Genomic DNA, 144,179 nt, shown 5'->3' with positions numbered 1-144,179 from the left:
TCAGGGAGGCGTGAAAAACAGATGGGTTGAGAATCAGGGAGGGGTGTAAAACAGGCGGTGTGTGAATCAGGGAGGGGTGTAAAACAGGCGGGGTGTGAATCAGGGAGGGGTGTAAAATAGGCGGGGTGTGAATCAGGGAGGGGTGCAAAACAGGAAGGATGTGAATCAGGGAGGTGTGTAAAACAGGTGGGGTGTTAATCAGGGAGGGGTGTCATACAGACGTGTTGTGAATCGGGGAGAGGTGTAAAACAGGCGAAGTTTGAATCAGGGAAGGGTGTAAAACAGGGGCGGTGTTAATCAGGGAAGGGTGTAAAACAGGCGGTGTGTGACTCAGGGAAGGGTGTAAAACAGGCGGGCTGTGAATCCGGGAGGGGTGTAAAACTGGCGGGATGTGAATCGGCAGGGGTTTCAAACAGGCAGGGTGTGAATCAGGGAAGGGTGTAAAACAGGCGTGGAGTGAATTGGGGAGCGTTGTTAAACTGGCGGGTTGTGAATCAGGGAGTGGTGTATATAATAGGCCAGGTTTGAATCAGGGAGGGATGTAAAACAGGCGAATTTTGAATCAGGGAGGGATGTAAAACAGGTGTGGTGTGAATCGGGGAACGGTGTAAATCAGGCGTGGTGTGACTCAGGGACGGGAGTAAAACAGGCAGGGTGTAAATCAGGGAGGGGTACAAAACAGATGGGATGTGAATCAGGGAGGGGTGTAAAACACGCGAATTTTGAATCAGGGAGGGATGTAAAACAGGCAGGCTGTGAATCCGGGAGGGTGTAAAACAGGCGGGGTGTGAATCAGGGACGGGTGTAAAACAGGCATGGTGTGAATCAGGGAGCAGTGTGAAACAGGCAGGGTGTGAATCATGGAGGGGTGTAAAACAGGCGGGGTGTGAATCAGGGAGGGGTGTGAAACAGGCGAATTTTGAATCAGGGAGGCGTGGAAAACAGATGTGTTGAGAATCAGGGAGGGGTGTAAAATAGGCGGGGTGTGAATCAGGGAGTGTTGTTTCTAACAGGCAAGGTGTGAATTGCGGAGGTGTGTAAAACAGGCAGGGTGTGAATCAGGGAGGGGTGTAAAACAGGCGGGGTGTGAATCAGGAAGGGTTTAAAACAGGCAGATTGTGAATCAGGGAGGGGTGTTACACAGGCAAATTATGAATCGGGGAGTGGTGTAAAACAGGCGGGGAGTGATACGGGGAGGGGTGTAAAACAGGCGAATTTTGAATCAGGGAGGGGTGTAAAACAGGCAGGGTGTGAATCAGGGAGAGTGTAAAATAGGCAGGGTGTGAATCAGGGAGAGTGTAAAATAGGCAGGGTGTGAATCAGGGACAGTGTAAAATAGGCAGGGTGTGAATCAGGGAGAGTGTAAAATAGGCAGGGTGTGAATCAGGGAGAGTGTAAAACAGGCAAATTTTGAATTAAGGCGGCGTGGAAAACAGATGAGTTGAGCATCAGGGAGGGGTGTAAAACAGGCGAATTTTGAATGAAGGAGGGATGTAAAACAGGCGGGCTGTGAATCCGGGAGCGTGTAGAACAGGCGGGGTGTGAATCAGGGAGGAGTGTAAAACAGGCGGGGTGTGATTCGGGGAGGGGTGTAAAACAGGCGGGGTGTGAATTTGGGAGGGGTGTAAAACAGGCGGGGTGTGAATTGGGGAGGAGTGTAAAACAGGCGGGGTGAGATTCGGGGAGGGGTGTAAAACAGGCGGGGTGTGAATTTGGGAGGGGTGTAAAACAGGCGGGGTGTGAATCAGGGAGGGGTGCAAAACAGGCGAATTTTGAATCAGGGAGGGATGTAATACAGGCTGTGTGGGGATTGGGGAGGGGTGTAAAACAGTCAGGGTGTGAATCAGGGAGAGTGTAAAACAGGCAAATTTTGAATCAGGGAGGCGTGGAAAACAGATGGGTTGAGAATCAGGGAGGGGTGTAAAACAGGCGGTGTGTGAATCGGTAGGGGTTTAATACAGGCGAATTTTGAATAAGGGAGGGATGTAAAACAGGCAGGGTGTGAATCAGGGAGGGATGTAAAACAGGCAGGGTGTGAATCAGCGAAGGTTGTAAAATAGACGGGATGTGAATAAGGGAGGGGTGCAAACCAGGCGGGGTGTTAATCAGGGAGGGGTGCAAAACAGGCGGGGTGTCATACATGTCGGGGTGTTAAACTGGCGGTTTGTGAATCAGGGAGGGGTGTACCTTGCAGGCGGTGTGTGAATCAGGGAGGGGTGTAAAACTGGCGGGTTGTGAATCAGGGAGCGGTGTATATCACAGGCCAGGTTTGAATCGGGGAGGGGTGTACGACAGGCTGGGTGTCAATCAGTAAGGGGTGTATATAACAGGCGAGCTGTGAATCGGGGAGGGGTTTAAAACAGGCGGGTTGTGGATCAGGGAGGGGTATAAAACAGACAGGATGTGAATCAGGTCGGGGTCTAAAACAGGCGGAGTGTGAATCAGGGAGAGTGTAAAACAGGCGAAGTTCGAATCAGGGAGGCATGCAAAACAGATGGGTTGAAAATCAGGGAGGGGTGCAAAACAGGCGAATTTTGAATGAGGGAGGGATGTAAAACAGGCAGGGTGTGAATCAGGGAAGGTTGTAAAACACGGGGATGTGAATCGGGGAGGGTGTAAAACAGGCGGGGCGTTAATCAGGGAGGGGTATAAAACAGGCAGGGTGTGAATCAGGGAGGGGTGTAAAACAGGCAGGGTGTGAATCAGGGATGGGTGTAAAACAGGCAGGGTGTGAATCAGGGAGGGGTGTAAAACCGGCGAATTCTGAATCAGGGAGGGGTGTAAAACAGGCGGGGTGTTAATCAGGGAGGTGTGTAAACCAGGCGGGGAGTGATACGGGGAGGGTTGTTAATCTGGCGGGTTGTGAATCAGGGAGCGGTGTATATAATAGGCCAGGTTGTGAATCAGGGAGGGGTGTGAAACAGGTGAATTTTGAATCAGGAAGGGTTGTAAAACAGGCTGTGTGGGGATTGGGGAGGGGTGTAAAACAGGTGGGGTGTGAATCAGGGAGAGTGTCAAACAGGCGAATTTTGAATCAGGGAGGGGTGTAAAACAGGTGGGGTGTGAATCAGGGAGGGGTGTAAAATAGGCGGGGTGTGAATCAGGGAGGGGTGCAAAACAGGAAGGATGTGAATCAGGGAGGGGTGCAAAACAGGCGGGGTGTCATACATGTCGGGGTGTTAAATTGGCGGTTTGTGAATCAGGGAGGGGTGTACCTTGCAGGCGGTGTGTGAATCAGGGAGGGGTGTAAAACTGGCGGGTTATGAATCAGGGAGCGGTGTATATCACAGGCCAGGTGTGAATCGGGGAGGGGTGTACGACAGGCTGGGTGTCAATCAGTAAGGGGTGTATATAACAGGCGAGCTGTGAATCGGGGAGGGGTTTAAAACAGGCGGGTTGTGAATCAGGGAGGGGTATAAAACAGACAGGATGTGAATCAGGTCGGGGTCGAAAACAGGCGGAGTGTGAATCAGGGAGAGTGTAAAACAGGCGAAGTTCGAATCAGGGAGGCATGCAAAACAGATGGGTTGAAAATCAGGGAGGGGTGCAAAACAGGCGAATTTTGAATGAGGGAGGGATGTAAAACAGGCAGGGTGTGAATCAGGGAAGGTTGTAAAACACGGGGCTGTGAATCCGGGAGGGTGTAAAACAGGCGGGGTGTTAATCAGGGAGGGGTATAAAACAGGCAGGGTGTGAATCAGGGAGGGGTGTAAAACAGGCAGGGTGTGAATCAGGGATGGGTGTAAAACAGGCAGGGTGTGAATCAGGGAGGGATGTAAAACAGGCGAATTCTGAATCAGGGAGGGGTGTAAAACAGGCGTGGTGTGAATCAGGGAGGGGTGTAAAACAGGCGGGGTGTTAATCAGGGAGGTGTGTAAACCAGGCGGGGAGTGATACGGGGAGGGCTGTTAATCTGGCGGGTTGTGAATCAGGGAGCGGTGTATATAATAGGCCAGGTTGTGAATCAGGGAGGGGTGTGAAACAGGTGAATTTTGAATCAGGAAGGGATGTAAAACAGGCTGTGTGGGGATTGGGGAGGGGTGTAAAACAGGTGGGGTGTGAATCAGGGAGAGTGTAAAACGGGCGAATTTTGAATCAGGGAGGGGTGGAAAACAGATGGGTTGAGAATCAGGGAGGGGTGTAAAACAGGCGGGGTGTGAATCAGGGAGGGGTGTAAAATAGGCGGGGTGTGAATCAGGGAGGGGTGCAAAACAGGAAGGATGTGAATCAGGGAGGGGTGTAAAACAGGTGGGGTGTTAATCAGGGAGCGGTGTAATACAGACGGGTTGTGAATCGGGGAGGGGTGTAAAACATGCGAAGTTTGAATCAGGGAAGGGTGTAAAACAGGCGCGGTGTTAATCAGGGAAGGGTGTAAAACAGGCGGGGTGTTAATCAGGGAAGGGTGTAAAACAGGCGGGGTGTTAATCAGGGAAGGGTGTAAAACAGGCGGGGTGTTAATCAGGGAAGGGTGTAAAACAGGCGGTGTGTGACTCAGGGAAGGGTGTAAAACAGGCGGGCTGTGAATCAGGGAGGGTGTAAAACTGGCGGGATGTGAATCGGCAGGGGTTTAAAATAGCCAGGGTGTGAATTGGGGAGGGGTGTAAAACAGGCGTGGAGTGAATCAGTGAGGTGTCTAAAACAGGCAGGGTGTGAATCAGGGAGGGGTGTAAAACAGGCGGGGAGTGAATTGGTGAGGGTTGTTAAACTGGCGGGTTGTGAATCAGGGAGTGGTGTAAAACAGGCGAATTTTGAATCAGGGAGGGATGTAAAACAGGCGAATTTTGAATCAGGGAGGGATGTAAAACAGGTGTGGTGTGAATCGGGGAACGGTGTAAATCAGGCGTGGTGTGACTCAGGGACGGGAGTAAAACAGGCAGGGTGTAAATCAGGGAGGGGTACAAAACAGATGGGATGTGAATCAGGGAGGTGTGTAAAACACGCGAATTTTGAATCAGGGAGGGGTATAAAACAGGCAGGGTGTTAATCAGGGAGGGGTATAAAACAGGCATGGTGTGAATCAGGGAGCAGTGTGAAACAGGCAGGGTGTGAATCAGGGAGGGGTGTAAAACAGGTGGGGTGTGAATCGGGGAGGGGTTTAAAACAGGCAGGGTGTGAATCAGAGAGAAGAGTAAAACAGGCGGGGTGTTAATCAGGGAGGTGTGTATAACAGGTGGGGTGTGAATCGGGAGGGGTGTAAAACAGGTGGGGTGTGAATCGGGGAGGGGTGTAAAACACGCGGGCGGTGAAACAGGGAAGGGTGTAAAACAGGCAGGGTGTGAATCGGGGAGGGGTGTAAAACAGGCGGGGTGTGAATCGGGGAGGGATGTAAAACAGGCAGGGTGTGAATCAGGGTGGGAGTAAAACAGGCGGGGAGTGAATTGGGGAGGGGTGTAAAACAGGTGGTGCTTGATTCGGGGAGGGGTGTAAAGCAGTCGGGGTGTGAATCGCCAGGGGTGTAAAATAGTCAGGGTATGTATTGGGGCGGGGTGTATTACAGACGGGTTGTGAATCGGGGAGGGGTGTAAAACAGGCGTCGAGTGAATCAGGCAGGTGTGTAAAACAGGCGAATTTTGAATCAGGGAGCTATGTAAAACAGGCAGGGTGTGAATCAGGGAGGGGTTTAAAACAGGCGGGATGTTAATCAGGGAGGGGTGTAAAACAGGCGGGATGTTAATCAGGGAGGGGTGTAAAACAGGCGGGGTGTGAATCAGGGAGAGGTATAAAAAAGGTGAGGTGGAAATCGGGGAGGTGTGTAAAACAGGTGGGGTGTGAATCAGGGAGGTGTGTAAAACAGGTGGGGTGTGAATCGGGGAGTGGTGTAAAACAGGCGGGTTGTGAATCGGGGAGGGGTGGAAAACAGGCGAGGTGTGAATCGGGGAGGGGTTCAAAACAGGCAGGGTGTGAATCGGGGAGGGGTGTGAAACAGGCAGGGCGGTGAATCAGGGAAGGGTGTAAAACAGGCGGGGTGTGAATCGGGGAGGGGTGTAAAATAGGCGGGGTGTGAATTGGGGAGGGGTGTAAAACAGGCTGGGTGTGAATCGGGGGGGGGGTGTAAAACAGGCAGGGTGTGAATCGGGGAGGGGTGTAAAACAGGCGGGGTGTGAATCGGGGAGGGGTTCAAAACAGGCAGGGTGTGAATCGGGGAGGGGTGTGAAACAGGCAGGGCGGTGAATCAGGGAAGGGTGTAAAACAGGCGGGGTGTGAATCGGGGAGGGGTGTAAAACAGGCGGGGTGTGAATTGGGGAGGGGTGTAAAACAGGCAGGGTGTGAATCGGGGAGGGGTGTAAAACAGGCGGGGTGTGAATCGGGGAGGGATGTAAAACAGGCGGGGTGTGATTCAGGGAGGGGTGTAATACAGGCGAGATGTGAATCAGGGATGCGTGTTAAACAGGCGGGGTGTGAATCAGGGTGGGAGTAAAACAGGCGGGGAGTGAATTGGGGAGGGGTGTAAAACAGGTGGTGTTTGATTCGGGGAGGGGTGTAAAGCAGTCGGGGTGTGAATCGCCAGGCGTGTAAAATAGTCAGGGTATGTATTGGGGCGGGGTGTATTGCAGACGGGTTGTGAATCGGGGAGGGGTGTAAAACAGGCGTCGAGTGAATCAGGCAGGTGTGTAAAACAGGCGAATTTTGAATCAGGGAGCTATGTAAAACAGGCAGGGTGTGAATCAGGGAGGGGTTTAAAACAGGCGGGATGTTAATCAGGGAGGGGTGTAAAACAGGCGGGATGTTAATCAGGGAGGGGTGTAAAACAGGCGTGGTGTGAATCAGGGAGAGGTATAAAAAAGGTGAGGTGGAAATCGGGGAGGTGTGTAAAACAGGCGTGGTGTGAATCAGGGAGGTGTGTAAAACAGGTGGGGTGTGAATCGGGGAGTGGTGTAAAACAGGCGAGTTGTGAATCGGGGAGGGGTGGAAAACAGGCGAGGTGTGAATCGGGGAGGGGTTCAAAACAGGCAGGGTGTGAATCGGGGAGGGGTGTGAAACAGGCAGGGCGGTGAATCAGGGAAGTGTGTAAAACAGGCGGGGTGTGAATCGGGGAGGGGTGTAAAATAGGCGGGGTGTGAATCGGGGGGGGTGTAAAACAGGCAGGGTGTGAATCGGGGAGGGGTGTAAAACAGGCGGGGTGTGAATCGGGGAGGGGTTCAAAACAGGCAGGGTGTGAATCGGGGAGGGGTGTAAAACAGGCAGGGTGTGAATCGGGGATGGGTGTAAAACAGGCGGGGTGTGAATCGGGGAGGGATGTAAAACAGGCGGGGTGTGATTCAGGGAGGGGTGTAATACAGGCGAGATGTGAATCAGGGATGCGTGTTAAACAGGCGGGGTGTGAATCAGGGTGGGAGTAAAACAGGCGGGGAGTGAATTGGGGAGGGGTGTAAAACAGGTGGTGTTTGATTCGGGGAGGGGTGTAAAGCAGTCGGTGTGTGAATCGCCAGGGGTGTAAAATAGTCAGGGTATGTATTGGGGCGGGGTGTATTACAGACGGGTTGTGAATCGGGGAGGGGTGTAAAACAGGCGTCGAGTGAATCAGGCAGGTGTGTAAAACAGGCGAATTTTGAATCAGGGAGCGATGTAAAACAGGCAGGGTGTGAATCAGGGAGGGGTTAAAAACAGGCGGGATGTTAATCAGGGAGGGGTGTAAAACAGGCGTGGTGTGAATCGGGGAGAGGTATAAAAAAGGTGAGGTGGAAATCAGGGAGGTGTGTAAAACAGGCGGGGTGTGAATCGGGGAGGTGTGTAAAACAGGTGGGGTGTGAATCGGGGAGTGGTGTAAAACAGGCGGGTTGTGAATCGGGGAGGGGTGGAAAACAGGCGGGTTGTGAATCGGGGAGGGGTTCAAAACAGGCGGGGTGTGAATCAGGGAAGGGTGTAAAACAGGCGGGGTGTTAATCAGGGAGGGGTGTAAAACAGGCAGGGTGTGAATCAGGGAGTGGTGTAAAACAGGGGGGGTGTTAATCAGGGAAGGGTATAAAACAGGCGAATTCTGAATCAGGGAGGGGTGTAAAACAGGCGGGGTGTTAATCAGGGAGGTGTGTAAACCAGGCGGGGAGTGATACGGGGAGGGTTGTTAATCTGGCGGGTTGTGAATCAGGGAGCGGTGTATATAATAGGCCAGGTTGTGAATCAGGGAGGGGTGTGAAACAGGCGAATTTTGAATCAGGAAGGGATGTAAAACAGGCTGTGTGTGGATTGGGGAGGGGTGTAAAACAGGTGGGGTGTGAATCAGGGAGAGTGTAAAACAGGCGAATTTTGAATCAGGGAGGCGTGAAAAACAGATGGGTTGAGAATCAGGGAGGGGTGTAAAACAGGCGGTGTGTGAATCAGGGAGGGGTGTAAAACAGGCGGGGTGTGAATCAGGGAGGGGTGTAAAATAGGCGGGGTGTGAATCAGGGAGGGGTGCAAAACAGGTGGGGTGTTAATCAGGGAGGGGTGTCATACAGACGGGTTGTGAATCGGGGAGAGGTGTAAAACAGGCGAAGTTTGAATCAGGGAAGGGTGTAAAACAGGGGCGGTGTTAATCAGGGAAGGGTGTAAAACAGGCGGGGTGTTAATCAGGGAAGGGTGTAAAACAGGCGGTGTGTGACTCAGGGAAGGGTGTAAAACAGGCGGGCTGTGAATCCGGGAGGGGTGTAAAACTGGCGGGATGTGAATCGGCAGGGGTTTCAAACAGGCAGGGTGTGAATCAGGGAAGGGTGTAAAACAGGCGTGGAGTGAATTGGGGAGCGTTGTTAAACTGGCGGGTTGTGAATCAGGGAGTGGTGTATATAATAGGCCAGGTTTGAATCAGGGAGGGATGTAAAACAGGCGAATTTTGAATCAGGGAGGGATGTAAAACAGGTGTGGTGTGAATCGGGGAACGGTGTAAATCAGGCGTGGTGTGACTCAGGGACGGGAGTAAAACAGGCAGGGTGTAAATCAGGGAGGGGTACAAAACAGATGGGATGTGAATCAGGGAGGGGTGTAAAACACGCGAATTTTGAATCAGGGAGGGATGTAAAACAGGCAGGCTGTGAATCCGGGAGGGTGTAAAACAGGCGGGGTGTGAATCAGGGACGGGTGTAAAACAGGCATGGTGTGAATCAGGGAGCAGTGTGAAACAGGCAGGGTGTGAATCATGGAGGGGTGTAAAACAGGCGGGGTGTGAATCAGGGAGGCTGTATATAACGTGAGGGGTGTGAATTGGGAATGGGTGCAATACATGCGGGTTATGAATGAGGGAGGGGTGTATATAACAGGCGAGCTGTGAATCGGGGAGGGGTGTAAAACAGGTGGGGTGTGAATCGGGGAGGGGTTTAAAACAGGCAGGGTGTGAATCAGAGAGAAGAGTAAAACAGGCGGGGTGTTAATCAGGGAGGTGTGTATAACAGGTGGGGTGTGAATCGGGAGGGGTGTAAAACAGGTGGGGTGTGAATCGGGGAGGGGTGTAAAACACGCGGGCGGTGAAACAGGGAAGGGTGTAAAACAGGCGGGGTGTGAATCGGGGAGGGGTGTAAAACAGGCGGGGTGTGAATCGGGGAGGGATGTGAAACAGGCAGGGTGTGAATCAGGGTGGGAGTAAAACAGGCGGGGAGTGAATTGGGGAGGGGTGTAAAACAGGTGGTGTTTGATTCGGGGAGGGGTGTAAAGCAGTCGGGGTGTGAATCGCCAGGGGTGTAAAATAGTCAGGGTATGTATTGGGGCAGGGTGTATTACAGACGGGTTGTGAATCGGGGAGGGGTGTAAAACAGGCGTCGAGTGAATCAGGCAGGTGTGTAAAACAGGCGAATTTTGAATCAGGGAGCGATGTAAAACAGGCAGGGTGTGAATCAGGGAGGGGTTTAAAACAGGCGGGATGTTAATCAGGGAGGGGTGTCAATCAGGCGTGGTGTGAATCAGGGAGAGGTATAAAAAAGGTGAGGTGGAAATCGGGGAGGTGTGTAAAACAGGCGGGGTGTGAATCAGGGAGGTGTGTAAAACAGGTGGGGTGTGAATCGGGGAGGGGTGGAAAACAGGCGAGGTGTGAATCGGGGAGGGGTTCAAAACAGGCAGGGTGTGAATCGGGGAGGGGTGTGAAACAGGCAGGGCGGTGAATCAGGAAAGGGTGTAAAACAGGCGGGGTGTGAATCGGGGAGGGGTGTAAAACAGGCGGGGTGTGAATTGGGGAGGGGTGTAAAACAGGCAGGGTGTGAATCGGGGGGGGTGTAAAACAGGCAGGGTGTGAATCGGGGAGGGGTGTAAAACAGGTGGGGTGTGAATCGGGGAGGGGTTCAAAACAGGCAGGGTGTGAATCGGGGAGGGGTGTGAAACAGGCAGGGCGGTGAATCAGGGAAGGGTGTAAAACAGGCGGGGTGTGAATTGGGGAGGGGTGTAAAACAGGCAGGGTGTGAATCGGGGAGGGGTGTAATACAGGCGGAGTGTGAATTGGGGAGGGGTGTTGCACAGATGGGTTGTGAATCGGGGAGGAGTGTAAAACAGGCGTGGTGTGAATCAGGGAGGGGTGCAAAACAGGCGTGGTGTGAATCAGGGAGGGTGTAAAACAGGCGGGGTGTAAATCGGGGATGGGTGTAAAACAGGCGGGATGAGCATCGGTGAGGGGTGTAAAACAGGCGGGGTGTTAATCAGGGCGGGGTGTAGAACAAGCCTGGTGTGAATCAGGGAGGGGTATAAAACAGACGAGATGTGAATCAGGGTGGGAGTAAAACAGGCGGGGTGTGAATCCGGGAGGGGTGTAAAACAGGTGGTGTGTGATTCGGCAGGGGTGTAAAATAGTCAGGGTATGTATTGGGGCGGGGTGTACTATAGACGGGTTGTGAATCGGGGAGGGGTGTAAAACAGGCGGGATGTGAATCAGGAAGGGTGTATAACAGGCAGTGTGTGAATTGGGGAGGTGTTTTAAACACGCGGGATGTAAATCAGGGAGTGGTGTAAAAGAGGAAGGATGTTAATCAGGGAGGGGTATAGAACAGGCGGGGTGTGATTCAGGGAGGGGTGTAAGACAGGCGGGGTATGGATTGGGGAGGGGAGTAAAACAGGCGAGGTGTAAATCGGGGAGGTGTGTAAAACAGGCCTGGTGTGAATCAGGGAGGGCTATAAAACAGACGGGATGTGAATCAGGGAGGGGTGTTAAAGAAGCGGGGTGTGAATCAGGGTGGGAGGAAAACAGGCGGCGAGTGAATTGGGGAGGGTCGCAAAGCAGTTTGATGTGAATCGGGGAGGGGTGTAAAACAGGCGGGGTGTGAATCGGGGAGGGGTGTAAAACAGGCGGGGTGTGATTCGGGGAGGGGTGTAAAAGAGGCGGGGTGTGATTCGGGGAGGGGTGTAAAAGAGGCGGGGTGTGATTCGGGGAGGGGTGTAAAAGAGGCGGGGTGTGATTCTGGGAGGGGTGTAAAACAGGCGGGGTGTGATTCGGGGAGGGGTGTAAAAGAGGCGGTCTGTGATTCGGGGAGGGGTGTAAAGCAGTCGGGGTGTGATTCGGGGAGGGGTGTAAAACAGGCGGGGTGTGATTCGGGGAGGGGTGTGAAGCAGTCGGGGTGTGAATTGGCAGGGGTGTAAAATAGCCAGGGTATGTATTGGGGCGGGGTGTATTACAGACGGGTTGTGAATCCGGGAGTTGTGTAAAACAGGCGCGACGTGAATCAGGGAGAGGTATAAAAAGGTGAGGTGGAAATCGGGGAGGTGTGTAAAACAGGCGGGGTGTGAAACAGGGAGGGGTGCAAAACCGGCGAATTCTGAATTAGGGAGGGGTGTAAAACAGATGCTTTGTGAATCAGGGAGAGGTGTAAAACAGGCGAGGTGTAAATCGGGGAGGTGTGTATAACAGGCGGGGTGTGAATCAGTAAGGGTTGTATATAACTGGCAAGGTGTGAATCCGGGAGTGTGTCAAACATGCAGCGTGTTAATCAGCGAAGGGTGTAAAACAGGTGGGGGGTTCATCAGGGAGGGGTGTAAAACAGACGGGGTGTGAATCAGGGAGGGGTGTAAAACAGGCAGGGTGTTAAGCAGGGAGGGGTGTAAAACAGGCAGGGTTTGAATCAGTGAAGGTTGTGAAACAGGCCGGTTGTGAATCAGTGATGCGTGTAAAACAGGCGAATTCTGAATCGGAGAGGGATGTCAAACAGGCCGGTTGTGAATCAGGGAGGGGTGTAAAACAGGCGAATTTTGAATCAGGGAGGCGTGAAAAACAGATGGGTTGAGAATCAGGGAGGGGTGTAAAACAGGCGGTGTGTGAATCAGGGAGGGGTGTAAAACAGGCGGGGTGTGAATCAGGGAGGGGTATAAAACAGGCGAATTTTGAATCAGGGAGGGGTGTAAAACAGGCAGGGTGTGAATCAGGGAAGGGTGTAAAACAGGCATGGTGTGAATCGGGGATGAGAGTAAAACAGGCGGGGTGTGAATCAGGGAGGTGTGTAAAACATGCCTGGTGTGAATCGGGGATGAGAGTAAAACAGGCAGGGTGTAAATCAGGGAGGGGTGTAAAACAGACCTGGTGTGAATCAGGAAGGGGTGTTAAACAGGCAGGGTGTGAATTGGTGAGGGGCGCAAAAGTGTTGGTTGTGAATCAGGAAGGTGTGTGAAACAGGCGGGGTGTGAATCAGTGAGGGTGTAAAACAGGCGTGGTGTGAATCAGGGACGGGTGTAAAACAGGCATGGTGTGAATCGGGGAGGGGTACAAAACAGGTGAATTTTGAATCAGGGAGGGATGTAAAACAGGCGGGGTGTGAATCAGGGAGGCTGTATATAATGTGAGGGGTGTGAATTGGGAATGGGTGCAAAACATGCGGGTTATGAATGAGGGAGGGGTGTATATAACAGGCGAGCTGTGAATCGGGGAGGGGTGTAAAACAGACGGGTTGTGAATCAGGGAGTGGTGGAAACAACAGGCAAGGTGTGAATTGGGGAGGGGTGTAAAACAGGTGGGTGTGAATAGGAGAAGGGTTTGAAACAGGCGAGGTATGAATCAGGGAGCGGTGTAAAACAGGCTGTGTGTGAATCAGGGAGGGGTGTGAAACAGGCGGGGTGTGAATCAGGGAGGGGTGAAAAACAGATGGGTTGTGAATCAGGGAGGGGTGTATATAACAGGCGAGGTGTAAATCGGGGAGGGGTGTAAAATGGACGGGGTGTGAATCGGGGAGGGGTATTAAACAGGCGGGTTGTGAATCAGGGAGGGGTGTAAAACAGGTGGTTTGTGAATCAGGGAGAGGTGTAAAACAGGCGGTTTGTCAATCAGGGTGGGGTGTAAAACAGACGGGGTGTGAATCAGGGAGCGGTGTAAAACAGGCGGGTTGTGAATCAGGGTGGGGTGTAAAACAGACGGGGTGTGAATCGGGGAGAGGTGTAAAACAGGCGGGTTGTGAATCAGGGAGCGGTGTATATAATATGCCAGGTGTGAATCGGGGATGGGTGTACAACAGGCAGAGTGTCAATCAGGAAGGGGTTTATACAATGGGCGGGGTGTGAATCGGGAATCGGTGTAAAACAGACAGGTTATGAAGGAGGTGGGGGTGTATATAACAGTCGAGCTGTGAATCGAGGTGGGGTTTAAAACAGGCGGGGTGTGAATCAGGGAGTGGTGTATATAACAGGCGGCGTGGGAATAGGAGAGGTATGTAAAACAGGCGGGGTGTGAATCAGGGAGGGGTGTAAAAAAGGCGGGTTGTGAATCAGGGAGTGGTGTAAAACAGGCTCTATGTGAATCAGGCAGGGTGTGAAACAGGCAGGGGTGTAATACAAGCAGGGTGTGAATCATGGATTGGTGTAAAACAGGCGGGATGTAAATCAGGGAGGGGTGTAAAACAGGCGGGTTGTGAATCAGGGAGGGATGTAAAACAGGCGGGTTGTGAATCAGGGAGCGGTGTCTCTAACAGGCCAGGTGTGAATCGGGGAAGGGTGTACAACAGGCGGGGTGTCAATCAGGAAGGGGTGTATATAACGGGCGGGTTGTGAATCGGGAATGGGTGTCAAGCAAGCGGGATGTGAATCAGGGAGGTGTTTAAAACAGGCGAGCGGTGAATCGGAGAGGGGTTTAAAACAGGCGGGGTGTGAATCAGGGAGGGTTTTATGTTACAGGCCAGGTGATAATAGGGGAGGTGTGTAAAACAGGCGGGGTGTGAATCAGGAATGGGTGTAAAACAGATGGGTTATGAATGAGGGAGGGGTGTATATAACAGGCAAGGTGTGAATCGTGGAGGGGTGGAAAACAGTTGGGAGGTGAATCAGGGAGGGGTGTAAAACAAGCAGGGTGTGAATCAGGGAGGGGTGTAAAACAGGCAGGGTGTGAATCAGGGAGGGGTGTAAAACAGGCAGGGTGTGAATCAGGGAGGGGTGTAATACAAGCAGGGTGTGAATTATGGATTGGTGTAAAACAGGCGGGTTGTGAATCAGGGAGGAGTGTAAAACAGGCAGGTTGTGAATCAGGGAGGGGTGTAAAACAGGCGGGTTGTGAATCAGGGAGGAGTGTAAAACAGGCAGGTTGTGAATCAGGGAGGGGTGTAAAACAGGCGGGTTGTGAATCAGGGAGCGGTGTCTCTAACAGGCCAGGTGTGAATCGGGGAGGGGTGTGAAGCAGTCGGGGTGTGAATCGGCAGGGGTGTAAAATAGCCAGGGTATGTATTGGGGCGGGGTGTATTACAGACGGGTTGTGAATCAGGGAGGTGTGTAAAACAGGCGAATTTTGAATCAGGGAGCGATGTAAAACAGGCGTGATGTGAATCAGGGAGAGGTATAAAAAAGGTGAGGTGGAAATCGAGGAGGTGTGTAAAACAGGCGGGGTGTGAATCAGGGAGGGGTGCAAAACAGGCGGGGTGTGAATCAGGGAGGGGTGCAAAACAGGCGGGGTGTGAATCAGGGAGGGGTGTAAAACAGATGCTTTGTGAATCAGGGAGAGGTGTAAAACAGGCGAGGTGTAAATCGGGGAGGTGTGTATAACAGGTGGGGTGTGAATTGGGGAGGGGTGTAAAACAGGCGAATTCTGAATCGGGGAGGGATGTAAAACAGGCGGGTTGTGAATCAGGGAGGGGTGTTAAACAGGCGAATTCTGAATTGGGGAGGGGTGTAAAACAGGCGGGGTGTGATACGGGGTGGGTAGTTCAACTGGCGCGTTATGAAACAGGGAGTTTTGTACTTAACAGGCGGGGTGTGAATCAGGGAGGGGTACAAAACAGGCGAATTTTGAATCAGGGAGGGATGCAAAACAGGTAGGGTTTGAATCAGGGAAGGGTGTAAAACAGGCAGGGTGTGAATCGGGGAGGGGTGTAAAACAGGCGTGGTGTGAATCGGGGACGGGAGTAAAACACGCGGGGTGTGAATCAGGGAGGGGTGTAAAACAGGCGGGATGTGAATCAGGGAGGGGTGTAAAACAGACCTGGTGTGAATCAGGGAGGGGTGTTAAACAGGCAGGGTGTGAATTGGTGAGGGGCGCAAAACAGTTGGTTGTGAATCAGGAAGGTGTGTGAAACAGGCGGGGTGTGAATCAGGGAGGGTGTAAAACAGGCGGGGTGTGAATCAGGGAGGGTGCAAAACAGGCAGCGTGTGAATCAGGGAGGCTGTATATAATGTGAGTGGTGTGTATAACAGGCGAGCTGTGAATCGGGGAGGGGTGTAAAACAGATGGGTTGTGAATCAGGGAGTGGTGGAAACAACAGGCAAGGTGTGAATTGGGGAGGGGTGTAAAACAGGTGGGTGTGATTTGGGAGGGGTTTGAAACAGGCGAGGTGTGAATCAGGGAGCGGTGTAAAACAGGCTGTGTGTGAATCAGGGAGGGGTGTGAAACAGGCGTGGTGTGAATCAGGGAGGGGTGTAAAACAGATGGGTTGTGAATCAGGGAGGGGTGTATATAACAGGCGAGGTGTGAATCGGGGAGGGGTGTAAAATGGACGGGGTGTGAAACGGGGAGGGATGTAAAACTGGCGGGCTGTGAATCGGGGAGGGGTGTTAAACAGGCGGGTTGTGAATCAGGGAGGGGTGTACAACAGGCGGTGTGTCAATCAGGGTGGGGTGTAAAACAGACGGGGTGTGAATCGGGGAGGGGTGTAAAACAGGCGGGTTGTAAATCATGGAGCGGTGTATATAATATGCCAGGTGTGAATCGGGGAGGGGTGTACAACAGGCAGAGTGTCAATCAGGAAGGGGTTTATATAATGGGAGGAGTGTGAATCGGGAATCGGTGTAAAACAGACAGGTTATGAATGAGGTGGGGGTGCATATAACAGTCGAGCTGTGAATCGAGGTGGGGTTTAAAACAGGTGGGTTGTGAATCAGGGAGGGGTGTAAAAAAGGCGGGTTGTGAATCAGGGAGTGGTGTATATAACAGGGAAGGTGTGAATTGGGGAGGGGTGTAAAACAGGTGGGTGTGAATAGGGTAAGGGTTTGAAAAAGGCGAGGTGTGAATCAGGGTGCGGTGTAAAGCAGGCTCTATGTGAATCAGGGAGGGGTGTGAAACAGGCGGGATGTGTATCAGGGAGGGGTGTATATAACAGGCGAGGTGTGAATCGGGGAGGTGTGTAAAATGGACGGGGTGTGAATCGGGGAGGGGTGTAAAACTGGCGGGGTGTGAATCGGCCAGGGGTGATAAACAGGCGGGTTGTGAATCGGGGAGGGGTGTCAAAAATGCTGGGTGTGAATCAGGGAGGGGTGTAAAATAGATGGGTTGTGAATCAGGGAGAGGTGTAAAACAGGCGGTGTGTCAATCAGGGTGGGGTGTAAAACAGACGGGGTGTGAATCAGGGAGGGGTGTAAAACAGGCAGGTTGTGAATCAGGGAGGGGTGTAAAACAGGCAGGTTGTGAATCAGGGAGGGGTGTAAAACAGGCAGGTTGTGAATCAGGGAGGGGTGTAAAACAGGCGGTGTGTCAATCAGGGTGGGGTGTAAAACAGGCAGGTTGTGAATCAGGGAGGGGTGAAAAACAGGCAGGTTGTGAATCAGGGAGGGGTGTAAAACAGACGGGGTGTGAATCGGGGAGGGGTGTAAAACAGGCGGGTTGTGAATCAGGGAGGGGTGTAAAACAGGCAGGTTGTGAATCAGGGAGGGGTGTAAAACAGGCAGGTTGTGAATCAGAGAGGGGTGTAAAACAGGCGGGTTGTGAATCAGGGAGCGGTGTCTCTAACAGGCCAGGTGTGAATCGGGGAAGGGTGTACAACAGGCGGGGTGTCAATCAGGAAGGGGTGTATATAACGGGTGTGTTGTGAATCGGGAATGGGTGTCAAGCAAGCGGGGTGTGATTCAGGGAGGGGTTTAAAACAGGCGAGCGGTGAATCGGGGAGGGGTTTAAAACAGGCGGGGTGTGAATCAGGGAGGGTTGTATGTTGCAGGCAAGGTGTGAATCTGGGAGGGGTGTAAAACAGGCGGGTTGCGAATCAGGGAGGGGTGTAAAACAGGCTGGTTGTGAATCAGGGCGCGGTGTATATAACAGGCGGGGTGTGAATCAGGAATGGGTGTAAAACAGACGGGTTATGAATGAGGGAGGGGTGTATATATCAGGCAAGGTGTGAATCGTGGAGGGGTGGAAAACAGTTGGGAGGTGAATCAGGGAGGGGTGTAAAACAAGCAGGGTGTGAATCAGGGAGGGGTGTAAAACAAGCAGGGTGTGAATCAGGGAGGGGTGTAAAACAGGCAGGGTGTGAATCAGGGAGGGGTGTAAAACAGGCAGGGTGTGAATCAGGGAGGGGTGTAAAACAGGCAGGGTGTGAATCAGGGAGTGGTGGAAACAACAGGCAAGGTGTGAATTGGGGAGGGGTGTAAAACAGGTGGGTGTGATTTGGGAGGGGTTTGAAACAGGCGAGGTGTGAATCAGGGAGCGGTGTAAAACAGGCTGTGTGTGAATCAGGGAGGGGTGTGAAACAGGCGTGGTGTGAATCAGGGAGGGGTGTAAAACAGATGGGTTGTGAATCAGGGAGGGGTGTATATAACAGGCGAGGTGTGAATCGGGGAGGGGTGTAAAATGGACGGGGTGTGAAACGGGGAGGGATGTAAAACTGGCGGGCTGTGAATCGGGGAGGGGTGTTAAACAGGCGGGTTGTGAATCAGGGAGGGGTGTACAACAGGCGGTGTGTCAATCAGGGTGGGGTGTAAAACAGACGGGGTGTGAATCGGGGAGGGGTGTAAAACAGGCGGGTTGTAAATCATGGAGCGGTGTATATAATATGCCAGGTGTGAATCGGGGAGGGGTGTACAACAGGCAGAGTGTCAATCAGGAAGGGGTTTATATAATGGGCGGAGTGTGAATCGGGAATCGGTGTAAAACAGACAGGTTATGAATGAGGTGGGGGTGCATATAACAGTCGAGCTGTGAATCGAGGTGGGGTTTAAAACAGGTGGGTTGTGAATCAGGGAGGGGTGTAAAAAAGGCGGGTTGTGAATCAGGGAGTGGTGTATATAACAGGGAAGGTGTGAATTGGGGAGGGGTGTAAAACAGGTGGGTGTGAATAGGGTAAGGGTTTGAAAAAGGCGAGGTGTGAATCAGGGTGCGGTGTAAAGCAGGCTCTATGTGAATCAGGGAGGGGTGTGAAACAGGCGGGATGTGTATCAGGGAGGGGTGTATATAACAGGCGAGGTGTGAATCGGGGAGGTGTGTAAAATGGACGGGGTGTGAATCGGGGAGGGGTGTAAAACTGGCGGGGTGTGAATCGGCCAGGGGTGATAAACAGGCGGGTTGTGAATCGGGGAGGGGTGTCAAAAATGCTGGGTGTGAATCAGGGAGGGGTGTAAAATAGATGGGTTGTGAATCAGGGAGAGGTGTAAAACAGGCGGTGTGTCAATCAGGGTGGGGTGTAAAACAGACGGGGTGTGAATCAGGGAGGGGTGTAAAACAGGCAGGTTGTGAATCAGGGAGGGGTGTAAAACAGGCAGGTTGTGAATCAGGGAGGGGTGTAAAACAGGCAGGTTGTGAATCAGGGAGGGGTGTAAAACAGGCGGTGTGTCAATCAGGGTGGGGTGTAAAACAGGCAGGTTGTGAATCAGGGAGGGGTGAAAAACAGGCAGGTTGTGAATCAGGGAGGGGTGTAAAACAGACGGGGTGTGAATCGGGGAGGGGTGTAAAACAGGCGGGTTGTGAATCAGGGAGGGGTGTAAAACAGGCAGGTTGTGAATCAGGGAGGGGTGTAAAACAGGCAGGTTGTGAATCAGAGAGGGGTGTAAAACAGGCGGGTTGTGAATCAGGGAGCGGTGTCTCTAACAGGCCAGGTGTGAATCGGGGAAGGGTGTACAACAGGCGGGGTGTCAATCAGGAAGGGGTGTATATAACGGGTGTGTTGTGAATCGGGAATGGGTGTCAAGCAAGCGGGGTGTGATTCAGGGAGGGGTTTAAAACAGGCGAGCGGTGAATCGGGGAGGGGTTTAAAACAGGCGGGGTGTGAATCAGGGAGGGTTGTATGTTGCAGGCAAGGTGTGAATCTGGGAGGGGTGTAAAACAGGCGGGTTGCGAATCAGGGAGGGGTGTAAAACAGGCTGGTTGTGAATCAGGGCGCGGTGTATATAACAGGCGGGGTGTGAATCAGGAATGGGTGTAAAACAGACGGGTTATGAATGAGGGAGGGGTGTATATATCAGGCAAGGTGTGAATCGTGGAGGGGTGGAAAACAGTTGGGAGGTGAATCAGGGAGGGGTGTAAAACAAGCAGGGTGTGAATCAGGGAGGGGTGTAAAACAAGCAGGGTGTGAATCAGGGAGGGGTGTAAAACAGGCAGGGTGTGAATCAGGGAGGGGTGTAAAACAGGCAGGGTGTGAATCAGGGAGGGGTGTAAAACAGGCAGGGTGTGAATCAGGGAGTGGTGTAAAACAGGCGGTGTGTCAATCAGGGAGGGGTGTAAATCTAGCAGGGTGTGAATCAGGGAGGGGTGTAAAACAGGCAGGGTGTGTATCAGGGAGTGGTGTAAAACAGGCAGGATGTAAATCAGGGAGGGGTGTATGTATCGGGAGGCGTGTGAATTGGGAATGGGTGTAAAACAGGCGGGTTATGAATGAGGGAGGGGTGTATATAACAGGCGAGCTGTGAATCGAGGAGGGGTGTGTTGGCTCGGGGCTGCAGAAGGTAACCTGAGACGTCAGCTGCTGATGCACACAGGCAGGAATTACTTTTGAACGAAAGTAACCTGAGTTCAGTCCTGGCCTTGGGTGGCTGGAACCGCTTTGAATTAAACAAGTTTTGTGAAAGACAAAGGAGATGTGATAAGACACAAGTCCTTATTTAGAAAAAGAGTAATGAGGTCATGATACCTAAGTCCTTGGGACAGAGCCAATGAGGAGAAGACACAGACTAGGCGAGCAAGCCTAAACCAATGGGAGAGAGAGACAACACAGCTTGAAGAGATAAGATTCGGAATAAGAATGAAGGATCTGGGGCGTGGAGCCAGAGCGAAGACTCCGGAGACCAGCCATCGCGGAAGTGGAAGAACCTACGTCAGGGACATAGAGACGACGTCGAGAGAGAAAGAGAACGGAACGCCTGGCCAGCGTCAGCTCTCCTTTTCGGGTATTATCCTTTATATTCTGTGACCACTCAGGGAGTGTCAGAGAAACCTAGTGGGTGTGCGTTTAGATCTTAGTTTGGGAATAAGACTGTATTACCTGGTGCAAACTGCATGCCTACATCTAAACAGATGTATAAGCTATATGTATATGATCTAACGGCCTGAATAAAGTGAATTGAGAGTGAAGAGAGAATTGACTCTTCTCCTCTGTGTACTAAGCCAGTAACCGTAACCGGTGACCTCCGGTCAACAGGTGTAAAACAGACGGGTTGTGAATCAGGGAGTGGTGTAAAACAGGCGGGTTGTGAATCAGGGATCGGTGTATATGATAGGCCAGGTGTGAATCAGGGGGGGTATAAAACAGGCGAATTTTGAATCAGGGAGGGATGTAAAACAGGCAGGGTGTGATTCGGGGAGGGGTGTAAAACAGGCGGGGTGTGATTCGGGGAGGGGTGTAAAACAGGCGGGGTGTGATTCGGAGAGGGGTGTAAAACAGGCGGGGTGTGATTCGGGGAGGGGTGTAAAACAGGCGGGGTGTGATTCGGGGAGGGGTGTAAAACAGGCGGGGTGTGATTCGGGGAGGGGTGTAAAACAGGCGGGGTGTGATTCGGGGAGGGGTGTAAAACAGGCGGGGTGTGATTCGGGGAGGGGTGTAAAACAGGCGGGGTGTGAATCGGCAAGGGTTAAAGACAGGCAGGGTGTAAATCAGGGAGGGGTGTAAAACAGGCGGGGTGTGATACGGGGTGGGTTGTTAAACTGGCGCGTTGTGAAACAGGGAAGGTTGTACGTAACAGGCGGGGTGTGAATCAGGGAGGGTTGTAAAACAGGCGTGGTGTGAATCAGGGTGTGGTGTAAAACAGGCGGGGTGTGAATCAGGGAGGGGTGTAAAACAGGCAGGTTGTGAATCAGGGAGGGGTGTAAAACAGGCGGTGTGTCAATCAGGGTGGGGTGTAAAACAGGCAGGTTGTGAATCAGGGAGGGGTGAAAAACAGGCAGGTTGTGAATCAGGGAGGGGTGTAAAACAGACGGGGTGTGAATCGGGGAGGGGTGTAAAACAGGCGGGTTGTGAATCAGGGAGGGGTGTAAAACAGGCAGGTTGTGAATCAGGGAGGGGTGTAAAACAGGCAGGTTGTGAATCAGAGAGGGGTGTAAAACAGGCGGGTTGTGAATCAGGGAGCGGTGTCTCTAACAGGCCAGGTGTGAATCGGGGAAGGGTGTACAACAGGCGGGGTGTCAATCAGGAAGGGGTGTATATAACGGGTGTGTTGTGAATCGGGAATGGGTGTCAAGCAAGCGGGGTGTGATTCAGGGAGGGGTTTAAAACAGGCGAGCGGTGAATCGGGGAGGGGTTTAAAACAGGCGGGGTGTGAATCAGGGAGGGTTGTATGTTGCAGGCAAGGTGTGAATCTGGGAGGGGTGTAAAACAGGCGGGTTGCGAATCAGGGAGGGGTGTAAAACAGGCTGGTTGTGAATCAGGGCGCGGTGTATATAACAGGCGGGGTGTGAATCAGGAATGGGTGTAAAACAGACGGGTTATGAATGAGGGAGGGGTGTATATATCAGGCAAGGCGTGAATCGTGGAGGGGTGGAAAACAGTTGGGAGGTGAATCAGGGAGGGGTGTAAAACAAGCAGGGTGTGAATCAGGGAGGGGTGTAAAACAAGCAGGGTGTGAATCAGGGAGGGGTGTAAAACAAGCAGGGTGTGAATCAGGGAGGGGTGTAAAACAGGCAGGGTGTGAATCAGGGAGGGGTGTAAAACAAGCAGGGTGTGAATCAGGGAGGGGTGTAAAACAAGCAGGGTGTGAATCAGGGAGGGGTGTAAAACAGGCAGGGTGTGAATCAGGGAGGGGTGTAAAACAGGCAGGGTGTGAATCAGGGAGGGGTGTAAAACAGGCGGGGAGTGAATCAGGGAGTGGTGTAAAACAGGCAGGGTGTGAATCAGGGAGGGTTGTAAAACAGGCAGGGTGTGAATCAGGGAGGGGTGTAAAACAGGCAGGGTGTGAATCAGGGAGTGGTGTAAAACAGGCAGGGTGTGAATCAGGGAGGGGTGTAAAACAGGCAGGGTGTGTATCAGGGAGTGGTGTAAAACAGGCAGGATGTAAATCAGGGAGGGGTGTATGTATCGGGAGGCGTGTGAATCGGGAATGGGTGTAAAACAGGCGGGTTATGAATGAGGGAGGGGTGTATATAACAGGCGAGCTGTGAATCGAGGAGGGGTGTGTTGGCTCGGGGCTGCAGAAGGTAACCTGAGACGTCAGCTGCTGATGCACACAGGCAGGAATTACTTTTGAACGAAAGTAACCTGAGTTCAGTCCTGGCCTTGGGTGGCTGGAACCGCTTTGAATTAAACAAGTTTTGTGAAAGACAAAGGAGATGTGATAAGACACAAGTCCTTATTTAGAAAAAGAGTAATGAGGTAATGATACCTAAGTCCTTGGGACAGAGCCAATGAGGAGAAGACACAGACTAGGCGAGCAAGCCTAAACCAATGGGAGAGAGAGACAACACAGCTTGAAGAGATAAGATTCGGAATAAGAATGAAGGATCTGGGGCGTGGAGCCAGAGCGAAGACTCCGGAGACCAGCCATCGCGGAAGTGGAAGAACCTACGTCAGGGACATAGAGACGACGTCGAGAGAGAAAGAGAACGGAACGCCTGGCCAGCGTCAGCTCTCCTTTTCGGGTATTATCCTTTATATTCTGTGACCACTCAGGGAGTGTCAGAGAAACCTAGTGGGTGTGCGTTTAGATCTTAGTTTGGGAATAAGACTGTATTACCTGGTGCAAACTGCATGCCTACATCTAAACAGATGTATAAGCTATATGTATATGATCTAACGGCCTGAATAAAGTGAATTGAGAGTGAAGAGAGAATTGACTCTTCTCCTCTGTGTACTAAGCCAGTAACCGTAACCGGTGACCTCTGGTCAACAGGTGTAAAACAGACGGGTTGTGAATCAGGGAGTGGTGTATATAACAGGCAAGGTGTGAATTGGGGAGGGGATAAAACAGGTAGGTGTGAATCGGGGAGGGGTGTAAAACAGGCGGGGTGTGAATCGGGGAAGGGTGTAAAACCGGCGAGGTGTGAATCGGGGAAGGGTGTAAAACAGGCGGAGTGTGAATCAGGGAGGGGTGTAAAACAGGCGGGGTGTGAATCAGGAAGGGGTGTAAAACAGGCAGGGTGTGAATCGGGGAAGGGTGTAAAACAGGCGAGGTGTGAATCGGGGCAGGGTTTAAAACAGGCGAGGTGTGAATCGGGGCAGGGTTTAAAACAGGCGAGGTGTGAATCGGGGAAGCGTGTAAAACAGGCGAGGTGTGAATCGGGGCTGGGTTTAAAACAGGCGAGGTGTGAATCGTGGAGGGTTATAAAACAGGCGAGGTGTGAATTGGGGAGGGGTGTAAAACAGGCAGGGTGTGAATCGCGGAGTGGTCTAGAACAGGCGGGATGTGAATCAGTGAGGGTTGTAAAACAGGGGAGGTATGAATCGGGTAGGTGTTTAAAACAGGCGGGGTGTGAATCGGGGAGGGGTGTAAAACAGACGAGGTGTGAATTGGGGAGGGCTGTAAAACAGGCGGGGTATAAAACAGACAGGATGAGAATCAGGGAGGGGAGTAAAACAGGTGAGGTGTGAATGAGGGAGGTGTGTACAACAGTCGGAGGGTGAATCGGGGAGGTGTGCAGAACAGGCGGGGTGTGAAACAGAGAGGGGTGTAAAAGAGGTGGGGTGTGAATCAAGGAGGGGTTTGAATCAGGAAGTGGTGTACAACGGGCGGGTTGTGAATCAGGGATAGGTGTAAAACAGGCAGGGTGTGAATCAGAGCGAGGTGTAAAACAGACGGGGTGTGAATTGGGGAGGGGTGTGAAACAGGCGGGGTGTAAATCAGGGAGGGGTGACTATAACGGGCAAGGTGTGAATCGGGGAGGGGTGTAAAACAGGCAACGTGTGAAACGGGGAGGGGAGTAAAAAAGGCAGGGTGTGAATCATGGAGGGGTGCAAAACAGTCGAGGTGTGAATCACGGAGGGGTGTAAAACAGGCGAGGTGTGAATCGGGGAAGGGTGTGAAACAGGCAACGTGTGAATCGGGGAGTGGTGTAAAACAGGCGAGGTGTGAATCGGGGTAGGGTGTAAAACAGGCGGGGTTTAAAACAGGCGGGGTGTGATTCAGGGAGGGGTGTATAAAACGGGCGTGGTGTGAATCGGGAATGGGTGCAAAACAGGCGGGTTGTGAATGAGGGAGGGGTGTATATAACAGGCAAGGTGTGAATCGGGGAGGGGTGTAAAACAGGCGGCTTGTGAATCAGGGAGGGGTGTATATAACAGGCAAGGTTTGAATCGGGGCAGGATGTAAAACAGGCGGGTTGTGAATCAGGGAGGGGTGTAAAACAGGCAGGATGTGAATCAGGGAGCGGTGTAAAACAGGTGGGCTGTGAATCAGGGAGGGGTGTATATAACAGGCAAGGTGTGAATCGGGTAGGGTTGTACAACAGGTGAGGTGTGAATCAGGGAGGGTTGTAAAACAGGCGAGGTGTGAATCGGGGAAGGGTGTAAAACAGGCAAGATTTCAATCGGGGCAGGGTGTAAAACAGGCGGGTTGTGAATCAGGGAGTTGTGTAAAACAGGCGGGATGTGAATCAGGGAGGAGTGTAAAACAAGCGAGGTGTGAATCGGGGCAGGGTGTGAAACAGGCGGGTCGTGAATCAGGGAGGGGTGTAAAACAGGTGGGGTGTGAATCAGGGAGGGGTGTAAAACACGTCAGGTGTGAATCAGGGAAGGGTATAAAACAGGCGAGTTGTGAATTGGGGAAGTGTGTAAAACAGGCAAGGTGTGAATCGGGGAGGGGTGTAAAACAGGCGAGTTGTGAATTGGGGAAGTGTGTAAAACAGGCAAGGTGTGAATCGGGGAGGGGTGTAAAACAGGCGGGTTGTGAATCAGGGAGTTGTGTAAAACAGGCGGGATGTGAATCAGGGAGGAGTGTAAAACAAGCGAGGTGTGAATCGGGTCAGGGTGTGAAACAGGCGGGTCGTGAATCAGGGAGGGGTGTAAAACAGGTGGGGTGTGAATCAGGAAGGAGTGTGAAACAGGCGAGGTGTGAATCGGAGCAGGGTGTAAAACAGGCGGGTCGTGAATCAGGGAGGGGTGTAAAACAGGTGGGGTGTGAATCAGGGAGGGGTGTAAAACACGTCAGGTGTGAATCAGGGAAGGGTATAAAACAGGCGAGTTGTGAATTGGGGAAGTGTGTAAAACAGGCAAGGTGTGAATCGGGGAGGGGTGTAAAACAGGCGAGTTGTGAATTGGGGAAGTGTGTAAAACAGGCAAGGTGTGAATCGGGGAGGGGTGTAAAACAGGCGAGTTGTGAATTGGGGAAATGTGTAAAACAGGCGAGGTGTGAATCGGGGAAGTGTGTAAAACAGGTGAGGTGTGAATCAGGGAGGGGTGTAAAACAGGCGAGTTGTGAATTGGGGAAGTGTGTAAAACAGGCGAGGTGTGAATCAGGGAGCAGTCGAAAACAAGCGAGATGTGAATCAGGGAGGGGTGTAAAACAGACGATTTGTGAATCAAGGAAGGGTGTCAAACAGGCGAGATGTGAATCGTGGAGGGGTGCAAAACAGGCGAGGTGTGAATCGGGAAGAGGTTTAAAATGGGAACCTGAGCAGGGAGTCAGAAGGGAATAAAGTTGAGAGCAGCAAGAGAGGGGAAGACCCAGGGGAAATCTACAATACAAATAGTACAAACAGTTGTTCAAGAACAAGTGAAAGGGAAAAGCGCAGAGCAGCGGAAAGAAAGTGTACTTTAGGCACGACATATAAAATAAAAACGAGAAGGCGCAAGGCGATTAACCCAGCATCAAAGCTGAAGGTCAGGCTCGGGTGTGTGGCCCAACTAAGAGTTCTATATACAAATACACGGAGTATAAGGAATAAATTAAATGAACGACAGGTTCAAATTCAAATTGGAGTGTATGACATGACAGCTATTACTGAGATATGGCTGCAGGATGGTCAGGATTAGGAACTAAATATACCAAGTTATAAGGACAACAGGAGAGATCGGGAAAATTGAAGAGGGGGAGGAGTAGCCTTAATGATGAGAGATGAAATCATTTAAATGATAAAGGAGGATATAACGAGAGGCAAGCAGCCAACAGAGACCTTATGGGTTGAATTGAGAAATAGGAAAGGATCTAAGACTATAGTGGGAGTTGTATATAGGAGCCCTGGCGGCAGCTCTGAAGTGCTAGATTGTATAAATGCAGAGATTAGACAAGCGTGTAACAAAGGCATAGTGGTCTTAATGGGGGACTTTAACCTACACATAGATTGGGAAAAGCAGACTAGCAACTGTCAGAAAGGTAGTGAATTTCTTGAGTGTGTCCGGGATAGTTTTCTGCAGCAGAATGTCCGAGAGGCAACAAGGGGGCAAGCCATACTAGATTTAGTAATGAGTAATGAACCAGATTTAGTTAACAGCTTAACTGTGCGTGAACATCTATCTAATAGCGATCATAACATGATCGAGTTCAATGTAGTGTTTGAAAGGGAAAAAAGTGAATCAGCTGCCAAGATTCTAGACTTGGGCAAGGCCGACTTCAATGGGATGAGACAGAGACTGTCCACAGTAAACTGGGCAAATCTGTTAATGGGTAAAACGACTGATGATCAGTGGGAAATGTTTAAAGAAACATTTAACGTGATACAGAATCTGTTTATACCCCTGAGGGGCAAGAACTCTACTTGCCAAAAAAAACAGCCATGGACAACTAAAGAGGTAAGGGACAGTATAAGACATAAGGAAAGGGCATACAAAAAGGCAAAAAATGGCACAGATCCTGGCGAATGGGAAAGATACAAAGAGCAACAAAGGGTCACAAAACAGATGTTAAGAGCTACAAAAAGAGAGTATGAAAAGAAACTCACAAGGGATATCAAAACCAATACGTAGAACTTTTATAGTTATATTAGGATAAAGAGGGTGGTCAGGAGCAGTGTTGGCCCCTTAAAAACTGAAAGTGGGGTTATTGTCATTGACAATGGGGAAATGGCGGACATGTTGAACAATTACTTTGCATCAGTATTACAGTCGAAAAAGAGGATAGCATGCCGGAAATCCCAAGAAAACTGATATTGAATCGGGGACAGGGACTCGATAAAATTAACATAAGTAAAGCAACAGTAATGATAGCACTCGAAGAAAATAATAGCACTAAAGAGTGACAAATCCCCAGGACCAGATGGTTTCCATCCCAGGGTTTTAAAGGAAGTAGGTGAGCACATTGTGGATGCTCCAACGATAATCTTTCAAAGTTCTCTAGATTCAGGAACTGTCCCTCCAGATTGGAAAATTGCACGTCACTCCGCTTTTTAAGAAAGGAGAGAGAGGGAAACCAGGGAATTATAGACCAGTTAGCCTAACATCTGTTGTGGGGAAAATGCTGGAGTCTATAATTAAGGATAGGGTGACTGAACACCTCGAGAATTTTCAGTTAATCAGAGAGAGCCAGCATGGATTTGTGACGGGTAGGTCGTGCCTGACAAACCTGATTGAATTTTTTGAAGAGGTGGCTAAAGTAGTGGACAGGGGAATGTCAATGGATGTTATTTATATGGACTTCCAGAAGGCATTTGATAAGGTCCCACATCAGAGACTGTTAGCTAAGTTAGAAGCCCATGGAATCGAGGGAAAAGTACGGACTTGGTTAGGACGTTGGCTGAGCGAAAGGCGACAGAGTGTAGGGATAATAGGTAGGTACTCACATTGGCAGGATGTGACTAGTGGAGTCCCGCAGGGATCTGTCTTGGGGCCTCAATTCTTCACAATATTTATTAACGACTTAGATGAAGGCATAGAAAGTCTCATATCTAAGTTTGCCGATGACACAAAGATTGGTGGCATTGTAAGCAGTGTAGATGAAAACATAAAATTACAAAGCGATATTGATAGATTAGGTGAATGGGCAAAACTGTGGCAAATGGAATTCAATGTAGACAAATGTGAGGTCATCCACTTTGGATCAAAAAAGGATAGAACAGGGTACTTTCTAAATGGTAAAAAGTTAAAAACAGTGGATGTCCAAAGGGACTTAGGGGTTCAGGTACATAGATCATTGAAGTGTCATGAACAGGTGCAGAAAATAATCAAGAAGGCAAATGGAATGTTGGCCTTTATATCGAGAGGACTAGAGTACAAGGGGACAGAAGTTATGCTGCAGCTATACAAAACCCTGGTTAGACCGCACCTGGAGTACTGTGAGCAGTTCTGGGCACCGCACCTTCGGAAGGACATATTGGCCTTGGAGGGAGTGCAGCGTAGGTTTACTGGAATGATACCCGGACTTCAAGGGTTAAGTTACGAGGAGAGATTACACAAATTGGGGTTGTATTCTCTTTGAGTTTAAAAGGTTAAGGGGTGATCTGATCGAAGTTTATAAGATATTAAGGGGAACAGATAGTGTGGATAGAAAGAAACTATTTGCGCTGGTTGGGGATTCTCGGAATAGGGGGCACAGTCTAAAAATTAGAGCCAGACCTTTCAGGAGCGAGATTAGAAAACATTTCTACACACAAAGGGTTGTAGAAGTTTGGAACTCTCTTCCGCAAACGGCAATTGATACTAGCTCAATTGCTAAATCTAAATCTGAGATAGATAGCTTTTTGGCAACCAAAGGTATTGAGGGATATGGGCCAAAGGCAGATATACGGAGTTAGATCACAGATCAGCCATAATCTTATCAAATGGCGGAGCAGGCACGAGGGGCTGAATGGCCTACTCCTGTTCCTATGTTCCTATGTTCCTAAAACAGGCGAGGTGTGAATCGGGGAGGGGTGTAAAACAGGATGGGTGATAATCGGGGAGGGTCGTAAAACAGGAGGGGTGTGAATCGGGGAGAGGTGTAAAACAGGCGGGTTGTGAATTGGGGAGGGGTGTAAAACTGGCAGTGTGTGAATTGGGGAGGGGTGTAAAACTGGCGGTGTGTGAATCGGCACGGGGTGTAAAACAGGCGGTTTGTGAATCGGGGAGGGGTGTAAAACAGGCGGGGTGTGAATCGGGGAGGGGTGTAAAACAGGCGGGGTGTGAATCGGGGAGTGGTGTGAATCGGGGCGGGGTGTGAATCAGGGAGTGTGTAAATCATGTGGGGTGTGAATCGAGGAGAGGTGTAAAACAGGCGACCGATTTGTTATCGCCCATTTTCACTTGTCAATAAAAGTTGAAATTAACCGCAATGAGTATGAGGTGTTTATCGATCGCATGAGAAATGTTAATGATTTTCTCATCATTTATCATCTTTGGCGAATCTTCATTAAAAGCTCAGCTCATTAGCATTTCAACCACCTTTCACCTCAACTCCTATTGTTTTAAACTTGTGTGAATACACTATTCTTTCAAAGAAAACCCTTTAAATTTTATTGTTCCTAAGAATGTACATACGAACATAACAAATATGAGCAGGAGTTGGCCATACAGCCCTCGAACCTGCTCCGCCATTCACTAAGATCATGGATGATCTTTGACCTCAACTCCACTTTCCCATTGATCCTCATGTCCCTCGATTCCCTTAGCTTCCAAAAATCTATCGATCTCAGCCTTGAAAATACTCAACGACTGAGCATCCACAGCCCTCTGGGGTAGAGAATTCCAAAGATTCACAACCCTCTGAGTGAAGAAATTTCTCCTCATCTCAGTCTTAAATGGCCGATCCCTTATCCAGGGATTATGACCCCTAGTTCGAGACCCTCCAGCCAGAGGAAACAGCCTCTCAGCACCTACCCTGTCAAGCCCCATCAGAATCTTATATCTTTCAATGAGATCACCTCTCATTCTTCTAAACTCAAGAGAGTATAAGCCTGTTCTACCCAAATTCTCCTCATAACACAACCCTCTCATCCCAGGAATCAATCTAGTGAACCTTCATTGCACCGCCTCTAAGGTAAGTATATCCTCCCTTAGATAAGGAGACCAAAACTGTACACAGGTACTCCAGGTGTGGTTTCACTAAGGCCCTCTACAATTGTAGCAAATCTTCCTTACTCTTGTACTCCAACCCCTTGCAATAAAGGCCAACATACCATTTTCCAAATCCTTTCTCTGGAAAAAAAACCCATAATAGGCCAAGATGGGACATCGGGGCTCGTCTTGTAGTGCTTGTTTTCCAGGCTCTGGGAGTCTATTACAATCAGCACGAGAAATCGTCTCACAATTATTGGCTGGTCCAGTCCTTCCTACTGCCAATGTGGGTGTGGTGTCACCATTAGAGGGCCCAATGCCAATATTGCCAACAATGCAACTTCAGGGGTTATTTCCCCAGTCTCAGCTCTGTGTGATCTTCAGGTCTGACTGCTGCTTCACCATTGAACCCAAGTAGGACAGATCTTACCGTTGCTTTTCTCGCTGCCATTCTTTGTTGTGCATTCTTTCAACGTTTGCTTTCCTCCGCATTTCACTATCAATCAGCTTTGCCCATGCGTCAGCTTTCGAAACCTAAAAGAAAACAAGAAAATTAAATCTTTGAGTCTTGGCCATAAAAATAATCCAGCCCAAACCTATGGTCCATTCACACAACAGGTTACATCGAATTACGTAGAATATGCAGCACAGCAACAGGCCATTCAGCCCAACTGGTCTATGCTGGTGTTTATGCTCCACACGAGCCTCCTCCCACCCTACTTCATCTCACCCTCTCAACATATCCTTCTGTTCCTTTCTCACTCATGTGTTTATCTAGCTTCCCCTTAAATGCATCTATAATATTCACCTCAACCACCCCTAGTTTAGTGTCAATGTGAAGCAGTTTCGAATGCAAACCAACTCTAGACTTGTGATGGGCCAGAACTGACTCCAAACAAAACAGTGTCTCACATGCTATTTGTTCTTACTCTGAATCCAGATTCAGGCTGAATTCACAGCATCACTACAGCGTCAGTACAAAACAAAATCACTTCACACCAACACTGCCATTATAATTTCAAGATAGCTGCTAAAACTCTGCACAACTAATTATCCATTTGGCACATCTTATACATGGAGAGAAATATGACAACGCGCACATTTTTTTCTTTGACAACGAAGCACAAATAATCAGCAACAAATTCCAGAGGAAATTAGATAATGGGGCATAATTAGAGAACAACAACCCAATCAATGAATCCGCAAGCATCTGATCCCATGGGACCAAAGCTCACACGGTCTGTAACTTTCCTCTGCATCTTTCGATGAGATTGCAGCTTTGCATCATTCATTATTCTATTGTGATTCTGGTGGAGATGAGGGTTTTGTTCTACTTCTGGTTAGCTTATCCCTCAACAATGGCTGTCCAATGCTTGGCAACATTCACGCAAGTGGATTAATGATGTACGTTTATCTAGAAATAGTCTGCAGTTGCCTGCCGGAAAATTCTTTCTGTAATGTATATTTTAACAGGACATGGTTGAGTGCCGTTGAGCACAATTTAAATTAAGTGCACACTTCAAGATCTTTACACACTTGTGAGTTTCAACGTCGTTCAGTCCTAACTTATAAGATTACAGAACTCATTCTTTGTCAGCCGTGGTGGCTCTGTGGGGAGCTCTCTTGTCTCTGAGTCAGAAGATTATGGGTTCAAGTCTCACTCCAGAGACTTGAGCATGTAATCCAAGCTGACACTCCCTGTGCAGTGCTGAGGGGGTGCTGCACTGTCGGAGGTGCCATCTTTTGGATGAGACATTAAACCGAGGCCCTATCTGTCCTTTCAGGTGGACGTAAAAGATCCCAGTGCACTATTTCAAAGAAGAGCAGGGGAGTTAGAGGGTGAGGGATAATTTTACCAGGGAGCACAGATGTAATGCAATCCCCATTCTGTCCTTATTTGTAATACTTCGATTTAATATTATCATTTACAGTTAAATAGCAAAATGTGTGGCAATTTGGGAAACAGAGAAGTAGAGTTGGTAAATGCAAGGGATTTCTCTGCAGTACAGGCTAAGGAATTGATTCAAAACTGAAGCACTACAGCAACACTACTGGTGGGAGGCTGTAATTACATCGACCGTTACCATCACTGAACAACGTTGCTGACCCTGAACAGCATGCAGTTTCCTCTCCTGGAAACTGGGCCTGTGGGGGCAGGAGGTAACAGTGAGGTCAAGTTAGGCCCCTCAGTCAAATAGTCCCCCAACGCTCATGTGAATGGTCACTTGGGTGGGTGGCTGGTAGTCATGGTACTGGAGCAAAGGAGATCTGGGGCAAGTGGGAGAAAACTGGAGGTAAATATCAAGGGAGGATTTTTTAAAATTAAAGCATAATGTTCTTTTCCAGCAATCGAGTTGTCAATTTTATGGTTGTATATCGAGATAACCAGTTTGTGTCTGTACAGAAGCACAGCTTGAATTACATAGAATGTACAGCACAGAAACAGGCCATTCGGCCCAATTGGTCTATGCCAGTGTTTATGCTCCACATGAGCCTCCTCCCTCCCTACTTCATCTAACCCTAGCAGTATATCCTTCTATTCCTTTCTCTCTCATGTGTTTATCTAGCTTCCCTTTAAAGGCATCTATGCTAATCGCCTCAACCATTCTATGTGGCAGCAAGTTTCTCATTCTCACCACTCTCTGGGTAAAGAAGTTTCTCCTGAATTCCTTATGGGATTTATTAGTATTAGCATCTTACATTTATGACCCCTAGTTCTGGTCTCCCCCACAAGTGGAAACATCTTCTCTACATCTACCCTATCAAACCCCATCGTAATTTTAAAGACCTCTATCAAGTCACCCCTCAGCCTTCTCTTTTTGAGAGAAAAGAGCCCCAACCAGGACAATCTTTCCTGATAGTTATAACATCTCAGTTCTAGTATCACCCTTGCTGAATCAGAATGTGCTATTGGTGCTGGAAGACAGGGCCTTGAGTCAAAATTAAAATAAATAAGAATAATGACATTTCTCCCCAGATACTACCCATCAAAGTCTATCTCTGGTGGAACTCTGAGCAGATATTTGATATACCGAATTTGCCTAACAGATAATGGCATTAAAATTAGGATTTAGATACTCATCAAACACCCATTAATCTACGGTGCAACTAATTAGTGCTTAAATCACTGATGAAGTAAAACCTAATGAACAAAGAATCTGACAGGTGGTCAGTTTTGATATCGTACCCATAACACATCCTGATCCTTTGGCTCCATATTCCTCTTCTCCTTGACATTCTCAGCAGCAGTGGACTTCTTCCAATTTGAACTCCTGGTTTCCTCCTCGCTCTCGCTGCGACAGGCTGGAGGGGTGGGAAACAAAACAAGTCCAACATTGAATAAAGTAGCGACCAACCAGACAGCTCCAAGGGATTCTGGCTGGAATGTGTTTCACTAACAGCCTTATATGGCACTTATAAACAATGAGGACAGAGATCTGTGGCCCTTCTGGGGCACCCGTTTCATAAAAAATGAATTCTCAGGATGTGGGCATTTATTGCCCATCCCTAGGTGCCAGTTTTGGTTGATACAACTAAGTGGCTTACCAGACCACATTGGTGTGGGACTGGGGTCACGTATAGACCAGAACATGTAAGGACGGCAGGTTTCCTTCCCCAAAGGACATTAGTGAACCAGGTGGGTTTTAAACGAGAATCCAACAGCTTCATGGTCACTGATGCCAGCTTTTTAATTTAACTCAATTCAAATTCTCAATCTGCCGTGGTGGGATTTGAATCATAGAATCATGGAATGGTTACAGCAGAGAAGGAGGCCATTCGGCCCATCAAGCCTGCGTCGGCTCTCTGCAAGAGCAATCCAGCTCGTCCCTCTCCCCCGCCCTTTCCCCGTGGCCATGCAAATTTTTTCCTCAATTTCCTTTTGAAGGCCACGATTGAATCCGCCTCCACCATCACCTCAGGCAGTGGATTTCAGATCATAATCACTCGCTATATAAAAAAGTTTTTCCTTATGTCACAGTTGGTTCTTTTGCCAGTTACCTTAAATCTATGTCCTCTGGTTCTCGACCCTTCTGCCAATGGGAACAGTTTCACTCTATCCACTCTGTCTAGACCACTCATAATTTCGAACACCTCTATCAAATCTCCTCTCAAACTTCCCTGCTCTAAGGAGAACAACCCCAGCTTCTCCAGTCTATCCACATAACTGAAGTACCTCATCCCTGGAATCATTCCAGTGAATCTTTTCTGCATCCTCTCTAAGGCCTTCACATCCTTCCTTTTTTTTTATTCGTTCACGGGATGTGGGCATCGCTGGCGAGGCCGGCATTTATTGCCCATCCTTAATTGCCCTTGAGAAGGTGGTGGTGAGCCGCCTTCTTGAACCGCTGCAGTCCGTGTGGTGAAGGTTCTCCCACAGTGCTGTTAGGAAGGGAGTTCCAGGATTTTGACCCAGCGACGATGAAGGAACGGCGATATATTTCCAAGTCGGGATGGTGTGTGACTTGGAGAGAACGTGCAGGTGGTGTTGTTCCCATGCGCCTGCTGCCCTTTTCCTTCTAGTTGGTAGAGGTCGTGGGTTTGGGAGGTGCTGTCGAAGAAGCCTTGGCGAGTTGCTGCAGTGCATTCTGTGGATGGTACACACTGCAGCCACAGTGCGCCGGTGGTGAAGGGAGTGAATGTTTAGAGTCATAGAGTTATAGAGTTATACGGCACGGATAGAGGCCCTTCGGCCCATCGTGTCCACGCCGGCCATCAAGCCCTGTCTACTCTAATCCCATATTCCAGCATTTGGTCCGTAGCCTTGTATGCTATGGCATTTCAAGTGCTCATCCAAATGCTTCTTGAATGTTGTGAGGGTTCCTGCCTCCACAACCCTTTCAGGCAGTGAGTTCCAGACTCCAACCACCCTCTGGGTGAAAAAGTTCTTTCTCAAATCCCCTCTAAACCTCCCGCCTTTTACCTTGAATCTATGTCCCCTTGTTATAGAACCCTCAACGAAGGGAAAAAGCTCCTTAGTATCCATCCTATCTGTGCCCCTCATAATTTTGTACACCTCAATCATGTCCCCCCTCAGCCTCCTCTGCTCCAAGGAAAACAAACCCAATCTTCCCAGTCTCTCTTCATAGCTGAAGCGCTCCAGCCCTGGTAACATCCTGGTGAATCTCCTCTGCACCCCCTCCAAAGCGATCACATCCTTCCTGTAGTGTGGCGACCAGAACTGCACACAGTACTCCAGCTGTGGCCTAACCAGTGTTTTATACAGCTCCATCATAACCTCCTTGCTCATATATTCTATGCCTCGGCTAATAAAGGCAAGTATCCAATATGCCTTCTTTACCACCTTATCTACCTGTTCCGCCGCCTTCAGGGATCTGTGAACTTGCACACCAAGATCCCTCTGACCCTCTGTCTTGCCTAGGGTCCTCCCATTCATTGTGTATTCCCTTGCCTTGTTAGTCCCTCCAAAGTGCATCACCTCGCAATTTTCCGGGTTAAATTCCATTTGCCACTGTTCCGCCCATCTGACCAACCCATCTATATCGTCCTGCAGACTGAGGCTATCCTCCTCGCTATTTACCACCCTACCAATTTTTGTATCATCAGCGAACTTACTGATCATACCTTTTACATTCATATCCAAGTCATTAATGTAGACCACAAACAGCAAGGGACCCAGCACCGATCCCTGTGGTACCCCACTGGCCACAGGCTTCCAGTCACAAAAACAACCTTCGACCATCACCCTCTGCCTTCTGCCACTAAGCCAGTTTTGTATCCAAAGTGCCAAGGCACCCTGGATTCCATGGGCTCGTACCTTCTTGACCAGTCTCCTGTGCGGGACTTTATCGAAGGCCTTACTGAAATCCATGTATACCACATCCACTGCGTTACCCTCATCCACACGCCGAGTCACCCCCTCAAAAAATTCAATCAAATTAGTCAGACATGATCTTCCCTTGACAAAGCCATGTTGACTATCCCTGATTAACCCTTGCTTCTCCAAGTGGAGACTAATTTTGTCCTTCAGAATTTTTTCCAATAATTTTCCTACCACTGATGTTAGGCTCACTGGCCTGTAGTTCCCCGGTTTTTCCCTACTCCCCTTCTTGAATAATGGTACTACATTAGCGGTTCTCCAGTCCTCTGGCACATCCCCTGTGGCCAGAGAGGTTCTGAATATATGTGTTAGAGCCCCCGCAATCTCCTCCTTTGCCTCACACAGTAGCCTGGGATACATTTCGTCCGGGCCTGGGGATTTATCCATTTTTTGGCCTGCTAAAACCACCAATACCTCCTCCCGCTCGATGTTAATATGTTCGAGTATATCACAGTCCCCCTGCTGTATTTCTATGTCTACATCGTCCTTCTCCATAGTGAAAACAGATGCAAAAAATTCATTTAGAACCCCTCCTACATCTGCCGGCTCCACACACAGATTGCCATTTTTGTCCCTAATGGGCCCTATTTTTTCCCTAGTCATCCTCTTACCCTTAATATACTTATAAAACATCTTAGGATTTTCCTTTATTTTGCTCGCCAGTGTTATTTCATGGCCCCTCCTTGATCTCCTAATTTCTTTTTTAAGTATCCCCCTGCACTTTTTGTACTCCTCTAGGGCTTCCTCCGTCTTTAGCCTTTTCTATCTGCCAACAGCCCTCCTTTTTTTCCTAATCCATTCTCGTATATCCCCTGATATCCAAGGTTCCCTGGAGTTCTTGGAACCACCCTTGACCTTTACGGGAACATGTTGCCATTGTATGGTCTCAATCTCCCTTCCGAAAGACTCCCATTGCTCCGATGCGGATTTTCCTACAAGCAGCTGATCCCAGTCCATTTTGGCCAGATCCTGCCTTATCCTATTAAAATCGGCCTTCCCCCAATTTAGAACCTTTATTTCCGGCCCCTCCCTGTCCTTTTCCATGACCACCTTAAATCTCACCGAATTATGGTCACTGTCACCAAAGTGCTCACCTACTGGCACTTCCTCCACTTGGCCGGCCACATTCCCTAGAATTAGGTCCAGTACCGCCCCCTCTCTTGTAGGACTTGCTACATGCTGGCTCAAAAAGCTCTCCTGGATGCACGTTAAGAATTTTGTACCCTCTAAGCCTTTTACACTCTGAGTATTCCAGTTAATATTGGGGAAGTTGAAATCCCCCACTATTATTACCCTATTATTTGCACAATTTTCTGAGATTTGCCTACATATCTGTTCCTCTATCTCCCCCTGACTGTTTGGGGGCCTATAGTACACTCCCATCAAAGTGCTTGCCCCCTTTTTGTTTTTAAGCTCCACCCATATGGCCTCATTAGAGGAACCTGCTAATATATCATCCCTCCTTATGGAAGTAATTGATTCTTTAATTAATATTGCGACCCCCCCTCCTCTTATACCTCCCCCTCTGTCTCGCCTGAAGATTCTGTACCCCGGAATATTGAGCTGCCAGTCTTGCCCCTCCCTCAACCATGTCTCTGTGACAGCAACAATATCATACTCCCATGTGTTTATCAACACCTTCAGTTCATCCACCTTATTCGCAAGACTCCTTGCATTAAAATAGATGCCATCCAGCCTTGCCCTCACATATTTGCCCTGTCTTCCAAGCTGACTTGTTTTTTTCTCTATATTTGTCTGCACATCACCCCCTATTGTAGCTCCACTCTGTATCCCATCCCCCTGCCAAGTTAGTTTAAACCCCCCCAACAGTGCTAGCAAACCTCCCCGCAAGGATATTTGTCCCGCTCTGGTTCAGATGCAACCCGTCCGATTTGTACAAGTCCCACCTTCCCCAGAAGCAGGCCCAGTGATCCAGGAAACTGAAACCCTCCCTCCTGCACCAACTCTTTAGCCACGCATTCATCTGTTCTATCCTCCTATTTCTATACACACTAGCCCGTGGCACTGGGAGTAATCCATAGATTACAACCTTTGAGGTCCTGCTCTTTAATCTGCTGCCTAGCTCCCTAAATTCTTGATGCAGGACCTCATCTCCCTTCCTACCTATGTCGTTGGTCCCAATGTGGACCACGACCTCTGCCTGCTCACCCTCCCCCTTGAGAATGCCCTGTAGCCGCTCAGTGACATCCATGACCCTGGCACCAGGGAGGCAACAAACCATCCTGGAGTCACGTTTACGGCAACAGAAACGCCTGTCTGTTCCCCTTACGAGAGAATCCCCTACCACTATAGCTCTTCCACTCTTTTTCCTCCCAGCCTGTGCAGCAGAGCTACCCCTGGTGCCAGGAAGTTGGCTGCTGCTGCCTTCCCCTGATAAGTCATCCCCCTTTAGGGTGGTGGATGGGGTGCCAATCAAGCGGGCTGCTTTGTCCTGGATGGTGTGGAGCTTCTTGGGTGTTGTTGGAGCTGCCCTCATCCAGGCAAGTGGAGAGTATTCCATCACACTCCTGACTTGTGCCTTGTAGATGGTGGAAAGGCTTTGGGGAGTCAGGAGGTGAGTCACTCGCCGCAGAATACCCAGCCTCTGACCTGCTCTTGTTGCCACAGTATTTATGTGGATAGTCCAGTTAAGTTTCTGGTCAATGGTGACCTGCAGGATGTTGATGGTGGGGGATTCGGCAATGGTAATGCCGTTGAATATCAAGGAGAGGTGGTTAGACTATCTCTTGTTGGAGATGGTCATTGCCTGGCACTTGTCTGGCGCTAATGTTACTTGCCATATATCAGCCCAAGCCTGGATGTTGTCCAGGTCGTGCTGCATGCGGGCAAGGACTGCTTCATTATCAGAGGGGTTGCAAATGGAAGTGAACACTGTGCAATCATCAGCGAACATCCCCATTTCTGACCTTATGATGGAGGGAAGATCATTGATGAAGCAGCTGAAGATGGTTGGGCCAAGGACACTGCCCTGAGGAACTCCTGCAGCAATGTCCTGGGGCTGAGATGATTGGCCTCCAACAACCATTACCATCTTCCTTTGTGCTCGGTATGACTCCAGCCACTGGACAGTTTTCCCCCTGATTCCCATTGACTTCAATTTTACTAGGGCTCCTTGGTGCCACACTCGGTCAAATGCTGCCTTGATGTCAAGGGCAGTCACTCTCACCTCACCTCTGGAATTCAGCTCTTTTGTCCATGTTTGGACCAAGGCTGTAATGAGGTCTGGAGCCGAGTGGTCCTGGCGGAACCCAAACTGAGCATCGGTGAGCAGGTTATTGGTGAGTAAGTGCCGCTTGATAGCACTGTCGACGACACCTTCCATCACTTTGCTGATGATTGAGAGTAGACTGATGGGGCGGTAATTGGCCGGATTGGATTTGTCCTGCATTTTGTGGACAGGACATACCTGGGCAATTTTCCACATTGTTGGGTAGATGCCAGTGTTGTTGCTGCACTGGAACAGCTTGGCTAGAGGCGCGGCTAGTTCTGGAGCACAAGTCTTCAGCATTACAGCCGGGATGTTGTCGGGGCCCATAGCCTTTGCTGTATCCGAAAGTGCAGTGCCCAGAATTGGACACAATACTCTAGCTGTGGCTGAGCCAGTGTTTTATAAAGGTTCATCATGACTTCCTGGCTTTTGTACTCTACGCCTCTATTTATAAAGCCCAGGGTCCCGCATGCATTTTTAACCACTTTCTCAACCTGCCCTGCCGCCTTCAGTGATTTGTGCACATATACCCGCAGTTCTCTCTGTTCCTGCACCCTCTTTAGAATTGTACCTTTTAGTTTATATTGCCTCTCCTCACTCTTCCTACTGAAATGTATCACTTCGCATTTCTCTGTGTTAAATTTCATCTGCCATTCCACCAGCCTGACTATATCCTCTTGAAGTCTATGACTGTCCTATTCACTGTTCATTACACTTCCAAGTTTTGTGTCATCTGCAAATTTGGAAATTGTACCCTGTACACCCAAGTCCAAGTCATTAATATATATCAAGAAAAGCAGTGGTCCTAGTACCGACCCCTGGGGAACACCACTGTACACCTTCCTCCAGTCCAAAAAACAACCGTTCACCACTACTCTCTGTTTCTTGTCACTGAGCCAATTTCGTGTCCATGCTGCCACTGCCCCAGTTATTCCATGAGCTTCAACTTTGCTGACAAGCCTATTATGTATCACTTTATCAAATACCTTTTGGATGTCCATATACACTACATCAACCACTTTGCCCTCATCAACCCTCTCTGTTACTTCATCAAAAAACTCAATCAAGTTAGTTAAACACAATTTGTCTTTAACAAATCCGTGCTGGCTTTCCTTAATTAATCCACACTTATCCAAGTGACTGTTAATTTTGTCCCGGATTATCGTTTCTAAAAGTTGCCCCACCGCCCAGGTTAAACTGACTGGCCTATAGTTGCTGGGTTTATCCTTACACCCTTTTTTGAACAAGGGTGTAACATTTGCAAATCTCCAGACCTTTGGCACCACCCCCTCTGTATCTAAGGATGTTTGGAAGATTACGGCCAGCACCTCCGCAATTTCCACCCTTACTTCCCTCAGCAACTTAGGATGCATCCCATCCGGACGTGGTGACTTATCTACTTTAAGTACAACCAGCCTTTCTAGGACCTCCTCTTTATCAATTTTTAGCCCATCCAGTATCTCAACTACCTCCTCTGGGATGTTCAGCTGGATTTTCTGGCCTCACCAGCATGGTGGGTCCCCCAGATTCACCCTCGTTGGAGTGGGGTGCCCACTATCCCAATGGAGAAGTGTATGCTGGGGTCAGCAGCAGAGGTTCCTGCCGATCGCAATCCCAGAGTATGTACCAGGATCGCTACCTCACGCCTGCCTCAACTGTCCAAAATTACTCTCACCTGAAAAACTGTTACATTCTGCGAAACACTGAGAATATGGCTGAGTAGCAGAGTGTATCATCAAAAAAAACAAATAAAAATATTAATAACAATTTAGGATTTTTAGTCATTGAGACAGTTAGTTCTTAACCTTAAAATGTGAAATAAAGACAATGGTCAGATATGTTTAATGGTTTGATAGAATGACAAATGTCATCTTGTTTTGAAATAAACAGAGGACTGGTATTAATGGCATGCATGGAGATGGAAACTAGATAGGTGCCTGAAACCTTAGCCCTTCCAGTGCAGTCACAGTATAACTCGAGCAGGAGTACTGTGGAATGGCTGTAAGCTATGTCGGGACCCAGATATGATATATCCTTACCTAGAGTCGCAGTTGTTAATTATCTTGTTTGGGACCACCCCAAACAAGGCCAATGACATGGAGGGGTGGGGGGTGCTCCCCACTTTGGGGGTTTCTGCTTCTTCCACCTCTCTCAGAGCTCCACTCATTCCTTGGCCAGTATGCCCAGAAGAAAAAGGTTGATTGGCCATTTTAATGGTGGAAGTGGGACACACCGAAATGATGTGACTTTAGCACCCTTACAAAGGGGCCTCAGGGGATGAGAGGGGGCCGGGGCCGGGGGCGGAGCAAGCAGTTGAATATTTCCAGGGGGGCTTCCAATACACTGCCCCTTGGCCCGGGTGTCAAGGTCACAGCCGGGTGCCTGAGAAGTATTCCCTAGTGACTCAGGCGCCCATCGCCCGTATACAGCTGAGGAGACCTCCCAATGACCCCGCATACTCTGGTTTGGTCAGCGGCAGAGGTCAATGGCAGGTGCAATCCCGACATAATTGCCAGGATCACGGCCGGAGTGATGGCAGTACCAGGACCTTTTTCGAGAACGAAAGGGTACGATGGAGGAATATATCACAGCTTTAACAAAGCTCCCAGGGTCAGCATTGCTAGTGGTCGACAAAGGTAGTGCACAGGGCTGCATTGACCGATGCATCAGGTGAGTGTTGAGGGGCCTGATGGTCTTCAACCACCTTTCTTTTTGTACATACTGAAAATAGAAAGATCCCGACAGCTACAGAAATCCATAGAAGGGAACCTATTCAAACTAAAGCAACAAAACTGCAAGCCAAGACCAATTTGGGCTTGAAAGACTTGTCAAATTATTCAATGAGAACCTGTTGTGAGTCAAGAAATAAAGTCATTTGGATCGGAGCCAAGCTCTTGTTTTACTATTGATATGGGCAGTAGCTTTAGTGATTTGGATCTGGCACAGAGCTGGATATGTTTCAGTTGGTTTGGAAGGAATCAAACCAAACACTCCAAGTTTGCTCATCCTTGACAAATAGCCTTCCATTGATCAAACATCTCACTGATAAATGGTGGGACTTGAACATCATCAATAGAATATGCAACAGTCGGCTGTTTAAAACAAAGCGTATTTAACTCGTGATGATACGGTTTCCACAATCCGCTTCCCACTCCTCTATCTTGCACCTAGTCATATGACGGCAGAATGGTTCCATTACAGTAGTGAGGAGTCGAGATACTAGGAACATAGCAGTAGGCCATTCAGCCAATCAAGCCTGTTCTGCCATTCAATGAGATCATGGCTGGTCTGTATCTTAACTCCATTTACCAGTCTTGGTTTCATATCCCTTAATACCCTTACCTTACAAAAATCTAACAATCTCTCTTTGACATTTTCAATTGACTCCCAGCCTCAATGGCTTTTTTGGGGGGAGAGAGTTCCAGATTTCCACTACCCTTTGTGTGAAGAAGTGTTTCCTGACATCACCCCTGAACAGCCTAGCTCTTTTAGTATATGCCCCCTTGTTCTGGATTCCCCCACCAGAGGAAATAGTTTCTCTCTATCTCATGATCATCTTAAACACCTCAATTAGATCATCCCTTTAATCTTCTAAACTCAAGAGAATACAAGCCCAGTCTGTGCAACCTGTCCTCGTAATTCAAACTTTTTAGCCCCATTGTCATTCTGGTGAATCTGCACTGCACCCCCTCCAAGGCCAATATATTCTTCCTGAGGTGCGGCACCCAGAACTGAACACAATACTCCAGATGTGGCTTAACCAGAACTCTATACAACAGAAGCTTAACTTCCAGCCCATGTATTCCAGTCTCTTAGTTTGACACGTGATAAAGCAGAACGATCCAAACTATTAAATACAGAATTCCATTTCAAATATTTCTGTAACTGTACTCTGAATATTCTAAAAAACATTAATTAAATCCAGCTGCACTGTCAGAGATGCCATCTTTCGGATGAGACGTTAAACCTGTCTGCCCTCTCAGGTGGACAGACAAGATCCCACTGCCACTATTTCGAAGAAGAGCAGGGGAGTTCTCTCTGGTGTCCTGGCCAATATTTATCACCGCAACCAACATCACCCAAAAAACCCCAGATTATCTGGTCATTGTCTCATTGTTGTTCGTGGGATCTTGCTGTGTGCAAATTGGCTGCCACGTTTCCCTACATTACCACAGTGACTACACTTCAAAAAGTATTTCATTGGCTGTAAAGTGCTTTGGGACGTCCTGAGTTACATTGAGGCACATCGAAACTACAGCACAAAAACAGGCCATTCAGCCCAACTGGTCAATGCTGACGTTTATGCTCCACACGAGCGTCCTCCCCACCTCCTTCATCTAACCCGATGAGCATATCCTTCTATCCTTTCTCCCTCATGCTTATGTAGCTTCCCCTTAAATGCATCTATGCTATTTGCCTCAACTACTCCTTGAGGTAGCACGTTCCACATTCTCACCATTCTCTGGGTAAAGAAGTTTCTCCTGAATTCCCTATTGGATTTATTCACAACTATTTTATATTTATGATCCCTAGTTTTGGACTCCCCACAGTGGAAACATTTTTTGTACGTCTTCCCTATCAAACCCTATCTTTATCTTAAAGACCTCTATGAGGTCACCCCTCAGCCTTCTCTTTTATAAGACCATAAGAGGTAGGAGCAGGAGTAGGCTATTCGGCCCCTCAAGCCTGCTCCGCCATTTAATGAGATCATGGCTGATCTGATTCTAGAGAAAAGAGTCCCAGCCTGTTCAATCTTTCTTGGTAAGGATAGCCTCTCAGTTCTGGTCTCATCCTTGTGAATCTTTTTTTGCACCTTTGCACCTATAGTGAAAGGCGCTATATAAATGCAAGTCCTTTTGTTTCTTTTCAGTGTGGTAAAATGGCGAACTGTTTCAGCTGTAATATTTTTTGGTGCCGATGAAGAGCTGTGCCTGAAACGTTAAAATGTTTTCCTTTCTTCACAGATACTCCCTGGTTCGATGAATGTTTCTGGCACTTTCTGTTTCTTGTTTCAGATTTCCAGGATCTGCAGTACTTTGTTTATATTTTTGTATTGAGGTATCAATGGCAGACCCATATTCCTAACACGCAGCCACTAACAGCTCGTCACTCACGATGAGTCTATAAAGCCTTATGAAATAATGCGGCAAATAGCCCATTTTTCATGATTATATATGCATTGAAAAACTAATTTGCAGTCGCTCCTTTTCTATCAGGTCTGAAAATGACTACTTTTTTTTTTAAGGTTCATTTTCTTGTTTATCCAGAGGCAGAATGGGATGGAGAATAATATTTTCACCGTTTTGTGCAAAGTGGCAGTAAACGACACTTGTAGGAATTGCTGGCCTTATGTCAGCTTTGAAATTACAGTGTTCATAAGGACAAATTACAATCAAATCCAGTAGCTGTAAAAAAAATCATTAGAACTCTTGTCAAGCATTTTCTTCCTAAGGGGCTAAATATGCTAATATTCAAATGAAAAAGCAGTTCAGCATCTCAACTATTTCTCAACATATCTTTTTGCAAACTGTGGCTAATCAATTATAATATGATTTATGGCTGTCACTTCTGACAACCAATACCATTGGTTCCCATTCAAGTGTTGACTGACATGGAAACCTGTGTTAATGGGCCGTAATTGAAATGGAGTGATTTGATTGGATGCCCAGTGGGCACTACTAGTTCCAGGTAAAGTTGCACATTCTTGGAAGCTAATTTAAATATTAAAATGATGTGGTGCGTGTTCTCAGAGTGTCACGGTCATTTGAAGTAGTTGTACTGGATGAGCACGGACTTTTTTTTGGCTGGAAGAGGAGACAGACAGCTCATTAAAATTTGAGTTGCAGCTCACTGCCCTCTGTTCCGACACAGTGTTCACGCACCGTAGCCAAGATCAGGGCTACATCAAAGTGAAGGGCTGAGGGCCGAGTGGTTTCTTCAGTATTCAGCTTATGACAGTTGAGCTCAAATTAAAGGCACCATAATGACACAGTAACAACAACAACTTGCATTTATATAGCGCCTTTAACGTGGTAAAACATCCCAAGACGCTTCACAGGAATGGAAATTTGACACCAAACCATATAAGGAGATATCAGGACAGGTGACCAAAAGCTTGGTCAGAGAGGTAGGTTTTAAGGAGTGTCTTAAAGGAGGAGAGGTAGAGATGTGGAGAGGTTTAGGGAGGGAATTCCAGAGCTTAGGGCCTAGGCAGCTGAAGGCACGGCCACCAATCAATCTTGGGAAGAGGCGGAGTTATAAATAGGTCATTGGGAATTTCCTTGACCAGTCTAGGAGGGTCAGTAAAAGCTGGGAGAGTCATAGGCTGAGGTCGACAAGCTTCTTTCTTTTCTCCTTCCACCAGACTCCCAGGACACAGGTACCTGCTCTGCTTTGCCGGTTTTCTGGGCTTCCCTTTTTACCTATCTCCCTTTAGCTATTCACAGGCACACTCAGTCTAGTATACATCTTCTATTTCTTTGATTCCTCTCATTAGGCCTCCTTTTGTCTCCTGCTAACCTCACGCTTGCCATGCGATCACCTCCTGTCCTCCACCCAATTATTTCAGCATTCTCTAGGGACTGTTCCCTCCGAGGCACCCTGGTCTACTCTTCCATCACCTCCAACACCCGCTCTCCTCCACACAGCACCCTCCTGTGCGAGTGCAGGAGATGCAACACCTGCCCTTTCACCTCCTCCCTTCCCACCATCAAGGGCCCCAAACACTCCTTCCAGGTGAAACAGCGATTTACTTGTACTTCTTTCAATTTAGTGTACTGTGTTCACTTTACATGATGCGGTCTCCTCTACACAGGGGAGGCCAAACACAAATTGGGTGATCACTTTGCTGAACACCTCTGCTCAGCCCGCAAGCATGTGATGGAATACTCTCCACTTGCCTGGATGAGTGCAGCTCCAACAACACTCAAGAAGCTCGACACTATCCAGGACAAAGCAGCCCACTTGATTGACACCCCATCCACCACCCTAAACATTCACTCCCTTCACCACCGGCGCACCGTGGCTGCAGTGTGTACCATCCACAGGATGCACTGCAGAAACTCGCCAAGGCTTCTTCGACAACACCTCCCAAACCCGCGACCTCCACCACCTAGAAGGACAAGGGCAGCAGGCACATGGGAACAACACCACCTGCACATTCCCCTCCAAGTCACACACCATCCCAACTTGGAAATATATCACCATTCCTTCATCGTCGCTGGGTCAAAATCCTGGAACTCCCTTCCTAACAGCACTGTGGGAGAACCTTCACCACACGGACTGCAGCGGTTCAAGAAGGCGGCTCACCACCACCTTCTCAAGGACAATTAGGGATAGGCAATAAATGCTGGCCTCGCCAGCGACGCCCACATCCCATGAACGAATTTTTTAAAAAGCGTGACCTAAGCTTTCGGTCACTTGCCATTTTAATTCTCCATCTCACTCCCACTCTGACCTTGGCCTCCTACACTGTTCCATTGAAGCTCCACGGACTCTCCATTAGGCACTTTACAACCCTCCAGACTCAACCTGGATTTCAGATCAAAACCACTGCTCCCATTTTCTCCAGACAGCAGGTGCTGGTAATAGTTCTGCTGTTGCCATTTATAGCTCCTCTAGACCCATCTTTTGTTTCTTCACTTGTCCCATTACCACCCTCCTTGCCTTGCACCATCATCCCTTTTATCATTTAATCACTCCTGCCCTCTACCTGATCACAAACCTTCCCTTTTATTCTTTCCTTCCATCCCCCCCGCCCCACATCCCCAACGCCCCCCACCCCCCACACCCTCTCCTTGCCTGGCTCTGTACCTGTTTATAAAGTGTTAAATCTCTTACTTCTTCCAGTTCTAACGAAAGGTCATCGACCTGAAACGTTAACTCTGATTCTCTCTCTACAGATGCTGCCTGACCTGCTGAGTATTTCCAGCATTTTCTGTTTTTATTTCAGATTTCCAGCATCCGCAGTATTTTGCTTTTGGTATAATTAAAAAACAGATGATCTGGTCATTATCACATTGCTGTTTGTGGGAGCTTGCTGTGCACAAATTGACTGCTGCGTTTTCTACATTACAACAGTGACTACACTTCAAAAGTACTTCATTGGCTGCAAAGCGCTTTGGGATGTCCTGAGGCCATGAAAGGCACGATATAAATGCACGTCTTTCTTTCTATGTATTTCGAGGGCTCCTTTATCCAATCTATTAACACAAGCGTTGACCCTTTTATCGTAACTGGGTTAACGACTCCACTAAAACAGCAGACCAATAAACATCACACAAATACATTACACACGTTTTCCTTCTAATATTGCCGACCATCGCTCCTAGGCTCCAACTCTCGCAGATGTGAGAGGGAATTAGGATCTGCAAGATACCTTGGAACAACCTTGCAGTCTTACCTTAAACTTTTGTTGTGCTGGCGATATCAGATAAAGCCTCTCCCTGGCCTCTTTAACCTTTTCTTGTTGCAGTAGATATTGCTTTTGCTCAAGATTACATACACTGGACCTGGCATTATGTGATTATCATATCAGATACCAAGTAGGAGCTGTAACCACCTGAGTATAATTCCAGTCTGAACTGGAGATAGATTAGTGTGAGTGTACTTACGTACAGGTCAAGTGCAAAAGATGCACAAATCAAATATAGATAGGCAGTCACTGGACTAAATACCACTACTTTAATGGAATGCCAGTATTTTTTCTCACCTTCGCTATATTGAAATGTAATAACTTCAGAATGTTTTGATTCACAGTATTGAATCTTTTTTATTGGTAATAAGATTCAAAATGTTCCAGAGTTACAGAGGAATCTTTGGATGGTTCTTATGGCAAGATTGCATTCTGAGAATTATAAATGAAGCTCTGGAAAGAATCATGGATTCATAGAAACCGTGCTTGTGGTTGACAGATACAGATATAAATCCTGTGATCCCGCATTCTCAGCGTTGAGCTATGCTCGTGTTAAGTGTGGTTCAGAAATAGGGCTGTACTGTAGCCCTACTTCTCTGACTAGCTGTCAGCCATGGCTCAGTGGGCAGCACTCTCAGCTCTGAGTCAGCAGGTCAGGGGTTCAAACCTCACTCCAAAGACTTGAGCACAAAATTTATGCTGACACTTCAGTGCAGTACTGAGGGAGTGCCATGGCACTATTTGAAGAGGAGCAGGGGAGTGCTCCCCAATGTCCTGGCCAATATTTATCTCTCAACCAACACCAAAAAAACAGATGATTTGACCATTTATTTCAATGCACAAATTGGCTGCTGCGTTTCCTACTTTACAATAGTGACTTCACTTCAAAAGAAGTACTTCATTGGCTGTAAAGTGCTTTGGGACATTGTGACAGGCGCCAGATAAATGCAATCCTTCCTTCCTTTCTCCCTTCCTGCCTTCCTTACCTTAAGCTGTTAAAGAGTGATAAGCCTGGATGCCTTTGAAAGAATTGAGATACCAGACGTTCACTGAGACACAAGGCTTTTAATTACATAGATATGCAAGTGTCTATTGTAAAGCTCTGGAACCTCAGGCAGTGAGAATTGAAAATGACAGCAACCAAATGAAATACCAGTTTAAAAGGTTCACTGCTTCCGATAAATAAAATCTGAAAAGTAGTGACTGGTGCTTCAATGAGGTCAACAGTACCAGGCAATTGAATGCTCTGCTCAGATGCATTCAAAGTTCATACCCAACAGTACCAGATACCATTTTAGAACTGAAACTTGTTCCTCATTTAACTGATCCTATAACTCATAACTTGGGAGCATTTCAACATCAAGCCCTGTTTTAATTTGAGGATGAAAAATGGGATGTTAGTTGAACAATGTGGTGCATAAGAATGATGATACACAAGAGAAATAATGGAACTAAAAAGACAAATACCCCTGTCATTTTCTTAGGAATTTTATTAACTGGGGCCTGTCTTTTAGTCAGAAAGTAGGTCTCCGAATAAAAAGTGGTGTAACGTCAGTAGAAAATGCACGCTGACTATTCAACTCTGGTTGGTAGCATTCCAGGATTCAAACTCCTCCCAAAAAAGGAGTAGAAGAGGCTAGTGGAAAAGTGAGCCCTTCTTGAAGTCATTAACGTTGAAAAACAAGAAAAATCTGCAAAGCTGGAAATCCAGAACAAAAATAGGAAATGCTCGAAATAAACAGTAGGCTGATCAGATGTTACGTAGAATTACATCAAATTTACAACACAGAAACTGGCCGATGCTGGTGTTTATGCTCCACACGAGCCGCATCCCATTCTATTTACTTCATCTAACCCTGTCAGCATATCCTGCTATTCCTTTCTCCCTCATGTACTTATTTAACGTCCCCTTAAATGCATCTATGCTATTCACCTCAACCACTCCATGTGGTAGTGAGTTCCACACTCTAACCACTCTCTGGGTAAAGAAGTTTCTCCTGAATTCCTTATTGGATTTATTAGTCACTATCTTATATTTATGACCCCTAGTTTTGGTCTCCCCCACAAGTGGAAACATCGTCTCTACATCTACCATATCAAACCCCTTCATAATTTTAAAGACCTCTATCAGGTCACCCCTCAGCCTTTTTTCTAAAGAAAAGAGCCCCAGTCCGTTCAGCCTTTCCTGATAGAACTGAAAGGGTAGAACTGTTATCATCCTTGTAAATCTTTTTTGCATTTTTGCCAGTGCCTCTATATCCTTTTTAGGTTACCTAAAGAAGGATATACTTGCCTTAGAGGTGATGCAATGAAGGTTCACTAGATTGATTCCTGGGATAAGAGGGTTGTCCTATGAGGAGAGATCGAATAAAATGGGCCTATACTCTCTGGAGTTTAGAAGAATGAGAGGTGATCTCATTGAAACGTATAAAATTCTTAGAAGGCTTGACAGGGTAGATGCTGAGAGGATGTTTCCCCTGGCTGGAGAGTCGAGAACTAGGAGGCATAGTCTCAGGATAAAGGGTCGGCCATTTAGGACTGAGATGAGGAAAAATTTCTTCACTCAGGAAGTTGTGAACCTTTGGAATTCTCTTCCCCAGAGGGCTGTCGATGTTCAGTCGTTGAGTATATTCTAGGCTGAGATAGATAGATTTTTGGTCTCTAAGGGAATCAAGGGATATGGGGATTGGGCGGGAAAGTGGAATTGAGATAGAAGATCAGCCATGATCTTATTGAATGGCGGAGCAGGCTCGAGGTGCCATATGGCCTACTCCTATTTTTTATGTTCTTAGAGAGCGACAACAGCCATGGGGTCGATGAGAAGTAGAGCTGAACCTTGTAAGCATATGTGTGGAAGCTAAGGATGGAAACATACAGTGAACCGCAGGTGACTGTGATGCAACAGGTAAGAATGGGCTCGGAGAAGGAGGAGTTCAGAGGAGGTGGAAGCAAACAGAATGGATGAAATCCTTGAGTAACTCACATTTGGTGTCCAGGATGAAGAGGAAAGGCAAAGAGGAAGGTAGCTGATCGAGATGGTTTGGTTAAAGAGTAGAGGAATTTAGAGTTCGTCCTGCTTTCCAGGATGACCTCAGAGTATGAAGCTCCATATTCCGGTTATTGCCAAGCCCTTATTTTCAAACCTGTCCATGGCCTCGCCCCCTCCCTATCTCTGTAACCTCCTCCAGCCCTATAACTCTCCGAGACCCCTGCGCTCCTCCAATTCTGGCCTCTTGCGCATCCCCGATTTTCATTGCCCCATCATGGGGGCCCTGCCTTTAGCTGCCAAGGACCTAAATTCTGGAATTCCCTCCGTAAACCTCTCCATCTCTCTACCTCTCTCTCTCCTTTAAGACACTCCTTAAAACCTACCTCTTTGATCAAGCTTTTGGTCACCTGTCCTAATAACACCTTCTATGGCTCGGTGTCAAATTTTGTTTGATAATCGTTCCTGTGAAGTGCCTTGGGATGTTTTTACTATGTAAAAGACGCTATATAAATGCGAGTTTTTGTTGCATTGTGATTTTATACTTCATTCCTACTTCACTCCAAAGTGCTACCGCAATTTCACATAAAAAGCTTCCAATAACTTTTAACGCAGTCTACATAGAGCATTTTCAATGTTCATGGGCTGCACAGATACATAAATACAGAGTCTTAGAACCACATAATAGATCTCGGGATCACATATTGGATCTTGGGACCACATACTAGATCTCGGGACCATGTATTAGATCTTGGGACTACAAAATAGATCTCGGGATCATATATTAGATCTTGGGACTACAAAATAGATCTCGTGATCATATATTAGATCTTGGGACTACATAATAGATCTCAGGGCCACATATTAGGTGGATTTTCCTCTTTACTGTGCAATTTGCATTCCCCAGGAAGAGGAACACTGGGTACAGCTTGTAATGTAATGTTGGGACTCTGCCCCCAGGAAACTGCCAAAGCATTTGCTAGGATTTTCACTGACGTTGTATCTGGGCCTTACATCCATAGCAACCATAAGGTCAATGTTGCCATTATAATGAGGCGGGAGGCCACCCCTACCTCATTCTTTCTCGATGCATGCTCATTGAGTGAAGGGCGCTTGAATAACCTTGGTGCAGTGGCCTGTCTCCGGACCCCCATGGTGGTTCCGGCGGTGGGGAGGGAGAGGGTTTGGGAGAAACTGAAGATATTTCAGGCAAGTTCTCAGAATCATATAGCACAGAAGGAGGCCATTCGGCCAATTGTGCCTGTGCCAACCAAGTTAGAAAAGTTATTCCACATGTTCCCCCCCACACCCCGCCCCACCCACCTCCCAGGACAATCGGAAACTTAGGTGCCGGGAATTTCTTCGGAGCTGTTCCCGCTCTGCCACTGTAACGTGGACAGAAGTGCAATAGAAGCCCCGACTCACAGAGGTGAACATGGTTTCCGTCGCAATTCCATCGAATGGTGTCTTCCGACGGCTGCCCACCAGCAGCAACCAGAGGGGCCCCAATGTCAAGAGCACAGGTGTAGGCCTCTCAGCCTGGAGATGGCCGCACATTTTCTCCCAGCCGTGGAGCGGAGGGGGTCGGGAGGCCTGTGCCCGGAGTGCGCCTGGTCCATGCAAGTGGTTTGGAAGGAGGAAATCCATGGGCAGCTTCTCCCCTCACTGGTGCAGCACCCAAGGAGTGACTGCTTGTTTTCCCCCAGTGTCCAGTGGTTGTCCATAGAGGATAAATTTACTCTATAAGCTTTAAATCCACGGCCGGGAATTTCCTCAGAGATATTCCCGCTCTATGCACCACGGTTTTGCCCACTCATTTAATCTCAGTCCCTTTGTAATTTCCTGCTCCCATCCACACAACTTACTGTGCCTCCTAACTTAGTGTAAGAATACCATAGGATATGGATCAAAGGTGGATAAATGGAGTTGAGGTGCAGATCAGCCATGATCTGATTGTTACATCGAGTTACATCAAAAGTACAGCACAGAAACAGGCCATTCGGTCCAACTGGCCTATGTCAGCATTTATGCTCCACACGAGCCTCCTCCCTTCCTCTTTCATCTAACCCTATCAACAGATCCTTCTATTCCTTTCTCCCTCATGTGTTTATCCAGCTTTCCCTTAAATGCATCTATGCTATTTGCCTCAACTATTCCCTTGTGGTAGTGCATTCCTACCACCCTTTGAGTAAAGAAGTTTCTCCTGAATTCCCTTTTGGATTTAATAGCAACTCGTTTATATTTCTGTCCTCTAATTTTGGACTCCCCCACAATTGAATGGCAGAACAGCCTTGAGGGGCTGAATGGCCTACTCCTGTTCCTATGTCCCTATGAATACATTCTAGAAATTTGCTGCCTTTAGTACTTGAGCGGTTCTGCTTCTCCCGGTCTATATGAAAATTAAAATCTCCCATTATAACTACATTATTTTTGCTACCTGTTTCCCTGATCTCCTTGTTTGTACATCCCCCCAATTACATCACTACAATCAGGAGGCCTGTAGTCAACTCCCACCAAAGTCTTGCATCCCTTACTGTTCCTTAATTCTGCCCATAGTATTTCCACTGCCTGATCACCCCTACTGACGTCTTTTCTTTCTATTGCTGTAAATGTATCTTTTGCCAATATCGCTCCTCCTCCTCCTTTCCCAATTTCCCTGTCCTTTCTAATGATCCTACAGCCTGGAATATTTAGCTGCCAATCATGCCCAGCATGTCTCTGTAAAGACGAGAAAAGACCAAGGTCCATCTACTTCATCTTCTCCCATTCTGGTAGTAGCATGTTACAATGATAATGGAGTTGTTGACTAGTCAGAGCAATCAATCTCTATCAACAGACCCACACACGAGGTGAGGAAAACCCCCAGTGGTGGAGAGCTTTGGGGACCATAGGTCCAAAGTCACCTGTTCCTCACAAGCATGTTACACTTACCACAAGTCATGTCTCAAATTACTCATACGCTGTATCGCAAAATGTAATTTTCTGAAAGAAATCTCTCCAAAAATTGGGCAGGGAGCAGTGCAGACCGAGAGGAGAGTCCACCCAACTTTGCATCCGTGTGCTTAAATGGACAGAAAAATCAGGCAGGCTCCCAGTATCCCAGGATCAGGACAAGTCGCCTCAAGATATCGCAATGTATATTTCCAGCGTTCCTCCCCTCACTTACGATTATTTTTCCCATCTGATAGGAAAGAAATCAATAACTTTGTCTAACATAATCATCCCATTGATGTAGGGTGACCTTTACCTTTCAAGAGCATGTGGTATAAAAAGCATGTGGTATCTTTATAAATGCAAATGCACACTGCAATCACTCCCAGTGTCAAAACAGGCAAAGACTAATTTTGCTCTGTCAGCATGTTGCAGCTGACATCACTTCCCTCTGCACCAAGACGTACATACGAAACTGATGGGCCATCAGGCCTGCCCCACACACCTAATGGCCAGATTATCCTGACTAGGCACTTCCTAGCTCACCACAGCCATGTAAACTCCTGGGAGAGGAAAAAAATCCAGGGCCAATAAGGGAAAAAAATACTCTGGGAAATTCCTCTCTGACCCCCTCAGGCGATTGAAAGCAGTCCAGGAGATTGCACGGACCGAGTGTTATCTATAAAGACACTTACATTCAATATGATGCAATCTCTGCCCCAGTCAGGAACCAGTCCAGCTCCCTCTTGAAGGCAGAGAGTCAGCACCCACCACACCAGCCGGCAATGTATTCCAGAGACTCACTACTCTCTGGGAAAAGAGGAACCGCCCAACATCCAGTCTATTCCCACTCTTCCATAGTTTGAACGTATAGAAGGGAATCTTCTCCAACTGTCAATCACCAGAAGATCACCAATCACCAAATTCATAAGTTAAAAACACTCTACTAACCGAATAAACGAGCTCCATTCAAAGACCATTATTCTTTTAAGCAGCCCATATTTCAACATTATTAAATACAAGTAGACTCAATGATCCCATTAACATGCCTCTGCAATTTTTCATTTTTATGATAATATCTAATATCGCTGTCCTGAAATATTTATTACACATGTATATTAAACTGTACCACAGTTAACTACATTACGTTGCTAACAGGGAAAAGAAATGGTAATTTTTTTAAAATTAATTTTATAAACCCCAGTAGACCTTGTCTATGCTGTAATTCAGATATAGAAACACATAGTTATATCTTTCATTCCAATATGAATTGTGATCATAGTGGTATAAAGTACAGTATTTCTAATCCATGCATTTAAAATTGGATAACTTTGTACCAGAGGAGTTTAAATTGCTGCAGATGTTCCTGATCACACTTTCTGAATCAATTTGGATGAACTATTGCTCCATTAAACAACATCTGGAATTTACAAGGTTTGTTACTGCCTTAACAAGATGCTAAAAAAAAAGACGGGGCATTTCTGGATTACAACCCGAGAGCAATGTTTGAGCTGGAAAGAATTAAAAGCATATCAGTGACAACATTTTTAAAAGGTTAAACCTATGAGTTCATAAAGCAGCACTAGATGCATTTATATAGCTCCTTTCATGACCTCAGGATGTCCCAAAGCACTTTACAGCCAATTAAGTACTTATGAAGTGTAGTCACTGTTGTAATATAGAAAACGCAGCAGCCAATTTGTGCACAGCAAGGTCCCACAAACAGCAACGTGATAATGACCAGATAATCTGTTTTGGTGATGTTATTAGTCAGGACACCGGGTAGAACTCCCCTGCTGTTCTTCAAAATAATGCCAGGGGATCTTTTACTTCCACCTGAGAGGGCAGACAGGGCCTCGGTTTAACGTCTCATCCAAAAGTCAGAACCTCTGACCGTGCAACACTCCCTCAGTACTGCACTGGAGTGTCAGCCTAGATTTTTATGCTCAAGTCTCTGGAATGGGAAGTGTAAAGTATGTGCTTGTCAGTGACTTAACGTTAAGAGATGAATTTTGGAATTTTGTCTACTGGATGTTGAATATCCATTTCTACAGCATTGGATATCCATTTAGTGATCCAACAGCAAAGCCCAATGTGGTGCAGCAAGGGGCCAAAATAGGTTACATTCTAAAACAGAGTTAACAAACAGGTGATTCCTTCACAGGTAAATGTATATATATATATACAGGACTTGATTTCCACTTGGTGTTAGAAGTCTGACCTTAGTAGCAGTGTACTTTATATTCTTTTTAAAAACAATTGCAAGTAATGCTTCACTAAGCGCTCATCCGGAATTGCCATTAAGTTCTGTAAGACTGTCTGCCACAACTTAATACCTTCAATTTAGACATTAATCAGTGGCAGAACTGCTTTAATAATTCCATGTGTCAAGGCTTCCTTCATCATCTGCCTGACTTCATTAAGAGCAGCATTGACTCGGGGCTGCCCGTCATCAAAGCACTCTGAAAGATAAGACACGAGCACATTTCTCTCTCAGCCAGTGGAAACAACAGAGGGAGTTGTAACTCCTTGATAAAGTAAATAAGGAGAGACTGTTTCCAGTGGCAGAAGGGTCGGTAACCAGAGGACACAGATTTAAAGTGATCGGCAAAAGAACCAGAGGCGAGATGAGGAGAAATGTTTTACACAGTGAGTTGTTGTGATCTGGAATGCACTGCCTGAAAGGGTGGTTGAAGCAGATTCAATAGAAACTTTCAAAAGGGAATTGGATAAATACTTGCAGGAGAGAAATTTGCAGGGCTATGGGGAAAGGGCCTAATTAGTTAGCTCTTTCAAAGAGCTGGCACAGGCATGATGGGCTGAATGGCCTTCTGTGCTGTATGAAAAGAAGAAAAGCCAGTTCCTATTTTAGACATAATGAAAAAAGGGTAGTAGTTGTGGTACATGGGGAACATAGGAATAGGAGTAAACCATTCTGCCATTCAAGTAGATCAGGGCTCATCTGCATCTCAACTCCATTTATTCACCTTTGCTCCAAATCCCTTGATATCCTTACCAAACAAAAATCTATCACTCTCAGTCTTGAAAGCTTCAATTGGCCCAGCATCCACAACCTTTTGGGGGAGAGATTTTCACTGCCCTTTGGGAGAGAAGTGCTTCCTGATTTCACTTCAGAATGGCCTAGATTGTGTTCCCTTGTTCTAGATTCCCTCACCATGGTTGATCTGAACCTCAACTCAATTTACCCATCTTTTCCCCATATCCCTTGAAACCCCTTACCCAACAAAAACCTTGTGGTTGACGACTTAATGCCCCATAATGTCTAAAAAGCCAGTCGGTTATAAAATAGAAAGCATTGACCTACACTGGAAGAGATAGTAAACTTGATAAACTTGAAGGAAATTCTCCATCTGCATGTCCACAAAGGTGTGAGAAGAGCTCGATCTACACAAGCCCAAGCAATAGAAGAGCTCTCGCTTATCTAGTGGACTCTATTTCAGTGGACGTACATCCCTCTGTGTGTTCTTGTCACAAAAGGAACCAGTTCTTCTGATCTGCTGGGTGTCCCATTCCTTAAGCACGGTTTCAATGATTGAGAGGGGCCGACTGCCTTTTGACTGAGGGTCTGCCATGGTCTCCTGGAATCTTCAGCATGAGTGATCTGTGGCATCCAGGGTTAAATTATGAGGACAGGTTGCACAGACTAGGCTTGGTCTCCCTCGAGTAGAGAAGATTAAGGGGTGATCTAATTGAGATGTTTAAGATGATTCAAGGATTTGATAGGGTTGATAGAGAGAATCTTTCCTCTACTGGGGGAGTCCAGAACAAGGGGGACATAATCTTAAAATTAGAGCTAGGCTGTTCAGGAGTGATGTCAGGAAGTACTTCTTCACACAAAGGGTAGAAAAAATCTGGAACTCTCTCCCCCAAAAAGCTGTTGAGGCTGGGGCTCAATTGAAAATGTAAAAACTGAGATTGATAGATTTTTGTTGGGTAAGGGTATTAAGGGATACAGAACCAAGGAGGGTAAATGGAATTGAGGTACAGATCAGCCATGACCTAATCAAATGGTGGAACAGGCTCGAGGGCCTGAATGGCCTCCTGCCTTTCCTATGTTCCTATTGCCTCTCAGGGCTGCATGGTGTTGCTCTGAGATTCCACTGGTTATGCTGGGTAGGTTTCGCTGTTATACCTCAATAGGCAAAGGCCCAATACACAAATTAATCCCTCCCTGTGATTTGGGACAGGGTCGTGCGGAGGCCAAAGTAGCGGACGGAATTACTGCCCTGTATTTTTTTTTTTAAAAACGTGCAGGTAACCCTCTTTTCTCAGCCTGGTCACGTGGAGGGAAAGCAGAAAAATAGTTGGCTCCTGATATTTAACTTTCTAAGCCACATGCAACAATTGCCCTCAGCACCCTTAAGTTGAGAAGGGGAAAACTGGCCAGGGTTCCAGCCCCTGCTGACTATCCAGCGACCCCTGCTGGGAATTGTGGCTTGGGGAGGGGGGGGTGGGGGGGGTGGGGAAAGAGAGGATAGGATTGAGTTAGCGCGCGTTCTCCTTAAACTTGATGACCACAAGTGAGATACCAGAGTGTAATAGTGCCCGTGGAACTGTCCCCTTAGCAAGGACTCAACATTTTCATGAGAGGAAGGGAGTATAGATAATTAGAAAGAAAAGAGACATCAGTAGCTTGCTTCCTAACTCAGCACATAAATGTCCGAAACCTACAGCGGTATTAGCAGCGATTTGTTGAGTTTTTTTTCCACTTAGTTGTGATGCATGCCATTCACCAAGATTAGAGGGAAAGAGGAGATGAGTTTCCCATCTCTCTTCAATTCCTGGCAAAAGCGATCATTAAAGTGAAACTTAATAAATCGGTAATGAAATCCCGATCGTAAGCCATGCTGAATCCTGCGCTGAAACAAATAAAATTGCTTTTCCATATTCAGAGAGTATTGTGAGTGAAGGAGTTCTCCAGTTCTGTGCTTTGCTTTGATTCTCCTTTAAGGCTACGATCTGCTCCTCTTAATTCAAAGTTGCTTAATTTGAGTGATGTTTTTTTTTCCATTCGTTCATGGAATGTGGGCGTCGCTGGCGAGGCCGGCATTTATTGCCCATCCCTAATTGCCCTCGAGAAGGTGGTGGTGAGCCGCCTTCTTGAACCCCTGCAGTCCGTGTGGTGAATGTTCTCCCACAGTGCTGTTAGGTAGGGACTTCCAGGATTTTGACCCAGCGACAATGAAGGAACGGCGATATATTTCCAAGTCGGGATGGTGTGTGACTTGGAGGGGAACATGCAGGTGGTGTTGTTCCCATGTACTTGCTGCCTTTGTCCTTCTAGGTGGTAGAGGTCGCGGGTTTGGGAGGTGCTGTCGAAGAAGCCTTGGCGAGTTGCTGCAGTGCATCCTGTGGATGGTATGCGCTGCAGCCACTGTGCGCCCGCGGTGAAGGGAGTGAATGTTTAGGGTTGTGGATGGGGTGCCAATCAAACTATCTGCTTTGTGCTGGATGGTGTTGAGCTTCTTGAGTGTTGTTGGAGCTGCACTCATCCAGGCAAGTGGAGAGTATTCCATCACACTTCTGACTTGTGCCTTGTAGATGGTGGAAAGGCTTTGGGGAGTCAGGAGGTGAGTCACTCACTGCAGAATACCCAGCCTCTGACCTGCTCTTGCAGCCACAGTATTTAAATTGCTGGCTCCAGTTAAGTTTCTGGTCAATGGTGAACCCCAGGATGTTGATGGTGGGTTATTCTGCGATGGTAATTCCGTTGAATGTCAAGGGGAGGTGGTTAGACTCTCTCTTGTTGGAGATGGTCATTGCCTGGCACTTGTCTGGCACGAATGTTAATTGCCACTTATCAGCCCAAGCCTGCTGTTGTCCAGATCTTGCTGCATGAGGGCACAGACCCCTCATTATCTGAGGGGTTGCGAATGGAACTGAACACTGTGCAATCATCAGCGAACATCCCCATTTCTGACCTTATGATGGAGGGAAGGTCATTGATGAAGCAGCTGAAGATGATTAGGCCTAGGACACTGCCCTGAGGAACTCCTGCAGCAATGTCCTGGGGCTGAGATGATTGGCCTCCAACAACCGCTACCATCTTCCTTTGTGCTATCATATATAGATGATAAGTGTCTTTATAGATAATACTAGGTCCATGCGATCTCCTGGACTGGTTTCGATCACCTGAGGGGGTCTGAGAGGTATTTTCCAGTGTATTTTTTTAAATCTATTTCTCTGCTGACCTCTCCACCTCTCCCTCCACCTTTAAGATGCTCCTTAAAACCTGCCCCTGTCACCTGTCCTAATATCTCCTTCTCAGCGTCAAATTTTGTTTGATAGTCACTCCTGTGAAATGCCTTGGGATGTTTTACTACATTAAAGGCGCTATATAAATGCAAGTTGTTGTTTTTGGCCCTGGGTTTTTCTCTGTTTTTTTGCCTCTCCCAGGAGATTACGTGCTGTGGGAGGGGTGGGAAATGTTTAGTCACGATGTTCTGGCCATCATGGTGCGAGGCAGGCTTGGTGGACCATCTGGTCTTTCCCTGCCCATCATTTTCGTATGAAGGTAGAAAAAGAAATTGTGTGTAGAAAGAGTTAACACTCGGGTGAAATGGAAGAAAAATGCACCGAGTAATTTTAATACTCGGTTAATGATTAATTATGCAATTTTCACATTTTGCCAATACCAGTGGTGCATGTAACTAAGCCACAAAAACATCACATTAAGATTTTCTCAAATTCACTCTACCAATACAGTTATTAGCTACAATTAGTACTTGGCTGGCAGCAAACTCACTGAGTGATTAATTTACTTAGCAACTTTCAAAATGCAGAAATTTCCCAGTAAATATCTTCAGTAAGTATCTTTCTTGGGGGAGGGGAGTGGCATCTGTTCACATTTAATATTTAAATTTGGTATTGGAAATTATGACATATTATGTTCATTTGCACAATGTCCCCCACAAAAGCAATTCTCTCAGGCAAACGTGGTCCACTGAGGACTCTGTACTCCTCAAAGTCTCCTCAGGCCACAATGTCTTGATTCTCTAAGCAATTGGTCAAAAGTGGCTGGAAACAATTCAGAGAAATCGGAGAAAAAAAAAGGGTGGTTAAGAGTTTCGAATGATTTTTCAGAAGTCATTCGAGAATTACTTCCCGCAGTGCCCGCCACTTACGCAGTCAAACTAATCACAGGCAGCCGCCTATATCGGGCAAATACGAACATACGAAAACGACAGGCAGGGAAAGACCAGCTCGACCATCAAGCCTGCCCCACACTCATGAGCACCATGACTCGACACTCCCCCCGCCACTCCCAGCAGCCACGTAATCTCCTGGGAGAGCCAAAAAAAAAGGAAAATCCAGAGCCAATAAGGGGGGGAGAAAACACTTAAAAATCCCTCTCCGACCCCCTCCGGGAGATCACATTGACAGTGCGTACGTTAACTGTTACTTACCTTCTATATGATATAATCTCTGCCCCAGTCAGGAACCAGTCCAGCTCCCTCTTGAAGGCAGAGAGTCAGCACCCACCACACCAGCCGGTAACACATTCCAGAGACTCATTACTATCCGAGGCAAGAAGAACCGCCCAACACCCAGTCTAATACTACTCCTACGTAGTTTAAATGCATGGCCACTGGTCCTCCCCCAAACGGTGCTAACCATTCACCATTACCACTACAATATAATACAAAGGCGTCACTTGTAACACAATAAGCGTGTTGGTGATTTTGGGCTCTATGGGAGGTGGAAGCTTTGTCATTTTAATGTTCACAAGTTGCCAGCAGCTTCCTTTTAATGCTCTTGAATTGGGCACAAGGCACTTATTGAATTACTCCGATGTGTTGTAGCAGCAAATGGAGTCCACGGGGGGATCCAGAGCCATAGGGAGAATCCCAACGATCCAGAGATGGAGACAATCCACGATTTTGTAAACGTCGCGCAGTAAAACACTGCCCCCCCCCCCACACCGAGTCCAACTCATTGTTTCAGTCACACCCTTAATTTCAGTCGCTCCTCCCCCTCACACCCCCCACCCCGGTCTTGTCCCTCTCACCATGAGCAATGCCACAGAGGATCAACTAAATTCACATAGAATATATATTGAATGCATCGAGACCCAGACAAGCATCAAGGAACCTCACCTCAGTCATGCGCTTATATTTTCCATGACAGACCAGTTCTCAAGCATAGCTTTCATTTAGATGAACACATCACATTCATGTCATTCACTTACCCCTCTACGCTTCTGTAGGAAAGAAGCTAACCAAATTTATTAATCGCAAATGGGTGAAGCAGGTCTACTTAGTTCACTCAATAACTTAATTGTCGGTGAGTCAATAGGCCAGTCTCGTGAGTACAATAATCTCATGGGATATTACTTTCATTCCCATCGAGTGTCCTCTATTTAACCTACTTCAAATATAGCTCACGTGAAGTGTAGAGATCACTGTACTGTGGGTATGTTTTCATGAAACGGCAAGAGATATCATACTTATGCATAACCATGCTGGGCATAGCATAAAATCCATGCTGTTCAATTACATTTTCTATGCTCTAATCTCATTACCCAAATAAAGAAGACCAAATTATTCCGGTTTATCTAATATGAAAGTAGAAATGACATAATCTTTCTCAAAGCATTCTCGCTAAGACAATCCATAGAGCAGCCACAGGGGGGAATTCAAATTTATTTCAAGACTTGGCTTTGGTATGTTTCAAGACTGAAGGACTCACAATTACAAATACTTGGAAACCTCGAGAGGAAAGGCACTGATGCCAGGAAATACAAGTGCAATCTCTCATAGGAACATAAGAACAGAAGAAATAGAAGCAGGAGTAGGCCATACGTCCCCTCGAGCTTGCTCTGCCATTCAATAAGATCATGGCTGATCTTTGACCTCAACTCCACTTTCCCGCCCTATCCCCATATTTCTTAATTCCCTTAGTGTCCAAATATCTATCGATCTCAGCCTTGAATATACTCAATGACTGAGCATTCACAACTCTCTGGGGTAGAGAATTCCAAAGGTTCACAACCCTCTGAGTGTAGAAATTTTTCCTCATCTCGGTCCTAAATGGTTGACCCCTTATCTTGAGACTATGACCCCGAGTTCTAGACTCTCCAGCCTGGGGAAATAATCTCTCAGCATACTGTCAACCCCTCTAAGAATTTTATACATTTCATTGAAATCACCTCTCATTCTTCTAAACTCCAGGAAGTATAGGTTCATTCTACTCAATCTCTCCTCACAGGACAACCCTCTCATCCCAGGAATCGATCGATCTCACTGCACTGGAAGGATGTCATAGATCTATATACCAACTGAGAACAAATATAGGCACACCCCTACAATTCTCAGGCCAATGAGCTCATCGGTGGAGAAAATGGGTACATATTATGCGACTGTACCTCAAATAACATCCTCACCTCCCACAACAAAAGCAGAAGTTTGCGTTGCAAGGGGGTGGAGGGAGAACAGCTAATCCTGTCATTAGTCACCTAAGGGAACTAAATGCAAAGTGAGCTTTATTGCTCGCTCAATTTGACACGGCTCTGCTTTAAGAGAAAGTGAAGTCTTGGCTGCGTACACGCACGGAGGAAGAAATTCAACACACAAACGTCAATTATGCAGCTGAAAAACAGGTGAACAGAAGTTAAGAATCGGAGGCGGTGATGGTGGGTTGGGGGGGGGGGGCCATTGATGTCCAAGACCCGCCTGATGCCATATTCAGGTGCGTTTGTAAATAGTCGAGCAACCCGCCCATCTGAAACAGGCGTGAAGCTGCTTTACTGTGCAAATTGGGGGACTTACACTGGTTGTAGGACTTCTAATGTAACATCCAGGGTCCGATGGAGGTAGCTCAGATAAAATGGCTACAAAACCTTTTCAATGTTAGATTTTTGTAGAGCCAAATGGAGCATAAATACCGCAGACCACTGCCAGCCCGAGGTCCTCTGCAAACCCCAACCAACACTCCCCCCAACCCCTGCCGCCCAACCCATCCCCCAGGACCTACCTGCAAACCAGCAGCAATTCATCAGGCCACGAGCGGCGAGCTGCATGGAGACGCTCGTTTTTCACCCGCAGCTCAGCGCTGCCACTGAAATGAGACCCTTTGCCAAGTTTGGGTCGAGCACTCCGCCCACTTGCCGCCCATTTTAGGTGCGTGGTGTCAGCCATTGGCTCAGTGGGTGGCACTCTCGCCTCTGAGTCAAAAGGTCATGGGTTCAAGTCCCACTCCAGAGACTCGAGCACATATTCTAGGCTGGCACTCCCAGTGCCAGTACTGAGGGGGTGCTGCACTGTCAGATGTGCTGTCTTTTGGATGAGACGTTAAACCGAGGCCCCGTCTGCTCTCTCAGGTGGATGTAAAAGATCCCATGGCCACTATTTTGAAGAAGAGCAGGGGAGTTCTCCCTGATGTCCTGGGCAATATTTATCCCTCAAGCAACATCACTAAAAATAGATTATCTGGTCATATATTTCATTGCTCGATTTTAAAATTCTCATCCTTGTTTTCAAGTTCCTCCATGGCTTTGCCCCTCCCTATCTCTGTAACCTCCTCCAGCCCTACAGCACTCCCTGATCTCTTCACCTTGGCTCAGTGGGTAGCACTCTCACCTCTGAGTCAGAAGATTGTGGGTTTGAGTCCCAGTCCAGAGACTTGAGCACATAATCCAAGCTGACACTTCAGGGCCGTACTTAGGGAATGCTGCAGTGTCAAAAGTGCTGTCTTTCGCATGCGAGGTTCCATCTGCCCTCACAGGGCGATGCAAATGTCCCATCGCATTGTTCAAAGAGCAGGGGAGTTCTCCCTGGTGTCCTGGTCAATATTTATCCCTCAACCAACACCACTAAAACAGATTTTCTGGTTATTCCTCTCATTTCTGTTTGTGGGACCTTGCTGTGCGCAAATGGCTGCCACATTTCTCGACATTACAACAATGACTACATGTCAAAAAAGTACTTAATTGGTTGTAAAGTGTTTTGGGATGTCCTGAGGTTGTGAAAGGCACCATAAAAATGCAAGTCTTCCTTTCTTTTAATGTATGTGTCCAGTCCCTCGCTCATGCCTCTTCCAAGCTGCTCATTTTTTAGAAGCTCTGCTCGAGGTGCACCCAGAGCAACATTGGTGACGTTTATGTGAGGCTGTGCAATTTGTGCTCGCAAGAAAATGGGGCCCTAAGATCCCAGCACAATTTAGGAAAAGCAGCACTCTGCTGTAGCAAAAGACACCAATCAACAAGAGCGGCTGGTAAAATGGATAGGATTGGAGACTGACTAATGCTACATTTTAGTCCTTGAAACAAGGGAAATGATCCTTTAACCGTTCAGTAAATGTGATTCTGGTCGGCTACGTATGCTGAATTTTAAAATAATCTTTTCTTTGGCATCAAATGAATAGCAACAAGCCCATTCCGAGGTTGCACATTAAAGATCTCTCTACCTGTCACAAAAATGAGCAGTCGCCTGTTGCTTCATTGCAAACCAGAGGGGAGGGTTTTCTCCGTGCACGACATGGAAACAAAATCATCAACAAGAGAAAAAAACCTACTGATAAAGAATGGGGGAGGGGCGCGGGAAGAGGTGGGGGGGATCGTTCTTCCATCGCGTTTGTGCACGGAGTATTCGCGTGAGTGGAGGGCATACGAGAAACCCAGATGCGGGGGAGGAATTAACGGACAGAAAATTGGTCAGGTGACATTACAGGCCTGCGATGCGCCAGGCCAGATTTTCCCATATCCGCTCTACGGACGTGATGCACAAAGCCCAAGTACAACAGCAGAAGAATTACCCGAGACATGTGCGATTCCGCAGCAGACACACACAGAGGGAATCTCTCCTGTTACAAACTGGATAGCCAGATGGTGAAGGACAGAATACTAAAGCCTGGTCTTCACTTGCTTCCAAGCCTTTATTCAACCAGCTCAACATTACACACCCTCCGAAAAATGGATACAAAAGCCTCCCAATTGATACCCACCACCTGAAAACAATTACCACTAATTGATATAAATCACAGATACAATTAACACCTCCCTCACACCAGTAATGGAGTGCTTCTTCTTTACCCTTGTACGAATGTGAAGACTCCGCTATATCACCTTGTAGATTTGTCTCAGTACTTCCCTCAAAAAGAAAGTTTCGAGCAATTTAGTGACGACTGAGTAAAGGATTATTGTTTAGAGTGAGGCGGGTGCCGCAACAGCAGGTGTCTACAGTGTTATACTGTCATTAAAATATTCCAAGGTGTTTCACAAATGCAGGGTTGGGGAGTGAACAGACATTGAAAAGAAAGGACTTGCATTTATTTAGCACCTTTCATGACCTCAGGACATTCTAAAGTGCTTTACAGCCAATGAAGTACTTTTGAAGTGTAGTCATTGTTGCAATGTAAGAAACATGGCAGCCAATTTGTGCACAACAAGGTCCCACGACCAGCAATGTGATAATGACCAGATAATCTATTTTAGTGATATTGTTTGAGGGATAAATATTGGCCAGTACACCGGGGAGAACTCCCCTGCTTTTCTTCCAAATCGTGCCTTGGGATCTTTTACGTCCACCTCAGAGGGCAGATGGGATCTCGGTTTAACATCCAAAAGACGCCACCTCCAACAGTGCAACACCCCCCTCAGTATTGCACTGAAGTGTTGCCTGGATTATGTGTAAGTCTCTGGAGTGGGACTTGAACCCACGACATTCTGACTCAGAGACAAGAGTGCTGCCCACTGAACCATGGCTGTCACACACACAAGAGCAGGAGTTAGACGAGGCAAACGAAGGCACGGGTAAAGAGGCAAGTTTTGAAGAGGCTTTAGAAGGTGGGGAAAGGTTTTACAAGGCAGAGAGGGTTTCCCATGATGGTTGAAGGTTCTGCCACTGATGGTGCAGAAGAGAATGGCGGTGGACAGGATATATATTCAGCCAGAGGTATAGAAAGTTGGAGATTTACGGTGGGGCCTGAACTGTGGTGCCAGTCCATAAATTACTGAATTCAATTTCCCAACTTGTCATGCATCACTAGTCCATTACCACTGGGCTACCACACCCCTGCACAGTGTGTATGTTACATGCTTTTTATGTCTAATTATTATAAGCAACAAGTACCTAATGGGAATGAGATGCACGGCTCAATTCTTTATGCACCTACATTATATATGCAAATTTATTTTGGTGGTCCATGAGGGGCATAAGTTTATTCATCCACCTGCCATGGGTGAGAGAAACAGTATCGATTCATGGGTCCCAGCTAACATTCCTCTCTTAAGCAAAAGGACCGAGAACACATTGGCCAGTCATTTGTCCCATTGCTGTTTGTGGGAGATTGCTGTACATAAAAATGTAGCTAGTAGTCTATGACTGCACTGCTAAAATTCAATTCTGGAGTACAGGTGATTGAAAAATCACTTTCTCACATTGTCATGTTTGAAAGTCCTCCAGAACTTGAGCCTTATTGCTCACTCCCATCATTTTACACTAACGAACAAGTTTCAAAATCCAGAAACTGGGAAAAGCGAATGGTTTCTCAAAAACCAAGCGCAAATTTGGAATAAGTGCGGACATTGGGTGTGGTCCAAACATGTCACTGCAAGAAAATTCTGAAAATGCAACCAGCATAGGAACAATAACTAATTCACCTTCTGAGAAATAAAACAGAAGATAATGAGGCCTATGGCAACACATTTGAATATGTCTATGTTTTGGCCCCATACTCTGGAATTCCCTCTGCCTCTTCAGCTCCCTCTCCTTTAAGTCCCTCCTTAAAAGCCACATATATGACCAAGCTTTATAAACACCCTGTTTCATTGTCTCTGTGTCCATTTTTGTTTGATTACATCTCTATGAAGCGCCTTGGGATTTCTTTTACATTAAAGATACTATATAAATTCAAGTTGCTGTTGCTATATATGAAGTGGAAGATGATGAGAGTGGACTATTGACAGTTGTATGTATCCAACTAATCTGCCTTCCTACATCTTCTGCAGCACTATTTATCACTTACATCAAGTTACATTGAAACTACAGCATAGGAACAGGCCATTCGGCCAAACTGCTCGATGCCGGTGTTCATGCTCCACATGAGCATCCTCCCTCCCTACTTCATCTAACCCTATCAGGATACCCTTCTATTCCTTTCTCCCTTATGTGCTTAACAACTTCCCCTTAAATGCATCTATGCTATTTGCCTCAATTACTCCATGTTTTTTTTTATTTGTTCATGGGATGTGGGCGTCGCTGGCGAGGTCGGCATTTATTGCCCATCTCTAATTGCCCTTGAGAAGGTGGTGGTGAGCCGCCTTCTTGAACCACTGCAGTCCGTGTGGTGACGGTTCTCCCACACTGCTGTTAGGTGGGGAGTTCCAGGATTTTAACCCAGCAACGATGAAGGAACGGCGATATATTTCCAAGTCGGGGTGGTGTGTGACTTGGAGGGAACGTGCAGGTGGTGTTGTTCCCATGTGCCTGCTGCACTTGTCCTTCTAGGTGGTAGAGGTCGCGGGTTTGGGAGGTGCTGTCAAAGAAGCCTTGGCGAGTTACTGCAGTGCATCCTGTGGATGGTACACACTGCAGCCACAGTGCGCCGGTGGTGAAGGGAGTGAATGTTTAGGGTAGTGGATGGAGTGCCAATCAAGCAGGCTGCTTTGTCCTGGATGGTGTTGAGCTTCTTGAGTGTTGTTGGAGCTGCCCTCATCCAGGCAAGTGGAGAGTATTCCATCACACTCCTGACTTGTGCCTTGTAGATGGTGGAAAGGCTTTGGGGAGCTTTTTCCCTTCGTTGAGGGTTCTATAACAAGGGGACATAGATTCAAGGTAAAAGGCGGGAGGTTTAGAGGGGATTTGAGAAAGAACTTTTTCACCCAGAGGGTGGTTGGAGTCTGGAACTCACTGCCTGAAAGGGTTGTGGAGGCAGGAACCCTCACAACATTCAAGAAGCATTTGGATGAGCACTTGAAATGCCATAGCATACAAGGCGACGGACCAAATGCTGGAATATGGGATTAGAGTAGACAGGGCTGATGGCCGGCGCGGACACGATGGGCCGAAGGGCCTCTATCCGTGCTGCATAACTCTATGACTCTATGAGTCAGGAGGGGAGTCACTCGCCGCAGAATACCCAGCTTCTGACCTGCTCTTGTAGCCACAGTATTTATGTGGCTGGTCCAGTTAAGTTTCTGGTCAATGGTGACCCCCAGGATGTTGATGGTGGGGGATTCGGCGATGGTAATGCCGTTGAATGTCAAGGGGAGGTGGTTAGACTCTCTCTTGTTGGAAATGGTCATTGCCTGGCACTTGTCTGGTGCGAATGTTACTTGCCACTTATGAGCCCAAGCCTGGATGTTGTCCAGGTCTTGCTGCATGCAGGCTCGGACTGCTTCATTTTCTGAGGGGTTGCGAATGGAACTGAACACTATGCAATCATCAGCGAACATCCCCATTTCTGACCTTATGATGGAGGGAAGGTCATTGATGAAGCAGCTGAAGATGGTTGGGCCAAGGACACTGCCCTGAGGAACACCTGCAGCAATGTCCTGGGGCTGAGATAATTGGCCTCCAACAACCACTACCATCTTGCTTTGTGCTAGGTATGACTCCAGCCACTGGAGAGATTTCCCCCTGATTCCCATTGACTTCAATTTTACTAGGGCCCCTTGGTGCCACACTCGGTCAAATGCTGCCTTGATGTCAAGGGCAGTCACTCTCACCTCACCTCTGGAATTCAGCTTTTTTGTCCATGTTTGGACCAAGGCTGTAATGAGGTCTGGAGCCGAGTGGTCCTGGCGGAACCCAAACTGAGCATCGGTGAGCAGGTTATTGGTGAGTAAGTGCCGCTTGATCGCACTGTCGACAACACCTTCCATCGCTTTGCTGATGATTGAGAGTAGACTGATGGGGCGGTAATTGGCCAGATTGGATTTGTCCTGCTTTTTGTGGACAGGACATACCTGGGCAATTTTCCACATTGTCGGGTAGATGCCAGTTTTGTAGCTGCACTGGAACAGCTTGGCTAGAGGCGCAGCTAGTTCTGGAGCACAAGACTTCAGCACTACAGAATGAATGTTGTCAGGGCCCATAGCCTTTGCTGTATCCAGCGCACTCAGCCGTTTCTTGATATCACGTCGAGTGAATCGAATTGGCTGAAGACTAGCTTCTGTGAAGGTGGGGATATCGAGAGGAGGCCGAGATGGTTCATCCACTCGGCACTTCTGGCTGAAGATCGTTGCAAACGCTTCAGCCTTGTCTTTTGCACTCACGTGCTGGGCTCCGCCATCATTGAGGATGGGGATGTTTGCAGAGCCTCCTCCTCCCGTTAGTTGTTTAATTGTCCACCACCATTCACGACTGGATGTGGCAGGACTGCAGAGCTTTGATCTAATCCGTTGGCTGTGGCATCGCTTTGCTCTGTCTATAGCATGTTGCTTCCGCTGTTTAGCATGCATGTTGTCCTGTGTGTTAGCTTCACCAGGTTGGCACCTCATTTTTAGTTACACCTGGTGCTGCTCCTGGCATGCTCTTTTACACTCCTCATTGAATCAGGGTTGATCCCCTGGCTTGTTCGTAATGGTAGAGTGAGGAATATGCCGGGCCATTAGGTTACAGATTGTGCTGGAATACAATTCTGCTGCTGCTGATGGCCCACAGCGCCTCATGGGTGCCCAGTTTTGAGCTGCTAGATCTGTTCTGAATCTGTCCCATTTAGCACAGTGATAGTGCCACACAACACGTTGGATGGTGTCCTCAGTGCAAAGACGGGATTTCATCTCCACGAGGACAGTGCGGTAGTCACTCCTACCAATACTGTCATGGACAAATGCATCTGCGACAGGTAGATTGGTGAGGACAAGTAGGTTTTTCCCTCGTGTTGGTTTGCTCACCACCTGCCGCAGGTCCAGTCTGGCAGCTATGTCTTTCAGGACTCAGCCAGCTCGGTCACTCTTGGTGATGGACATTGAAGTCCCCCATCCAGAATACATTCTGTGCCCTTGCTACCCTCAGTGCTTCCTCCAAGTGGTGCTCAACATGGAGCAGGACTGATTCATCATCTGACGGAGGGTGGTAGGTGGTAATCAGCAGGAGGTTTCCTTGCCCATGTTTGCCCTGATGCCATGAGATTTCATGGGGTCCGGAGTCACGTGGTAGCGTGTTCCACATTTCAACCACTCTTTGGGTAAAGAAGTTTCTCCTGAATTCCCTATTGGATTTATTAGCGACTATTTTATATTTATGACCTCTAGTTTTGGACTCCACCACAAATGGAAACATTTTCTCTATGTCTACCCTATCACACCCTTTCATTATCTTAAAGACCTCGATCAGGTCGCCCCTCGGCCTTCTCTTTTCTGGAGAAAAGAGCCCCAGCCTGTTCAGCCTTTCCTGATGAGGATATCCTCTCAGTTCTGATGTCATCCTTGTGAATCTTTTTTCACCCTCTCCAATGCCTCTGTATCCTTTTTATAACATGGAGACCAGAACTGTGCACAATACTCCAAGTGTGGTCTAACCAAGGTTCTATACATATTTAACATAACTTCTTTGGTTTTCAATTCTATCCCTCTAGAAATGAACCCTGCTGCTTTATTTGCCTTTTTTATGGCCTTATTCACCTGCATTGCTACTTTTAGTGATTTGTGTATCTGTACCCCTGGATCCCTTTGCTCCTCTATCCCGTTTAGACTCTTATTATCCAAACAGTGTGTGGCCTCCTTATTCTTCCTTCCAAAATGCACCACCTCACACCTATCTATATTGAAATTCACTTGCCAATTATATGCTCATTCTGCAAGTTTATTAACGTCCTTTTACATTTTGACACATTCTTCCTTTGTATTAACTGCACCCCCCAGTTTATGTCATCCACAAATTACTTTTGATTCCCAAATCCAAATCGTTAATGGTCCCAGCACCGATCCTTGTGGAACACCACTTCCCACCTTTTGCCAGTCTGACTAACTACCTTTAACCCCTACTCTCTGTTTTCTGTTTTGGAGCTAGCTTGATATCAATTCTGCTACTTGACTCCTGACTCCACATGCTCTGAACTTAGTCATGAGTCTAAAATGCAATACATTATCAAAGGCATGACCTTCCCTTCTGAAATCTGTGCTGACTATTCTTTATTATATTTTCACTCTCTAGATGTTTTTCTATTACATCTTTGAGTAAGGATTCCACTATCTTTAACCGACGTTAAGCTAATTAGTCTATAGTTCTCTGGACTTGTTCTATCTCCCTTTTTAAATATAGGAATAACCTTTGCTGTCCGCCAGACCCCTGGCACCATTCCCTTTTCTAATGGATTTTTATATATATGTAATAGTGCCTCTGCTATCACTTCCCTAACTTCTTTTAATATTCACAGGTGCAATCCAGGGTTCTTACCATCCCGAAGTTTGATTAGTTTATTATCTCCCCTCTTTCTAACTTAAATGTTTTAATATCTTTTTCAATCACTTCTTTTAATGTCCTGCCCACCTTGTTGGTCTCCCTGGTAAATAATGAGGCAAAGTAACTATTCAATATTTCTGCCATTACGCTATTGTTACCTGTGAGTTTATCGTGTATATCCCTTAGTGGCCTCATCCCTATTCTGCTTGTTCTTTTGTTATTTATGTGTCTGTGGAATACTTTACTTTTTTTGATATTCCTTGCTAATTTAATCTCATAGTTCCTCTTTGCCTTCCTAATTGTTTTTATGACTTCTTTCCTAACCTTTTCATATTCCCTTTTGTCATCATCTCTTTTATTGTCTATATAATTGTAAACAATTTTACAACACCAAGTTATAGTCCAGCAATTTTATTTTAAATTCACAAGCTTTCGGAGGCTTCCCCCTTCGTCAGGTGAACGATGTGAAATGAAGTCCTCGAAATGAAATCGCATTTATAATTCACAGAACAATGCTTGGTGAGTACAGACAGTTTTTTCAACTGCCCGTTGCCAAGGCAATCAGTGTGCAGACAGACAGGTGTTACCTGCCAGGTCTCACAGAATATACAAATCACCAAAAAAAACCAAAAAAAAAACAACAAACAAAAAAAAACAGAGATAGAGAAGTAGAAACATAGAAAAGACAGCAACTGACCCGTTATATTAAAAACAGATAACATTTGTTCGCTGGTGGGGTAACGTGTAGCGTGACATGAACCCAAGATCCCGGTTGAGGCCGTCCTCATGGGTGCGGAACTTGGCTATCAATTTCTGCTCGACGATTTTGCGTTGTCGTGTGTCTCGAAGGCCGCCTTGGAGTACGCTTACCCGAAGGTCGGTGGATGAATGTCCATGACTGCTGAAGTGTTCCCCGACTGGGAGGGAACCCTCCTGTTTGGCGATTGTTGCGCGGTGTCCGTTCATCCGTTGTCGCAGCGTCTGCATGGTCTCGCCAATGTACCATGCTCTGGGGCATCCTTTCCTGCAACGTATGAGGTAGACAACGTTGGCCGAGTCACAGGAGTATGAACCATGCACCTGGTGGGTGGTGTCCTCTCGTGTGATGGTGGTATCTGTGTCGATGATCTGGCATGTCTTGCAGAGGTTACCGTGGCAGGGTCGTGTGGTGTCGTGGACGCTGTTCTCTTGAAAGCTAGGTAATTTGCTGCAAACGATGGTCTGTTTGAGGTTGGGTGGCTGTTTAAAGGCGAGTAGTGGAGGTGTGGGGATGGCCATAGCGAGGTGTTTGTCCTCATTGATGACATGTTGAAGGCTGCGGAGAACATGGCGTAGTTTCTCCGCTCCGGGGAAGTACTGGACGACAAAGGGTACTCTGTTGGTTGCATCCCGTGTTAGTCTCCTGAGGAGGTCTATGCGATTTTTTGCTGTGGCCCGTCGGAACTGTCGATCGATGAGTCGAGCGTCATATCCCGTTCTTACTAGGGCGTCTTTCAGCGTCTGTAGGTGTCCATCGCGTTCCTCCTCGTCTGAGCAGACCCTGTGTATTCGCAGGGCCTGTCCATAGGGGATGGCCTCTTTGACGTGGTTAGGGTGGAAGCTGGAAAAGTGGAGCATCGTGAGGTTGTCCGTGGGCTTGCGGTAGAGTGAGGTGCTGAGGTGCCCGTCTTTGATGGAGATTCGTGTGTCCAAGAAAGAAACTGATTCTGAGGAGTAGTCCATGGTGAGCTTGATGGTGGGATGGAACTTGTTGATGTTATCGTGTAGTCTCTTTAGTGATTCCTTGCCGTGGGTCCATAGAAAGAAAATATCGTCGATGTATCTGGTGTATAGTGTTGGTTGGAGGTCTTGTGCAGTGAAGAAGTCCTGCTCGAACTTGTGCATGAAAATGTTGGCGTATTGGGGTGCGAATTTGGTCCCCATGGCTGTTCCGTGTGTTTGGGTAAAGAACTGGTTATCGAAGGTGAAGACATTGTGATCCAGGATGAAACGGATGAGTTGTAGGATGGCGTCTGGAGATTGGCTGTTGTTGGTGTTGAGTATTGATGCTGTCGCAGCGATGCCGTCATCGTGGGGGATACTGGTGTAGAGTGCCGAGACGTCCATCGTGGTGAGAAGTGTTCCTGGATTTGAAATGTATACACATTGTCTATATACTCAGTGTATGTCTTCTTCTTTAGTTTCAATTTTACCCTTAACTCTTTATTCATCCATGGTGTATCATTACTGGCTGGTTTGTTCTTGTTATTTAGTGGGATATATTTCTCCTGGACTCTATTGATCACCGTTTTAAATGTTTCTCACCACTGTTCTATTTCTTTGTCTGTAAAAATTTTTTTCCAGTTTACCTTCCCAAGTTCCATTCTCATCCCCTCAAAATCAGCTTTTTTCCAATCTATTACTTTGGTCTTTGTCTTACTTATGTCTTTCTCAATCATTATTTTAAACCTTATTACATTATGATCATTATTGCCTAGATGTTCCCCTACACTTACTGTTCTTTTTTGTTCTGGTTAATTTCCCATTACTAGATCCAGCAGTGATTCCTCCCTTGTTGGGCTTCTCACACACTGGATAAGAATGAAAACATGTACAAACTGTAAAAACTCCATTCTCCTTTCCCTACCACTCCTTGCTAGTTTATTTGGGGGCAGTTGAAATCTCTCATGATTATTATTCGATTTTTAAAAATCATTTCATACATGTGTATACATTTCATCCTCCACTTCCCTTCCACTATTAGGTGGTCTGTAGAATACACCCACTTATTCCCTCTATCAATACTTCAAACCAGTTCATAGCCAAGTAGCAACTGTAACATGTACCATTGAAACAAATTGCTCTCCATTATGTCAGTGCATGAACTGTCTTTTACATGAAAAGGTGTCATTTCTGAAGTGAAGAGATGAATGTGTGACAGCTTAGCTGACTTTTAGACAAGGCGGTAATTATACTTCATTTCAGTGGTGAGATCCAACTTTACTGAGGGAAATCAACGGTCAATCAAGAACAGTTAGAGCTCATTTCAGAATGCCTCGTCGATCTCGTCGCAGTTCTGTCATGGTAGATTGGAGCACTGGCAGTGCGAGAACCATACAAACAGCACATACCTTGTTTTCAATACTTGTACTGAAATAAAAATGTCTTTGAGGGCAAATTTACACAGCGGGCTCAGCATTCCCAGAGCTGAGGAAGGCAGAAAGCCAGAAAGACCAGGAATTTGGGACTGAGCATGTTTCCATCAGATTTCTCCCCATTTGTAGCGGCCCTTTAAATTCTGGTGGGCAGCCCACTGGCAGATGTTTCACTCATCGCCCTCCCACCTCACCTCAATTTCAAGAGGGCGCATCTGGGGGAGTTCCTGGGCTTCCCTGTGAATTCAGCCCATTACGTCTTCAGTAGGCCTCAAAGGAGCTCAGACCAACTGAGAGCCTTTAAAGAGGCCCCGAACTCTTCATTAGACCAAGGTTGTTGATCCAGAAGGAGAACAATTATCTTATTTTTAAGGGACAATGACTCAGCTCGTGGCAAAAACTCTGGCAAAAACGCCCAGAACAGGTCAATGTGCCAACTCCATGTCATGCAATCGACCTCATGCCCAGGGTCTCCAAGTCTGAACTCCAGTGGACAGGGGGTTCTGCTCCACCAAACTTGTGCCAGTGGAGCTGGCCCCAAGGAATTGGGGACCACAAGTCTAGCATTGATGCAACATTAAACGTATGTGTGTTGCAAATACAGAAATAAGTCCCGACTCCAGACTGAAGCAGACTGAGACTGAGAATGACCCCTGCGCAGGCAAGATGCAAGTTTCAGCCGGCCGGAGGACTCACCTGCAATCAGCGTTCCATTCCAGGCCTTGCATGTGGAATAATTGCAATTTGCACTTTCCACCACCAGTGGGAGCTCAATCTCTTAAAGGGAGGCTGTTTCTTCAAAATCTCTTAAAGGTAGCTGATACCTGTTATTTTCTGAAAATAACAGTCTACTGTCTGCACGGAGTCTGAACGGAGATCAGACATCGGACATGTAAAACACAGATGCAGGTCTCATCCCTATGTTTACACACTGATGAGTTATGTTAAAACATTGAATAAAGGTTGAGCACTACTAAATCCCACATCCTCCAATCTGCAAGCCAGACCTCACCAATCTGCCAAACTGAGTTGGTACCAGGCCTGCGATAGTGCATGCACCAAGGTTCTCTGCTGATGTACTATAGACCTTGATGCAAGAGGTGGACAGAAGGAGGGACATCCTTTTTCTGCAGGGGGGCTGGGGGGGGGGGGGGGGGAAGGGGAGGGGGGGCAAGAGGCCCGCCAGACATATATCCAAAAGGCAGTGGGAGGAACCGGGGGACAAAGTCAATGCCAGGCGCACAGCATCATGAACATGGATGCAGTGCAGGAAGAAGTTCAATGCTTTGACATGCGTGGTCAAGGTGAGTGAGGTCAACTGTCACGTGGCATCTCCTACCAACTGCACCACACACTACACGCCCCATCATCCACATACCAACAAACTCACTCTTTCCATCAGTACTCAACTCTTCCAACCAGGTGCTTCCTCTCACCCTTACACATTACCACTGTTGCAAGCCGCAACTCATAGGCCACACACACTGGTAGCTATTCAACCATGACAGGCACATCACCCAGACACGTCCCACTTTCTTGCAGGAGAAGGTGGCGCATATCAGGAGACAGCAAGTGACAGTGGCATTTAGCCCCTTGAGCCTGTTCCACCTTTCAATGAGATCATGGTGGACCTGTGACCTAACTCCATATACCCGCCTTAGCCCCATATCCCTCAATACCCTTGCTTCACAGAAATCTCTCAGTCTCAGATTTAACATTCACAAGTTAGCTAGCATCAACTACCGTCTGCAGAAGAGCGTTCCAAACCTCTCCCACCCTTTGTGTGTCGAACCATTTCCTAACTTCAGTCCTGCACGTCCTGGCTCTAAATGTTAGGCTATGTCGCCGCGTCCTAGTGTCCAAGTTGAGGAGACCTCCAAAAACAGTTACAAATGTCTCGGCAGCCAGACGCAATAATCCAGCCACTAACCTGTTAATCCTGCATGGTCCCTTTAAATAGCATTGGTGGGGGGTCCTCCAGGCACTCTAAGATACGTTCAGGTGGTCGGGGTTAAGACTGTGCGCTGAGTTGAGCGTTAAGTCCCAAAATGGCGTCTATCACTTTAAATCAGTGCTGCACACTGATTGAAGCCATTTTCTCCCTACTTTACGTGATTCCAGCGTTCGTTATCTGCGCCTGCGCTAACTCCTATACCGAGATGGCGTCACACTGGAAATGTGCGAGCGCATCTGAGACGCCATCTTGGATGTCGGAAAGGCCGTATAGCGCCAAAACAACGGGCATTACACGGCCCAATTTAGCGCCCTGAGAGTTTTAAAAATGGGAAAAATCCAGGTGCCTGTGGCATATTCATTGCTTTCCAGCCACCAACATCCAGTAAATATGGACGTTAACTTTTGCAAAGCAGCAATCCAACTGCATAACCACAAACCAGTAGACTGCCCCAGTGGGTGCCTGGAGCCTGATCTTTTCAAAGGAACAAGATGGATCCATATTGTGCAATAATTTGGGATGTCCTAAAAGACAAATTCTGGGCTAATTTCTGTTGATTCCCATTCTGAAGATGACTTGCCATTCATCCTTATCTGCAAACAGAATCAGTAGTGGATTGATGGAAATATTCAAGCTTTATTCTTATTTAAGGATTTAGTTGTTAAAAATGTTTTGATCAGTAACTTATTTTAAAAACTATCCATTACATTTTTTGGGGAGTTGCTTTAATCATTTCATAGCCTCTTAAGAATGTGAAGAAATGCTTAGCTTGCCAGCTGTCTTTTGAAGTCATTGAATAGTGTCCGGTAGTATAGTGGCACTGGACGAATAATTCTGAGAACGTGAGTTCAAATCCCACCATGGCAGTTTGAGAATTTGAATTCAGTTTTAAAATTTGGAAATAAAAAGCTGGTGTCAGTAAAAGTGACCAAGAAATTGTCAGATTGTTGTAAAAACCCACTGGTTCACGAATGTCCTTTGGGGAAGTAAGCCTGCTGTCGTTACCCAGTCTGGGTCTATACCTGACTCCAGTCCCACACCAACTTGGTTGACTCATAACTGCCCTCTGTCATGGCCTAGCAAGTCTCTCAGTTGTATCAAACCACTATGAAGATGAAGGCCCACCACCATCTTCTCAGGGTAACTAGGGATGGGCAATAAATGCCTTGCTAGTGATGCCCACATTCCTAGAATATATGTGACTCCAGTCCTACACCAACATGGTTGACTCTTAACTGCCATATGCGGTGGCCTAGCAAGACATTTAGTTGTATCAAACCCGCAACCAGCGTTTTAAGAAGGCCCACCACCACCTTCTCAGGGTAACTAGGGATGGGCAATAAACGCTGGCCTTGCCAGCGCCACCCACATCCTGAGAATGAATCACAGTCAGTGTTATGAATGAGACAACTAGCAGCTACAGCCAGATATCAAAACAGGTCCTTCAATAATTCAAGAATAAAAAATTGTTTTCAAAATATTGCTCAGTGCATGTCACTGTGAAGCACTTAGTGCAGATGGGATGTCTTTCGAAACCAACTAAATTGTAGCTTTGTAAGTACTTCATCAAAAATGTGAGCTAAAGAGTGCAGCAAATCATTTCAATATTTTTGGTTTCATTACTGTTTCAATCGATTGTACATTAGGCCCTTCCTTTAATGGCCTTTCAGTGGCACATACAAGTAGCATCTTATGAACAGTTTGTTTTTAAAGAAGTTCTCCATTAAGGGGGAACCTGTGCAATATCAAAGGTTGTGACATATCAAGGAGTATTACAGTGAAAGGCTACTGCATCTGCTAGAGAGATTATATCTCTTTTGACCTTTAGAAACCGACCATCAACTTGCCAAAAATGAAGAGCTCTATTATCTTGTCAATGAGATGTCTAAAAGGTCAAACTCATGCCACATGGAATGAATCGAAAAGGCTGCACAACACAAAAGACTGAAAGACAATGCTTGTGGAATAACATCAATAAATAAAATATTGTTCAAAGAAATTTAGATGAGCTTCAATTATGGTTCAATACCAATTCATCAGTATAGAGTTTATGCCAATTTTATAAATGGATAGTGCAATAAATTACCTACAGACACAAACATATCAACAAAGAACATCTGAGCCTCATTACAGTTCAATGGACAGCTCTTTAAGCAGAAATTGTCAAACGCTGCACATCTTCCCAACTGATAACAGCACTAAAATCTAACCTGAAGTTAAACACATCTACAAATAACCACCAGACTGAGTGGGTTCAAGAAAGAAAAAACTTGAATTTATACAGCAATTTTCAATAACTCAGCGTGTCCCAAAATGCTTCACAGCCAATGAAGTGCTTTGGAAGTGTAGTCACCTGTTTATTTACCTGTTTAATGTTCAATAAATTTCAGCCCAGACTGATGGGATAAAAATCTCTTCTGTCCGTTGGCTGTAAGGATCTGGTGGGAGAACTCCCCTGCCCTTCTTTAAATAGTGTCACGGGATCTTTTACATCTACCTCAACAGAGAGACGAGGCTGCGGTTTAATGTTTCATCTGAAAGACAGCACCTTTGACCATACAGAACTCCCTCAGGGCTGCATTGAAGTGTCAACCTAGATTTTGCGCTCAACTCCTTCAGTCGCATTAGCAGCGGAATAATACATCGGCCTCAAAATTCCAGGGTCCTACTCCACCAACTGAGGTGGGGACAGAGCAGGGTTTCTGGCTGTTTGCGGTCTAAGATGTAACCCAGTCCCAAACCGTGGGGAGGGGGTCATTTCCATAATTGGGGCAGGCAGCCTCCCTACACCTGTACGCATGCATCTCCCCCCTCTCCGCTGGTGGAGCTTAGTGTGATCCTGATTGTGGGACCTCAAGATCGAGAAAGGTCCAAAGAAATGAGCCAGCAAATTTCCTTTGCTTCAAACAAGAGAAAATGACCATCTTTTCTTAAGGTAATCAATCCCCTCTGGGAGAGGTTACCTTTCTCTTGGGGCAGTCTTTCTTAAGACCCCGTACAGAACTCTCAGCTGATGTGAGTCCTGCTAGGCACATCAGTGGCATACTGAGGAGAATTCCCAGGTTTCACCTCTAAATGCCCCCAGACATGACCCCTTAGGGAGAAAAGGTGGGAGGAAGACTTGTCCACCCCCCATCTGCTTCCCGGGATGGAATTTGGGCCCCAGGATACACGGGGCAAAAACTTTCTGGTTCCGGGATCCGCTCCCGAATTCCAACCCTCTCCGCAAGCAATCCGACTGCTCCCTCCCACAGATTTCGACTCGACGCGTTGTTACGTGGTACAATGTTCTTGTTCACCCTCTAGCTTACCCTGAGCCACACTGTGAGAGGAAACAGATAAAATATACATGTCTCAAGGGCGAAAATTCAATTTTCATTCTGAAAGAGTACGAATACGCTGAAAGATGATCCTTTTCGACTAATGCTTAATGCAAGACTCATTAAGAATGAATGACTGGAATTACAGCAATGCACAGTGACTAAAAAAACACTGACATTATATCGGTATTACTGAAATGTGACTGAGTGGAAGATGGAGCTAACATTGTGCAAAGATAGAATTATTAAGCTAGGTGAAAGAGTGGCACTAGCTGTAACTGCCAGCAAAGAACGTGGCGAGATAATTAAAGAAAGAACAAACTTGAATTTATACAGCACTTTTCATGACGTCAAGATGTCCCAAAGTGCTTCACAGCCAATGAAGTACTTTCTGAAGTGTAGTCACTGTTGTAATGTAGGAAACGCAGCAGCCAAATTGTGCACAGTAAGGTCCCACAAACAGCAATGAGATAATGAGCAGATAACCTGTTAATGGTGATGTTGGTTGAGGGATGAATATTGGCCAGGACACCAGGAAAACTCTCCTGCTCTTTTTCGAATAGTATCACGTGTCATAAACTGGATAGCCATGTGGTGAAGGATGGAATACCACAGCCTGGTCTTCAGTTGTTTCCCAGCCTTAATTCCTAGAGATTCCCCTTACACACCCCACACCCGAGCTAAGCTCTCCTATAAAAAGGATACAAGAGAGTCCCCAATCGATACCCACCACCTGAATTCAATTAACACCAATTGATACAAATCATACAATTAACATCATGGGACCTGTTATGTCCACCTGAGAGGGCAGATGGGGCCTTAGTTTAACGTCTCATCTGAAAGACAGAAATAAAAATGGGGCGAGATGTAAAATGGGCTGCCGACTCACTGTCACCCATTTTATAGTATTGCACAAAGTCAAGATCTATCGCCATGGTAGTGAAAGATGAAGAAGAAAGAACTTGCATTGTTAGAGCTTTTCTCACACCCCCAGGACATCCCAAAGCGCTTCACAGGCAATGAAGTACTTTTTGAAGTGTACCCACAGTTGTAATATAGGGAAACACGGCAGCCAATTTGTGCACAGCAAGGTCCCACAAATAGTAATGCAATAAATGACCAGATCATCTGTTATTGGTGATGTTGGCTGAGGGATAAATGTTTGGACAGGACACGAGAAGAACTACCTACTCTTCTTCAAATTGTGCCATAGAATCTTTTACGTCGACCTGAGTAGGCCAAAGGAGTCTCAAGGTCTCATACAAGTGTGGCACTTCCAACAGTGCAGCACTCCCTCGGCATTGCACAGAAGTGTCACCCTGGATGATGTGCACAACTTGGGGCTTGAACCCACGACCTTCTGTCACAGAGGCAGGAGTCCTATCACTGAGACAAGGCTGGTATTTGAGAGGGTATGGGTAGGCAGACAACTATGGATATGTAAATGAATAGAGAAAGGAAGAGAGAGAAATTATAAAGGTATCTAGATTAAAATGATAGCAAAGAGGTTTGGAAATCAAGCAACTCAACCATTGAGCTATCAGATTTTATTGCTTGCACAGATGGCCTGAAAGAGTTTAATGTTTTATTGGTTCATCAGTACAGTACATAGAGAGCAAAGTCTATCTGTTTTATGAGTATTTTCCCTCACATTCATAAAATGAATCATAGTTACAATGTATCACATCTGAGCAGTCCAGCAAAATTTGTACTAACTCGCTGACGTAGGTTCCCATGGCGACAGCCTGGTTTTGTGATCATGGCCTGAAATGAAGCAAACTAGAATTCCCTTGAGCAGGAAGTTCAATCGGTATTTTTGCATAAACCGGGAGACTCCTCCTTACTCTTAGAGTCTTTGCTGCTAAAAGGGGCCTGAACCCTTACGACTGTACCAACTGTGGATTGTCCCATTATTTTGATGTTTCACTGATTCGCCAGCAAGCAATTTACAGCCAACCTCTTAAAGGTGCACTCCATCTGCCAGCACCGCCCATTTCTGTAGGGATAGATCCTAGCCTGCTGCCCAGATGGGTGTCCCCTTCACATCCCTTTGTATTTGCAGATTTTGGAGGAGGTGGAGAAAGTTGGACGAAAGGAGTCATGCCAATCCGATGCATTTTACACCTTAAGGCACTCAGATAGGAGCCACTCTTGTGCTGCCTATGTGTGCCTGGACGTATCCAAAGGCATCTGTGTGTGTGGAAATTATGATTCCCAAAGAAGGCCATCACCAATCTGATGAAGCCAGCTCAGGAAACCACTTCCAGAACAGGGACGAAAGACCCTGTCGTTGGGGGTGAAGATGACAGCTGAGTTGAGCTTTTATGCCACTGGGTCTTTCCAAACAACAGCAGGAGATATCTACTGAATCTCCCAACAATTTCTTTGTTTCTTCTGTTATTATTGGCATGTACATGGCCATAAATGCCTCTACATCAAATACTACCTCTTTCATGAACAGAAGCCAGGAAAGGTGCTCAAAATTGTTGTTGACTTTTATGTATTGCACGACTTTGCCCTTCAAAGGGCCAGTGCCATGGATCAGGGAGGAGAAAACAGAAAGGATGATTCTTCCTCTGTGCCTTGTTTCTGACAGTTTGCAAATTTGGAACCAATTCCCCTTTGTAAGGGTAAACAGCAGCCAGCTGCTGGTGCTAGATAATCCACCTGTTGTCCCCTGCACCATCCCAGCATGTTATGTACTGAATGTATTTAAATGAGACAACCTCACTTCATAGCATCAGGTCAGGAAAATTGATTGCAGGCACATGTAACACCCCAAGGAACAGCATTTCCTGGGCCCCTTTGTGCCAGGATTACATTCTTGGGCCCTACAGTTCACTCCATCCACACCCGCCAAACTCTACGAAGAAATTTTGGAGGATCTAAAGTAAGTATGAACTTTAAAGGCAGATGACAAAATGGCATAATTCTTGCCCCCCACCCCTTCTTTCTGTGCCTACATATCAAAACTGGACAATGATTCATGCAATAGTTTTTGTCAAAAGCTTTCAGGAAAAATTTCTTCAGTCAAGAGAGTTGGAATTCTCTAGCCCAGAGAGCTGTGGATGCTCAGTCGTTGAGTATATTCAAGACTGATATCAATAGACTTTTGGACACTAAGGGAATCAAGTGATATGGGGTTAGGGTGGGAAAGTGGAGTTGAGGTCGAAGATCAGCCATGATCTTATTGAATGGTGGAGCAGGCTCGAAGGGCCGTATGGCCTAATCCTGCTCCTATTACTTATGTTCTTAAGTTCTCCGATAAAATCCATTATATGCACGTATCCCAAATTAACGATAATTGTTTTTACAAATACTGTAATTTCCAGAACCCCACCACAGTTCTTGGTCTCCCTGGCATAGACTGTGCAACCAATTTGTTCATTGTATGTCCTCAACAGAGTGGAATAGCCCATTGTTATGCGACACTGTATTTAGAACAGTATTATCCTGTCGGGCTGCTGACTCGCTATCACCTGTTTTACACTGTCGCACAAAGTCTAAGATCTACCCCTCTTTCTAGTTTGCAGTAGCGACTTGGATTCAGAAGATCAGTGCAAACCGGCCATATTCAGTCAACAACAAATGAGGAAGAGGAACTGAATCTGACAAGGTAGGTCGGGAAGTAAAAAATGATTTGGAAAAACATTTAAATAAGAAGAGCAGCAGGTGAAATTTAATATGGGCAAGTGTTTAAGAAATGCATATAGGAAGAAGAAATAGGGTGACATCAGTTCTCTGTGAATGGTATTGAAATAGATAAAGAATGGAGAAAGTGCAGATTGGAAAGAGGTGCTCTAAACGATGAGGGGGTTTTGACAAGATAAATAAGGAAAATTTCTTTCCACTAGTCAGTGAGTCAGTAACTAGGGGACATAAATATAAGACCACCAAAAGAATAAAAGGAGAGGATAGGAGCAACATAGGACATGGAATGTCCTACCAGAAATGGGTAGTGGAAACAGGATGCATTACAGGTTTTAAAAGGGAGGTGGATAAATATTTTACAAAGAAAACGTTAAAATGGTGTGGGGAAAGGGCAAGGAAATGGAACACAGGGGATAGATCTCTGAGTGAACCAACACAAGATCGAATGGGCTGAACAGCCCCCATTGGTGATCTAAAATTCTATGAGGGTCTTGGATGTTATCACAAAACGGAGGGTATCAGATCAGCCAGGCTGATATTCAATTCCATATACTTCGATGGAGCCAATTATCGGGCGGGCCGTATAACAGGCGGCCGTTGTGATAACGTCTGTTTTGCGCCACCCCCCCGTCTCCCCCCCCCCCCCATTAATTTCTACCCCTTTGATTCTATATGTACCGTGTTACTGTTTCGTCATGTACATTAAGTGTTGAAATGGCTGTTAGGTGCTTGAAAGCTTTGGAGTGAGAAGAAGGGTAATGGATTCTGAGGGCATTGTTTGTGATGTGTATACTTGGGACAGGTACTCTCTATAGGAATCTGCTGGCTGGCATCATCCCTCAGGCCTACCATCTTCTTCCACATTCTTCCATAATGGAATCTTTACTCAAAGATGTAATAGAAAAACATCTAAAGAATGAAAATATGATAAAGAATTGTCAGCATGGATTTCAGAAGGGAAAGTCATACTTGACCGACCTTATTAAATTCTTTGAAGAAGTAACAGAAAGGGTAGACAAGGGTAATCCAGTAGATGAAATATATTTGGATTTTCAAAAGGCCTTCAATAAGGTACCGCCTTGTAGACGCATGACTAAGTTCAGAGCATGTGGCATTAGGGGACAGGTAGCAGAATGGATAGCAAGCTGGCCACAAATAGAAAACAGAGAGTAGGGATTAAGGGTAGCTACTCATACTGGCAAAAGCTGGGAAGTGATGTTCCACAAGGATCGGTGCTGGGATCACTTTTGTTCGTAATTTACAGTAACGATTTGGACTTGGGAATCGGAAGTAGAACTTCAAAATTTGCAGTGGACACCAAATTTGGGGTGTAGTTAATACAAAGGAAGAATGCAACAAGATATTAATAAGCTTGCAGAATGGGCGGGTAATTGGCAAATTAATTTCAATATAGATAAGTGTGAGGTGGTGCATTTTGTAAGGAAGAGTAAGGAGGCCACATACTACTTGGAAAATAAGAATCTAAATGGTGCAGAGGAGCAAAGGGATCGGGGGGTACAGATACACAAATTACTAAAAGTAGCGATGCAAGTTAATAAGGCTATAAAAAGGCAAACCAGCATTGGGGTTCATTCCTAGAGGATAGAATTGAAAAGCAGAGAAGTTATGTTAAACTTGTATGGAACCTTGGTTAGACCACACTTGGAGTATTGTGAATAGTTCTGCTCTCCATATTATTAAAAAGGCTATAAAGGCATTGGAGAAGGTGCAAAAAAAATTCACAAGGATGATACCAGAACTGAGAGGATATACTTATCAGGAAAGGCTGCACAGGCTGGGGCTCTTTTCTCTAGAAAAGAGAAGACTGAGGGGTGACTTGATCGAGGTCTTCAAGATAATGAGAGGGTTTGATAGGGTAGATGTAGAGAAAATGTTTCCACTTGTGGGGGAGTCCAGAACTAGAGGCCATAAATATAAGATCGTCACTAATAAATCCAGTAAGGAATTCAGGAGAAACTTTTTTACCCAGAGAGTGGTGAGAATGTGGAACTCGCTACCAAAAAAGAATAGTTGAAGTGAATAGGATAGTTGCATTTAAGAGGAAGTTAGATAAGTACATGAAGGAGAAAGGAATAGAAGGATATACTGATAGGGTTAGATGCAATGGGGTGGGAGGAAGCTCTCGTGGAGCATAAACACCGGCATAGATCAGTTGGGCTGAATGGACTGTTTCTGTGCTGTGCATTCGATGTAATTCTATGTAATATTGTTAACAGCATTTTCTAGGCTGTAAATATCAATCATTTACAATTTCTGAAAACAACACTGCATCAAAATGACCTTGCAATAGTGGTGTGAAATGATCAGGTCTGTTGCTTAACCATTAAAGTTCGAAACAACAACAACAATAACAATTTGCATTTATATAACGCCTTTAACATAGTAAAACGTCCCAAGGCACTTCATTGGAGCGATTGTCAAACAAAATTTGACACTGAGCCACATAAGCAGATACTAGGGCAGGTGACCAAAAGCTTGGTCAAAGAGGTAGGTTTTAGGAGCGTCTTAAAGGAGGAGAGAGAAGCAGAGAGCCGGAGAAGTTTAGGGAGGGAATTCTAGAGCTTTAGGGCCTAAGGAGCTGAAGGCATTGCCACCAATGGTGGAGTGATTAAAATTGGGGATGCGCAAGAGCCAAGAATTGGAGGAGTGCAGAGATCTCAGAGGGTTGTAGGGCTGGAGGAGTTTACAGAGATAGGGAGGGGCGAGGCCATGGAGGGATTTGAAAACATGGATGAGAATTTTAAAAGCAATTACTGAACTATAAGTCCTACCAAACAATACGGTTTTGTCATTGAATCATAGAATCATATCATAGAATGATACAGCACAGAAGGAGGCCATTTGACCCATTGTGCCTGTGCCGGCTCTTTGAAACTGCTATCCAATTAGTCCCACTCCCCTGCTCTTTCCCCACAGCCCTGCAAATTCTTCCTTTTCAAATATATCTCCAATTCATTTTTGAAAGTTACTATTGAATCTGCTTCTACCACCCTTTCAGGCAGAGCATTCCAAATCATAACAACTCGCTGCATAAAAAAAAATTATAGAATCATAGAATGGTTACAACACGGAAGGAGGCCATTCGGTCCATTGAGTCCGCACTGGCTCTATAGAAGAGCAATCCAGCTGGTCCCACTCCCCTGCCCTATCCCCATAGCCCTGCAAATTTTTTATAGAATCGTAGAAAATTTCTCCTCCTCTTCTCCCCTGGTTCTTTTCCCAATTACGTGAAATCTGGGTTATCGACCCTCCTGTCGGTGGAAACAGTTCCTACTGCTGTATATTCCTACGACTGTGCTTTATTATTCTTGACAAATCAGTTTTGCCAGTGAGCCAGCTTTAGTAAGAAGAGGATCAGCTGAACACAGGATAAATCTGAAGATGTAGCAGTCTGGCCAGAGGTGGAAACATTCTGCTGTCACTTTTAACTGTTTCTTCAAAGGCGACATCATCATCGACCGACTTTCACCCGCCAATAATAAGTATAATCCAACAGAGGGTTGCTAAGCCCCTCAGGAATCAACTTTTAAACCTAGTGATTAGTGCTCTCAAAACCCTTCTGTTGGGAATCGATGCTGCAGGTTTTGTGCCTTTGTTTTCTCTAATTTAAGTCAAACTCTCACTTCAAATGAATCACTTCTATTGCCCACCTTTGTGATGTTACCCGATACTTTTCTTTAAGCCAGAAGCTTCTTTTTATTCTTGGTTGTTCCTTTCACAGTCTTTGAAAGCGAGCTATGTTTGCTTTCTCGACTTACTTCCGTTTGTGTTTTCCCCAGACTTCTATCCCAAGCTTGTACAAAGGAAACGAACAGCCTTACATTTAATTTAACACAACGGAAGTAAAAAGGAGTACAAGTTCAAAGGTATTTTTCCCTTCATACCTCCAATCAGGTACAAATGCATCAGCAGCCAGAAGCAATAATCCAGCAACTAACCTTTAAATCCTGCATGATCCCTTTAAATAGCGCTGGTGGGAGGGTCCTCCATGCTGTTTATGACCTGTTCAGCTGTGCGAGGTTAAGAGAATGAGTTGGCTGGAGCGTTGCGTTCCAAAATCGCGTTGCACACTGATCCACCGCATAATCTCCCTACTTTACATGGTGCCGATGTTCGTTATCTGTGCGTGCGCAAACATCTTTACCAAGATGACGTCCGGCGCACGTCATGCTAGAAGTGTGTGCGTGCATTCCAGACACCAGTTTGGGTCCTTAGGAGGCCATGTAGCACCTACAAAACGGGTGCTACATGGCCCAATTGAGAGCCCATGATCCGTTAATCTGTTTTTTTGGTTGTGTTAGTTGAGGGTGGAAACTTGACCAGGGCACTGGGAGAATTCCCTGTTCTTCTTTGACTAGGGATTAAATGCTCAAGTCCTGGGTAAGGATATCAAGGGATATGAATCAAACAACATTACAATATGAGCGAAGGTGAAATACAATAGAAGCCACTTAATGTCGATAATGTTGAATACATGCATGACCCATTATGAACCTTATTTATCTTAATTACATTCGGTTCTGGGCACCGCACCTCAGGAAGGATATATTGGTCTTAGCGGGAGTACAGCGCAGATTTACCAAAATAATACCGGGGCTAAAAGGCTTAAATTAGGAGGACAGGTTGCATAAACTTGGCTTGTATTATCTTGAGTTTAGAAGATTCAGGGGTGATCTAATAACTGAGGTGTTTAAAATGATAAAATGATTGGTTAGAGTAGATACAGAGAAACTATTTCCTCTGGTGGGGGAGTCCAGAGCAAGGGGGCGTAACCTTAAAATTAGAGCTGGGCCGTTCAGGAAGGAAATCAGGAAGCACTTTATCACCCAGAGTACTGGAAATCTGGAACTTGCTCAACAACAACAACCACTTGCATTTATATAGCACCTTCAACATAGTAAAACGTCCCAAGGCACTTCATTGGAGCGTAATCAGACAAAATTTGACACCAAGCCACATAAGGAGATATTAGGACAGGTCAAAGAGGTAGGTTTTAAGGAGCGTCTTAAAGGAGGAGAGAGAGGTAGAGAGGCGGAGAGGTTTAGGGAGGGAATTCCAGAGCTTAGGGCCCAGGCAGCTGAAGGCACGGACGCTAATGGTGGAGCGATGAGAATCGGGGATGCGCAAGAGGCCAGGAAAGGAGGCGCGCAGAGATCTCGGAGGGTTGTAGGGCTGAAGGAGGTTACAGGGATAGGGAGGGGCGAGGCCATGGAGGGATTTGAAAACAAGGATGGGAATTTTAAAATCGAGACTTTGCCGGACCGGGAGTCAATCAGTCGGTATGCAGCTGAATGCAGAGTCAGGGCCCAAACTGGCTCCAGAGTAAAGTCGAGTGAGACTGCCATGGGGCAGGCAATCTCACTTTGTCAGATTGAGCTGTGATTCCATACTTATTCTACACGAGTTAATTATCAGTGTGAAGTGAAAGCTCGCACCAACACTAGACCTGTAATGCAAATCAATTCAAAATCATGAAGGCAGATAAAATATTAAACTATCTCCTCAGATATCCTTTACGTAGCTCTAAGGATGTTCTGGACAAGAGAAGCAGAGACAGCTCAATCACAATGCCAAGTAAACATCCTTCACTGGCCCACAATTCTAGTACAGTCATTTGAACACTCCATCAACAGTCATCAAGGTAGGTCAACATAGATACTGTATATAATGCTTGCACTGCAGCTTAAGCAACGTCTTCTGAACCAGGAGTTTAAAAATATCTCCTCTAACTAGGGGACTGTTCTATTTTTAAATTTAAGTAGGTTAGACATTGAATTAATTATTTCTCTCTTCAAATTGCACTCCCACGTCTCAGGCTCACACTGACTTTTATAAGGATGGACAATGTAATCATTAATATTGACGCATTTCTCTTCACTGCATCTGAGTATCATCTCTCTCTCTCTTTCTCTCATGCACACAGTCACCCCCATCTACGTTTTATTAAAAGCAATACGTTAGTATCAGTACAGAGATGGGTGCAAGCCAAAAGAGCAATCCTGCCCTGGAGAGCAGGAATAGGGAATGGAGTAGAAAGAAGCCCAATTAAAAACATTAGGAACGTAGGAACAGGAGGAGGCCATTCAGTTCCTCAAGCCTTTTCTGCCATTCAATTAGATCATGGCCGATCCGAACCTCCATTCCATTTACCCGCCTTTGCTCCATATCCATTGATACCCTTACCCAACAAAAATCTATCGATTGTAGTCTTGAAAATTTTAATCGACCCCCAGCATCCAAGGCTATTTTGGGGAGTGAGTTCTACATTTCCACCACCCTTTGTGTGAAAAAGTGCTTCATGATTTCACTCATCAGTGGACTAGCTCTAATTTTAAGATTACGCCCCCTCGTTCTGGATTTCCCACCCCGACCCCACAGAGGAAATAGTTTCTCTACATCTACTCTATCAAATCCCTGAATCATTTTAAATACCTCAATTAGATAACCCAAAAAAAAAGTAGAACTGGCAGTAATATTAAAGATGGAACAACAAATAATATTTCTTTCAAACTGTTATTTTTTCATGAAGAACAATATTAAGAAGTTAACTTTCATTGACTGAAATGAATCACAGTATGCAAGGAGTGATATTTTATGATGTAGAGGAACCTACATAAATAGACAAAGGTTTATAACTAGAAGAATTGAAGGGAAAGTTAGAAGATTTTTCTTCACACAGAGGTTATTAGAATACAGAATGCTTTACCACAGGGGGATATCATGGCAGAAACTAGAACATCAATGTTAAAGGAATTGGATCAGTATTTGAAAACGAAGAATATAAAAGGATATGGGGAAAGGGAAAGGAAATGGGATGAGGTGGACAGCCCCAGTTAAAGACCTAGCACCATTCCAGGCGCAAAGGGCCGAATGGCCACTTTCTTTGCTTTAATTTCTATGATTCCAGGAACATAGGAACATCAGTCGGCCATTCAGCTCCTCGAGCCTTTTCCGCCATTCAATTAGATCATGGCTGATCTGTATCTTAACTCCGTCTAGCCGCCTAGGTCCCATATCCCTTAATACCCTTGCCCAACAAAAATCTATCAATCTCAGTTTTGAAATTTTCAATTGACCCCCAGCCTCAACAGTTATTTGGGGGAGAAAGTTCCAGATTTCCACTCCCCTTTGTGTGAAGAAGTGTTTCCTGACATCACCACTGAACGACCTAGCTCTAATTTTAAGGTTTGGCCCCTTGTTCTGGACTCCCCCACCATCTCGATCTACCCTATCAAAACCTTTAATCATCCTTTTCTGTGAAATATTTATTTTGTAGTCAGCTTTTCCAGTGTTTTACTGTTGATTTGTTGCTTTACAAAAACTTACAACTTAGAATCATAGCATGGTTACAGTATGGAAGGAGGCCATTCGGCCTGTCGAGCCTGTGCCGGCTCTCTGCCAAAGCAATCCAGCTAGTCCCACTCCCCCACCCTTTCCCCGTAGCCCTGCAAATTTTTTTCCCATCAAGTACTTATTCAGTTTCCTTTTGAAAGCTATGATTGGATCTGCCTCCACCACCCCCTCAGGCAGTGCATTCCAGATCATAAACACTCGCTGCGTAAAAAAGTTTTTCCTCATGTCGCCTTTGGTTCTTTTGCCAATCACCTTAAATCTGTGCCCTTTGGTTCTTGACCCTTCTGCCAAAGTTTCTCTCTTTCTGTTCTGTCTTGACCCCTCATGATTTTGAATACTTCTATCAAATCTCCTCTCAATCTTCTCTGCTCGAAGGAGAACAACCCCAGCGTCTCCAGTCTATCCATGTAGCTGAAGACTTTCATCCCTGGAACCATTCTAGTAAATCTTTTCTGCACCCTCTCTAAGGCCTTCACATCCTTCCTAAGTGCGGTGCCCAGAATTGGACACAATACTCCAGTTGTGGCCGAACCAGTGTTTTGTAAAGGTTCAAGGTAACTTCCTTACTTTTGTACTCTACGCCTCGATTTATAAAGCCCAGGATCCCATATGCTTTTATAACCACTTTCTCAACCTGCCCTGTCACCTTCAATGATTTGTGCACATATATCCCCAGATCTCTCTGTTCCTATACCCCTTTAGAATTGTACCATTTAGTTTATATTGCCTCTCCTCATTCTTCCTACCAAAATGTATCACTTCGCATTTCTCTGTGTTAAATTTCATCTGCCACTTGTCTGCCCATGCCACCTGCCTGTCTATATCCTCATGAAGTCTATCACTATCCTCCTCACTGTTTTGTGTTTCCACGTTTTGTGTCATCTGCAAATTTTGAAATTGTGCCCTGTGCACCCAAGTCCAAGTCATTAATATATATCAAGAAAAGCAGTGGTCCCAGTACCAACCCCTGGGGAACACCACTGTACACCTCCCTCCAGTCCAAAAAACAACCGTTCACATCTACTCGCTGTTTCTTGTCACTTAGCTAATATCGTATCCATGCTGCCACTGCCCCATTTATTCCATGGGCTACTACTTTGCTGACAAGCCTATTATGTGGCACTTTATCAACTGCCTTTTGGAAGTCCATATACGCCATGTCAACCGCATTGCCCTCATCAACTCTCTCTACAATCTCTTCAAAAAACTCCATCAAGTTAGTTAAACACAATTTGCCTTTAACAAATCCGTGCTGGCTTTCCCTAATCAATCCACACTTATCCAAGTGATTGTTAATTCTGTCCCGGATTATCATTTCTAAAAGTTTCTCCACCACCGAGGTTAAACTGACTGGCCTATAGTTGCTGGGTTTATCCTTACACCTTTTTTTGAACAAGGGTGGAACATTTGCAATTCTCCAGTCCTCAGGCACCACCCCTGTATCTAATGATGATTGTAAGATTATGGCCAGTACCTCCACAATTTCCACCCTTACTTCCCTCAGCAACCTAGGATGCATCCCATCCCGATCTGGTGATTCATTTACTTTAAGTACAACCAGCCTTTCTAGTACCTCCTCTTTATCAATTTTTAGCCCATCCAATATCTCAACCACCCCCTCGTTTATTGAGGCTTGGGCAGCATCTTCTTCCTTGGTAAAGCAGATGCAAAGTATTCATTTAATACTTCAGCCTTGCCCTCTGTCTCCATGCATAGGTCTCCTTTTGGTCCCTAATCGGCCCCACCCCCCCCCTTACTACCCGTTTACATTACTATAGCAGACGTTTATTTTACATAAGTTGCCAGTCTATTCTTATACTCCCTCTTTGTCTCTCTTATTTCCATTTTTCACTTCTCCTCTGTACTTTCTATATTCATCCTGGTTCTCACTTGTATTATCGACCTGACATCTATCATATGCCCCCTTTTTCTGTTTCATCTTACTCTCTTTCTCTTTCGTCATCCAGGGAGCTCTGGCTTTAGTTACCCTACCTTTCTCCCTTGTAGGAATGTATCTAGACTGTACCCAACCCATCTCCTCTTTGAAGGCCGCCCATTGTTCAGTTACAATTTTGCCTGCCAATCTTTGATTCCAATTTACTCCGGCCAGATCCGTTCTCAACCCACTGAAATTGTCCCGCCTCAAATTGAATATTTTTACTCTCGATTGCTCCTTGTCCTTTTCCATAGCTAATCTAAACCTTATGATACTATGATCACTGTTCCCTAAATGTTCCCCCATTGACACTTGCTCCATTTGACCCACCTCATTCCCCAGAACCAGATCCAGCAATTCCTCCTTCCTCGTTGGGCCGGAAACGTACTGGTCAAGAAAGTTCTCCTGAACACACTTCAGAAATTCTTCCCCTCTCTGCCCTTCACACTATTACTATCCCAGTCTATATTAGGATAGTTGAAGTCCCCCATTATCACTACTCTATGGTTCCTACACCTCTCTGTAATTTCCCTGCAAATTTGCACCTCTATATCCTTCCCACTAATTGATGGCCTATAGAATACACCCAGTAGTGTAATGGCACCACTATTGTTTCTTAACTCTAACCAAATAGATTCAGTCCTTGACCCCTCCAGGACATCCTCTCTCTCCAGCACTGCAATATTCTCCTTAATCAATACTGCCAACCCTCCTCCTTTCTTTCCTTCCCTATCTTTCCTGAACACCTTGTATCCAGGAATATTTAGTACCCAATCTTGCCCTTTTTCGAGCCAGGTCTCCATTATCACCACAACATCGTATTCCCATGTGACTATTTGCGCCTGCAGCTCACCAACCTTGTTTACCGCGCTTCGTGCGTTTACACAGATGCACTGTTAACCTATTTTATACCTTCTTGTATTTGCTCTTTGTCTGATCCCACCTAATACTGTATTATTTCTTACTCTATTTCTATTTTTCTCTCCCAATCCTTTGTGCACCTAGTTTCTCCTTTCCAATGCTACATCCTGGTGCTCACCCCCCTGCCAAATTAGTTTACACCCTCTCCCACAGCACTAGTGAACCTCCCTGCGAAGTCATTTGTCCCAGCTCTGTTGAGGAACAACCCGTCCATCTTGAAAAGGTCGCTCCTGCCCCAGAACTGGTCCCAATGCCCCTGGAATCTAAAACACTACCTCCTGCACCATCTCTCCAGCCATGCATTCATCTGTTCTATCCTATTTCTATACTTGCTAGCACGTGGCACCGGGAGTAATCCGGAGATTACTACCTTTGAGGTCCTGCTTCTTAATCTCTTTCCCAGCTCCCTAAAATCAGCCTGCAGGGCCTTATCACTCTTTCTACCTATGTCGTTGGTACTGATATGGACCACGACCTCTGGCTGTTCACCCTCCCCCTTCAGAGTGTTCTGCAGCCGCTCAGTGACATCCCTGACCCTGGCACCAGGGAGGCAACATACCATCCTGGTGGCTGCAGAAACGCCTGTCTGTTCCCCTAACTATTGAATCCCCTATCACTGTTGCTTTCCCAATCTTCATCCACCCCCCTGTACACTTGTGCCAATCTTAGTGCCGTGGACTTGGCTCTGGCTGCACTCCTCAGAGGAACCCTCTTCCTCACCAGTATTCAGAACTGAACACTGGTGAGGATTCACCAGCAGCCTTGCACTAAAAAAAAATCGATGCCTTAAATGTTAATTTTCCAGTCTACAGGTTTCATGACTATCCAAATTCACCTTCTCAGAAGTTGTCAGGCGTTGAAGTCATTATATTACTTGAGCAAACCAAACATCATTTCACAAGATCGCAATGTAAAGGTAGACTATTTGCCCTATCCGAGCTCATCCTTATAACCTGCAGTCCTCCGATCATGGCATTCAATGTACTAAATGATTCCAGGGTCTTTGGCTTCAGAAGAAGAAGGAGGCCCACCGCCACCTTATCAAGGGGCAACTAGGAATGGGGCAATAAATGCCTGCCTTGCTGGGAATGCCCACATCCCGTAAGATAGATAAAAAAAACAAATGCAATTGTGTGATTGAATGTACTTGGGACAAGTTGCTTTCTTTAAGGCTTCCATAATATTTTAGTGCTCAAATGATCAGATTCTCCTCAACCTTTAGGTCTGTAAGCCTGCAACAAGAAGATCATGCCCTGTTTCTTCTCCGTCGTTCCTCTGTTTCTTGCTCAATCCTTAAATCTCATTGTTTAAGGAGATAGACTGTTGGTCCCGTCATTCACTAAGATCCCAGATGCCCCGTTGCCCTCGCACTGTTATAAGCTCATACGTCCAGCAACTTGCAGGGCAAAACTTTTTCCAGCTGAAAGGGTGAGGGAAAAAGCCTAACTAATGGGGCATACTGTGAGATGCCCCACTCTGTTGTGTTATATAGGAAGCCGCTGTCTCCGAGCAATGGTGTCCCTAAGGTAGAGAGGGTCTTTCTCGGCGTAAATCAGTTTCAATGATGGCCGGCCATTTTCTCCAGGTTGATCTGAACCCTTACCTGCAAGTCCCTTGGGTTTCAATGGAGGCAGAGGAGCGATGGAGCTCTTGAAGCGGACTGGCATGTTCGTAGCTTTTGGAGAGGCCGCCATCGTGTTCATGTAGGCCGCGTGTTCGAATGCCGCAGCAGTGCCGTGCTCCTGCAAGAATCAGAATAGAGAACAGCCCATCCCATTAATGGTGGAAAACAATCCACAAATTGCGCAGTGTTTCTGGAAAGAAGGAAAGAAGGAAGGAAAGGCGGAAAGAAAGAAAAAAAGAAAGAACTTGCATTTCTATAGCACCTTTCACGACCTCAGGATGTCCAAGCGCTTTACAGCCAATGAAGTACTTTTGAAACGTAGCCACTGTTGTAATGTAGAAAATGCGGCAGCCAATTTGCACACAGCAAGGTCCCATAAACAGAAATGTGATAATGACCAGATCATCTGTTTTAGTGATGTTGGTTAAGGCATAAATATTGGCCAGGACACCGGGGGAGAAGTCCACAGGCTATGATTCATCTCCAATTTAATATCAGAGGAGCCGTCTTAGGAAGGGATGCTAAACTTAAGGCTCGATCTCTTGGCACTATTTTGAAGAAGAGCAGAGAGTTCTCCTGATGTCCTGGCCAATATTTATCACTACAACAGATTGACTGGTCATTTATCTCATTGCTGCTTGTGGGACCTGACTGTGTGCAAATTGGCTGGCACATTTGCCTACATTACAACCCTGCCCTGCTGTAGTATCCACGGCATTTATGTGGCAAGTCCAATTGAGTTTCTGGTCAATTGTGACCCTCAGGATATTGATGGTATCGGGGACTCGGTGATGGTAATGCCATTGAATGTCTTGGGGAGGTGGTTATTTGTGGAACTTAAGGTCCCTAAGACTCCATGGTACACACCTGAACAACCCATGAAGACAAAAGCTCCTCTACTCCACACTCTGATCTGTATTTACTTCTTGGGGGAGAAATTGGACATCGTTATGTTCGTATTTTGGGTGAAATAGTAAGGACCCCAATTTTGTGTCGGAATCTCTCCCATCCAATCTCCCTCAGAACATTCCAGCTGCCAAATTGGAAGCCAGCGACTTCCAAGGGTCCAGGGCCCCTGCCTGAAATAAGAGTTAGCGTCTTGACTATGCAAATTGCTGATGCAAAATTGCTCATCAACTGGCCAGAACTTGCTCCAGTCAGTTGTTCTGAATCTCCAACGGCCTCACCAGTGTTCCTTAAAGGGACTGCCAGAGGTGGTCCACAAAAACGTAGGGAAACTTTCATCTAGTTTCATTTCTGTGGAGCCAGGAGCTGCAAAACTACTGCTGCCAGCCCGAGCTCATCTCGTCCCCCCATCGCAACCCCCCCCACTCCCGTTGCCCGCCACGTTAGAGCTAGCTGAATTTCCTAAGGTCCCGACCGACGAGCTGTCTCGGGGAAGCCAGACTGCCATCCTCAGCTCGCCGGTTTCACACAGACAAGGCCCGCGGCCCAATTTCGATTGGGCCTCAGGACCAATACCCTCGGGTGCTCGTGCAATCCATTCCATGCCTGAAACGGGCGGGACTCAAATTTCTCCGCCCTTGTTTCCATGTAGAAATCCCCTGTGAGTAAAAGCCATCTATTCTACAGGACAAGGTCCCTGTAACCTCATCGATGCTAAAACAAAAATTGCTGTGAGGTGTTGGTGAAAGAACAGTAGACACGTGTCTTCAGCAGCGTCACTTGTGATGGATCAATGCTTTAAAATTACCTTTGAAGCCACTACTGCTAAATGAGGTACAAAAGGAACAAAGCTTTGGCCACAAGCTATTTTCCACAAATGGGAGTGCATTGTACTGTATTTTCTTGCAGTTTTACCAAAACCTTAGATGTCAACTTATTAAGATTAGCTTCGGGGTGGTCTAGGGTTTGTTGTTATTCTTGTTTATCTAGGCTGGAGTGGAGGTCCATGAAACATTTATTACACATGCATTAGTCACTGTCTACCGAGGCAATCAATGGTGCCTCTAGGAAATCACTGAAGATGGAAAAACTCCCTTAAAGGCATGAGCTGAAGCTCAGATCTACAAAATTAGGGACAGTCCTGTATTTTCAATTTTTAACACTTCTGCTATTTGCATGCAATTTTACGGCCTCATAACATTGTGACTTAAAATTAGACAAGTGCCAAATTTAGTAACATTAGGAACAGGAGTAGGCCATTCAGCCCCTCAGGCCTGCTCTGCCATTCAATTAGATCACAGCTGATCTGCACCTCAACTCCATTTACCCGCCATATCTCTTGATACCCTTAGCTGACAAAAATCTATCTATTTCAGTCTTGAAAGCTTAAATTGTCCACCAGCATCCATAGCCTTTAGGGGGAGAGGGTTCCAGATTTCTACTACCCTATTTGTGTAAAAAAGGGCTTCCTGATTTCACTCCTGAATAGCCTAGCTCTAATTTTAAAATTCTTGATTTCCCCCACCAGAGGAAATAGTTTCTCCGCATCTACCTTATCGAATCCTTTTAATATTTTAAAGACCTCAATTAGATCATCCCCTAATAAAACAAAAGGACTTGCATTTATATAGCACCTTTCATGGCCTCAATGAATTACTTGTGCAGTGTAGTCACTATTGTAATGTAGGAAACGCAGCAGCCAATTTGTGCACAGCAAGGTCCCACAACAGCAATGTGGTAATAACCAGAAAATCTGTTTTAGTTGGTTAAGGGATAAATATTGGCCAGAACACTGGGGAGAACGCCCCTACTCTTCTTCAAATAGTACCATGGGATCTTTTACATCCACCTGAGAGGGCAGACGAGGCCTTGGTCTCATCCAAAAGGCGGGACCTCCAACAGTGCAGCACTCCCTCAGTACTGGCACTGGGAGTGTCAGCCTTGATTATGTGCTCAAGTCTCTGGAGTGGGACTTGAACCCACATTCTTCTGACTCAGAGGTGAGAGTGCTACCACTGAGCCACGGCTGACACTTATACTCCTCAACTCAAAGGACTACAAGCCAAGTTTATGCAACAAATTTTTAGCACGTGATGAATGCCTGCTTTAAAATAGCAGGCAAACAAATGTCACATGAATTAATTAAACATTAGTCCACTAATGGCAACTCCAAAGTTGGCAAGTTCCTTGTCAGCTGGATTGTTTTAGGAGACACTTATGGGTGGATACTGAACCTTACAACTTGGTGTGGATCTGGGGAGAACATGCCTCCCTTAAAACAACAATTCACATTTATATAGCGCCTTTAACGTAGTAGAACATCCCAAGGCGCTTCACAGGAGCGTTATCAAAAAAATTTGACACCGAGCCACATAAGGAGACATTAGGACAGGTGACCAATATCTTGGTCAAAGAGGTAGGTTTTGAGGAGAGTCTTAAAGGAGGAGAGAGAGGTAGAGAGGCAGAGAGGTTTAAGGAGGGAATTCCAGAGCTTAGGGCCTAGGCAGCTGAAGGCACAGCAGCCAATGGTGGACTGATTCAAATCGGGGACGCACAAGAGGCCAGAATTGGAGGAGCACTGAGATCTCGGAGGGTTGTCAGGCTGGAGGAGATAGAGAACGGCGAGGCCACGGAGGGATTTGAAAACAAAGATGAGAATTTTATAATCGAGGCATTGCCGGACCAGGAGCCAATGTAGATCAGCGAGCAGTACTGTTTCCAGAGCTATGGTATAGATGCCATCTATTCTTAAAGCTGGTATTCTCAAGAAAGGACTTGATTTTTGACTTAAAATAATGCTTTTGCTGCTTCAGCACACATTGCGGAATGCTTGTAGTCCCTTAGCGGCTGTGTTCAATACTGCGAACATCAGCCCTCTTTTGTGATATGGCTATTTCATGGTGGAGAGAGAGGAAATAATACAGGTGCCTTTGATGGCTGATCGAATCCTTCACCTTGACCTTTGTGAAGCTGCCTGCAACAGTTGTCCAACCGTTGGGGAAGAATACCCTTCCCCCAACCGTACATCTGCTCCAACCCACCCGTTATAAAAAGAAAATCCTCACAATCGAACCAGCCCCCGTCATTCCTCATCCCCACACTTCAGCTCCCCTTTCCTCCACACACTGCTTGGTACCACGGCACTATGCTCTTACTAACTCTATACAAGGGCACTCGGATTCCCAGATCGGTTCCTGCTGCCACCCCGGCCATAGAACAAGAGCATCAACTCATTCCAAGTGCAAAAATCAGACAAATCGAAATATGGACAGAGATTCCAAGCAATGGGTCTCCGCCCAAATTTCCGATCGGGCTCCTCCAACTTAGGCCCAAAAACCAGGCGAACCCCAATCAGAAAAACTACCATGTTCAGGGGATTTGATGAAACTTCCATCCAAAAATAGGGTGGTAATAGTAGGGGACTTTAACTTTCCCAACATTGACTGGGACAGCCATAGCATTAGGGGCTTGGATGGAGAGAAATTTGTTGAGTGTATTCAGGAGGAATTTCTCATTCAGTATGTGGATGGCCAGACTAGAGAGGGGGCAAAACTTGACCTCCTCTTGGGAAATAAGGAAGGGCAGGTGACAGAAGTGTTAGTGAGGGATCACTTTGGGACCAGTGATCATAATTCCATTAGTTTTAAGATAGCTATGGAGAAGGATAGGTCTGGCCCAAAAGTTAAAATTCTAAATTGGGGAAAGGCCAATTTTGAAGGTATTAGACAGGAACTTTCAGAAGTTGATTGGGAGAGTCTGTTGGCAGGCAAAGGGACGTCTGGTAAGTGGGAAGCTTTCAAAAGTGTGTCAACCAGGGTTCAGGGTAAGCACATTCCTTATAAAGTGAAGGGCAAGGCTGGTAGAAGTAGGGAACCTTGGATGACTCAGGAGATTGTGGCCCTAGTCAAGAAGAAGAAGGAGGCATATGACATGCATAGGCAGCTGGGATCAAGTGGATCCCTTGAAGAGTATAGAGATTGCCGGAGTAGAGTTAAGAGAGAAATCAGGAGGGCAAAAAGGGGACATGAGATTGCTTTGGCAGATAAGGCAAAGGAGAATCCAAAGAGCTTCTACAAATACATAAAGGGCAAAAGAGTAACTAGGGAGAAAGTAGGGCCTCTGAAGGATCAACAAGGTCATCTATGTGAGGAACCACAAGAGATGGGTGAGATCCTAAATGAATATTTCACATCGGTATTTACAGTTGAGAAAGGCATGGATGTTAGGGAACTTGGGGAAATAAATAGTGATGTCTTGAGGAGTGTACATATTACAGAGAGGGAGGTGCTGGAAGTCTTAACACGCATCAAGGTAGATAAATTTCCGGGACCTGATGAAATGTATCCCAGGACGTTATGGGAGGTTAGGGAGGCATTTGAATCATCGACAACTACAGGTGAGGTGCCTGAAGATTGGAGGGTAGCAAATGTTGTGCCTTTGTTTAAGAAGGGCGGCAGGGAAAAGCCTGGGAACTACAGACCAGTGAGCCTGACATCTGTAGTGGGTAAGTTGTTAGAGGGTATTTTGAGAGACAGGATCTACAGGCATTTGAAGAGGCAGGGACTGATTAGAAACAGTCAGCATGGTTTCGTGAGAGGAAAATCATGTCTCACGAATTTGATTGAGTTTTTTGAAGGGGTAACCAAGAAGATAGATGAGGGCTGTGCAGTAGACGTGGTCTACATGGACTTTAGCAAAGACTTTGACAAGGTACTGCATGGTAGGTTGTTACATAAGGTTAAATCTCACGGGATCCAAGGTGAGGTAGCCAATTGGATACAAAATTGGATTGACGACAGAAGACAGAGGGTGGTTGTGGAGGGTTGTTTTTCAAACTGGAGGCCTGTGTCCAGCGGTGTGCCTCAGGGATCGGTGCTGGGTCCGCTGTTATTTGTTATTTATATTAATGATTTGGATGAGAATTTAGGAGGCATGGTTAGTAAGTTTGCAGATGACACCAAGATTGGTGGCATTGTGGACAGTGAAGAAGGTTATCTAGGATTGCAACGGGATCTTGATAAATTGGGCCAGTGGGCCGATGAATGGCAGATGGAGTTTAATTTAGATAAATGTGAGGTGATGCACTTTGGTAGATCGAATCGGGCCAGGACCTACTCCGTTAATGGTAGGGCGTTGGGGAGAGTTATAGAACAAAGAGATCTAGGAGTACAGGTTCATAGCTCCTTGAAAGTGGAGTCACAGGTGGATAGGGTGGTGAAGAAGGCATTCAGCATGCTTGGTTTCATTGGTCAGAACATTGAATACAGGAGTTGGGATGTCTTGTTGAAGTTGTACAAGACATTAGTAAGGCCACACTTGGAATACTGTGTACAGTTCTGGTCACCCTATTATAGAAAGGATATTATTAAACTAGAAAGAGTGCAGAAAAGATTTACTAGGATGCTACCGGGACTTGATGGTTTGACTTATAGGGAGAGGTTGGATAGACTGAGACTTTTTTCCCTGGAGAGTAGGAGGTTAAGGGGTGATCTTATAGAAGTCTATAAAATAATGAGGGGCATAGATAAGGTAGATAGTCAAAATCTTTTCCCAAAGGTAGGGGAGTCTATAACGAGGGGGCATAGATTTAAGGTGAGAGGGGAGAGATACAAAAGGGTCCAGAGGGGCAATTTTTTCACTCAAAGGGTGGTGAGTGTCTGGAACGAGCTGCCAGAGGCAGTAGTAGAGGCGGGTACAATTTTGTCTTATACATGGGTAAGATGGGTATAGAGGGATATGGGCCAAGTGCAGGCAATTGGGACTAGCTTAGTGGTATAAATTGGGCGACATGGACATGTTGGGCTGAAGGGCCTGTTTCCATGTTGTAAACTTCTATGATTCTATGATTCTAAGGGACACACCAGTGGCGGTGAGGTGTGGGAGAGAAATGGTTAAATCTGCAGGCCTCCCAGAAGAAAACCAAAGAAGCTGATTCAAGCGCAACACCGAGCAGTAGAACCATTCAATGGGTCCACTGATTTCCCATCAATATTGCCTCATTTTTCTTAACAATGTTATTGGACTAATAATCCAGAAAACTTGAGTTCAAATCCCACCATGGCAGTTTGAGAATTTGAATAAAGTTTTTAAAAATCTGAAAATAAAAAGGTGGTCTCAGTAAAAGTGACTGTGAAGCTGTTGGATTGTTTGTAAAATCTCAACTGGTTCACTAACATTCTTTAGGAAAGGAAACCTGCCGTCCTTACCTGGTCTGGGCCTATATGCGACTCCAGTCCTGTGCTAATGTGGTTGACTCTTAACTGCCCTCTGAAGTGGCCTAGCAAGACTCTCAGTGATTCAAGAAGAAGGCCCACCACCACCTTCTCACGGAGCAACTAGGGATGGGCCATAAATGCCGGCCTTGCCAGCGACATCCACATCCCGAGAATGAAATTTTAAAAAAATTACTGGCGGAGGATGGAATCGCTGGGTAACGATGATTAGCTTAAATTAGAGAAGAGTCGGTAAAAAGATCACGGTAAAGCTTCTTTAAAGACAGTGGCTGCCTGCAACAGACAGGAATACATACTGAAGGACGTTGCATTTTTGCTACTTGTTTTGAAGAAGGCTAAATCAATGGACATGGAATGAAACCTTCGCTTTCTTGGTGGTGAACACAGCTGCCAGCTTGACCGAGATCAGAATGCCTATTGTCCAGAATGCTAAGAGAGAGAGAGCGACGTGTGTGTTAACCAGACAAAATGGAGCCTTCGCAAGATTACACCTGAAGTAACTGATAACAAGAAACAATGCGGGCAGTTGCGGAGATAAGTAAGCAAATTCTGCAAACTGATAAAAGATTTGTTGATGTTTGATAATTAAACAGCAGATTTTGGAGAGGAAACCATATAGAACAGCTCATGCTACAAGGGTTTGGAGGAGAGCCACGGACAACATTAGAACACCTATGTCCACTTGGGAGAGGTAAGGGCTTACTTTCATGGGAAGAAACTAAATAACAGGCGAAAGTAACGCAAGATACACATCCTTTGCTGAAAATCACACCTCTACTATTACTTACAAGTTATCCAAAGCAAAATGAAAAGATCCCCATTAAAAGACTCGTTGATTGAATGAGTTGGCAGAATCCTTTAGCTTAAAGGGATCAGCCAAACCTGAGCCTATTCTAAGGTTGCCAACTCTCGTTGGAGGTATTCCTGGAGGTTTCATCATATGACCTCCCACCTCCAACCACCCCGCCCCCACCTCCCCATGCACTCGCCATTGGTCGCCCGACATGTCCATCCTCGCGGTGCACTGCCTTCTCCCGCTAATTGGAAAGCGAACAGACCCTTCGTTACCCAATTGTATGACTTTTGACTGCTGGTCAAACCTATAATTCCTGGAGACTTCAGGACAATCCTGAACGTTGGCAACCCTAGTCTATTCACTTGTTTCCTCCCTAAACTCCCTCCAAAGTTTTACAAATGTCACCAAAGACTTGGGGCCTTCTTGCATTTATTGCTACTTATTTTACATTTAACATCCACATTTACTAGTTGGCAATATAAATGCCTGCCTATTTCTCAGTGAGCAATCAATCTCCAGAAAAGTTTGGAGAGCTTCCGTCACACTTCAGGTGTCACACTCCAAAACGTCCGAAAGGAAGCCAGTCATTTCATGCTGTTTTTTCTGACCTGGATCCAGAAATTTACAAGCACTTTCCAATCATCAAACTTCTCGCACCAAACAGCAATTAAACCCTGATTGACCTTAAGCTATGTTTACTGACCAATTAAACTCTATAGACATAAAGGGACAGATCTACTTAATACAGCTGCACCCTAGTATTAGAATACTAATGCAGTATTGAGGGGGATGGAGGTGCTGTCTTTCGAATGAGATGTTAAACCGAGGCCCCGTCTGCCCTCTTAGGTGTAGTAAAAGATCCCATGGCCACTGTTTCGAAGCAAAGCAGGGGACTTCTCCTTGGTGTCCTGGGGCCAATATTTATCCCTCAACCAACATCACTAAAACAGATTATCTGGTCATTATCACATTGCAGTTTGTGGGACCTTTCTGTGCACAAATTAGCTGTCGCTTTTCTGACATTACAACAGTGACTACACTTCAAAAGTATTTCATTGACTAGAAAACGCTTTAGGACGTCCTGAGATCATGAAAGGCGCCACATGAATCCAAGTTCTTTCTTTACCCTTAATTAAACTTGTAATTAGCCGACAGGGGCCCAGAGTGGCACATGGTCAGGTTCTGCTACTTGTTGGGCAGCAGGTTTTTCTTTTCATTCTCTTCTTTCATGCCTTTTGTATTCTTTCATTCTCTCTCTGAAAGCTCTTTTCTGTTCCTCGAATCCAATCTAAACCTTCCCCATTACAAATAAAGCGGACTCAGCGCAGGCTCAGAGTCCCTCTGCTTCCAACTGTAGGAAGGTCAAAAGCACATTCTTTCCATACATATCCATGATTTTACTACAATAACAAACGAGGGAAATCTACCTACCCTCCTCTCCCACTCCCCCCGCAAGCCCTGTGCTGTCCATTGGAAGTGCAAAACAAGCTTTAAACTTTAAGAACATGTAAATTCCACAGCTCACGAACCATTCACGTCTTCCAAGGAGATCAACAACAACAACTTGCATTTATATAACGCCTTTAACGCAGTAAAAACACCCTAAAGCACTTCACTGAGGCACATTAGACAATATTTGACACCGAGCCACATAAGGAGGTATTAGGACAGGTGACAAAAAGCTTGGTCAAAGAGGTAGGTTTTAAGGAGCGTCTGAAAGGAGGAGAGAGGTAGAGAGGCGGAGAGGTTTAGGGAGGGAATTCCAGAGCTTAGGGCCTAGGCAGCTGAAGGCACGGCCGCCAATGGTGGAGTGATGTAGGTGAGCGAGCACAGAGGGTGATGGGGGAACGGGACTTGGTGCGAGTTAGGATACAAGATAGCAGTATCTTGGACAAGCTCAAGTTCACAGAGGGTGGAAGGTGGGAGGCCGGCCAGGAAAGCATTATAATTATCCATACACTTATATAAAGTCAGTGTTCTGACTTGTACAGGTTTTGTGTCAGATACGCACGACAACAGACTGCACTCACCTCGTTTTGATGAGATACATAATTCTGTCATTCATTTCATGGTACTTTTTATTGCAGCCTTGCAACTACAGTGCGAGAACAATGGTTCAACTAGGAAATGCAGGATATAACCTCAGTCTCGGCCATCACGTATATTTAGACTCTGATTTCATAGGTTTATGAAAATAGAACATTACTTGAAAGCGTAAATTGGATATGAACTCTGCACTAAAGGAAATAGCTGGGACATGCACAGTCAACCTAAAATACAGGAAAGAATCTCACAATACTTTGTAACCATAATTGCCTAATTAAGCACTTGCTGGCCATTACAGATAAATCAATGGTGTCACGGCCAAAAATGCTTCCTCGTTGTATTCTACTTTTGCTGTAGTGGCAATATCACCAGTACTTTTAGCTGTTGAGTCAGACTCAAGTTGAACCTTAAAGACCTGGGGGAATAAAAGCTTCACTTTTTTAAACATTTACTGAGAAACCTAGGTATCGGTCCAAGGCGTGAAAAGTGCAGGCATTACAAAGATTCAAAAGGACTGGAGGGAAAATGAGGTAAACCGAGAGGCATTCATGAAGTGGAGCCAAGCTTTGGTTTTAAAAGCCCAAAGACTGCAAGAGGAAGAGAAGCTTGAAGGGGACAAGGAGCTGCCCAGGTTTCAAGGTCTTGGGTAGGAATGAGGTAGAGATGGAGCAACAAGTCTTAATTTCAACACAATGAGGACGCAGGGAGGGGGGTGGAGCATATCTGGAGTTTGGAAGGAACAAGGGAGGAAAGCTGAGAGGTGCACTGACTGTAGTCATATTACATAAAATGTACAGCACAGAAACAGGCCATTTGGCCCAACAGGTCCATGCCGGTGTTTATGCTCCACACGAGCCTCCTCGCTCCCCACTTCATCTCACCCTATCAGCACAGCCTTCTATTCCTTTCTCCCTCATGTGCTCATCTAGCTTCCCCTTAAAGGCAAGTATGCTATTCGCCTCAACTACTCCTTGTGGTAGCAAGTTCCACATTCTCACCACTCTCTGAGTAAAGTGGTTTCTGCTAAATTTCTTATTGGATTTATTAGTGACTATTTTATATTTATGACCCCTAGTTTTGGTCTCCCCCACAAGCGGAAACATTTTTTCTACATCTACCCTATCAAACCCTTTCATAATTTTAAAGACCTCTATCAGGTCACCCCTCAGCCTTCTCTTTTCTGGAGAAAAGAGTCCCAGCCTGTTCAATCTTTCCTGATGGTTATAATCTCTCAGTTCTGGTATCATGCTTGCAAATCTTTTTTGCACCTTCTCCAGTGCCTCTATATCCTTCCTGTGATATGGAGAACCAGAATCAAGCACGTCAATAAAACGGCAAGAGAGGAGAAAGGGGATGATGGAGAGAGAGATGGCGGAGAATAGTGACGGGAGAAGTTTTGCCAATGAGATGATGAGCTTTATCTTATACCTTATCCATGAGATGCTAGAAAAGCAGCACAGCTACAGAAGCCCTGGATGGCTTTGACTTTATAAAGCAAGACCTGTTGAGAGGGAAGAAAACCATTTGGTACAAAAGCAGAAACCAAGCTTCTTGAAAGTGGCTTAGCAATGGAGCAGATATGGGACTTTGATTTGAGATCAGAGAAGATAGTATCTCCAATGGGACCTGCTGGATTCACAGTGGGTGAAAATATTTATGGTGTTATCAACTCTAGAGGACTGCCTCACAACGATCAGTTGCCCCCTCAGCAAAACTGAATCAGGGGTAATACTGAAGATAGCTGAAGGGTGTAACGGAAGCATTGGTTTTGCTTCGCACTGCAGTTTTGGTGCAAATACAGCCTGAATCCAGAGTCAGGGCCTGGGCAAAGGGAGGTGAGACTTCCTGGAGGAGGGAGTCTCACTCTGCTTCAGTGTGGAGTCAACTTGGATCTTGACACCTGATCTACACCACACAAGTTTAGTAGGAGTGCAAAGCCAAAACCACTTTGTGCCGACGATAGACCTGTTGTGTAAATGTATCCAAAGAGGAAAGGAGATGGCACATGAATATCAAATTACCTCTACTATACTTGCCTCTCTGCATTCTGGAGGCCATGCTGTGAGAGCAGTGCAATAAATCCTGAGCCATCTTGAGCCGGTTATTGTGGCCGCATGCATTGGTGTTCGGGGTGAGGGGGGGGCTCAGTAAAGAAAGAACTTGCATTTATATGGCACCTTTCGCGACCTCAGGATGTTCCAAAGAGATTTACAGCCAATGAAGCACTTTTAAAGTGTAGTCACTGTTGTAATGTAGGAAACGTAGCAGCTAATCTGTGCACAGCAAGCTCCCACAAACGGCAATGTGATAATGACCAGATCATCCGTTTTTAGTGATATTGGTTGAGGGATAAATGTTGGCCAAGACACCGGGAAGAACTCGCCTGCTCTTCTTCAAAATAGTGGCCATGGGATCTTTTACATCCACCTAAAAGGGCTGAGGTGTCCTCAGTTTAACGTCTCATCCAAAAGGCTGCACTGGGAGTGTCAGCCTGGATTATGTGCTCAAGTCTCTAGAATGGGACTAGAACCCACAACCTTCTGATTTGGAGGCAAGAGTGCTGCCCAGTGAGGCACAGTCAGGTGCATTCACATATACATTGTGACGTCCTGTACCTCAACTCTCCACAACGATCTCTTGGATCTGGTGTGAACACAGAATAAGCTCCGTGTCTTCCACTGCCACTGTGGCACATTTGGAGTTGTCATGGTAACAGGACTGACAGGAATCCAGACCCAAACAGATTTTCTTTTTTCCTTCTACCATTAGTTCTGGATAGTCATAATAGTAAGATCACAACATATATAGATAGATATATAAAAAAAACTATTTCTTAATACTTCTAATAACACACACTGAAATCCACCGCATGTATTCAGCTAATGAACAACACCTTGAATTAAAGGGGCGAGCACACTGCTGTCTGTTGTACGTCTGGCTGGCTTAATTCTGCAAATCTAAGTTTTCTGCTGCCACATAAATGCTGAACTCAGGGTCACAATCACAGTGATATGTCCCAGTGGAAGCAATTTGGATCGAGATTAAGCCGTTGGTGATGAGCAAAGCCTGGCATGTGCTGGATTTGGCTATCTAGAATGTCAAGACGTCTAAAACATCACAACTTGTGCAGTGTCACAACTTCCTAAATTCATTTTCTCCCCCTCTCTGATTGGTCCTGGTTTATTTTGCCTCTCCCAGGAGATTACATGGCTGCGGAAGTGTAGGAAGTGTCTAGTCAGGATGCTCCCTGAGCGTGGGGCAAGGCTTGATGGACCAGCTGGTCTTTTGCTGCCTATCATTTTCCTATGTTCCTATGAAGGGAGGTATCAGTCATGTCTCGCCAGTGAGGAAGCTCCCCCGAGTCTTGGGTTGGCAATTACGGGGCAGCTTTTTCTGGGAGCTGGGTATAAAAACACACGGGGCGTGACCTTCCCCGGAGATGCTCACAGTCCGCCACCGTAAATTCCCTGGACGTGCAGCAGAAATCCTGGTTACGCGCATAAACTGAGTTTTTGCAGCACTCGCAGCAGAGCCCAAAGGAAATTCCCAGCTATTATTGTTACCTCCAGCCTCGACTATTCCATTGTTCTCCTGGCCGGCCTCCCGCCTTCCACCCTCCGTAAACTTGAGCTCATCCAAAACTCTGCTGCCCGTATCCTAACTCGCAGCAAGTCCCATTCACCCATCACCCCTGTGCTCGCTGACCTACATTGGCTCCCAGTCCAACAACGCCTCGATTTTAAAATTCTCATCCTTGTTTTCAAATCCCTCCATGGCCTCGACTCTCCCTTGGCAGAGGGGTCAGTGACCAGGGGGCATAGATTTAAAGTGAGTGGTAGAGGATTAGAGGGGAGCTGTGGAAACATTTTTTCACCCAGAGGGTGATGGGGGTCTGGAACACACTGCCTGAAAGGGTGGCAGTAGCAGAAACCCTCAACTCATTTAAAAAGTACCTGGATTTGCACCTGAAGTGCTGTAACCTACAAGGCTACGGACCAACTGCTGGAAAGTGGGATTAGGCTGGGTGGCTCATTTTCGGTCGGCGCGAACACAATGGGCCAAATGGCCTCTTCTGTGCCGTACATTTTCTGTTATTCTATCTCTATAACCTCCACCAGCTCAAAAAAGCCTCTGAGATCTCTGTGCTTCTCCAATACTGGCCTCTTGCGCATCCACGATTTTCATCGTTCCACCATTGGTGGCCATGCCTTCAGCTGTGTAGGCCGTCAGCTCTGGAATTCACACCCTAAACCTCTCCTCTTCTCTCTCCTCCTTTGGGATGCTCCATAAAACCTACCTCTTTGACCAAGTTTTTGGTCACCTGTCCTAATATCTCCATATGTGGCTCAGTGCCAAATTTTGTTTGATAATCGCTCCAGTGAAGTGCCTTGGGACGTTTTACTACATTAAAGGCGCTATATAAATGAAAGTTGTTTTTGTTGTTGCCCTGGGGCTTGGCAGAGCTGGAGTGGGAACTGACAATAGTTTTCATCAGAAACATATTTACTCAGGCGAGTGACTCACCTCCTGACTCCCCAAAGCCTTTCCACCATCCACAAGGCACAAGTCAGGAGTGTGATGGAATACTCTCCACTTGCTTGGATGAGTGCAGCTCCAACAACATTCAAGAAGCTCGACATCATCCAAGATAAAGCAGCCCGCTTGATTGGCACCCCATCCACCACCCTAAACATTCACTCCCTTCACCATTGGCGCACAGTGGCTGCAGTGTGTACCATCCACAGGATGCACTGCAGCAACTTGCCAAGGCTTCTTCGACAGCACCTCCCAAACCCACGACCTCTACCACCTAGAAGGACAAGGGCAGCAGGCACATGGGAACAACACCACCTGCACGTTCCACTCCAAGTCACACACCATCATGACTTGGAAATATATCGCCATTCCTTCATCGTCGCTGGGTCAAAATCCTGGAAGTCCCTTCCTAAAAGCACTGTGGGAGAACCGTCACCACACGGACTGCAGCGGTTCAAGAAGGCGGCTCACCACAACCTTCTCAAGGGCAATTCGGGATGGGCAATAAATGCCGGCCTCGCCAGCGATGCCCACATCCCATGAACGAATTAAAAAAAAAGGTTTCAAAATCATGGAATCATAGAATGGTTAACACACAGAAGGAGGCCATTCAGCCCATCGAACCCTTGCCGGCTCTAAAAGCAATCCAGTTAGTCCCATGCTCCTGCCCTTTCCTCATAGCCCTGCAAATTTTTTCCTTCAAGTATTTATCCAGTTCCTTTTTGTAAGCCATGATTGAATCTGCTTCCACCACACATTCAGGCAGCACATTCCAGATCACAACTACTCGCTGCGTAAAAAAGTTGTTCTTCGTATCGTCTTTGGTTCTTTTGCCAATCATCTTAAATCTGTGTCCTCTGGCTCTCGACCCTTCTGCCAATTGGAACAGTTTCTCCATATTTACTTTATCTAAACTATTCATGATTTTGAACACTTCTATCTAATCTCCTCTCAACCTTGTCTGTTCCAAGGAAACATAGAAAATAGGAACAGGAGTAGGTCATTCGACTCTTCGAGCCTGCTCCGCCATTCAATATGATCATGGCCGATCCTCTATCTCAATACCATATTCCCGCTCTCTCCCCATACCCCTTGATGCCTTTTGTATCTAGAACAACCCCAGCTTCTCCAGTCTATCCATGTGACTGAAGTCCACCATCCCTGGAACCATTCTAGTAAATCTTTTCTGCACCCTCCCTAAGGCCTTCACATCCTTCCTATAGTGCGGTGCTCAGAATTGGACATGATCCAGCTGCGGCCGAACCATTGTTTTACAAAGGTTCAACATAACATCCTTGCTTTTGTACTCTATGGGGTCAATTTTAGAACGGCCGAGCGGGTGCGTTGGGGGCAGGGGGGCTCATAAAATCGGGGAATCCCAGAGCGGGTCCGGAGCCCGGCTCCAACCCACTGACTTCCGGGTTCCCCAGTGATGCGTTCGGGTGCGCGCGCAGCTCTCCCATGCGGGACTCCCACCGGCAATTAAAGCTGGCGGGATGCTGATTTAAATACTTACCTAGTTGAGGTAATTGACAGACCTCATTGACAGGAGATTTTGGCAGGGGTGCAATTTTGAAGGATCCTCAGTGTGTTTCCCGTGCTGTGGGAAACACTCCCTGTTGGAGCAGACGTGTTTCAGTCAGCAGCCAGTGGGAGATGCAAACGATTTTTTGACAGTTGGGGGGAAAACCTCATTTATTGCAGCAGGATGCTCTGTCACTTCAGACAAAGTTTTGGCTGTAACACCTTTGTCTTTCCACTCAAAATTATTAATTTATACCCTAAACTCTGCTGTGCAAACACATTTACCTACTTTGCAGACCCCCTCAAACTCACACCGTCAGGATGGGGGGGCACCATTGCTGCATTCATCACTTCATCCGAGGACGACCACATCACCAGCCTCGCCAGGCATGCCGTCCACCTCCGCCACGTGGAGCTCCACAACACAGTGCTGCGCCACAGGCACCTGCACAAAGTAGTCGTGCAACTACACATACACCCACTGTCGGGTGACCCAATGGGTGGCATCAAGTGTGGGTGTTCATGGAGAACCTCATGAAAGGGACTTATTGCACAAGCCAGTCAAGAATGGCCAAGATGTGGTAGTAGTGGTGCCAATATAATATTTAATGGGAGTTGAACCAAAATCAAATATAAATAAAAACATGACAAACCCTCAAACACCTTTATGCATCCCCTTTGTGCTCACGAAATCTTTGCCTTATGCTTCCTACTGCACATATGTGATGCATGCCCTGTGGCTGCAGCACAGGTAGTGGCAGGTTGAGTGAGGCTGACCGTGAAAGTGATGCACGAGAGGGTGAGTATGAGACAGAGCCATGAGATTGTATGAGGATTGGGTTGAGTGGTAGTGGTGGGATGAGTACTGGCGAGGTGAGTAAGTGCAGGTAAGATGAGGATGAGGTTTGAGTGGGTATGAGGGGTGATGTGACAGAGTAGTGTTGGCAGTGCAGAAGGAGATGTGGGGTGGGGGCAGTGATGTGGAAGATGGAGTGTATGAGAATGAGTAAGTGTACTCACTTTGGCTGACCTAGTTAGGTCATTGAAGCACTTCCTGCACTGTATGCAGGTGTGGGAGATGTTGATGGTGCTGGTGACCTCCTCTGCCACCTTCAGCCAGGCCTTCTTGGTGGCAGAGGCGGGCCGCATCCTCCCGCCCGCCGGGTAGAAGATCTCTTTCCTCCTCCTCACCCCATCCAGTAAGACCTGGAGTGAGGCATCATTAAACCTTTCCCCTGGGCTGCTCCATGCTGTAATTTTGCCTATTTTCTGCAGCATCAGTCAGTGGATGACTGCCCCTTTAAATAGGGTTTCTCCAGCTGACAGCCTGTGATGCGGGTGTGCATTCCGCCCAGTGCGCAGGTTTGCCCGGAAGCCAAGGTAAGTGGCTTCAATTTACTCGCGATCGCATGGGGAACACACCGATTTTACTGGGCGGGTTACCCACGCGCCCAGTCGACTCCCCGCTGCCAACCCGCCTCCCTGGTAATATCGGGGCCTATGTCTCTATTTATAAATCCCAGAATCCCATATGCTTTTTTAACCACTTTCTCAATCTGCCCTGCCACCTTGAAAGATTTATGTACATATACCCCCAGGTCTCTCTGTTCCTGTACCCCTTTAGAATTGTCCCATTTAATTTATATTGCCTCTCCTTGTTCTTCTTGGCAAAATGCATCACTTCGCACTTCTCTGCGTTAAATTTCATCTGCCATGTTCTTGCCCATTCTACCAGCCTGTCTATATCCTCTTGAAGTCTATCACTATCTTCCTTACTGTTCACTACACTTCCAAGCTTTGTGTCATCTGCAAATTTGGAAATTGCACCCTGTACACCCAAGTTATTAACATATATAAAAAAAACAATGGTCCTCGTACTGACCCCTGGGAAACGCCACGGTACACCTCCCTCCAGTCCTAAAAACAACCATTCACCACTATTCTCTGTTTCCTGTCTCTTAGCCACTTTCATATCCACACTGCCACTGCCCCTTTTATTCCAGGGGCTTCAATTTCGCCGACAAGCCTATTATGTAGCACTTTATCAAACACCTTTTGAAAGTCCATATGCACAACATTGTATTGCCCTCCTCGACCCTCTTTGTTACCTCATCAATAAACTCAGTCAAGTTAGTTAAACACGATTTGCCTTTAACAAATCCGTGCTGGCTTTCCTTTATTAATCCACACTTGTCCAAGTAACCATTAATTTTGTCCCGGATTATCGTTTCTAAAAGCTTCTCCACCACTGAGATTAAACTGACTAACCTGTAGTTGCTGGGTTTATCCTAACACCCGTTTTTGAACAAGGGTGTAACATTTGCTATTCTCCAGTCCTCTGGCACCACCCCCGTATCTAAGGATGTCTGGAAGATTATGGCCAGCACCTCTGCAATTTCCACCCTTACTTCCCTCAGCAACCTAGGATGCATCCCATCCGGACCAGGTGACTTATCTACTTTAAGTACAGCCAGCCTTTCAAGTACCTCCTTTTTATTAATTTTTAGCCCATCCAGTATCTCAAATACCTCTTCTTTTAATGTGACTCTGGCAGCATCTTCTTTCTTGGTAAAAACAGATGCAAAGTACTCATTTAGTCCCTCAGCCTCCATGAGTAGATCTCCTTTTTGGTCCCTAATCAGCCCTCCTCTTACTATCTGTCTATGCCTATAGAAGACTTTTGGATTCTCTTTTATGTTAGTTGCCAGTCTATTCTTGTATTCTCTCTTTGCCCCTTTTTCACTTCTCCTCTGTACTTTCTATATTCAGCCTGGTTCTCGCTTGTCTTATCAGCCTGACATCTATCATATGCCCCTTTTTCTCTTTCGTCATCCAGAGAGCTCTGGCTTTGTTTGCCCTACCTTTCCCCCTTATGGGAATGTACCTCGACCGTACCTGAACCATCGCCTCTTTAAAGGCCGCCTATTGTTTGATTACAGTTTTGCCTGACAATCTTTGATTCCAATTTACCCGGGCCAGATCGGTTCACAAACAACTGAAATTGGTCCTCCTCCAATTGGGTATTTTTACTCTAGATTGCTCCTTGTCCTTTTCCATAACTAATCTAAACCTTATAATAATATGATCACTGTTCCCTAAATGTTCCCTCACTGTCACTTGCTCCACTTGACCCACCTCATTCCCCAGAACCAGATCCAGCAATGCCTCCTTCCTCGTTGGGCTGGAAACGTACTGATCAAGAGAATTCTCCTGAACACACTTCAGAAATTCCTCCCCCTCTCTGCCCTTTACACTATTACTATTCCAGTCCATATTAGGATAGTTGAAGTCCCCCATTATCACTACTCTATAGTTCTTGCACCTCTCCGTAATTTCCCTGCAAATTTGCTGCTCTATATCCTTCCCACTAGTTGGTGGCCTATAGAATACATCCAGCAGTGTAATGGCACCTCTACTGTTTCTTAACAATAATCAAATAGATTCTGCCCTTGATCCCTCCAGGACATCCTCTCTCTCCAGCAATGCAATATTTTCTTAAATCAATACTGCCACCCCACCTCCTCTTTTTTTCCTTCCCTATCCTTCCTGAACACCTTGGCCAGGATTTTAACTCGGAGCCGGGAAGGGGTCGAATTGCAGATGGGAAACCCAGATGTACAGGTTTCCTGGTCCATCTTTATGATTTTGACATAAGGGTGTCTTATATTTTTTTGTTGGTTTCCCGTCTGACGGTTTGACTGATTGACAGGCTGGTCTCAGTCAGGACCAGGGCAAGGAAGTGGGCGTAAAAAGGCAAGTCTTCAGGTAAATTTTAGATTGTATGGATTGGGGGGGGCATGGGGGGCCATGATGGCATCAATGGGCATGGCGGCACAGGGTGGGGGAGATCAGTCATCAGGGGAGGGGAGGTCATTCTCTGGGGGAAGTCAGTCATGGTGGGAAGTCATCGGGTGTCAGTCACCGAGGTGGGGTGTCAGGGTTGGGGGTTATCGCGGAGGTCTGCGATTTTTGGGGGGGCAGGGGGTGGCAATTGTTGTGAGGGGTCATTGCAGATAGGCTTGTTGGGCCTGGGGAAAGCACTTCTGCTCCTCTGGGCCCACAAGCTGTGCCACAAAGACACCTGGCTGCTGTTTCCGGCATCCTCACCTCCTCTCCATGGCATGAAGGGGAAGGCCCGGGAATCCCAGCCCTCAGGGGTTGCAATCGCAAAACCTTTGGCATCAAGGGATATGGGGATAGTGCAGGAAAATGGCATTGAGGTAGAAGATCAGCCATGATCTTGTTGAATGGTGGAGCAGACTCGAGGGGCCGGATAACCTACTCCTGTATCTATTTCTTATATTTGTACGTTTTTTATGTTCAAAATGGAGGCCTGCAGCCTTCTTGAAAGGTTTTAGTGACCAGCCCGCCTCCTGTGAGCGGGTTGGTCGCCCGCCCCTCGTCCCACCCCGGTGAAAACCAGAAATGTGCAGGTTGGAGGCGGGTCTGAAACTGTTGCAATTTTCAATGCCTCCGCTGCCCCCAACCCACCCATTTTTCACAGTTAAAATCCTGTACCTTGTATCCAGGAATATTTAATGCCCAACTCTGCCCTTTTTTGAGCCAGGTTTCCGTAATTGCCATGCCATCATATTCCCATGTGGCTATTTGGGCCTGCAGCTCACCCACCTTGTTTACCACACTTTGTTGCATTTACACACATGCACTGTAAATCTATCCTCTTCGCTTCTTTTCCCTTATAGACATAGCTGCATTAATTAATCATCCTGAATGTAGAAACAGATCACAGCTGTTCATAATTCATCTTTGTACTTGTGAAACTTTCACCTGAAAAGTTTTCAGAATTTGATTGCAGTTTGTTTGTTTATTGTTTTGATTGGAATAAAATTTCAGAAATAATTTTGCAGCGTGAGAAAATAAGCTGAGAAAATGTATGTAAAATATTCTGTTAACTAAGATATTTTATTAACAGACCAGTTAATACTTCATCTAACCCTACCTGCATGTCCTTCTATTCCTTTCTCCCTCATGTACTTCCCGAATTTCCCCTAAAAGGAATCTATGCTATTCACCTCAACTACTCCATGTAGTAGCGAGTTCCACATTCTAACCACTCACTGGGTAAAAAAGTTTCTCCTGAATTCTTTATTGGATTTATTAATGACTATCTTAAATTTATGGCCCCTAGTTTTGGACTCCCCCACAAGAGGAAACATCTTCTCGATGTCTACCCTATCGAACCCCTTCATAATTTTAAAGACTTCTTATCAGGTCACCCCTCGGTCTTCTCTTTTCTAGAGAAAAGAGCCCCAGCCTATTCAGTCTTTCCTGATAAGTATAACCTCTCAGTTCTGGTATCATCCTAGTAAATCTTGTTTTTGCACCTTCTCCAGTGCCTCTATATCCTTTTTATAATATGGAGACCAGAACTGTGGGCAGTACTCCAAGTGTGGTCTAACCAAGGTTCTATACAAGTTTTACATAACTTCCCTGCTTCTCAATTCTATTTCTCCAGAAATGAATTCTATTCATTCAGTAGATTTAACCTCCGCTTGCATTGATAATCCTGCTGGTGAATGCTGGGGAAACTGTGCATTCTCACACTGCGGCAACTTCCTTCAGCCAAACTAGGCCCCACAAGAGCCTGAGGCTTTCATGTAATAATGTCAATGGCTACTGAAAGACACCAATGATAATTATATTGATCATTTTAATCATATTGTGAAATATGCAACTTTTAAGTTCCAACTCTTATTTTGACCTATAGTTGGCAGGAGTGGGGAGAAAAATAGGCCATTTATTTTTTTCTCTCCAAGTGTTTTGAATGATTTAATTGCTTTGCTAAGAAATTTTAACATGCATAAATCACTACCAATAAATCAGAATCGCAATGAATAAATTTGCATGCCGACCAATCAGGCAGAAGAAATTTGAACTGAAATAAGGGGGCAGCCATTTAGGACTGAGCTGAGGATGAATTTCTTCACTCAGAGGGTTATGAATCTTTGGAATTCTCTACCCCAGAGGCTGTGAATGCTCAGTCATTGAGTATATTCAAGGCTGAGATCGATAGATTTTTGGAATCTCAGGGAATCAAGGGATATGGTGATTGGGCAGGAAAGTGGAGTGCAGCCATGATCTGATTGAATGGTGGAGCAGGCTCGAGGGGCTGGATGGCCTACTCCTGCTCCTATTTCTTATGTGATGTAAGATGTCCTATTGATCACATAGATATTTGCATGCAATAGATAATTTTGAAAGATTCAACAATGGTATCTTTGTGCGTACATGATCAATTGTCACTTTGCAAATGCTTAAGTCTGGACTATGTAAGCGTCAGGTCTCCGAGTAGGAGGTGCAATTATATTTCTTTAAAATAAAAAGGGGAAAATTACTATTTCTCTTCAAGATACTGATGCCCTAAATAAATCGCATTCTCAAGAATTGCGCATTGCAAAGCAGCCCTGGGATTTTGGTTGCGCGTCATTAATTCCAGGGAAAACCCCAGGCGTTTTTCATTGAAAGGTGAATTTTGGGCCCTTTACTTAAGAGATTCATGGAGGGACATCTTGTGTGCCTGACAGATCGGTCACTTTCTTTCAGTGCTCCTAAATATCAGTCCACGCACAAAGATAAAATAAAGAAAAAAAATTATTTGTACGATTGAAATATAAACAAAGACATCTTGAAATTTAATTTGGGCAACTGCACGGTGCACAGTAACTATGCTCAGTGTTGGAAAGCTTTATTGCATGTATATGTCTTGCAAGGGCTTACTCAGCAACCCTACACTCCCATCATGGAACCTTACTTGGCAAGAACACAGCTCAGCACAGGTCAGAGTACTGTAGTCCTATCTCCAGCCTGTACTCTTGTCAGTGAAGCTCGTGCTGGGAAGTTTGCCAACCCTCCAGGATTGTCCTGTAGTCTCCAGGAATTGAAGGTTAATCTCCCGTGCACTGCAGTTATTGCCCATCCCTCAGTGCCCTGAGAAGGTGGCAGTAATTTTTTGTATCGGTTTGATACAACTGAGGGCTTGCTGGGCCACTTGGGGGGACGGTTAAAAGTCAACCACATTGGTGTGGGACTGGAGTAACATATAGGCCCAGACCGGGTAAGGACGGCAGGTTTCCTTCCCTAAAGGACAGTAGTGAACCAATTGGGTTTTTATGGCAAAAACTGACAACTTCATGATCACTTTTACTGATACCAGCTTTTTTAAAACGGAATTCAAATTCTCAAATGGCTATGGTGGGATTTAAACACACATTCTCTGGATTAGTGGTCCTGGCTTTAAGATTACTAGTCCAGTAACATAACCACTACACCATTGTATCCCTTTTCCACTTATCACAAGATGGATGTTATCAATAGAGTCACATCTAAATTTGAACTTCAGTTTAAAAATAACTCCTAGGAGGAACCAGAATGTTGTCTATAAAATCTTTACTGACAAGAGGTGTGGAAGCTTGAACGGTATTGTTGAAAGAAATATTGATTGGGTAGGGCCTAACTTTTGTTTCAGGCAATTAGCAGCACCTGTAATTACAGAATATTCAAATGAAAGAATAGCAAAAATCAATAAATATTTTGCAATTATGAGAAAATCTTTATATTAAAAAATTGATACTGAGGAATTTTAATATGGAATCACCTCTAAACAGCTCGATTGTGCTAAAGTCCTGGTGACCTGAGGTAAATTGAATTCACATCACAAAGGCTGAGGTTTGTTGGCGCGATATACATTATTGTTAAGTCAACGGTAGTTTTTCCACTTAGCTGCTCACTGGTTGTCAGTCTTCCTCATCTCGATGCAGAATAGCCTCCTGATAGGTTGCCATCCAACAACAACAACTTGCATTGACATAGCACCTTTAATGTAGAAATAACGTCACAACCCACATCTGGGACAAAGCAGTTCTCTTGAACAGCGTCCCTGCTACTGGACTCAGTATCTACCCCCTCCATTACCGGCACACTGTGGCTGTAGTGTGTACAATCTACAGGGCGCACTCTCGCAACTCGTCAAGCTCACTTCGACAGCACCTCCTGACCCTCGTGACCTCTACCATCAAGGACAAGAGCAATGTCATAAGAATACCATCACCAGCAAGTTCCCCTCCATGTCATGCATCACCCTCACCTGCAGATAGATCTCCATTTCTTCATCGTCACTGGGTCAAAACCCTGGAATTCCCTACCGAATACCAGAGTGAGGACGCCAATGCTACAAGGACCAAGGTACTTCAAAAAGGCAGCCCACCCCATCCTGTCGGGGAAACTAAGGGTGGGCAATCAATACGGCCTTGCCGGTATCCAAAGAGAGGTCCAAAGAGACTTAGGGGTCCATGTACATAGATCATTAAAATGTCATGGACAGGTACAGAAAAAATCAAAAAGGCTAATGGAATGCTGGTCTTTATATCTACAGGACTAGACTGCAAGGAGGTAGAAGCTATGCTGCAGCTATACAAAACCCTGGTTAGACCGCACCTGGAGTACTGTGTTCAGTTCCGGGCACCGTGCCTTAGGAAGGATATATTGGCATTGGAGAGAGTGCAGTATAGATTTACTAGAATGATACCTGCACTCCGAGGGTTAAATTACGAAGGGCAATTACAAAAACTAGGGTTGTAGTCCCTGGAATTTAAAAGATTAAGGGGTGATTTGATTGAAGTTTTCAAGATATTAAGGGGAACTGATAGGGTAGATAGAGAGAAACTATTTCCAATGGTTGGGGAGTTTAGGACTAGGGGACATAGCCTAAAAATTAGAGCCAGGACTTTCAGGAGTGAAGTTCGGAAACACTTCTACACGCAAAGGGTGGGAGATGTTTGGAATTCTCTTCCACAAACGGCATGTTGACGCGAGCTCAATTGTTCATTTTAAATCTGAGATTGATAGATTTTTGTTAACCGAAGGTATTAAGGGATATGGGACTCAGGTGGGTGTATGGAGTTAGGTCACAGATTTTTTATTTGCTCACGGGATGTGGGTAACGCTGGCAAGACCAGCATTTATTGCCCATCCCTAATTGCCCTTGAGAAGGTGGTGGTGAGCCGCCTTCTTGAACTGCTGCAGTCCGTGTGGTAAAGGTTCTCCCACAGTGCTGTTCGGAAGGGAGTTCCAGGATTTTGACCCAGCGACGATGAAGGAATGGCGATATATTTCCAAGTCGGGATGGTGTGTGACTTGGAGGGGAAAGTGCAGGTGGTGGTGTTCCCATGCGCCTGCTACCCTTGTCCTTCTAGTTGGTAGAGGTCGCGGGTTTGGGAGGTGCTGTCGAAGAAGCCTTGGCGAGTTGCTGCAGTGCATCCTGTGGATGGTACACACTGCAGCCACAGTGCGCCGGTGGTGAAGGGAGTGAATGTTTAGGGTGGTGGATGGGGTGTCAATGAAGCAGGTTGCTTTGTCCTGGATGGTGTCGAGTTTCTTGAGTGTTGTTGGAGCTGCACTCATCCAGGCAAGTGGACAGTATTCCATCACACTTCTGCCTTGTGCCTTGTAGATGGTGGAAAGGCTTGGGGAGTCAGAAGGGGAGTCACTCACTGCAGAGTACCCAGCCTCTGACCTGCTCTCGTAGCCACAGTATTTATATGGCTGGTCCAGTTAAGCTTCTGGTCAATGGTGACCCGCAGGATGTTGATGGTGGGGGATTCGGCGATGGTAATGCCGTTGAATGTCAAGGGGAAGTGGTTAGACACTCTCTTGTTGAAGAGGGTCATTGCCTGGCACTTATCTGGCGCGAATGTTACTTGCCACTTATGAGCCCAAGCCTGGATGTTGTCCAGATCATGCTGCATGCGGGCTCGGACTGCTTCATTATTTGAGGGGTTGCGAATGGAACTGAACACTGTGCAATCATCAGAGAACATCCCCATATCTGACCTTATGATGGAGGGAAGGTCATTGATGAAGCAGCTGAAGATGCTTGGGCGTAGGATACTGCCCTGAGGAACTCCTGCAGCAATGCCCTGGGGCTGAGATAATTGGCCTCCAACAACCACTACCATCTTCCTTTGTGCTAGGTATGACTCCAGCCACTGGAGAGTTTTCCCCCTGATTCCCATTGACTTCAATTTTACTAGGGCTCCTTGGTGCCACACTCGGTCAAATGCTGCCTTGATGTCAAGGGCAGTCACTCTCACCTCACCTCTGGAATTCAGCTCTTTTATCGATGTTTGGACCAAGGCTGTAATGAGGTCTAGAGCCGAGTGGTCCTGGCAGAACCCAAACTGAGCATCGGTGAGCAGGTTATTGGTGAGTAAGTGCCGCTTGATAGCACTGTCGACGACACCTTCCATCACTTTGCTGATGATTGAGAGTAGATTGATGGGGCGGTAATTGGACAGATTGGATTTGTCCTGCTTTTTGTGGACAGGACATACCTGGGCAATTTTCCACTTTGTCGGGTAGATGCCAGTGTTGTAGCTGTACTGGAACAGCTTGGCTAGAGGCGCAGCTAGTTCTGGAGCACAAGCCTTCAGCACTACAGCCGGGATGTTGTCAGGGCCCATAGCCTTTGCTGTATCGAGTGCACTCTGCCGTTTCTTAATATCACGTGGAGTGAATCGAATTGGCTGAAGACTGGCTTCCGTGATGGTGGGGATATCGGGAGGAGGCCGAGATGGATCATCCACTTGGCACTTCTGGCTGAAGATCGTTGCAAACGCTTCAGCCTTGTCTTTTGCACTCACGTGCTGGACTCTGCCATCATTGAGGATGGGGATATTTGCAGAGCCTCCTCCTCCCATTAGTTGTTTAATTGTCCACCACCATTCACGACTGGATGTGGCAGGACTGCAGAGCTTTGATCTGATCCGTTGGTTGTGGAATCACTTAGCTCTGTCGACAGCATGTTGCTTCCGCTAGCAGCAAAAAACAAGGCGGATGTCGAAGCCTGGTACCAGTCCCAGGTGCAGACTATCACAACTGAAGTACAGAAAAACACTAAAGCACTTGACAAGGCCAAGGCAGAACTCAGTAGTCCTGAGTTGTAGCTTCACCAGGTTGGCACCTCGTTTTTTGGTATGCCCGGTGCTGCTCCTGGCATGCTCTTCTACACTCTTCATTGAACCAGGGTTGATCCTCTGTTTTTTGGTAATGGTAGAGTGAGGAATATGCCGGGCCATGAGGTTACAGATTGTGCTGGAATACAATTCTGCTGCTGCTGATGGCCCACAGCACCTCATGGATGCCCAGTTTTGAGCTGCTAGATCTGTTCTGAATCTATCCCATTTAGCATGGCGGTAGTGCCACACAACACGTTGGATGGTGTCCTCAGTGCGAAGACGGGACTTCGTCTCCACAAGGACTGTGCGGTGGTCACTCCTACCAAGACAGATGCATTTGCAACAGGTAGATTGGTGAGGATGAGGTCAAGTAAGTTTTTCCCTCGTGTTGCTTCGCTCACCACCTGCCACAGGCCCAGTCTGGCAGCTATGTCCTTCAGGACTCGGCCAGCTCGGTCAGTAGTGGTGCTACCGAGCCACTCTTGGTGATGGACATTGAAGTCCCCCACCCAGAGTACATTTTGTGCCCTTGCTACCCTCAGTGCTTCCTCCAAGTGGTGTTCAACATGGAGGAGGACTGATTCATCAGCTGAGGGAGGGCGGTAGGTGGTAAGCAGCAGGAGGTTTCCTTGCCCATGTTTGACCTGATGCCATGAGATTTCATGGGGTCCAGAGTCAATATTGAGGACTCCCAGGGCCACTCCCTCCTGACTGTATATCACTGTACCGCCACCTCTGGTGGGTCTGTCCTGCCGGTGGGACAGGACATACCCAGGGATGGTGATGGAAGAGCCTGGGATGTTGGCTGAAAGGTATGATTCTGTGAGTATGGCTATGTCAGGCTATTGCTTGACGAGTCTGTGGGACAGCTCTTCCAATTTTGACACAAGTCCCCAGATGTTAGTGAGGAGGACTTTGCAGGGTCGACTGGGCTTGGTTTGCCATTGTCGTGTCCGGTGCCTAGTGGTCCGTCTGGTTTTATTCTTATTGTGACTTTTTTTAGCGAGATTGTACAACTGAGTGGTTTGCTCGGCCATTTCAGAGGGCAATTAAGAATCAACCACATTGCTGTGGGTCTGGAGTCACATATAGGCCAGACCGGGTAAGGACATTAGTGAAGCAGATGGGTTTTTACGACAATCCGGTAGTTTCATGGCCATCATTACTGATACTAGTATTTTCATTCCAGATTTTTATTTAATAATTGAATTTAAATTCCCCAGCTGCCGTGGCGGGGTTTGAACTCATGACTCCGGATTACTAGTCCAGTAACATAACCTCTGTGCTACCGTACCCTAACATCAATGAGCATCAATGATGACATCAGTTTACTATGTTAAGGAACATATTCATATTTGTTTAAAAAAAACTATCACTCATACCAGATCCAGTGGCCTGCATCCCTTTAAAAAATGTTTTCTCTTTTCTCTCCTGCCACCGTTCTCAGGCCTTTGAAGAGGAAACAAACATGCTCAGTCCTCTCATCTTTTTGGATGAGAAGATTTCGCACTTAAAGGAGTTATTGGGCCTATTGGGCTCACACTCAAAATAGCACCAAAATTTTTTTTTTTACTTGTCCAACCTGGAATTACTCAAAAGAATAGAACATTTGACGTTGAACATATAGATCTGGAGCTGTTAAGTCATGACTTCTCCCAGCTAGAAATGGGAACAATAGTCTCGTGTTTGTGGTACTGAACTGGTAACCCAGAGGTCATGAGTTCATAATCCCATCATGGTGTGAGGGAAAACCGAAGTGGTCTGCTGATGTCCTTCAGGGAAGGGAACACACCAGCCTTTCCCAGTCTGGCCTATGTGTGACTCCAGTCTCACGCTATACAGTTGACTCCAAATGCCTTCCGAGCTGCTCACTTGCCAAAACAATCACCGCTAAAAGTACTTCATTGGCTGTAAAGCGCTTTGGGATGCCCTGAGGTGGTGAAAGGTGCTATATAAATGCAAGTCTTTCCTTTTTACTATCCTTTAGGGCATTAAATGTGGCCTTTCCAATATTGTCAATGTCCCGAGAACAACTTTTTTTTTAAAAATCGACTGATTCAGGTGCTCATAAAGTTCAATTTGATGGTTATTGTAAAATCTCAGCAGAATTCCTCTGCTCATCATCATATTTACTAAACAGTCGGCTATCTCAACAACCTGTAATTATCATGTGGCTTATAAGGTGAATTTAAATTGACTTTTTTAAACTTTTGGTGGCACATCAAGTGGGAATGAACGAGGTTCATTACACTGAGTAAAATGAATGTTATTGCCTGGACAGGTGTGTGGAATATTTTGTGTTGTATATGCACAAGCTTGATCTTTGATGTTATGCTGGAAACAAACACTTATTGCTCAAATAACCTCACTAAGAAAACAGCTTTATCTCATTGCTGTTTGTGGGGCCTTGCTGTGTGAAATTTGGCTGTTTTCCTACATTACGGGGTGACCGGATTTTGGGAAGTCCTGAGGTTGTGACGGGTTCTGTGTGGATGCAAGTTCTTTCTTTCTTTAAGGGTGAGATAAAGTAGGGTAGGAGGAGGCTCGTGTGGAGCATGAACACCGGCGTAGACCTGATGGGCCGAATGGCCTGTTTCTGAGCTGTAAAATTCAATGTAATTCTATGTAATAAAAGTAAGTGCTTCAAATTCACCTGTCCAATTACTGGCAGTCAGTCACCTTCGCCAGCTTCGCAGATCAGGATCTTTTGTTTATTTTACACAAAGAAGTTTCAAGAGTGACATCTCATGAATGCTATCTGAAGAAGCTTGCAATCGTCGTTAAGGCTTTTCCAAAAAAAAATTGTTGCCAGCTATCACACTGCTCCTTAACAAATGGTGCATGGACCTCCCAGCTGGGGCACGGCTGGCATGTGAGATTTGCATCTTCACTTGTCATGGGAAATGGGAGTCAGGCCCACAACCCTTCGACCAATTGTTGCCCTAACCTCGGTCAGCTGCAATGTGTGAATTGGATGCACAAAAGAAGTGCCATTTGATCTGGCCCGGAGGTCTCCACAATCGGCCATGGCAACAACACAAACTGTTTCAGCTAAGGTACTGCAGCGGGTAAAGTCCTCGCAAATGGTTAATTTAACACCTAAATCAACTTTTATCTTGCTCAGTGCCACAGTCTAAATGGCAGCATCAGTGTTAAGGAACTTTAGCTCTTCCCTGCCCCCGACCAGCAGAATTTTAGCACTCAATCACCAGAAATTCTACAGTCAGTAACATTCAATTATTTTATAAACTGTTTGTCTCAGGAATTTTTCAAATGAATGGCTTTCACATCGCCTTCTAATCTCGAGTATTGCAACCAACAGGGTGTCAAAATTGAACAGTCCATGTAGGTTAGGGATTCAGTCTGCGTCCTTCTCACTAAGTTGACCGTTGCTCAGGCATAACCCCTGGTCTCAAAGGGGGAACTTTGAGCCGTGCAAGGTTTGGCAGATCCAGCTGATCTTTGCCACGAAGGTCACACTTTCTAGCAGAGTGAAATACGGCTGAACTTCCAGACAGCAGGCTTTCACACAGCGTCTAGACATTAAGGTGTCATTACACGCTTGCAAGGGAGCAACAGTTGCAAGGATTACATAGAATTATATCGAAATTACATTGCAGAAACAGGCCATTCGGCCCAACTGGTCTATGCCGGCGTTAATGCTTCACACGAGCCTCCTCCCTCCCTATTTCATCTAAGAAATGATCATCGAACATTTCGAGCCAATATTGTCCCTTCAGCAAGACCCAATATTAATGGTTGCCCACATGGCTCAAACAACATGTATTATTACTAGCACCTGGAATCCTGAGACATTTGCCCAAAAGGCAGGCTACTTCTGACTTATGCTTCTAATAACCTTGATACCCCAATTGTTGGCCTCCTGTTGGGCCTGCTTTCTACTGACTAGATCTAACCTTGCCTGTAAATCTTTGTTCTCGGCTTCCTGATGTGGGCTGCTCTTGCCATCATGTCAAAAGACCGTTTACAAGGGTCTCACGGCCTTGGTGAGAGCACAGAGGAGATTTACCAGAATGATACCAGGGGCAAGGGTCTTCAGTTATGTGGAGAGAAGCTAGGATGGTTCTCCTTAGTCATCCTCATGTTCAAATCTTAGTCTGAGCCACATAGTGAAATCTGAAGATGGGTGACCAAAAGCTTGGTCAAAGATACAGATTTTAAGGAGCATCTTAAAGGAGGAGAGGTAGAGAGGCAGACAGGTTTAGGGAGAGGATTCTAGAACTTAGAGCCTAAACGGCTGAAGGCTCGGCAGCCAAAGATGGGGTGAAGGATGTGGGGGATCCACAAGAGACCAGATTTGGAGGAACGCATAGTTCTTGGAATGTTGTAGGGCTGGAGGAGGTTACAGAGATCGGGAGGGGCGAAGCCAGAGAAGGATTTGAACACGAGGATGAACATTTTAACATCAGGCATTGATGAACCAAGAGCCAATGTAGGTCAGCAAGCACAGGGGTGATGGGTGAACGGGACTTGGTGCGAGTGAGGATACGGGCAGCAGAGTTTTGGATGAGCTCAGGTTTACGGAACGTGGAAGACAGGTGGCCGGCCAGGAGAGCATTGGAATAGTCTAGTCTAGAGGTAACAAAGGTATGGATGAGGGTTTCAGCAGCAGAATGGGCTGAGGCAGGGGCGGAGAAGGGAAAAATTACAGAGGTAGAAGTAAGCGACCTTGGTGATGGAGAGGATATAGGGAACCTGTTTCAAACCATCCGCATGCTTCCCAACACCCTTGCAACTGCCCTTTGCAAATGCAGCTGTAATTCCTCTTAATGCTTTTTTTTATTCATTCATGGGATGTGGGCGTCGCTGGCAAGGCCAGCATTTATTGCCCATCCCTAATTGCTCTTGAGAAGGTGGTGGTGAGCCGCCTTCTTGAACCGCTGCAGTCCGTGTGGTGAAGGTTCTCCCACAGTGCTGTTAGGAAGGGACTTCCAGGATTTTGACCCAGCGACGATGAAGGAACGGCGATATATTTCCAAGTCGGGATGGTGTGTGACTTGGAGGGAAACGTGCAGGTGGTGTTGTTCCCATGTGCCTGCTACCCTTGTCCTTCTAGGTGGTAGAGGTCGCGGGTTTGGGAGGTGCTGTCGAAGAAGCCTTGGTGAGTTGCTGCAGTGCATCCTGTGGATGGTACACACTGCAGCCACGGTGCGCCGGTGGTGAAGGGAGTGAACGTTTAGGGAGGTGGATGGGGTGCCAATCAAGCAGGCTGCTTTGACCTGGATGGCCTGCTTTCACTCTTCCTTGCTGGTAACCAATGTAAGGAATCTTACAACACCAGGTTATAGTCCAACTGTTTTATTTGAAAATCACCAGCTTTTGGAGGCTTTCTCCTTCGTCAGGTGAAGTGTGGGATTCCATGGAAGGTTACCGCATTTATAGTCAGAGAACAATACCTGGTGATTACAGATAATCTTTCCAACTGCCCGTTGTCAAGGCAATCAAAGTGATCAGACAGAGAGATGTTACCTACAGGACCACCGAATATACAAACGGCCAGAACAAAAGACAGACAGAGAGAGAGTGAAACATCCGAAAGGAAGAGAAAGACAGAGAATGACCCGTTGTATTAAAAACAGATAACTTTTTTTCGCTGGTGGGGTTACGTGTAGCGTGACATGAACCCAAGATCCCGGTTGAGGCCTTCCTCATGGGTGCGGAACTTGGCTATCAATTTCTGCTCGTTGATTTTGTGTTGTCGTGTGTCTCGAAGGCCGCCTTGGAGAACGTTTACCCGAAGATCGGTGGCTGAATGTCCTTGGCTGCTTAAGTGTTTCTCGACTGGGAGGGAACCCTTCTGTCTGGCAATTGTTGCGCGGTGTCCGTTCATCCGTTGTCGCAGTGTCTGCATGGTCTCGCCGATGTACCATGCTCCAGGGCATCCTTTCCTGCAACGTATGAGGTAGACAACGTTGGCCGAGTCACAGGAGTATGAACCATGTACCTGGTGGGTGGTGTCCTCTCGTGTGATGGTGGTATCTGTGTCGATGATCTGGCATGTCTTGCAGAGGTTGCCGTGGCAGGGTTGCGTGGTGTCGTGGACGCTCTTCTCCTGAAAGCTGGGTAATTTGCTGTGAACGATGGTCTGTTTGAGGTTGGGTGGCTGTTTGAAGGCGAGTAGTGGAGGTGTGGGGATGGCCTTAGCGAGGTGTTCGTCGTCATCGATGACATGTTGAAGGCTGTGGAGAACATGGCGTAGTTTCTCCGCTCTGTCTTTCTCTTCCTTTCGGATGTTTCTCTCTCTCTCTCTGTCTGTCTGTCTTTTGTTCTGGCCGTTTGTATATTTCAGTGGTCCTGTAGGTAACATCTCTCTGTCTGAACACTTTGATTGCCTTGACAACGGGCAGTTGGAAAGATTATCTGTAATCATCAGGTATTGTTCTCTGACTATAAATGCGGTAATCTTCCATGGAATCCCACACTTCACCTGACGAAGGAGAAAGCCTCCGAAAGCTTGTGATTTTCAAATAAAACAGTTGGACTATAACCTGGTGTTGTAAGATTCCTTACATTTGTCAACCCCAGTCCATCACCAGCATCTCCACATCATTGTTAGTAACCAGCAGTGAGCGGTGACTTTCAGTACAGACATCGCAACACATTATTTTCCTTTGCTTACAGAGAAATCTGATAGCAATATAGCAACAGCAACAAGGATGACCTATTACAATGGATACTGGTAACATGGTAATCATTATTCTGCAATCTTCAGAGCCAGATTTTCAATCATTATTTATCACCCCAGTTACATAACCTGTTTGATTTCCATGTATATTTACACAGGCAAATTTGCAACCATCCGAGACCGTATCAATGGCATGGAAGTATGAAAAGGAACATAAACGGCATGAGAATTATGACCTGCTGGGAACATTAATTGCAAAGCTCTCATTATATAAAACATCAATTAAATTCCCAGTCCCCGTTTGCTTCTATTATTTCCCTTACAACTTATCAGAATACAGTTTCACCACAGCTCTTGCATAATGAGCTTTTAATTTGTTTCTTCACAATGTTTGATTGTATTAGGACTTTCACTGTATTAGGAGCGAGAGAGTTGAATGTTTGATGAGGCTGATAAAAGTTACAGTCACAAGAAGCAGCTAAATTTGCTACAAGTAAAGGAGGATCTAGTTGTGACTCCACAATTATTTTTCTACAGGACTTATGGGCCTGATTTCCCTCTTTTGTTCCTGGAGGTTTTATAGTTCCTGAGTCGGAGGATCGAGGAACTAACCTGATATCAGTGGGTAGCACTCTCACCTCTGAGCCAGAAAGTCATGGGTTCAAACCCCATTCCAGGGCCCATAATTTAGGCTGTCACTTCAATGCTGCACTGTTGGAGGTGCCGCCTATTGAATGAGATGTTAAACCGAGGTTCTATCTGACATCTCAGGTGGAGGTAAAAGATCCCAACTATTCGAGGAGGTCAGGGAAAACTATTCGAAGAGGAGCAAGGGGAGTTCTCCTGGTGTCCTGGCCAACATTCTCCTTCAATCAACATAGTATTATAGTATGTTACAGCACTGAAGGAGGCCATTCGGCCCATCGTGCCTGTGCCGGCACTTTGATAGAGCTATCCAATTAGTTCCACTCCCCCTGCCCTTTCCCCATAGCCCTGCAAATTTTTACCCTTCAAGTATTTATCCAATTCCCTTTTGAAGGTTACTATTTAATCTGTTTCCACCACTTTTTCAGGCAGTGCATTCAAGATCATAACAACTTTCTGCGTAAAAAAATGTTTCCTCTTGTCGCCTCTGGCTCTTTTGGGAAACTACTTTAAATCTGTGTTCTCTGGTTACCAACCCTTCTGCCACTGGAAAAAGTTTCTCCTTATTTACTCGGATCAAAACCGTTCATTATTTTAAACACCGCCATTAAATCTCCTCTTAACCTTCTCTGCTCTCTGGAGAACAACCCCAGCTTCTACAGTCTCTCCACGTAAAAAAAGTATTATCTTATTGCTGTTTGTGGGACCTTGCTGCGTGCAAATTGGCTGTCGGGTTAAGATACAAGTGAATAATTTCTTCTCTTTTATTCTTATACTCAAACATGTCGGAGGATACAAATCATTTATTCTGATTAACATAGCAGACATGTGAGTGATACCAACTCTTATTTCTCGTCCCTGAAAGCCCACCGAGAAATAAACCATTTCGACCATCAACCTGGTATTGAAACCTTGATTATTTTTCATCTATTATACAAGTCCATTTTCTGATTGTCTGCACACAGGAGAACCAAGTACCAAAGACCTACAGAGTGCATGTGATCATTGACGGTGTGTGCACCAATAAGCACACTGCAATCAAGAAACGGGTCCACAGATATATTAATTATTTTCACTATAGGTTACTCATTTACACGGGCAGGATCCAAAAAGATGCACTAGACAAGCGAGTACTTGATAGGAATCTGATTGCAATTAAAAAGCAACTGCATTGTGGAAATGAAGTGTTGAATATAGGTCAGCACTCAATGAATGCAAATAGAATTCCAGAGCCATAGTCTGGCCGCGAATGGTGTAGAAGTTGTGGAATGACAGCATGTTAAAACTATCCTCTCGTAACACTCAGTGCTGGGAACTGTGGCCATAAAACTCACTTGCAACAGGAGCTGTGTTATGAGCTGCTCTTATTGGCACTATTTACCTATGACACAGTTGCCCCATGTTGCTTTCCTTCTCAAGACTATTTCAATCACTATTTTACTCCATCAAGTTGCCTGGACTGCTGCTCACCTTCAAGGTTAACTAGACCGGTTATCAGACTTTTCTGCGTGGGACATCTCTTTGACGCACTCTTGGGGAGCCCCCCCCCAGTCCCGTACTAACTTTCAAAGGATAGATCCCCCCTCTCTAAAGGAAAGTAGTGTTATGGTTTCCTACATTACAACAGTGACTACATTTCAAAAGTACTTCATTGGCTGTAAAGATTTGGGACATCCTGAGGTTGTGAAAGACTCTGTACAATTGCAAGTCGTTCTTTCATCTTTCTTAGAAACCAGATTAATTTAGTAAACAGCAATAGAAGTAACGTATTTTAAGTGAAAAAGAAATCCAGAAAGAGACAGATGGGTATAAATCTGATGGCCCTTGGACTCCCTAAAGCCCGGGACCTCCAGGTTGCAAACAGGGTTGAATCTCCCTTGACTTCAGTAATACTTATAGGATGTGTTTTAACCCTGCCCGCCTGGCAGAAATAGTGTGGGGAAAGGGGGTTAAAATAGTGGGGGAGGGGTCACAACACTTTCCCAATGGGCTCCCGCCCTCCACCATCTTAGCTGACCTCAGATCGAGTTACATCAAAACTACAGCACAGAAACTGGCCATTCGGCCCGACTAGTCTATGCAGGTGTTTATGCTCCACATGAGCCTCCTCCCACCCTACTTCAACTAACCCTGTCAGCATATCCTTCTATTCCTTTCTCCCTCATTTGTTTATCTAGCTTCCCCTTAAATGTATCTATGCTAGTCGCCTCAACTACTCCTTGTGATAGTGTGTTCCACATTCTGACCACTGTCTGGGTGATGAGGTTTCGCCTGAATTCCCCATTGGATTTATTAGTGACTATCTTATACTTATGGCTCTTAGTTCTCTTCTGCCTGCAAGTGGAAACATAGGAACATAGGAAATGAGGCCCGGGAGTTAAAAGGATCTGAGCCTCAGGCTGAACTCTTCATGGGGAGTTACCAAACTGCCACTTCCCTCGAGTCAAAATCGATGCAATCGGAAGCTGCAAAGAAAGAAAGAACTTGCATTTATATAGAGCACCATTCATAACCTCAGGACTTCCCAAAGCGCTTCACAGCCAATGAATTATTTCTGAAGTGTAGTCACTGTTGTAATGTAGGAAACGCAGCAGCAAATTTGCGCACAGCAAGCTCCCACAAACAGCACTGTGATAATGGCCAGATCATCTGTTTTAGTGATATTGGTTGAGAGATAAATATAGGCCAAGGACACCGGGGGAGAACTCCCCTGCTCTTCTTCAGAATAAATCTGTGGGATCTTTTACATCCAACCAAGAAGGCAGACAGGGCCTCGATTTAACATCTCATCTGAAAGACGGCACCTCCGACAGTGCAGCACTCCTTCAGTACTACACTGGGAGCATTAGCCGAGATTTTGTGTTCAAGTCTCTGGAGTAGGACTTGAACTCACGACCTGCTGACTCAGAGGCGTGAGTGTCTCCCACTGAGCCACGGCTAACACTAAGATCTTCTGGGAATCTAAGTTTGAAAAGGGTAAAATTGGCTTAAAAGTGCCTTTACTCAACTATTTACCAAAAGGTCCATTGATCGCTTGAACACATCCTCCTGTAACACGTCTTCCAGTGCAGCTTTGACATCTGTAGGACCGCTGCAATACTTAATTGAACCCCAGCCACCCACTGTAGCACTGACAACGCACTGATTTATCTATTGCTCTAAACAACCAAAGCAATTAAATGGTCCGTTACAACAGAGCTCTCATATAAATGCCACTGCATTTGAAATGTGGGCTGAGAAACAAAATGCCTTTCAAATGCTCGAGCAAAAGAGAGAAGTGAGCTGCGTTGCTGTGCAGCAAAACTTTATCTACAGCCGATCTCCCGAAGTCCAAGAGGAACACAACTACGTGCTTTACAGATACTGGAGGGGTTCCTACTGATATTGCTCTGAATCTCGGTATAAATATTTCCAATTTCTGAAAAGAATAGCATTTCTTACTCGCTTGCACACTGGGGTCGACTGTGACAAATTGTGAGCTGCTATCCAGCGACACTCATGCATCGAGCCGGGAGCCAATTGCATCAGCTGATGGGAAGGTCACGGGTTCAAATCTCACTCCCAAGACTTGAGTGCGTAATCCAGGCTGACACTTCAGCACAGTGCTGAGGGAGTGCTGCACTGTCAGAGGTGCCGTCTTTTGGATGAGACGTTAAACCAAAACCCCGTCGGTCCTCTCAGACGGACGTAAAAGATCTCACTGCACTATTGAGAGAAGGGTAAGGGAGTTTTCTCAGTGTCCTGGCCAATATATAACCCTCAGTATCAAACAGTATCAAAACTTGGTTGTTCATCTCATTGCCATTTGTGGGACCTTGCTGTGTGCAAATTGGCTGCCACGTTTGTCTTCATAACAACAGTGACTACACTTCAAAAAGTAAGGAATTGGCTGTAAAGTGCTTGAGAATGTGAAAGGCACTGTACAAATGCAAATTCTTTCTTTCTTCATCCATCAGCTGATCTGTTGGTTCACAGACAAATGAGATGAACACGGAGAGTAAACGGGGACGTTAACTCATTGACAATACCCTAGTTTCTTAATCCTAACTCACTGACAATACCCTAGTTTCTTAATCCTAACTCACTGACAATACCCTAGTTTCTTAATCCTAACTCACTGACAATACCCTAGTTTCTTAATCCTAACTCACTGACAATACCCTAGTTTCTTAATCCTAACTCACTGACAATACCCTAGTTTCTTAATCCTAACTCACTGACAATACCCTAGTTTCTTAATCCTAACTCACTGACAATACCCTAGTTTCTTAATCCTAACTCACTGACAATACCCTCGTTTCTTAATCCTAACTCACTGACAATACCCTAGTTTCTTAATCCTCTGAAAACACCTAAACACAAACGCATTTAGGAAAAAGATTCTCCTCCAATGGGTCCCATAGGTGATCGGCTTAATCTGCTGTTTTATTGGTTTGCTGCCATACGAGTGCCACCAGCTCAGTCTAGACCTGCCATAAAGGCGTCTGGGTCTCAATCAGTCAATGGCAATCCCAGCGTAAGGGTGCAGGATCCGCTAAAGCAGGTCACCGGAAAACCAGAGCTTCTTCGGGAATCATTGCGAGCTGGCGGTAAGAGCTCAGCATGAAACGGTAATGTTACACTGTGTTTTATATAAGGAATTAAGCTTGCATGTTGAAGTACTGAAATAATCTGTTGTAACTGATGACCCAGTGACCTCCAGGAGCATTCCGGCATTTAATGAATCTCGCTGACAACAGCCCTGAATTGATGATATTTTTAGTGATTGGTCAACAATCAGATTTAAGTATTTTTCCTTTCTCACCTAAGCTATTGGACGTCCATCCATTCTGTACACGTCCGCTGCTTCCTCCGCCAATGTGCATTGCCTTATAGTCAACCATGTCGATTTCCTCACATCCCTTTAAATGATAGCAGTCTTCCCCATACTAGACTGGACCCATAGATTGATAACATTTTTACGCAGCGAGTTGTTATGATCTGGAATGCACTGCCTGAAAGGGCGGTGGAAGCAGATTCAATCGTAACTTTCAAAAGGGGAATTGGATAAATACTTGAAAAGGAAAAATGTGCAGGACAATGGGGAAAGAGATGGGGGAGTGGGACTAATTGGATAGCTCTTTCAAAGAGCCGGCACAGGCTTGATGGGCCAAATGGCCTCCTTCTGTGCTGTATGATACTGCTTCCACCACTGTTTCTAGTAGGGCATTCCATGTGCATAGAATCCTCTGCGTAAAAAATAATTCTCCTAACCTCTCCCTTCTATCCTTTAGGTGATCAAGCCTCTCGTTACCAACTCACCAACCAGTGTTCATCCCTGTTCATCAAAATCCCTCATAATTTTAAACACCGCTATTAAATCTCCTCTTAACCTTCTTTGTTCCAACCAAAACAACCCTAATTTCTGTAGTCTCTAGATAACCAAGTCTCTCATCCCTTGTCCATTTATCATCTTGGAAAGCATCAGATATTGACGTAAGCACTGAGGTAAATATGTCGGCTATATCTCAATTATAAAATTAGAATAGATCATGTCCGGCTGTGATATACGATTTTGTCATGCATGAATTATCTAATTAGCTTCACTATGTAAAATGCTATTACATGGATCAAAACCTGCATTGCATTACCAGTCTTCATTTGTTAATTGTTATACCTTCATTACCATGGCAACAGAATTTTGGCTAAAGGAAGGAGCACACTTGAAAGGAGTGAGAAAAGGGTAGAGATAAAGACCCAACTTGAAATAATGCCCGGGAGGAGACCGGCACACAATACATTAGAACAATGTTCTTTCACTTCAAAGGCCTGCAAATGAAGCCAAGCCGAAGAGATGGGGTAAAATTCTCTTTGATGCAATTTATGTTCTTTCTTTCTTTCATTCATTCATGTGTTACATTAGCAGGAGGCTATTGCCACAAAAAAAAGCAAACCAAGCATTCGGGTTCATTTCTAGAGGGATAGAATTGAAAAGCAGAGAAGTTATGTTCAACTTGTATTGAACCTTGGTGAGACCACACTTGGAGTACTGTGAACAGTTCTGGTCTCCGTATTATAGAAAGGATATAGAGGCACTGGAGAAGGTGCAAAAAAAATTTACTAGGATGATACCAGAACTGAGAGGTTATAACTATCAGGAAAGATTGGCTGAGGCTCTTTTCTGTAGAAAAGAGAAGACTGAGGGGTGACCTGACAGAGATCTTTAAGATAATAAAAGGGTTTGATTGGGTAGACGTAAAGAAGATGTTTCCACTTGCGGGAGAGACGAGAACTACGGGTCATAAATATAAGATAGTCACAAATAAATCCAATAGGGAATTCAGGAGAAACTTCTTTACCCAGAGAGTGGAGAGAATGTGGAATTTGCTACCACAAGGAGTAGTTGAGGCAAATAGCATAGATGCATTTAAGGAGAAGCTAGATAAACACACGAGGGAGAAAGGAATAGAAGGATATGCTGATAGGGTTAGATGAAGTAGGGAGGGAGTAGGCTCGTCTGGAGCACAAATGCCAGTATGGACCTGTTGGGCCGAATGGCCTGTTTCAGCATTGTACATTCTATGTAATTCTATGTAAGGTACACCAGTTGCAAACGACATTACTGCCGGGGCTGATGCTGTTGGCCGAACAAGCATTCATAATAACCCTTCTCTTCGACGATAGACTTTATTTTTGCTAATTCCTGAACACATGAACCATGGCTATTCCTGCGGTCCGAGCATCCCAGGGCAGCCATTTTGAATTTAGCCAAGGAACAGCCTCCATTGTGAACTTAGCTACTCTTGCTCCTTAAGACTATATAAAAACCAAATTCAAAATTCCAATTCTTGTCACGCTGCTCCATCTTCCGGCTGCAAGGCGTCCAATGTAAAATTAGTTTAACTGTCTGGAATTGGCACTCTCATTCAGAGACCACGAGGATAGCCACAAAACAGAAAATGGAAAAACAAGATGCACGAGTGCAGTACCAGCTATTCTTTGGATGTTGGCGTTAGAACATAATTATTGAGACAGAATAGAGGGAGTGCTACTCAGCATCATGGCTACTAAATTACATCCTTTTCCTTGACAGTCAATAATATTCACCAGGTTTCCCCCACCAACAAAATTTACAAGTAATGACCCATTGCCAAAGCTTAAAGGTCATGAATTTTTATTTTAAGGTGCGGCACTTTATTTATGATGGCAGCCACAATAGATGGAATATCAACAGGCTCTCCAGCTTGTGATATTAATCCTCAGCCCATGTTCTTGGCCACATAACTGAAGCCCAATAAACAGTATGTAGGGTGTGTGTCAGCTGTGCTACCGAAGTAACCCATAATGGTCCATGGCAATTGTTTCATTCCACATGATTTATGCAGAGCATTCCCTCTCGCAGTCTAGTTCTTGGAAGAAATTTTCAGCAGAATTACTGAGGCAAACAGAGGGACAAAGAAGTGTTGAGAGAGGAGAGAGCAAAGAGACTGGCAACAATTTTTCAATCATCTTTAAATATGCAAATTACACTGTGGGACTGGAGTGCAGCCAATGTGAAATCTTTGTTCCAGTCCAGAGAGAGAGAGAGAATGATAAACTGTAGGAACCATAGACCAGTTAGTCGAACGTTAGTTGTGGGCAAACTCTTAGAATTCATAATTCGACATAAAATTAGAAAGCATTTCGAAATACAAGGGTTAATCAAGCACAGCCAGCACGGATTTATTAAAGGCAAGTCATGTTTGACAAATTTAAAGGAGTTTTTTTTTAAAGTAACTGATTGGAAAGATGAAGGGAATGCAGTAGATGTGTATGAATTTTCAGAAGGTCATTGATCAGATGTGTCATAAGACACTTGTTAGAGAACTTCAAGCTTACGGCATAACGTAGCAGGGCAGATAGGAAGTTGCTTGACGGGAAGGAAACAAAGAGTTTGGGCATATGGAAGTTGCTCAGATTGGAGAAAGGTTGGAAGTGGTGTACCCCCAGGGGACAGTGCTGAGTCCACTTTCATTCTTAGTACATATAAATCTTTGTTGCCTTGGGGATAAGGGAACACAGTCTCAAAATTTGTTGATGACACAAAAGTAGGGCGTTTGCCAGTGAGCAGGACTGTAATTCATGCTACTGGCGCATCCCCAATTTTCAATGCTTCACCATTGGTGGCCGTGCCTTCAGCTTCCTAAGCCCTAAGCTCTGGAATTCCCTCCATAAACCTCTCCACCTCTCTCTCCTTCTTCAAGACACTCATTAAAACCTACCTCTTTGACCAAGCTTTTGGTCACCTGTCCCAATATGCTAAATGGGATAGATTCAGAACAGATCTAGCAGCTCAAAACTGGGCATCCATGAGGTGCTGTGGGCCATCAGCAGCAGCAGAATTGTATTCTAGCACAATCTGTAACCTCATGGCCCGGCATATTCCTCACTCTACCATTACCAACAAGCCAGGGGATCAACCCTGGTTCAATGAGGAGTGTAGAAGAGCATGCCAGGAGCAGCACCAGGCGTATCTAAAAATGAGGTGCCAACCTGGTGAAGCTACAACTCAGGACTACATGCATGCTAAACAGTGGAAGCAACATGCTATAGACAGACCTAAGCGATTCCACAACCAACGGATCAGATCAAAGCTCTGCAGTCCTGCCACATCCAATCGTGAATGGTGGTGGACAATTAAACAACTAACGGGAGGAGGAGGCTCTGAATACATCCCCACCCTCAATGATGGTGGAGTCCAGCACGTGAGTGCAAAAGACAAGGCTGAAGCGTTTGCAACCATCTTCAGCCAGAAGTGCCGAGTGGATGATCCATCTCGGCCTCCTCCCGAAATCCCCACAATCACAGAAGCCAGTCTTCAGCCAATTCGATTCACTCCACGTGATACCAAGAAATGGCTGAGTGCACTGGATACAGGCTAAGGGCCCCGACAACATCCCGGCTGTAGTGCTGAAGACTTGTGCTCCAGAACTGGCTGCGCCTCTAGCCAAACTGTTCCAGTACAGCTACAACACTGGCATCTACCCGACAATGTGGAAAATTGCCCAGGTATGTCCTGTCCACAAAAAGCAGGACAAATCCAATCCGGCCAATTACCGCCCCATCAGTCTACTCTCAATCATCAGCAAAGTGATGGAAGGTGTTGTCGACAGTGCTATCAAGCGGCACTTACTCACCAATAACCTGCTCACCGATGCTCAGTTTGGGTTCCGCCAGGACCACTCGGCTCCAGACCTCATTACAGCCTTGGTCCAAACATGGACAAAAGAGCTGAATTCCAGAGGTGAGGTGAGAGTAACTGCCCTTGACATCAAGGCAGCATTTGACCAAGTGTGGCACCAAGGAGCCCGAGTAAAACTGAAGTCAATTGGAATCAGGGGGAAAACTCTCCAGTGGCTGGAGTCATACCTAGCACAAAGGAAGATGGTAGTGGTTGTTGGAGGCCAATCATCTCAGCCCCACGACATTGCTGCAGGAGTTCCTCAGGGCAGTGTCCTCGGCCCAACCATCTTCAGCTGCTTCATCAATGACCTTCCCTCCATCATAAGGTCAGAAATGGGGATGTTCGCTGATGATTGCACAGTGTTCAGTTCCATTTGCAGCCCCTCAAATAATGAAGCAGTCCGAGCCCGCATGCAGCAAGACCTGGACAACATCCAGGCTTGGGCTCATAAGTGGCAAGTAACATTCATGCCAGACAAGCGCCAGGCAATGACCATCTCCAACAAGAGAGAGTCTAACCACCTCCCCTTGACATTCAACGGCATTACCATCGCCGAATCCCCTACCATCAACAGCCTGGGGGTCACCCTTGACCAGAAACTTAATTGGACCAGCCATATAAATACTGTGGCTACAAGAGCAGGTCTGAGACTGGGTATTCTGTGGCAAGTGACTCACCTCCTGACTCCCCAAAGCCTTTCCACCATCTACAAGGCACAAGTCAGGAGTGTGATGGAATACTCTCCACTTACCTGGATGAGTGCAGCTCCAACAACACTCAAGAAGCTCGACACTATCCAGGACAAAGCAGCCCACTTGATTGGCACCCCATCCACCACCCTAAACATTCACTCCCTTCACCATCAGCGCACTGTGGCTGCAGTGTGTACCATCCACAGGATGCACTGCAGCAACTCGCCAAGGCTTCTTCGACAGCACCTCCCAAACCCGTGACCTCTACCACCTGGAAGGACGAGAGCAGCAGGTACATGGGAACAACACCACCTGCACGTTCCCCTCCAAGTCACACACCATCCCGACTTGGAAATATATCGCCGTTTCCTTCATCGTCGCTGGGTCAAAATCCTGGAACTCCCTTCCTAGTAGCACTGTGGGAGAACCTTCACCACACAGACTGCAGAGGTTCAAAGGCGGCTCACCACCAACTTCACAAGGGCAATTAGGGATGGGCAATAAATGCCGGCCTCGCCAGCGACGCCCACATCCCATGAACGAATAATAAAAAAAATCTCCTTAAGTAGCTCAGTGTCAAATTTTGTTTGAAAATCGCTCCTGTGAAGCGTTTGTCTATATTGTTACAAAAATACACATCCTAATGTGGTATTTCGAGAACTCCAACACCCTGATCCCAGTGCTCTCAAGCTCTGAGATCCCCCCTCAACACCAAAAGTATTATTCGACCACATTCCAGAACCTCCCTTTTGCCAGCGCTATCTTCAGTGTTGATAAACCAGTGTTCCCGAAAACACCACTTGGCATAATCCAACTGTTCTTATAAAATATCTAACAAAGTCACGGGAGATTTATTAGTTGTAAACTTAACATCTTGTGTATGGTGTGCACTTCCTTTATAAATTAACTTTACTTCCTGTGTCACAATTTTTGAGATACACTTTATGTGTTAACATACAGTGCGAACAATTCGTATCAACAATTTGTGTCAACATTTCATCATCGCACTTATGGGTTGACATAAAGTAAAACAGCAGAAGATCAGACCCGGAGAGGAAAGGACTGCAAGATAAGCAGTTAGAAAACTGCCATTGTGAAACGTCTAAGGGCTTGTGTGGACCAATCTTGACTGACCAGTCAGAATGACCTGATTAAAAAAAGTGAACTAATTCAGTCACTCAAAATGTTTCTGAAAAAAAGATTGTCCGCCATTTTTTTCTCAGCAACCTAAATTTCTTAAGTTCAAAGTAAGGTTTGAAACAAAATAAAAACATCAAAAATTATATCATTTGCAATATTATGATTAATTCTATACACTGAATTGCCTTTTGGGTCTTTTAATACCTTTATTAATTTTTTTATTTGAAGGCCTCAGATCTTGCCAACGGCCCGGACTTGGATTTGATAGATATGAATTTGTTCTACCATTCCAGTGGCCTCTTGCTGTAACTCTGGTTAAAATCCAGTGAAATGGTCACAAACTCCACTGGGACCCATTTCTGCCTGGTCCCAGACTTACACTGGAGTTTCCTGTAGCCCTATTTGGGGGCACAGCTTTCAACTGCCCCAAACAAAGCCTGACTGAGGGGGTGGGGACAAGGGTGATGAATTTGAGTAGATTTTCATATAACTGTTAAATAAAAGCTATTCATGTCTTTCTTCAGAAAGTGTATTAAGCTGAGAGAGTAAGAGAAGCAGTGTCTAAATTGGATATTTTTTTCTTAACAAATAGATTGAATTTTGAAATATTCTTAGGCAAATGGGCTGATTCACATCACCTCTGATTTGTTGATAGTTAGAAAATGTAAAAGTTTTAATTATTGACAGCTATGAGGCAGGGAGAGAGACAAAGACAGATATAGACACACAGAGACGTGTGCAGAATCCAGACACACAACACTAAATTCAATGTTTGCAAAGATCTCTTGAACATAAGAAATAGGAGCAGGAGTAGGTCACACGGCTGCTAAATGTCTGTTTTGCCAAACCCCAGGGTCATTGCTGCAGTGCGACGAAAGCCCAGGATTGTGCCCAGTGCAGCTAAACCCCACCTTTCCAAAATACCAACAACCTATATTCAACTGGGACATCTTGCTGTGTATCTTCAGTTTTAAAAATGTAAAGGGTTAAAAATTAAACACAGTAGTAAAGAAATATATCGAAAATAAAGGCCAATTGTTTATGGTTTTCACAGAGCCGTAGATTTCAATCTCCAATAAAAACCCCAGGGTACAATGTACCAAAAATGGAAGTTGACTTATTCAGTGACTAGAAATGAATGGTCCTTTGAATACATTGTGTGTTACACAGGGCAAGGCCAGTTATAAATCAGCATATCTTCCAACTTACTGCGAGCCATACTGTAGGAGATCTGCTCGTAATATTTTAAAAGTCTTGCAGCTACCGGTCACTTTTGGATTGTCACATTTACTTCCTGTTGTCACACCCTTGCCATCACAGTTTGTTGATTGGTTCAAAATAACACAGAATCAAATGAGAACTGAAGGGGTTGAGAACCAAAAGCAAGCGAAGCAATTAGAAATCTGCCAATGAGAATCTACAGAGACTGCGAGAAAACAACCAATCATGAACGACCAGTCAGGATTAATCCATTGATGAAACCAAAAGGTGAACCAATCAAATTGCTCAAAATGCTTCTTGAACATAAAATTTCCTCCCAAAGCACCAGAATAACTTAAAAAAAAAATAGAATTTAACTTATCCAGTCACTATAAATCAATTGCCCTAACGTTATGCCTTAGTTGTCAGAACACACCTATTATTAAAAGCAGTATATCCGCCAACTCACTGAGAACAATGCCAAAGGGGATCTGCCAACGATGCATTACATTTTAGTTGTTTAATGATAGATTTTCAACTCTTCAATTATTAGTGAACTCCCCACAGAAAACAATGAATAAAACTGTATAGAATCATATTTGGTTCTGTAACTCAATTTTAAATGGATCTTTACAACTGTTTTACATTAATATAATATCTGATGATGAATTTCGTACCTGCGGGCTATCATGCGTTTCTACAGCAGTAATGGTTCTGGGATGCTGTTTACAGGAATGCTGAGGTCTCTCTCCCAATCGAGGTATCGGAGGGCTGCTGACTCGAAGGCTCCCCGGTTTCTCTCTCGCACTCTCATTCGGGGCTGACTGCAGACAGGTGATCTTGTCAGTCCTGGAGAAAGAGGAGAGATTTGTGAGAAATTGAGCCAATTCCAAAACGCCTGCACGAAGCTTTCTGGCAAAAGCTTCCGGTGGGGATATTTCGCATGTTAAGAGCCGAAACCCTAAGCCCTGGCTGATTGTATAAAGACTGCAGGTAAAGGGATGTCCCCCATCACAGGGAGAATACCATTCCCATAAATAGCACTGCCCCCAGGATCAATCAAACAGCAAGATCAAAAAGATGAAAGTGAACAATGTGCTTTGCTCGTATCTAAATAATCAATCGCCGAGAAACTAAATTTCAAGTATCGTAACACACAACAGTTAGAATTTAGCAATACACGGACGGACGGAAGTGAGGAAGCAAGGGAGGAAGGAAGAGGAGTGAAGGGCGGACTTGAATTTACATTGAGCCTTTCACAACCACAGGAGGTCCCAGGTGCTTCACAGTCAAAGAAATGTTGTCACTGGTGTAATGTAGGAAACGCGGCATCCAGTTTGCACACAGCAAGATCCCACAAACAGCAATGAGATAAATGACCAAATTAGCTGTTTCTTTAGCAATGTTGATTAAGGGATAAATATTGGCCAGGAGAATGGGAGAATTCTCCTGCTCTTCTTCCAATAGTGCCATGGGATTTTTTTAATGTCCATCTGAGAGGGCAGACAAAGTTTGATGGTTTAATGACTCAACCAAGAGATGGCACCTCTGACAGTGCAGCACTCCCTCAGTACTGGCACTGCGAGTGT

At 46.0% G+C, this 144,179-nt stretch overlaps 1 long non-coding RNA gene across 1 annotated transcript; it reads right to left on the bottom strand.

Moving 5' to 3' along the window:
* Positions 1-33,602: 33,602 nt before the first annotated feature.
* LOC137327755 (uncharacterized) lies at positions 33,603-143,352 on the bottom strand. The gene is made up of 3 exons (XR_010964543.1): positions 143,268-143,352; positions 96,031-96,169; positions 33,603-33,677 (listed from the first exon to the last, which is right to left on the bottom strand). It is a non-coding gene; the product is annotated as an uncharacterized lncRNA (long non-coding RNA).
* Between the last annotated feature and the right edge of the window lie 827 nt (positions 143,353-144,179).

Source organism: Heptranchias perlo, chromosome 12 (assembly GCF_035084215.1).
Source record: "Heptranchias perlo isolate sHepPer1 chromosome 12, sHepPer1.hap1, whole genome shotgun sequence".
Taxonomy (NCBI): Eukaryota; Metazoa; Chordata; class Chondrichthyes; order Hexanchiformes; family Hexanchidae; genus Heptranchias; species Heptranchias perlo.
This window is presented reverse-complemented; position numbering and strand designations above follow the sequence as displayed.